This window comes from Tasmannia lanceolata, unplaced genomic scaffold (genome assembly GCF_043159265.1).
Source record: "Tasmannia lanceolata isolate RefF3 unplaced genomic scaffold, GAP_Taslan_0.1 ptg000012l, whole genome shotgun sequence".
Classification (NCBI taxonomy): Eukaryota; Viridiplantae; Streptophyta; class Magnoliopsida; order Canellales; family Winteraceae; genus Tasmannia; species Tasmannia lanceolata.
Genome location: NW_027518689.1, coordinates 25,548,307 through 25,658,374, shown reverse-complemented (window position 1 = coordinate 25,658,374; position 110,068 = coordinate 25,548,307). Strand labels below are relative to the sequence as shown.

The 110,068-nt window shown below is 39.1% G+C and overlaps 4 protein-coding genes across 6 annotated transcripts; 2 read left to right on the top strand and 2 right to left on the bottom strand.

The window, feature by feature from the left end:
* Window positions 1-3,610: 3,610 nt before the first annotated feature.
* Window positions 3,611-70,384, bottom strand: HAG1 (histone acetyltransferase of the GNAT family 1). 3 transcript variants are annotated; one of them, XR_013254362.1, is made up of 15 exons: window positions 69,293-70,384; window positions 60,862-60,926; window positions 60,590-60,670; window positions 53,377-53,448; window positions 52,596-52,764; window positions 51,690-51,733; window positions 51,098-51,197; window positions 48,702-48,770; window positions 46,914-46,968; window positions 27,256-27,374; window positions 26,537-26,630; window positions 19,015-19,156; window positions 18,172-18,255; window positions 12,129-12,203; window positions 3,611-3,989 (listed from the first exon to the last, which is right to left on the bottom strand). XR_013254362.1 is itself a non-coding variant. In XM_077391929.1 (14 exons), exons 1-13 carry the CDS (start codon window positions 69,854-69,856, stop codon window positions 18,189-18,191), a joined length of 1,641 nt encoding a protein of 546 aa, XP_077248044.1. In that variant the 5' UTR covers window positions 69,857-70,384; the 3' UTR covers window positions 3,611-3,989; window positions 18,172-18,188. The 3 variants fall into 3 exon arrangements, 2 of the variants coding, with proteins under 2 accessions (XP_077248044.1, XP_077248045.1); XM_077391929.1 differs by lacking the exon at window positions 12,129-12,203; XM_077391930.1 differs by lacking the exons at window positions 3,611-3,989; window positions 12,129-12,203 and adding an exon at window positions 12,348-12,866.
* Window positions 70,385-77,654: 7,270 nt separating this feature from the next.
* On the bottom strand, window positions 77,655-79,154 carry LOC143888671 (AT-hook motif nuclear-localized protein 28-like). The gene is made up of 2 exons (XM_077393102.1): window positions 78,704-79,154; window positions 77,655-77,659 (listed from the first exon to the last, which is right to left on the bottom strand). The coding sequence occupies exons 1-2, from the start codon at window positions 79,152-79,154 to the stop codon at window positions 77,655-77,657; spliced, it is 456 nt and encodes a 151-aa protein (XP_077249217.1).
* A 4,179-nt stretch (window positions 79,155-83,333) lies between these two features.
* On the top strand, window positions 83,334-87,999 carry LOC143888670 (uncharacterized). The gene is made up of 2 exons (XM_077393101.1): window positions 83,334-83,890; window positions 87,891-87,999. The coding sequence occupies exons 1-2, from the start codon at window positions 83,334-83,336 to the stop codon at window positions 87,997-87,999; spliced, it is 666 nt and encodes a 221-aa protein (XP_077249216.1).
* Window positions 88,000-95,515: 7,516 nt separating this feature from the next.
* On the top strand, window positions 95,516-95,947 carry LOC143888669 (uncharacterized). The gene has a single exon (XM_077393099.1). It carries the CDS (start codon window positions 95,516-95,518, stop codon window positions 95,945-95,947), a length of 432 nt encoding a protein of 143 aa, XP_077249214.1.
* Window positions 95,948-110,068: the final 14,121 nt, after the last annotated feature.

The following is a 110,068-nucleotide window of genomic DNA, read 5'->3' as shown; positions in this document are numbered from 1 at the left end:
CCCTTTTGGCTTGATTTGACGTCAAAAAGCATTAATAAGGGGGGCGAATGCGTACGCAGGGGGGGTGACAATATCATCGCCCTTTATTTAATTATATAACCCGGGGCAGGCTAGGGGAATATTCCCAACCTATTTTTACTATATATTTCTTAGATGGGATTTGCTAGGTGCCATCGCATAAGGCATTTCGTGGGAGGGCTGTTGCATGAGAGAGCAGCCACCTCAGATGAATTAAATGAATAAGACAAAATCTGTTGAAAAGTCAGCTTATGTGGCCGCTCTCTCTCATGCAACAGCCGGCCCGTGAAATGCCTTCTGCGATGGTCCCTAGCTAATCCCTTGTCACATTGAAGGTAATGCAGCTTAGTCAGCAAAAGGCGACACCTGTGCGATGCACAGGGCGAGGAAAAAAAATAGGGAAAAATACAGTTACACCCCCTCAATTTTTTGATGTTTTCAACTCTAATCCTGACTTTTAAAAGTCACCAACTACACCCCGAGGTTTCAATTTGTATAAGGTAGACCCTCTCTTTTGAAGCACTATCAATACTAATGAAGACCCCATACTCCCCTCTAATCCCCATATCTGAATCCAAATACTACCAAAAAGTCAGTGGGCCCACATTTTCTGGATGATCCAAAGCGTTCATTTGATGGGCCCTGACATAGATAGGGTGTGCCCAAAAAATCAGCTCCATAGGTTCATCCTAACCCTTCGATATGTGGATGAACCGTCAACTGATGGGGTCTACCTTATACAAATTGAAACCTTAGGGGGTCTAGTTGGTGACTTTTAAAAGTCAAGGTTATAGTTGAAAATGTTAGAAAGTTGAGGGGGTGTATCTGTATTTTTCCCTGTGTATGGTTTAATTTTAAAAGAAAAAGAAAAAGAAAAAGAAGATGCATTCACAAAGGCGAGTTTTTATATGGTGGCCGACCGTCCTCCAACAAGGTCAGAGAGAGAAAAAACTCTCCCCCTTGATTTTTGATCCAGGTCAAACCTTCTTTTTTGACTTTCCCCTTGATAAAAAATCAAGAGGTTGATATTTTCTCTCTCCACCCTTTATATGTAAAGGGCGGCAACGATATAATTTCTCCACAAAGGCAGCATATGCAGCTTGTGGCAAAATGCATATACAGCATATTCAACCTCAAAATGCAGGGCTTCCAATCGGGATAATGTGGCAAACGTGTTTTATGCAAGTGCAAAAAGAAAGAAAGTACCTTTCTCAGCCTTTTGGCTAAGATCAAGTGTAGTATCTTTTATTTGGGGTTGGGCCTGTAGATCAATGGTAGTGGATTTGTTTCTCAACCTTGAGATTACAGGTTCGATCCCAGCTTAGCTACCCAAAAGAACGTAAGAAAGTTTAGAACTCTGAGAATCCTGGTCAGTGCAGCTTAGTAGAAGCTAAAAAAACACACACCATTCAAAGCAATGCCATAGCAACAGTGAAGTTAATTACTCCATGTGGAACTTGTATTGTTAGACTCGTGCTACTTGCTTAAGCATGTGTCATGGTATACTCACCATTTCCAAAGAATATGATGTATCTAATTTAGATTGGAAAGAAACATAATAGTGTAGGATAAAGAGTGGAATCATGAAAATAAGAGTGTTGATATCATATCCTTAGATATCTAGTGAGAAAAAAAATTTCACCAAGATTGACCATGTTCTAGAATCTTCGGGGGAATGGCGAGAAAACGGCTGGAGGATTGGCGGTAGTGTTTCCACCGCCAATACCAAAATTTCAGCTAGCAGAAAAGATGCAGAATCTGCAAACAAGCTATAGTAAAATAAGCGGGGGGGGGGGGGGGGGGGGGGGGGGGTTGTGATCTCTAAGGGAGGACTAAGCAAGCCCGTCTAAAGGATATTTATACCATAGGGATCGAAATCCTCGGAAAAAAATGATTGTTCACCCAATTTTGCGCCCTCTAGCTCATTGGATTGGCGGTTGCCTAAAACCCCTTTGGATCCTGCTGACTTTGGCAATTCAGTTTCGGTTCCGGTTGGTGATCCAACGAATTTTCAGAGTTGGCTTTTCGGTGCTCCCTCGGACACTGGCATAATTTCAAATTTCAAATCTATCCAATCAAATCTCCCTGGCTCTTTATCCGAGGTTGGACCTGAGAAAGGTGTGATGAGACCTGGGATCAGGCGAAAATCTAACCTGTCAATGGTGGAGCACGAACCAAATGATCATCCTGCTCTTAGGAGGAAAATTGTGTGGCTAGAAGATAAAAAAGCTGACAACTTTTCAAGAGTAAGGAACACCTATTCTGGCGAGAGCCATCTTGGGTTAAAACTTAAGGCTAGGTTGGTAAAATCAATTGAAAGGCTGATAAGCAGCTTGGAGAAATCATCCGGAACCACTTCAGTTAGGGTAAGGGACAAATTTTTCCACTTGCATCAATAGGTTTTACTTTGGGATAAGCCACTGAGCGTTTTCTTCAGTCTCTAGACAATACTGGCTTTTTTGGGTATGGGAGTCCCCTTTATTACTTACAGTAGACGTGAGGGTTTAGAGATCAAACCGTACTACCAAAGTTGTTGTTATATATTTTCATTAAAGTTTGGACTTTGGGGAGTGGGCCACATTAACTTTTAGTGCTAAAATAATCTTATCTCCTTAACGAGGAGCGGAAAGTTATAAGGTCTTGGATTTAGAATTATAAGGCATCGCCAGTACAGTACTTTGAAGAGAAGTAACAAGGCCAAAGGAGTACTCAATTTTTGGGCGATTCTTCCTATTGTTTTGGATAATCAAACCAACAATCAGGAATGGATAATCAAGACAACACGGGTGCTTCTTCCTTTGGTTAAGTTGGGCGGAGCATACGGTAATTTACGGAGATTATAATTTTAGAAAATATCCTCACGAGAATGAAATCGATGAGTTACGATGAGGTTTGCCCCTTCACTTTGTACGGCCTCTGTGGGACAGGCGAGGTCAAAGGTACCCACTCGCCGTTATTTAAACACCCTTTCTTCAAACTACTTTTAGCTGAATAAAGGACCCGAGAGGAGAATGAATTGGGAAGCTAATAAGGTGGTAGGCATCCGGCTTGTGGAAGAAAAGATCGCTGAAAGAAAAACCCTGGTCACCTGAATTGGATTCCAAAGGAACTTCTCATCGAAATGCTGGATTACCAAATCCAGCACATCTTGGCAGAGTTGAAGAAGTACTCGACATAGGTGCGCCGTTTAAAGATGAGACGTCGCTAAAGTTTTTTTCTGAAAAGAGGGAGGCTTCTATAACTTTTGGGACATTGTTAGAAGTTCAGGTTTTCGACGACTGAAATGTAAATGGGGAGGTTTGGAGGAAGTATTAGTGGTGTTCATGTTCATAGCATAGGTGTAGCCTTTGTTCTAGATGCTTTTAATAGCCTAGGAGTATAATCCTGACCAGTCTAAATTGATTCTATGTAATGCAAGTCGGGACCTCTGGTCCCTAATGTATCTTTCATAGTATCAATGAAATTGTCAATTTTCAAAATAAAATAAATATATCCATAGATATCTAACATATAACATAGTAGATCATGCATCCTAGGTTGGTCACTCATGATACAAATTGAGTCTTGGTTTGCAGCGCCAATGAAGCAAAAAAACAAAGAAAATATAAAGTTGAATAATATTAATCATCACTTAACATGACAATGAATTTTGTGTCCAATAAACAGTTTTTGGACTCACAATCGGTTCTCCAAATCTATATTAAACAGGGCCTTATAGTTTGGGCTAAAGTTATTCCTAACTTTGTTTTAATAGGGGTACAATGAAGACCTGTCTGTAACCAAAATCATAATCTTGGGCATGAAATTCAAAGATGCATCATTTTACTTGTTGAGAACACTGTCAGCATATGAACCATCACAAACGGCCGGAGGCAATCATTGTTTTCCAGTAGGCATCGCAGTGAGAACCCCGGGCAAGATTCTGTATAGGTAAGCTGCAACTGCCAACTCTTATCTTTAACCTATCTTGCCTGAAAAACAAAACACATGTTAAAACACAGAGTATGGCATATTGATAAAAAATGTGATGATAATTGTTAGACGAAAGTTTAGACAGAAAATAAATGAGTTAGGGTTATCTCCCCCTGACTCATATATTTATACTAAAACATAAATGAATGTACAAAGTCCTAAATGCCCTTAGGCAAGTTACATATTCCAACACTCCCCCTCAAGCTGGAATGTAGATATCATACATTCCTAGCTTGTTACATATATCATTCAATTTTGACTTATTTAATGACTTTGTAAACATATCAGCTAATTGGTCCCCTGACCGAGTAAACACAGTGCAAATATCTCTTTTCTGGATTCTTTGATGGATAAAATGACAATCCACTTCAATATGCTTGGTGCGCTAATGGAAGACTGGATTGTTGGCAATATATATTGCAGCTTTGTTGTCGCAATAAAGCTGCGAAGGAGAAGATGAAATAAAGCCAATTTCAGAGAGAAGTGAACGTAGCCAAATAAGTTTCGTGCTTGTCTGTGCCATTGCCCTGTATTCAGCCTCTGCACTGGACTTAGCTATAGCATCCTGCTTCTTACTCTTCCATGAAACAAGATTGCCACCTACAAATGTACAATACCCAGTGGTGGACCGTCTATCTGCTGGGGATCCAGCCAATCTGAATCAGAGAAGCCTTCAACTTTCATATGGCCATGTCTTTTGAACATCAATCCCTTCCCTGGAGCCCCTTTCAAATACTTAAGAATCTGTGTCACCGCAGCCCAGTGAGAAGTACGTGGAGAGCTCATATACTGACTGACAACTCGAACAGCATATGAAATATCTGGCCGAGTAACCGTGAGATATATAAGTTTACCGACAAGCCTGCGATACCTGCCAGGATCCTCCAACAACTCTCCTTCTTCTGGAACGAGTTTCACATTAGGATCAATGGGTGAAGAAGCTGGTTTAACTCCAAGATTGCCTGTTTCTTTTAGCAAGTCCAAGACATACTTACTCTGTGATAGGAACAAGCCTCTAGAGGAACGAGCAACCTCTATCCCCAAGAAATACCTGAGCTGACCCAAATCCTTAGTAGAGAATTCCTATTGCAAGAAGGTTTTCAAACGTTGTACACCTTGTGAATTGCTCCCTGTGATGATTATGTCATCCACATAAACTATCAACAAAATACACCCAGCTGAAGAGTGATAACTGAAGACTGAGTGATCCACTGCGCATTGTTTCATGCCAAAGCGCATGACTGCCTCACTGAATCTCCCAAACCACGCACGCGGAGATTGTTTGAGGCCATATAGTGACTTGCGTAGGCGACACACGTAGGAGGAAGTCCCCCCCTAAGCAACAAACCCTGGTGGTTGCTCCATATACACCTCCTCGGTTAGGTCGCCATGGAGGAAGGCATTCTTCACATCCAGCTGATGAAGGGGCCAGCTATGATTAACAGCAAGAGACAGGAACACACGGAAAGAGAGAATTTTCGCAACGGGACTGAATGTCTCAGTGTAGTCAACACCAAAAGTCTGAGTGTATCCTTTTGCGACTAACCGTGCTTTTAAGCGCTCAACAGTACGATCAGAGAGGTATTTGATGGAGAAAACCCACCGACAACCAACAGGATGGGCACCAGCGGGTAGGGAAACCAGATCCCATGTATCATTACTATGAAGAGCGCCAATTTCTAGGTTCATAGCATCACGCCAGCCAGGATGGTCAAGAGCCTCAGCCACTGACTGTGGTAAAGAGATAGAAGACAAGGAGGAAACAAAGCTCTGGAAGGTACTGGTGAGCTTATCATAAGAAACAAAATTTGAAATAGGATGTGCAGTGGAACGGGATCTTGTACGAGATGCAATAGGAGAATCAGAAACAACAGTGGAAGGCGGAAGAGAAGATACTTGAGAGTGGGAGAGAGGGATTATCGGCTCAGAAGATGATTGTGCGAGAGGAGGTAGAAGAGATCTATCTGTAACTTGGCGCCGCTGATACTGCTGTGTAATTTTAGGTGGAGCTGGCTTCTCCAACATGGCAGAAGAAGTAGAAGCTGCAGAAGCTGGCCGCACGGAAATAGGAGATGACGGAAGAGAAGCAGGTAGATCTGGTAAGGAAAGCGAGACCTCGGACTCGAAAGAAGGGGTGAAAGATGCCGCGCCATGTTGGAAGAATGCCTCAGACTCAAAGAACGTAACATCGGCTGAGACAAACCAGCGACGCAGACGAGGGCTATAGCAACGATAGTCTCTCTGCGTACGGGGCCCCAGAAAGACACAACGCTCAGACCGGGGATCGAGTTTGTCACGGCCAGGTCCAAGGTGATGAACAAAACAAACGCATCCAAATACACGAGGTGTCAGAGAAAACTGGTCCTTACTAGGAGATAAAATCTCGAAAGAAGAGGCACCCTCTAAGACAGAGGAAGGAAGGCGATTTGCTAAGAAACACGCCGTGAGAAGGGCATCACTCCAGTATGTCTTAGGAACACTCATCTGAAAAAGAAGAGTGCGACCTACTTCAAGCAAATAACGAAGTTTCCTCTCAGCAACACCATTCTGTTGAGAGGTGTACGCACATGAAGAGTGATGTAAAATCCCATGTTGGGAGAGATAGGATTGAAAGCCATTAGTAACAGAAAAATATTATCTAGCATTGCCAGTACGAAGACATTTAATATTGCAATTATATTAATTCTTAATTTCAGAATGAAATGTGCGAAAAGCAAAGAACACGTCGGATCAACTCTTAAGTAAATATAACCAGGTCATGCGTGAGAAGTCATCAATAAACACAATAAAATACCGAAAGCCAGTACTAGACGCGACCCTATAGGGTCCCCATACATCAGAATGAACTAATTCAAATGAACTAGACACTCGACTAATGATCCGGGACGAAAACGACACACGACGGTGCTTCCCGAGTCACAGGACTCGCACTAAAAACTAAAAAAAGGTCCGGGAACCAGAGAAGTCTGCTGCAGCCGCTAAAGTGAAGGATGCCCCAGGCGACAATGCCACTGAAATGTATCCACAGAGCTATGTAAGGCAGTAGGCGGCCGGCAGTCAAGACGATAGAGTCCATCTACCTCACGACCCGTTCCAATCGTCTTCCCAGTCGAGAGATCCTGAAGCAAACAGTAAGATGGGAAAAATGAGACAGAACAATGAAGATATTTAATAATTTGGCTAACTGAAAGTAAACTAAATGGTGATTTTGGGACACATAAAATAGAAGATAAGGTAAGAGCAAGATGAGGGGAGATATGACCAACACCAGTGATAGGTGTAGTGGACCCATCAGCAATGGTGATAGACTGAGAGGGAGATGAGAAAGAGCGAAAAGAATGAAGCTGAGAAGAGTTACCAGTCAGGTGATTGGATGCCTCAGAGTCAATGATCCATGACCCTGAGCTAGATAGAAGGGTAGTGGGTGAACTACCTGGTTGGGCGAAACCTGCAGAGGGAGGACGAGAACTGAGCCACAGACGCTGGAACTCCTCATAATCGGCACGGGATAATGTATAGGTGGAATCAGCTGGTGTAGGAACAGAAGCAGAGGGAGCGCAATCTGAAACCGAAGCAGTAGTAGCACCCATGTGAGTCGAGCGTGCCTGACGAAGCTTGGGATGCAAATATAGCAATGGTCAATATAATGTCCCTCGCGCTGACAGTGAGTGGAAAAAGAACGGCCACGGCCACCACCAGAACGACCACCACCACGGCCGGTACGACCACGGCCACAACCAGAGGAGGCTCCACCACGAGGCGGGCGAGTACTGCCATTATAGGTCGCGAGAGCAGAACCATCAATAGGAACAGATATCACTGGATTACCAGGAGAGCAATGCTGGACGCGGGAGTAAACCTCAGTAAGGGAAGGAATAGCGCCAGAACCGATAATCTGCTGACGAAGATGCATGTACTCTGGACCCAAACTCTCAAGGTACTGCACAACATGGATCTGATCCCTCTGACAGGCAGCCTCTGTGAGATCCGTGGTAAGTGGCATGTAAACATTAAGCTGCTGACAGAGGCCAACGAATTGGCTCTAATGGGTGGCAAGAGGAAGATCACCACAGTGGAAACGCACCCACTCAGAATACGTAGAGCAGATCCGACTAATGTTTGCCATGCCAGAGTAAAGAAGAGTAACCTGATCCCATATTCGTTTCGCAGTAGGCAGAAGCATCAAGGGCCCAGAGACGTGAGGGGCCATACTCTGCCACAGAATGGTGCAAACAAGAGCATCCTCCTGTTCCCATCGATCAAAGGTGGGATCCGTCGTAGGAGGAGGATCACGACGAATGACGTGGGCTTTCCCACGGGCAATAAGATACTTCTCGACGGCTGCTTTCCAAGTAATATAGTTTGCTCCATCCAACTTAACAGTAGTGATATGTGGGAATGATTCATCCACAGAGAGAGATGATGACGAAGAAGACGCCAAAGAGGGTGTCGGACGAACACCAGGAGCCACTCCTGTGAAAGGATTGTCAAGCACCTCCTCCATAACAACAAGCAAGAAAGAAACAGACAATCCAAACCAAGACGAATAACAGGAGATAACATAATAGGTGGGTAAACTAGGATAGGCCAAGAAAGCTAGACGCGGTTCCAAGAATGACGGGCATCGACGAAGCTTGACAAGAGAGAAGCCATGAGACACAGAGGGGAGCCGCAAAGACAAACAAGAATCAAAGTAGGGTAAGAGATGAAGATCTAACACATAATAACAGGGAGAAAAGAGTGGTAGGGTTTACCAAGTGATGAAAGGAAGAGGCGGAAAAATGATTTGGGTTGAAAAACTTGGGGTGTGAGGCTTACCAGCAAACCTAGGAATTGGGGGCTGGAAAAAAAAAAATTCTGATGCGAGGCGAAACACAGCCCTGGAAACTTATTTCCAGGAAAGTGATTTTGTAGGGGGGGGGGTCAGAAAATATTTTCTTGAAAAATTTTGGGGGGGTGCAAATCCTCGGTCATGAAAAAAGTTTTCCAACCTGGACAGAAAATATTTTCCTGGGAAATTTTTTTTTTTTTTTGGGGGGGGGGGGGGGGTGCAGATCCTCAATCCTAGAAAAGGTTTTCCAAGCTGGGAAGAAAATATTTTCCTGAAAAATTTTGGGGGGGGGGGGGGGGGTGCGTGGAGGGCTGCTGCGCGGGGGTACAAGACCAGGAGCTTTGCGCAGGGGGGAAGAGAAGAGAGACGTGGCGGGTGGGAGGGACGGAGGGGCTACTGCCTTCGGCTTGGATAGAACGACTCCTCCTCAGGAGGAAAAAGACGGCGTGCCGGTTTGCCTCCGATGAAACTTGGCCCGGAGTTGGGTTTTGCGGCGAGGGGGGTGGCGGAGAAGATGGAGGCTGCTGGAGAACCCTAGGGATCAGAAAACCCTAAGGCTCTGATACCATGTTAGACGAAAGTTTAGACAGAGAAAATAAATGAGTTAGGGTTATCTCCCCCTGACTCATATCTTTATACCAAAACATAAAGGAATGTACAAAGTCCTAAATGCCCTTAGGCACATATTCCAACAATAATAAAACAATAAAGAAATAAACTATGATAAAACTAAGGGTGGACATGGTTCGGGTTGGTTCGGTCCTGGGGAATTACCCAATGTTGGGACCCAGAACCGAAACATGGAACCGAAGCAGAAGCGATCTTGATCGGGTTGGTTCGGTTCGGTTCTGTGTTTACCCAACTTTTTTATTTATTTATTTTATTTCATTTTTTTTTGCTGAAACTACCAAAAGCTAATTTAACTTAGCAGATCGAGGGTTTTTTTTTTTTAAAGAGAAAAGATAGGGAAATGATATTAGCACACCCAACATCATCATCCGATCTCCGGCGGCCTTCACCTCGAACTACCACTAAGCCCTGACGGCTCCCCATTAAAAATATATCAAATCATTTCACCATCCTCTCCAAAACCTACTTCCACTAACCCAAAAATCATCACATCCAAAAGTATACTCCAAGCCCTAACCCTAAAACCGTAACCCTAAAGACTATAATACTTCCCACCTCCTTCCCCATTCAACCCTAACCCTAACAACCCTAATACTCCCCTCCCCCTCCTCCTCCTTCAAACCTTATCCCTACAAGGTTCATTGCCGCTATCACAACCTCCCTCACCTCCACATCCAACCTCCTCCTTTTTCCCTGAATTCGGACACATTTTTCCTTACATCGGCCCCTTCTACAGCTTCCAACGACTCCCCCACCCACTTTCTCCATCAACCCTAACTAGATCCGGCTGTTTCACCATTAAATCCAGCCTTCTCGAGCCCAGCTCCGGCCATTCCACCCCTCCAGCTACAATCTCTACAATTCCTGTGAGATCGGCTCATCTCCAGGCAACATCCGGCCACCATATTCATATATATGGCCCCCGGCTTTCCATGACCCCCGGATCCAATAATCCACGTTAGCTTTCAACGGCTCCAGGTCTAGCACCCCACGGCCTTTCACGGCCACCGGCAACCTTCACGGTTTTTTCTAGCTCTAGATCCAGCTTCACGGCCTCCATAGCTTCAGATCCAGGCTCCACGGCTCCCAATCCAGTCTCCATGGCCCTAGAGCCTGCCTCCACAGCCCTACATCTAGCCACCATGGAAAGGCCATGTTCCAGATCTGGCCTCCACAGTTCCCGATTCAGCCTCCGTGGCTCATCTTTTGCCAACAATGGGAGAGACGGTAAAAAGAGGGTCAGCAATAGGGGGGGGGGAGAGAGAGAGAGAGAGAGAGAGAGAGAGAGAGAGAGAGAGAGAGAGAGAGAGAGAGAGAGGGAGAGAGAGAGAGAAGGAGAGAGAGGGAGTTGAGAAAGGGGAAGATGTGGGAGAGAGAGGGGACGAGAGAGAGGAAGACGAGAGGGAGAAACCACCTCCCTCCCTAGGTCGACGCCCTAGGGGGGGGGGGGGGTCCCACGAGGGTGGTGTTTTACGATGATAGCGCCTTTGTCCATTGGTTTTAAATATGATTGCCTTTTTCACAAATTTAGGATAAAAGTCCTAACTTCACGAAAGAAACAACTGACCAGAGTCGCCACCTAGATTAGGGATCTAGGACCCATGATTAACTCTGTTAATTTGGTCTGCGTTTAGAATTCTGGGTAAGTTACCTGGTTACGAAGTCGGAAGGTGTACCGCACGAAGCGTACAGCACCGACCTTGCCTAACTTTTTAAAAGCTTTAATTATTCAGGTTTAACTAAGGGGGTGAATGCGAGTTTTATTTTAGAAATCTAAACATTACTAATGATTTGGCCGTTCACAGTTTAGACTCATGCGGGCCAGGAGTGCACCTTTCTTGTTGCCATTTTTTTTGGCCGTTAGATAAGCTTTTTTTTTTTTTTTTAAATTAGTATTTCGAGATATAGATCTGCCGGAATCTCGACAGATCTCAAAAACTGCCTCTTGACATTTCATCCATGGAGGAAACCTACCAGTAGGCTCTCAAATCAGAAAGAAACCATGTCTTGGACGGTTGGTGGGATAGAGTGGGAGAAGAAAAAGGAATAGAAAACCAAAATACGGTAATTAGATATAAATCGGTAGTCATGATCAGAAAACCAAACGAATCTGTTTCGTTCGGAAGACAACAAATCGGCCATAAATCTTGGGAACGAAATCGTGCGCGAGAAGGGCGCTTGGAATTTCGGGTGACATGCAGGACATGCCGAAATGTATGGTGCCAATGTATGTATACTAAATGCAGAGAAGCTAAAGCATGGGGATGCGTTGGAATAGGAAAATTAAAGTTGTGTAAAGAAGAGAATTGTATGTACTATTTATTTAAAAAAAAACAGAAATGACTAATGGAGGAAAAAAGAAAGCTCGGTAGTGTAATTCTTGAGTGATAAATCGTGACTCAAAGCTCCTATGAAGCATTCCGGCAGAAGAAGTCATGCCCAAGTCCTAAACAAACTACACAAACAAATGCAATTAAATGCAAATCAATTGGTCTCAACAAACTACACACATAGGGACTGGGCCAGTAGCTCAATAATGGTTGAGGCTTTGTTTCTCAACCAGCTTACTTACCACAAAATAAAAAATAAAAAAACTACACAAAGATTCCCAAACAATAACTAAGAGACATGATAGAGCTAGATTGTGTCAAACGACAAAAAGTAACAAATTATATACATTTGGATTTCTGTAAGAAGACAACTCCCACTATATTTTTCTGCATCGTTTGAAACACAAAGAAAAGATATAAACCTGTGGTACAACAAGCATTAGTAAACAAATGTAATTGTACATAAATTTAAACAGAAAGCAAATGTCATATTGATAACATAAATTTAAGCAGAAAGCAATTGTCATGTTGATAAGTGCCTTCTTTCAAATATAAGTCTACAAGAATCAGCAACAAAAACCACATCATTGGTACACCAATAGAAATGAAAATACCAAAACATTAAACAAAAAAGAACAGAACCGAAAAGGTGATAAAATACAAAAATAAAAATGACCATAAATAAAACGGGTTTTGAAATAGAACCAGATGTCCACCATTCTGTTAGAACGGCAGGGTGTTGCTATGGACGGATAGATGGAAACAATGGGCCTCATATCATTGCTCGTTTGCTTTGGCATGAGCGGGAAGGTGTCATTCAGCAACGGAAGCCCAAGGATCTCATCATTCACTTTGTTTCCATCTCTAACAACTTCGCAAAAGAAAATATAGATAAATAATAGAAAGTTACCAGTAAACTCGCCACCAATGATCTTTACGGCTTGGTTAGCCCTTCACCAAAAACTCAGCACTAAGGACAGGCTGATTTTTTTGGGCCAAAATAGGGAGCTCAGATGTCCATTGTGCTCAGCTGCATCCGGAAGTATTGATCATTTATTCTTTCAGTGTTTGTATTCGGCCTGGATCTGGAGATATGAGCTATGGCGATTCAATATTAGAAGGAAACCAAGAAGAAAGCTTATGGAGGAAGAAGAATGGATGAGAACTACTATTCTTGCTTCAAATCAACTGCCTACCGCTATCCGTATAGCATTTACTTCCTCAATTTATCTCATCTGGCAGGAAAGAAATAACAAGTTACATGGAGCAGACAATTCTCACAAGAAAGTGATCCTGAGTAATATCCTCCACACTATCAGAAGCAGATGTATATATCTTAGATTAGATAGCCAAAACAGTAGCAGGGATCTGGCTTTTTCCAAGGCCTTCGATTTACCCCTGTTCAGGTCCCAGAAACCCACCAAAAGCTGTAAATGGGTCCATCCAGAACCTGGATGTGTCAAGCTAAATTGTGATGCGTCTTTGGCAAGCTCATCAGCCTCCATTGGGGGTCTTTTGCGTACCAATGATAGTTCAGTTCTAGCCATGTATTCCCAGGACAAGATTCAAATGACCATCCAGGAATTGGAGCTTGAAGCGATTTGTTATGGAGCCTCCCTGGCCTCGTCCCTTAATATTGATCACCTTTGAATTGAGTCGGACTCTCTATTGGCAGTGAATGTAATCAAAGGCTCTGTCCCATGCCCGTGGAAGAAAAGACTATCATTAGCTCATCTGAAGAACACTCTCTTAAAATTCGTTTCTTGGAAGGTGTCTCACATCTAGGGGGAAGCAAATCGACCTGCTGATTTTCTTTCAAAAGCTGATTGCTCTTTAAAAGGTTCTTGGATTCAAGGGGTGTCCCACCCTCATCCTCTTTATGACTATGTCAAAGAGGATGATGAAGGAACCCTCTATTATAGATTGTAATATCTTGTTTTTTTCCTTTTTCTCTGTTCTCTGGTCTTGGGGTCTGCCTAACCCCGATTACTAATAAAATAAAATATAAAAAAAACTCGCCAACAATACCAACACATTCCTTTCCAAGCAACCTATAAAAAATATGATATCAAACCCCGAACCTAACGGAAATTACCTATGACGTTCGATGTTTACTTGTTCAATCAGGGGAGAGAGAGAGAGAGAGAGAGAGAGAGAGAGAGAGAGAGAGGGTGATTATGTAGTTATGAAATAGCCAAGGCAGCAGAGCTGCTTATGCACTGGTGGTATGGGAGGGAAAGATGGACCATATTTATGTTGGAATGGTAATCATTTCGGGTTTTAGAAGGTTGGTTTTAATCAGTAAAGGAATCAAAATGTTCAAATGAATTCACTTAACTATAATAGACGCATTAATGGCATATCACAGCCGATTCTGTGAGAGAGAGAACTGATGTATAAGGTAAGGGATGATATGAAGCACTTGATCGTTTCATATTCCATAATAGCTGAAGATGGTATGCTAAATAGAGAAACATCTATAATAATTGCAATATTAGGAAATCAAAGAGATATACCCTGGATTTGATTTTGGATGTTAAATAGAGACGCCTATATCAAATGCAATATTAGGAAAACAAAGAGATATACACTGGATTCACTTTGGATGGTAAACAGAGAAACATATATATGAAATGCAATATTACGAAAACAAAATTAGGAAAATGTATCTGCAATTAATTGCTATAAATAAATGCTCTTTACATCTTATGATTTTTTGGATGGAGAAAAACAGAAAAAAATTTATACGAAGCAGGAGACGAAACGTTATTTGTGATAAAGGAGAAGGGGAAGGGGAAGAAAATGAGGCGGAAGAGGATTGGGATAAGGCAGAGAGAGAGAGAGATAGAGCGCTAAAAAAGGGGAGGGATAAATGCAAGTGCCAAATTGATGGAGTAAAAAGAGGTAAGGTCAGACTGAAAACAACTTGGGTAGAAACAGTGAGGAAAGACTTGATAGCTAGGAACATAACAGAGAACAAGACCTTGGATAGGATAGAATGGAAGAAAATGGATCCACGTAGAAGAACCCAACTAGACCCAGGATTAGAGCCGGGTAGATTCCTTCTTCATGAAATTTTTCTAAAGGATTCATTTAGCTGACCAACTAGTTTGGGACAAAGGCTTTGTTGAGAGAGAGAGAGAGAGAGAGAGAGTTTAAAAAGGGGATCTCAAACGTCAGAGGTGTAAAGGGAATCGCTGGATTTAATTTAATCCTAAATACTAAATGGGAAATAAATGTAAATCTAAATGGAAATTGCCAAAAAACATTACTAAATACTAGATAGGAAATAATCAAATAAATGTAAATATAAATGGAAATTGCCAAAAACAAAAATTTAACCGCCACGGTGGAATTTTATTGCCACGTAGATTTGAGGAAGGGGAGGGTTGCCACGTGGGCATGAACAGTGAAACAGCCCTTCCTCCTCATTATATATACATTATATATAGATGTGTAATCTCAACTCTTATTTTTATTTTTTTATGGGTAAGCTGGGGTTAGGTGGACCCCTACCTCATTTATTAAAATAAGAAATATTTACAAGGACAAATAAAAGCAACCCCCATCTCCAAGGGAGACAGAGGAACTACACAACAAACAAAAAGAGGAGGGCCCAAAGAACATAGGGGCAGCAACTCAACAAGAAAAAATGACCCTAAAAGCAAAACAAGCAAAAATATGAAATGGGCACAACATGCCAACAACCATAACAAAACTTCCTCAATACAGCCAAGACCCCATATTTAACCTAATTTTGGGGGAGGCTTGGAAAGGGAGGGGAGGACACAAGAAGAAGATGGGCGAAGGAGGATAGCCGGGGATTTTCCTTTTCTTTCTTTCTTTCTTTGAACCTTTTGCCATGGGCTATCTTTGCCGGTATCCCCCAGAGTGGGGCAAGCCAAATCTAGAGGATGATGAAGATGATGGCCTTCTAAGGAATGTTGGGCATTGTCAAATTTTTGAAGGGCAGAGAATCTGATGGCCTCCTCTCTAATTTATATCATAAAGCGTGGGTAACATTCTCTAGATATTGTTCCTTTACCCAAAGATAAAAATAAATGAAAAGACAACAGAAGGAGACAAAAATGCCCACTTTTAAGAAAACACAAAATGGAGTGGGAATGATGGGAATTTAATAGGGATTTGCTAGGCAATTTTGCGGAAAGCCATTCACGGCTCACTTTTGCAGGAGAGAACAGACACAATGAATAAGACGAAATCTGCTAAAAAGTGAGCCTAGTCTGGAGGTTCCCTCCTGCAAAAGTGACCCGCAAAATGCCTTTCTGCGATGGTCCCTAGCAAATCCCTAATAATAATAATAATAATAATTGTGAAGAAACTTTACCTAATTTTCATTGAGAGGTTTGGTAACCCCATTTTTTAGGTAAGAGTTTTTTTATCACAATCTGTTGGAAGAAAAACCCATGCTATACTGTGTTTATTTTTTCCTTGTTCAAGCGAACCAACCTTATTTGACCATTAAAAAAAATCCATGCCCCAATAAAGTTAAAATAATCCTAGAAAATGAGTGGAACATTTTAATTTTGGGAAAAAAATACAATATGTGGTAATTACGTAAGAAAAACATTGAAAAACTCCTCTTCCAGTGAAAACTTTTCGCCTTGTTTAGATTGCAGGAATTTTCTGGAAAAGTTTGGAAAGAATTGTCTTTTTTTTTTCCCAAAATTTTCTATTTTTCAATTGTTTAGTTACACATGAAAATGATAAGTACAACCAGCCTGGTTCAAGTTTCATTTTGAGTGACTAAGTTTATGATTATATCCCTACAAATAGACCAGAACCAATAGGGGTACAACTCGGGTCAGGTTGGTTTGGGTTGAGGCCAACCCTAAGCCGACCCAGGATAGCATTCCCTCAACCCTAACATGACCCAACTAGAACCTTGGGTCAAGGATGGTCAACCCTAACCCAACCCACCGCTAAATCTCTCAACCCTAGCTCAACCCGTCTAACTTTTTTTTTTCCAAATCGGGTTGGGCTGAGTCGGGTTGGGTTCAGGTTAACCCTAGGGACAAAAAAGAAAGAAAGAAAAGAAATCATGATAAAATTAGAGGATGGAGGTTGGGTCAGGTAGCCCAAGGCCTCAACCCTTATCCCAACCCGTAATCAAATCGAGTTGGCTTTTTCCAAACCTAACCCAACCCAAGCCGAAGAAATGCCAACCCAACCCGAGCCAAAAATCAGGTTGGTGAGCTAGACGGCTAGACCCAAGTTTTTTTTTTTTTTGAATGGTAGCAGAATATATTAAATGAAGACTGAGGAAGTCCCCCTTACAGAAATAGAAAAACATAACACTCCCACGGAACTGAAACTGCCCCGGGAGAAACAATTAAGGAGGGAGAAAATCATAAAGTTCTAAATCCTGCTTCGATACTACATCTTTTGCCAACTTATCAGCCACTTCGTTAGCAGCCCTAATAGTCATATCATCTCTCTAAATCATGGAAAATAATTTTTTTCTCAGTTGTAAATTTTTCCTCCACATGATTTCCCTGCAATCCAAACAGAAAGGGTATCTAGGCCTCCGATTTGTGGTTGTTAAAAGGACGGCTAAAAATTGAAGAGTTAAAACAGTCCCACCTCCGATTTGCGTCATTAAATGGACAGCTAAAATCGAAAGATTAAAACAGTCAGATCCAGAAGATTTTCATAACAGATAAACGGTTTGGATCATAAAACAAATGAACCCCAATTTCCTAAATAAATTGATCAATGCAACAGAAAACATGAAAGTTTTTACTAATAGCAGATAGAACCCAATTTAATATCTGAGAACTGCTAGCAGAAAGTCACTTTTACAATAAAAAAGGCAATTTTTTGGGCTTTACTAGGCATATGAGCATGTACGTAAAATCAAGACCGTCCGTCGATCCATCAGAAGGTAACCTACATAGTGTTGGTAGGCACTTTTTGGGTTTCACATATGGGGCATGTACTTAAAATCACAAGGTAACCGACACTCTTGGTAGGAAAAAAAACTCCACTCAAAGTATAAAATATTTTCCCCAATTTTTAAGCCACTTCTCAGCCTCTCCTCACTCGTACCCCCAACCCTCCTTACTCTTCTCTCACCACTTGATAGACTAATATTCCATGGAAAAAAAAATTAAAGGTTGGCAAACATAGCCAAATATTATAGACATTGGGCATGTCTTTTCTAGTTTCCCGAGTTTTAAAAAAATTTCATACTATTGTTCATTAATTAAAGTTCTAAAAGGGTTAAAAATCCAACAGCTTATCAACATGAATTCAAGAAATATTTAATTAACACTAGTCCTATTCCTATGAGTAGAGTATAGGCCTTTATTTAACTTTAAATAAATATTTCCTGAGGGCTGAAACTACAGGGAGCAACCCCTTGTGTACCTGATTAGGAAAAAACATTACTGCTGCACTTTGATACAAGATTGGAGACCAGATTGGACTTTGTTGGAGAAGAAGGTTTCCAGCCTAACCATAAAAGAGAGTATTTGTCAGTATAATCAAAATGAAAAGGGAATAACTGAGTTTATAATGTATGCCCAGAATGATCAATATTTTCTGACCATGCTCAGACAATGGCGACTGAATGCGGCCTGTGAGCGGCCTATAGTCACAAATATCTTCGATATCTTTAAAAATAATATGATATTTTTTGATAAAATGACAATCCCTCAATGTTCCAGAGATTTTGCAAAAATAATACGAAAAATGTAGAGATAAATTGACAACATTATTCGTTGTCCTAATTTTCTTCTTAAATTTATATTTTTTATATTTTATTCTTCCCATGTTTTGCCAATATAAACCCAAAAATACAAAACAAATAAAAAAATCAAAATACCCCTATATACGCCCTTCTCGAGAGAAATATTTATGACTGGCCAACCAATTGCTAGGAAAGCCATGATAATGATTTGGTCCCCACTCATCACCAACATCTGATTGTGAGTACTAGACAAGTATTGTGTATGTAGCTCTACACAGACACTACATGTTTCTTTCTTATATTCCTACCATGGCTTTACAATCACCGCATGTTTAAGTTTTCTCCATCTGAATAGTAAGTTTTTATATGAAATTAAAATATTATATTTACTTAACCTATTTAAATTTTCAATAATACTGGTCATAACCTTATTATTATTATTTAAAATTTTAAAATTTTAAAAATCATTAAAATATTATGGTTACTTGTCATAAATAAAACAGATATGCCATGCTGCTCACCTGGTTGAACATTTATAGTAGATGGTATCGGGAGAGTTGTAAGTGCGTGCATTAGCAAACATTCTCTTGACGTCTGCAACAAACATCTCGAATGTAACATAATACTGCTCTGACTCCAGCCTCTTCGACATCGTCTTTAAATCTGTTGAACAAAAGAATCAAAGAAATAGTTACAGAGAGGTGATAGAAATATCTCATTTTTAAAAAGAACCTAACAAAAAAAATATTTAGTATTGATTTGATATGCTGCAAGCCGACCCCAACTAGTTTGGGACAAAGGCGTAGTTGAGTTGAGTTGAGTTGAGTACTGATTTGATGTGCTGCATAAAGAAATATGGATACTCAAAACTCTTGATATCTTCAACTCTGTCTTGCAACAGGATACAATTCATTTGCCACGATATGGTTTTTATTACAGTTCATAAGACGAGTATGAGCCAAATCACAAGCAAAAGACTGACATTTACAAATAAAAGGCTGTGCCCCCGAACCTTTACCCATGGGTGGTTTCCTACTCTCTCCTTCCCTCCATCCTAGCCTATTTTTTCCGCAATAATAACGTCCCATAAGGCCTCTTTTTCTTTTCGAACCTCCGTAACCTTCGCTAAGAGGCCTTTGTTTCTTCACTTGAGATTTTCAATACCAAGGCCATCATACCTTTTTTGTTTTGGATACTCTATCCCAATTCATAAGATGATTCATTCTTTTATTTTCTTCTCGTCCTTCCCAAAGAAAATCTTTTTGAATCTTTCCCAAAGTTTTGGCAATCTTTCATCTTTGTAGACAAATGATGAAGAGACAAAATAAACCGGTAAGTTGATAGAGATGCTTTGATGAGTGTTATTATTCCACCCAGAGACAAATGACCATTCCTCCATGGAGCTAGATTATTTTCATTTTTTTTTAATGATAATGCTAGGTTCTTTTCAACCCTTTAACTACCATATCCCATAAGTATCGTGCATGAATCCCAAATCCCAATGGAAGACCAAGATAGGTAAGTGGAAACTTTCTTGGAGACACCCCAAATCCCTTATACCCGCCACCAAACTTTCCAAAATATAATTTTTAAGAATTCTATCACTTCGAAGCATCCAAATATCATTTGATGTTTCTCATTTCCAACTCCTGAGCATTAAGACAGACGAGGATTTTGGGAAAACTGGTTTTGCAGCAGTTTGGAGCCCCGTGATTCACTCTGGAGCCAAAATAGTGTGTCTAAGATTTTACGACATTCCACTTCATGCTTGGTCATTGGCAACAGTTGGAGCTTCGAAGCATCCAAATATCATTTTGATGTTTCTCATTTCCAACTCCTGAGCAATAAGAAAGATGAGGATTTTGGGAAAACTGGTTTTGCAGCAGTTTGGAGCCCCGCGATTCACTTTGGAGCCAAAATAGTGTGTAAGATTTCACGACATTCCGCTTCATGTTTGGTCATTAGCAACAGTTGGAGCCTTGGGAAAACTGTTTGGCTAGGTGCTTCAAGTCCAGTTGTCAGGAAACCATGATTATTGTGTACTTAAAGTCCGAACCAAGTGCTGGAAGTCAATTACGCCATTTATTAAGTTAAAAGTGGATAATAAAATCTACTTAGTCCAAGTGAAATGTATGCCTGAGGCGGAAAATGAGGATTTTTTGCCCCAAACTGCTAGCTAGATCGGAAAAAAATCACCGGTTTTCTCACTCCGGTACCGGAGGCGATCATGGCTGAAAAGGTGGACAGAAATGGTAATTCGAGGCAAGTACTGGAAGGTCAAAAGGAGCCGTTGAATTTCAAATTCAAATTTCCACCCTTCCAGTCGGTAGCTATGACTTCTCCAGCTGGATCTCTAAGGCCAAGGTTTGAGACTGCCAACTATGCCGCATTTAATGCAATAATGCCTCAACACCTGGTGTGGATGTTCACAACCGGGGTGGTTTAAATCGACGACAGGAAAAGCTAAACTTTCCTAAAGGTACTGCTGCAAAACCAAGTCATGGGGGGAGAAAGGACTTCAGACTGGGGGTAGCCTCGAAAAACTTAAAGTTTGGCTACAAAAAGAACTTCCGCACTCGGGATTCGAGAGCTTTTGAGAAATGCCCTGTGGCCCGGAAAGGTGAAAATGATTGGAAGCCACGAAGTTTACATGCGGGTAAGGACTTTCTACTACATCACCTCGATAAGACCAAGGGGCATCATTACAATTACCTACTCAAAGAAGTCTCGAGAATAGCTCCTAAGAAGAAACGGGAAGGACATCACGTAAACAGAAATAAGCAAAAAAAACAACATTTCGTCTCAAATGTACTGAAGTGATTCCTCGTCCTTAGAAGACGAGGGAAGAGTGGATGAAAAAGGTAAAAGGAAGATTGAACCCCAAAGTAGAGGGGAGAAAAAGAACAGATCACGTGAAGAATCCCCTTCGAAAAGTGAAATTGCAAGGGAATTCAAGAAAATACAACAGAAAAAGCTCGAACAAGAAGCAGAGAAATATGTGGAAGGAGTTCTCCAGCTGTCTGGAAAAAGGCCTAGCAGAGAAGACAGCGTATCACAACCCAAGGAGACAGACTTTCAACAAAGATTGGAAGAGGAACGACAGGAAAGAAAGGATCGGTTGGAGGCCGCCTGGGCAGAAAAGAAGGAAAAGAAGAAGGGTATAATTTTCCCTAATGAGGAGTCTAAAATGATAAGAGATTCAATGGAAGCAGAATTTAGAGGGAAAATTAAATCCTACATTGAGAGAGCAGATCAAGGAGAGTTGGGAGTTTCAGAGGAAAAGATGCAAGTTTCAGAGGAAGAAGAGAAGACGGTGTTGAATACGGATGAGGTGTCCTCAGAGGAGGACAAGGAAGAAATGTTAGAAGACGAAGAAAAAGTCTTCTATGATGAGTTTGAAAAATGACAAAAATGGGGGACCACCTATGAATAGGGTACCAGGAAAATCTTGAAAAGACAAAAAGAAATGTTCTTCGACATAGAGAAGAGGGATGTGGGGAAAAAAAGGAAGGGGTTAATTCAAATTTCAATCACCATTGTATTCTGATTAGTTTTGTATAGTTTTTCCTCGATTAAGATTTCTCACAGTCTTTGGTTTCTAATCGCAAGCATTGGTGAAGGGAGGTGTAGGTGCAGTTGATACCTTCCATGAAAATCGACTCTGAAAGCTATTAGGGATACCTGGCTTTCATGGAAAACGTAGTTTCAGTTTTTGTTTAGTGCCTTTATTAAGGAAAATATAATGAAATATGTGAGTGAGAACAGTTTTGTAAAGGGGAAAGATTTGGAAAGCTTATCTCCTAGGGCCCTGGAGCTCCCTCCCAGGCTACCATGAGAAGGAGCAAATGGGGGACTCTTGGTCCCTACTCATGTAACCTTCGTATGTTATATCAATAAATCTTCAGTCACTTCAAAAGATGAGGATTTTGTCTGCAAGCTGTAAGTTGAAAATTATACATGCACCTCTTTTCACTTGAAAAGCACTTACTAGACCCCTTTTCTCCTCACTATTTATCAATAAGCTTAGTGCCCCTCCCAACACACACACACACACACACACACACACAGAGACCCCTTTTCTCCTCACTATTTATCAATAAGCTTAGTGCCCCTCCCAACACACGCGAGCCCGCGCGCACACACACACACGCGCGCGCACGCAGACTCTATCCAAGAACCTTGCCAGAGTTCTCTTAAGTTATTTAATTTGACCCATAAGCGCCATTGATCACTGCAGAGTCTTAAATAACCATTTATGACCTTCCATTCTACGAGAAACCTCAATGGATAATGAGTATTCAACTCGACTAACATTTTCTCCAAAAATAGAATGAACGTTCTAGAGCAATATTATTCCTCCCACAATGTTTACCGTTGGGATAAAAGTCCATTGTCTATTGGCATGTCCCCATATATGATTAATTAGATTTTTATCAACAGTCTCAAGCTTAGACTGCAAGATTGCTATTAACTCCAGCTTCCTAATAGAAATTAAAGCTCGCCCCACCCTGCATTTCTGAACTGATCCCAGCTCCCTGATATTCCAAATAATGGTGTTCATGATTGGCAAGCAGAGTCCCACCCCACCATGATCTTCCGCATTCCTCTCTAATTCCAATATAGAGATAGGAGGCGAATCTTTTAATAAGAAAAATAATTATTTTCTGCCTTTACCATTAGACTTTGTTTTGGAAGCATCAATGTTACTGTGATTTGCCTGTGACTGTTAATGATCTTCAATTTTTTTTTGAGATTTAAATGATCTTCAATTTATTTAATCAATTGCCAATGATGTTACGACATGTTCACCATCAACCAAACAGTCCAGCATCTTCACAGGTTTTTTTATTTTTATTTTTACCAGAGGCCCACCACCACCACATTACAAGAAGTAACAAGTGAAGGTAATTCCAGATCTCCAGCAGTTCCTCCCAGAGGATCATTGTCACCTCATTTCAGCATAAAGTGAGATACTAGTGAGACTTATTACTATCCATGTACTGTGGGGATTGGCTGGACCATCTGAGCAAAAGTGACACCATACATCAATAAATGCAGCAGCGGAGTTTTTGCAACAATCATATGTACTTCACAGAATGCCGTTGTGCCATGTCCACCATCAACTTAACTTTCTAATGCAGGTGCATCTATGCCGGTTGAAGGCCGAGAACTCCAGAGCCATGATCGAATCCTTTCGCACCCTTGGATCAACCACAGGATGACACTTATCGATGATCGAGACCGAGATTATGCCAGATCGTGTTCTTCCGAGTCCAATCATTGCAAGATCATCCAGATAACGGACGAAGTTGAAATCGATAATCCTTGTTTCACCAAGGATCTTAAATTCAAATAGTTTTAGCTTTACCAATAGATATTTTAAGAGAAGTTTTAGGAATCTTAGAAGTTTTAGGACTTCTTGTGTTGGACGTCCAATGCTAGGAAAGTATAGGCATTTTTCTCTTTTTATTCCTATTGAGTTTGAGTAGGATTAGGAGATGGCCAAACAACTCTATAAACATACATCATGTAAAACGAAATTGCAAGGTTGAGTTTAAGAAATAAAGTTTATTTTTTAGGAACTTTATTCTATTTTTTTATCTTCCCCTTTCTCCTAGGAATTGAAGTTGTAAAACTGAAACGATTTTCAGATTTCTTCCTTCTTCCCCAGCAATTGCTGTCAAAACCGCCAACTCCGCTATTCTTATCACAGCCTTCATTCCACCGATTGAACCTAGGTTTCCTTCCAACCACCACACACCCATCATTTTCAGCCCCTCAACCAGTCCCTAAAACCTGTTCTCAGATTCCCTAAAACCTATCCTAAAATCCAATTTTACCCACCTTGCTGCTCATCCCCAAACTGTTTTAGCAAAGAGCCCTTAAAACCTCATCCATAACCACCTTACTTCCCATCTCCAGTCATGCACAAATCAGTCCCTTTGCCCCCTTAAAAGTTAGGAGCTGAACTACTGCCCTCCACCCTTCCCTTCATCCATCCTATTACGCTCTTTCTCAGCCTCACTTACAGCCCTTGCTACCATTTCCTGCTAGCTGCTCCACCTGCTTCAAAAAAGCCATTCGATCACACCTTAAACCTTCCACATCATCACCCTATTCCCATCCGATTCACTCCTTCTACCACCCTTTTCACCCTTTCTTAAAACCCATCAACATCTTTCTTTGTTACACCTGTAACCTATCCAAACTCTAACCGATTACATCTTACGGTTTTTCATGAACCAGCCCATCTTTTACCCTCCTTTAGCAGCCACCCAAATTCCTTTTTATGACAACCGATTCACCTATCCTCTTGTTTTCTTTAACCCACCTTTAACAACTTCTAGATCTTGATTTCCAAGAACCAAGAATTACCCTATCTTGATAACCAATTACCTTCTCCCCTTTAACAACCCTTCTCACTTCCTAACCAATTCTTTGTAACTATAACCAATTACCTTCTCCCCTTTAACAACCCTTATCAATTCCTAACCAATTCTTTGTAACTAAATCCTCCTTCCTTTTTAAATCTTTAACCTCTTTTTTTTCTGAAAATTAGAATCTTTAACCTCTTCTTGATCACCTTTTTAATTTTATAACTACACAAGAACCACTACCATCTGTATTCTTTTTTCTTTTCATTTTTTGAAAAGGACAATCTTTATTCTTTAACCAGCCAAGATCCTTAAAGAACCTTTCTTAAATATTTAACCTCCCTTATTCCCACTTTAAACCATTCCAAGAATTATTTCCTTTCCTGTTTTCTTTAAGCACCTTAACAAACCTTGAGACCCATTATGATCACCTCCATTAGATTATCTATAGAATTCCCCACACAACCACCATCCTTTCAAGAAGGATTTTCACTAGTTTCACACCCTTTTAATTCTTTTAGTGCCCTTTCCCAACAGTTTTAAGCGACCTTTTCCATCTTTTCCACAACCCTTTTCCCCTTCCCTTTCCCTTTCCTTTTCCTTTTCCTTTCCCTTTCCCTATAATTACGTAATACCTTACCCTAACCTACAGTGCTTCCGCAATCAATACCTTTCAAGAAGGTATCAGAATTTCTGCTATCCGCCTCTCTCACTTTCCACCATCCTTCAGACTTCATGATTACAGCATGCACTAGGAATGACAAGAGGCCACAAGCAAATCAAGGACTAATTCCAGAATTTCAAAAGTCACTCTACCGGATCATTGCCACCTCAATTCCGCGCAAAGCACCACCTCTAAGAATACCCCTAGTTGCACCATCACTTTAGCCTCGACCATGGTTTTAAATTTCGACCGAAATCCGAAATTTCAGACCGAAATTTCAGATTTCGGTGAGGACCGAAACGTACTGAAACTGAAATTCTCAAAATTTACCAAATTACGTTCGAAATTTCGGGAATTTCGTCGAAATTTGGAATAAAATAATAAATTTTTTATTCTCAAAATTTCGGGAATTTCAAACGAAATGACCGAAATTTAGGTAATCTCGGTTGAAATTTCGTCCCAAAAAATAGGCGTTTCGTGAGCTAATCCCAAATTTCGCCCGAAATTTCGGTTTCGGACAAGTCCGAAATTTAAAACCATGGCCTCAACCAACATCAATAAGATGCCTGTGAGAATCATCACCAACTATGTTGAATAAGTTAACTGCTTCCCATGAAAAGTCACAAAGAATTAACCATTCTACGCTCATGCAGCTTAAAAGGAATCACTTTCCATAACAACAGAACTAGGGGGTGTGGCTCTGGATCCATGAAGGATCTGAAAGGTAAATGACCACTTTACAACATTTTTTTAATGAGGTTAGAAAAAATACGAGATCTTTTTTTATTCAATCAACCCATTGAGGATCTTGATCTTGATTCTTGACACTATCAGAACTAAAAGTACATAAAGTTAATCAAAGGATAGGGACAATGCCAATAGATTTTATACTTTATGTAAGCTACTGCACAAGCTAAAAAACTAAGATGATGATATCTTCAAGGATAATGCAAATAATCCAAAACAGAGGTTTTTGACTTGGAAAAACCTCGTAGAGTGTCTTACCCATGGGGTCTTTGATGATGTCGTAGTAATCAGGCACATCACGTGCATCGACTGCTTCCTTGAATGGCCAAGCATCAGGATGGTCATTTATCATCTGTACACAGTCAAAGCCATAGTGTTCTTTAATATTTAAGCTACACTCTAAAATGTCAAAAGACTCAAAACATTGCTCCATGAGGGCCAACTTAAACTTAGGATTACCCACTATAAGTCTATAACTATCATTATCTTAACTTAAGAAATCCAGAACACTAGAATAGGGTCTTCAGTAAACAAAATTACGTAGCCTCCAGACTGAATCTTGGAAGTAATCTGGAGGGAAAGTACGTTTCCATTTTAATTCAAAAGGGTCTTCAGTAAGACAAATAATTCACATTATCTTTCATTTCAATAAGCTAGGAGGAAAAGGAACGAGTTTTGGAAAATGTACCCAAAGTGCACAAATCAGAAATAGAGGCAAAACTGTGTGTGTGTGTGTGTGTGTGTGTGTGTGTGAGAGAGAGAGAGAGAGAGAGAGAGAGAGAGAGAGAGAGCAAACAAAATTAGGTATGCCATTGGTCAAGGGGTTACTAGATAAGTAGATAGTATCACTGGATGAAATAATAAACAAAGAGAAAATATTTGGCATTATGAATATGAGAAATCTTTAAGCAAAAAATAATAGAGCTAGAAAGTAATAAACAAAAAGAAAATATTTAGGACTACAACAAGAAACCTGCCTTTAACAGTGTACGCATGAAGGCATTCAATGACTGGCGATAGGTGACACTATCAGGAGAAGCATTTGTCATTCTAACCCGTGAATGACCCCATTGATCGGAAGTCCAACCTGCCTCTCCTATCAATCAAAGACACACCTCATTTCAGATAATTACTCAGAAAACAGCGCCAAATGGCCAACAGAAGTTACCAGAGTTTGACTTGGAAAAAGTTTACAAAATATCTCCCACAAGTAAAGTTTGGAAAAACATAATTTCAAAACGGATGGATATCAAATATGCTTACACTTTCGAATGAAAAAGCTGAACCATAGGACAAATCATAAATGTACTATGAACTTGAATATTTGAATATATATATATATATATATATATATATATATATATATATATATATATATATATATAGAGAGAGAGAGAGAGAGAGAGAGAGAGAGGAATATGTTGGTGCGCTTAAGCGCACCATTTTTGGTGCGCTTAAGAGGTTATAACGCCTCCCATTCGTTTAAATGTTTGGGTCCCACTTAAGCGAACCAATGGGAGGCGTTATAACCAATTAAGCGCACCAAAAATATGGTGCGCTCAACACTTTTCTCATATATATATATATATATATGTATATATGTGTGTGTGTGTGTGTGTGTGTGTGTGTGTGTGTGTGTGTGTGTTGAATAACATGTATTAGGGTAGTTTAGTCATTACATGTAGTTTAGAGGGTATTGTAGTGATTGTACATTGTTGCCCTATTTGGGGCCATCCATCTCTCAACTCGTGCAAACCCTTATGTTGGGTTTTCCGTAAAACCAACTCCTTCACTTTGTCGTAAATCCAAAAAAAAATAAAAATTAAAAGAAACCCTCTTCCCTCCTTTCCGTAAACCCATTTTGGGTTCTACTCCACTTCCTATTCCTCCATTATCCATTAACCAAAAGCCCAAATCTCTTTTCTTTTCTAAATCCATACCCCTGTTGGGTTCTTTCTATTTTCTTAATATCTTTCTTTATATTCTAAATCCTTTCCTTCTTTCTCTTTTGAATCTTCATGTAACAACCGAAACTTTATTTAGATTTTTAAATATAAAGTTTTGTTATTTGAACCCTAATTTTAATAAAATATGTGAGACTAAACTAACCCTAGTTAGTGTATTGTACCAAAAGGAGATTTAAGGGTATTTTTTGGCATTGTAAAAATTAGTGGAGAATTAGATTTAGCTTTTAGATGCCTCCAAAAAGTTAGCCGCACCTCCAACTCCTAAAATTTAGCCATACCTCCCTATCCCAAAATTTTTGCCGCATCTCCCAACTTGGGATATGCACATAAAATAAAATTGGTGGACCCCATGGTGGCCATCGAAATTCATAACTTCTATAAATATTCAAATATTCTATTGTACCCTAGATTATAGGATATCTTTAGTTTGAAAAAAAAAGATATAGATTAGGACTTTTACTAAAATAAGAAACTTAGACACAAAAGCAATTTTATTCAGACTAAACACTATAATTATAGTTTCCTTCTCATCTTTCTTTCTTTTTTTATATATATGAAAATAGCTGGACGTCCCTCTCTCTATCCAATTTTTCGTACGAGAGAGAGAGAGAGAGAGAGAGAGAGAGAGAGAGGGAGAGAGGGAGAGAGGGAGAGAGAGGAGGGGTGGGATAAGAAAGAGAAAAAAAAGGCGTGGGATAAGAGAGAGAGAGGCGAGAGAGAGAGAGAGAGAGAGAGAGAGAGAGAGAAAAAGTATAAAATAGAGAGAGAGAGAGGGGTCGAGAGAAAAGAAAGAAAGAGAGATTGAGTGAGGTAGAGATAGAGAGAAAAATAGAGATTTGGAAAAGAAGATTCGGATATGAGAAGAAATTCAAGAAAACGGTTAAATTTTTTCTTCTACTTCAATCATAGAACACGTAAGTATCCCTAATTTCTCTATACAATTGTTAGTTTCCTTTCTAGATGGCTTAAACAAGTGATTCTTCTAGCCAAATTCATGAAAAAATATAGTACAAATAAGAAAAAGAAATAAATTTTTCATCAAGACGAACCCATGCGTGATAAATACACAATTATGCTGATGAAATTATGGTTAATTATGAATGTCAGTACTATTAAAAAAAAGAAAAAGGGCGTAACTGCTCAAGATATCATCTCGCCACCTTCTGTGAAAATGGTTGATACTACACAGCATATAGCTAGCCTGACAGAACCAATTGATTTGTGTATTGGATTACAAATCGAGAGGGATCGCGATACACCCAATACATCGAAACTCATTGCCCATGGATAAAGAAAGACCGTTTCAACATCAAAAACAACAAAAACTAGAGCAAACATGTAATAGCGAAATTTTCATGTTAGTATTCGCATGGGATTATATTAGTATCAAGCCAGTGTATTATGAGTATATATTACTAACATGGGATTATATTAGTATCAAACTAGTGTATTATGAGTATATATATACAACCATTACTTAAGTATTCAGAATAAATTTGTATTTCGATTTAATTTACACCTTATACAATTATATATTTAATCAATTAAAGAAATTTTGTCAAGGCAGTACTTGACTGAAAGTAAAAGATTTTGTAAAAAGGTTTTGGTAAGTATAGTAGTACCTTAAAGATATAAGTGGATTTAATAATATCTAAAGAATTTTTATTTATGTCAGTAATATAGGTTGGATACATAAATTTGTAAATTCTTATATATGTCAATATTATTGTCTAGGAAATAAGTATAAGGAAATTCAGAAGTTTTCCATGTCAGTACCTTGTTATGTCAAGAATATGAACACCATGGTAATTTTTTTTAGTATAATGTATGTTTATCAAATAATATTTTCCAAACAAAACTTATATTACCTTCAAGTCAGTACTACCACATGTACGAAATACCTTAAATTTTGTTGGTGTGTGTGTGTGTGTGTGTATAGAGAGAGAGAGAAGTGTTTCTACGCACGTGCGCAGAAACACTCCCTGTGCACAAGTGGCTTAAAAAGCCACCGATTGGTTCGTATGGCGGGTCCACCTCTGCGGGGTCCACAAAAAGCGACCAATCGGTGGCTTTTTAAGCCACTTGTGCGCAGGGAGCTCCCTGTGCACGTGCGCAAAAACACTTTTCTCATATATATATATATATATATATATATATATATATATATAGAGCTCCCTGTGCACGTGCGCAAAAACACTTTTCTCATATATATATATATATATATATATATATATATATATATATATAAAGATACATGTGTCCAACAATTTAAAATTTTAAGTTAGTGAATATTATACTAAATAATTATTTTTTTCCCAAGTCAGTTCTTTCATATCAGTTGAAGTACTTTCATATATTCTTATTTAGTCAATTCTTTCATATAACGGGAAATTTAATTAAATAAAAAAATAAACTTACCACCTCGATACTTTTGGTATCAAATGATTTTATTTATTTAAGATGTTTATGTTCAATATATATATATATATATATATATATATATATATATATATATATAGTAAGAGGTCTTGTAATCAATGGTTAATTTAACACGTTATATATAAGTAAACACTCATACAAATAAATTGGGAATATTAGGGTAAGAGGACTGTGAATATTTGGGTTGTGTACCTCACATTAGGATGAGATTGAAAGTTCCAAATGAAGGGAAAACTTAGTTGCGTACGATTTTATGATATCAGGACTATTTCTTCTAGACTCTTGCTTAGAGGCCACTTTAGATTTCTACATTCCAATTAATAAGGCAAGTATTGGGTTGACTAAATTATTAAGGCTATCCAAATTTCTTGAATTTATCCTCCAAATTATTACCATGATGATTGTTGTTTATAAAATTGTCACATGATTTGTGGAAGATTTTTTTTAAATAATTGTCTTTTTATAAACTCTTTTATAAAATGAGACGAGATTTATTATGAGTAGGTTGCATGTTATGAAATTTCACAAAAGAAGATTTTAGACTTGGAAGAAAAGAGAAAAATGTTGTATCGAGAAACTTGTATCATACTTAGGATTGGGAAAATGGGAGGGAGGACTAAGGAGAACCCTTGGATCCAACCTTGGGCGAAAAGCCAAAAGCCAAAAGCCGACCAGTCCGAGAGCGTACGACAGCTGGTAGGCGATGCATTTGGGAGGAACCCATGAGGTGAACTGATAAAAATCCTTAAGTGGATCACGTTCCATTAGGGAACAAAGGGTCCCTGATGGTCAATGATTGCTGCCAGGCTATAAGCCACTGTTACACATAAGAAAGGAATATTGGGATTGCCGCATGATCATTGGGGAAAGAGAGAAGCATTATTTCATGCGTTGCATTTAATTAAGTTAATAATTGTTTTAAATGTTGTTTTAATTATTGCAAAAAAATTGATTGTCATTTTATTTCTTCATTATTGTAATAATTGGATTGATAAATATCATGTTATTTGGTTAGATTTACTTTTTGAGCCCTTCCAATACTTTGCTCTAACCTACCTAACCTACAGGAAATGTAGGTGAAGAGGGAGCCTTCGCAACAAGAACATCTGATGAAACGCATGCGGGAATGGGAAGAGTCGGTGTCAAGAGTCTTCGGAGTGACATAGCTTGTCATGGCCGAGAGTCATAGTTAGAAGAATTTAATTTTTATTAATTTGGTTTGAAGACTAGCTCGAGTTGGGTTCAGATTTTAATAGTTTGGATTATTAATTTTATTATTTGGGAAAAGTTTAATTAATTGTTGAGATGAATAATTAAAGAAGTGTTTGATTGGATTAATTTTTTATTATTTTGCTTCCGCTTACGTTTAAGTTATGGTGTTTTAAGAAAAACAAATTATGTGGTTTTTCGTAGCGACCTCAGGCAATGGAAGCCGGGTCATTACACTTCATCTCCCCTCCATCCTAATCTTTATATTCTAAATGCTTTCTTCTCATTGCCTTCATGTCTTTTGTGCTGCTCTTCAAGGTGCATACTTGTGCTCCGTTTGGATGCCGAATTTTTTTTGGTTCTTGGGACTTTTGTGGAATTTCCGCAAGGAACCCACGTTTGGTTGCTGGTTATATAGTGGGCCCAAAAGAATCCCACGAACCAAAATAACCCCGCACGAAACCCAAAGCTGGGAAAAAAAATCCCAGGAACCAAATTAATCCCGCACGAAATCCGAGGACCAAAATAACCAGAAGAACTTTTTTCTTCCCAGCAGTTCAAGCAACCAAACAAAGCACCATAGTCCGGTCAACCAAACATGGGATTTTTATTTTACAGGGATACTACCAGGGAGTTTTTTTTTCCCACCAATCTCCCAAGAAATTTTTTGTTCCACAAAAGTCCCAAGAACCAAAAAAATATCGGCAACCAAACGGAGCACAAGTGTTTCGTGAAATGTCCGAGAGAGGTGCGGGGCCTTTAAGTCATTCTTTTTATTGCAAATTAATAGCTTTGGCCTCAACTTGAGGGGGAGTGTCGAAGTTCTCATGTAGTTCCATGGATGAAGCGTGTTGTATCCTTGTGTTGCTGTCTTGTTGTTGCCTCATGGCTGTCTGGTTGTTGTCTTATAGTCATCTTTTTCTTTCCATTGTCTTCTATGTCTTTTATGTTTATGTCAAAGGTGCACACCAAGTGTTTGATAAAATGTCTAATAGAGGTTTTGTGCATTGCAAGTCTTCTTTTCTTTGCAAATTGAACGTATTATGCCTTCAACTTGAGGGGGAGTGTTGTCATGTAGGTCTTTCTTATCTTCGTATTGTCTTCTTAGTTGATATTGTCTTCTTGTTATCTTTTCATGTCTTGCCGGGCTGATGTAATCTCGCCCAAAGGGAGTGTTGTTGGTTGGTGGATGATTGTTCTTCCTCAACTGTCATATTTTCTCTAGTTGATGTTTGTTAACACTTCTATAGTTGTTTTTTCTCTTCTTTGCATTGTCATTTCTTCCTTCGCATTATTAGTTACTTCGTAGTTCTTCGCATTGTTAGTTGTTTCATCTCCATGTTTTTGGTGTACCTTTTACGCATTCATCCTATTTTTTTCGGCTTTATGCCTTATCTTCACCGGGCAACAGTTTCTCCAGCGTTGGTCGGTTCATCGGCGACGATGTTCATGCCATCGACCTTCTTTCTGGACGATGGTGTCCCCATCACTGGTTGGCTCTCTTCAGGCCGCGGTTTCCCCGTCGACCTTCTTTCCAGACGATAGTGTCCCATCGTTGGTTGGCTCTCTCTTCAGGCGACGTTTCCTCGTCGACCTCTCTGAAGGCGACAATGTTCATGCCATCGACCTTGTCTTCAAACGGTGGCTTCCCCATCATTGGTTGGTTGTCTTCTCCTTTTCTTCTTCTCTCAAGGCGATGGTTTCCCCATCGACTCCCCATCGACCTTGTCTCCGATGGTTTCCCCATCGGTAGTTATCTTCTCTTGGCATTGTGCTACTCAGCTGATGTCTCTGCCAACTATTGTTACTTTGCCGATGTTCATTGTGCGCGCCTTTGATGTGCCTATTTTGCTCGCCGGACCGTTGTTGGTTCCTGCCATCGAGCCTCCATTGCTCGTTGATATGCGGATTTGTTCTCTGTGCTAATTCAGGGCATCTGCTCTTTTTCATAGCCGTTGATCTCGATGATGTTCATTGTGGCTGTTACTACTTTTTATTATGCTTTTATTATGTATTCACCACACCAGCTTGAGGAGTGTTATACCAAGCTGGATGTGTGTATGAGCTTATCGTACTTTTTGTTATTTGTAGTTGGTTGTTGTAGTGTCCTGTGTAGCAAGTTGGAGTTCCATAGTATATACACTCCAACTTGAGGGGGAGTGTTGAATGACATGTATTAGCGTAGTTTAGCCATTACATGTAGCTTAGAGGCTTGTTGCCCTATTTGGGGCCTATATATACATCATTTACATGAGGAGCTCCCGAGTGGAGACTCCATCATCTCCATTCCTCTTCGTCTTCCTCTCTAACCCTAACTCCATTTCTAACAATATATATATATATATATATATATATATATATATATATATATATATATATATATATGAGAGAACAGTTCCTACACACATGTGTAGATAAGTTATCTACAGACTAGCTTAAAATACAGTGGGGGCCACATTATTTGGGTGATCCAAACCATTCATTTTTAAGGCCCTCACATAGATAGGGTGTCCACAAAAAATCAGATCCATAGGATCATCCTAACCATTCGAACTGTGGAGGCAAAAAATGGACTAATTTGTGAAGGTTTAAAGACATCCATTTTACCTCCACAAATCGTAGGGTTGGGATGATCCTATGGATCTGTTTTTTGTAGACACCCTATCTATGTGAGGGCCTTTAAAATGGATGGCTTGGATCACCCAAACAATGTGGGCCCCCACTGTATTTTAAGCTAGTGTGTAGAGAACTCTCTACACATATGTGTAGGAACCGTTCTCTCTCTCTCTCTCTCTCTCTCTCTCTCTCTCTCTATATATATATATATATATATATATATATATATATATATATATATATTGGTAATAGTAATTTTATTCCAGGAATAGCAGAAAATATAAAATGAGGGGGAGGAGTTGTCCTACTAAAACCAAAAAATCCTTTAACATAACACTAGGGCTAAAGAGGGACTTCATCTCCAATAATTAAGAACTCGCTTTCCACTCCTTTTTCCAATGTATCCGTCATTTTGTTTGTCTATATTAGTTTGTTTCAAAAGGATGGGGATAGCCTATCGCTTAAATAGAGTATTTCCATGATTACACCAGCTAATTTCCATGGTCCTAAGAAATTCCATTGAGCTCATGAAATGACGTTGGTAGAATCTCCTTCAACCAAAAGATTGCCCCTCACTGATGATACGGAAATTCTTAAACCGCAAACACGGGCTCTCACTTCTGCTTCATCTAAATCACACTCCTCGGCGAGGCAGGAGTATGCATTTAGAACAATTCTGTGATGGTCACAGAATTCGTCTTCCACTTGGCCCGAACCAGTTTTCCCCGTGAGTTCCCATCAAAATTTAATTTTATTCATTCATGAGGTGGTGGTTCCCATCGTGGTTCCCATTATCAATCTTTCCATAGGACAATGTTGGTCGTTAAAAATTCTATTGTTTCATTTTTTTTTTGAAATGGTAACATATATATATTGAAAAAGGAACCCAGATGGTCCTTAAGGAGTACAACTTAGAAATAAAGAAAGCATAAAAATCAAGGCAGAAGGAAGTCAAACCATTCAAATCCCACCCTAGACACACCCGCCCTAGATAGGGAGTCTGCTTCACCATGAGCAGACCTCCTTACATGCTTAAAAACAATAGAAGAACCACTAATTAGATCTGAAATCTCCTCAAAGAATGAAAGAAATCTCCACAGAGGACCACAGTTCTCGAGAGCCATCTAATAACATTTGAAGAGTCGCCTTCCACAATAGCCTTGTCATAAAATTCACTCTCCAAATGTTTGATACCATGGTAAGCCGCCCTTACCTCCGCTTCATTTGAATCACATATTCTGATAGATCCCGAAAAAGCCCATAAAACCTCTCCCAAAGAATCTCTACACAAACCTCCAATTCCAGCCGCCCCAGGATTGCCTAAAGAATAACCCATTAAAAATCTATTTTATCGAATCTGAAGGAGGGGCTTCCCAGTGTTGAATAATTTGAACTCTTCGCTCCCCTTCATTGCAAATTATTTGCCAACCTTCCCAAAGATCAAAAGCAGAAACAAATCTAAACAAGGGAAGACTTCTCGCCTAAAGGATTGAGACGGTTATAACCCTTACATAAAGCCAATAAGGAGATTTAGCCACCCCATCAAACACCCTGGAATTCATTTCTTTCCAAATGACCCAACAAGTGGCCAAGTGACAAATCTTCCATAAGACCTTGCCTTTCTTTTTCCATGGGCATAGGTCCCGGCTCTTAATCAAGTCCGGGATGGATCTAGGGAACACCCAACACAGACCAAAGCGCAATAGAATAAGGCCCCAAACCTCTCTTGAAACCTTACAATGAATAAACAAATGATCAATGGACTCTCCATCTGATCTGCACAAAGAACAATGATCGACCAACCACATACCTCTCTTTCTTAGGAATTCAATAGTTTGGATACGCCCACAACTAACAGCACAACCAAACAAGCTAACTCTAGGAGGGCAATGAAACTTTCATAACTTGGCAGAAAGAGGAACCACCTCACAAGGCACTAAGTGAAAGTAAAAGGATTTGACAGAAAATGAACAAGAAGTACTCCAAACCCAAATTCTTCTATCAACCCCACACCTTTTAATATAACACCCTTCAATCAATTCAATCATCTGAGAAATTGAATCCAATTCTCTATCAAATTTCTTCTGAAACTTGGTTTCCAAAGCACCTTAAGATTAACCTTATCGAAACAATTGGAAACAAGCGCCTCCTTATGTGAAGAAACCACAAACAAGGCAGGAAAAAGCTCCATAAGGGGCACAGCCGAGCACCAAGCATCTAACCAAAAGCGAATACGATCACCCAAATAGACTTTGAACCGAATGCCTTTCCTGAACTCATGATTCACCCTCATAATATCACGCAATACAGTCAAGCCTTTCAATTTAAATTCATCAGCCGAGCACCAACTCCCAACCACAAAAACATACTTACTCCTAATCACCTTCACCCACAAGGAAGAAAGCTCCACCCCAAACCTCCAAAGCAACTTTCCCAAAAGGGCATGGTTGAAATCCTTAACTCTCCTAATACCCAAACCTCCATTCTTTATCGGCAAAGAAACAGTTTCCCATTTCAACAATGGAATCCCCCTCTTATTGCTCGCACCTCCCCAAAGGAATCTACATTGAATTTGTTCAATTCTCAATACCACACTCACCAGACACTTAAACATGGAGAGAAAATATATTGGAATATTAGATAACACTGCCTTAACAAGAACCAACCTCCCTCCTTTAGAGACCAAACTACGCTTCCACGATTCCAATCTCCTCTCGATTCTTTCGACAATAGGATACCAAAGATGCTTGTTCGGTCTTCCCACCCCCAAAGGGAGACCAAGATAAGAAGTAGGCAATGACTCCAAAGCGCATCCCAAAGTCTTCGCAAAGCCATAAGCATCACTTGAGCAAGTAGTTATTGCATACAATCTAGATTTTAAAAAGTTAGATCTTTGACCCGTAATCAACTCGTAACATCTTAAGGTCGCCTTTAGATTCAAAATTTGAGAGACCTCAGGAGCACAGAATAGGAGGTGTCATCTGCAAACTGTAAGAGCGACACCTCCACTCTAGCCCTTCCAATAAGAAAGCCTTCAAACAAGCCCAAGCCACTACCGTTTTGCATCAATCTACTACGGGTCTCAGCAACAATGACAAAGAGAAAATGAGATAGAGGATCCCCTTGTCTCAAACCCCTAGAAGACTTAAAGAAGCCTATGGGAGAGCCATTGATAAGAATAGAAAACCATGCTGAGGAACCACACTTCCTAATCCACCCTCTCCATCGGCTACGAAAACCCATCCTCTCAAGTAAATAGTCCAAGCAACCCCAAACCACCCAATCATAGGCTTTCTCCATATCTAATTTGCACAAAACCCCACCCTTGCCGCTTCTCATGTATGAATCTATCGCTTCATTAGCAATAAGAGAACAATCCAAGATTTGCCTTTTACTAACAAAAGCACTTTGGCTATCCAAAATAATAGAAGGAAGAACCACTTTGAGCCGATCTGCCAAAACGTTTGCCAAAACTTTATAAAGACCACCTCACCAGGCTAATCGGGCGAAACTCTGACACCTTCGATGCCCCCTCCACCTTAGTTATCAAAGATATGAAAATAGCTCCTGTACCACGGTCAAGAATCAAACCATCATAGACCCAAAAGAAACACATAATATCATCCATAACATACACCCAACAAGCTTGAAAGAAAGCAAGACAAAAACCATAAGGGCCAGGAGCCTTGTGTCACGGACCTTTGGTTTGGGATTGAGGTCGCCTCACAACAAGCAAGTAAGCCTAGCAAAGTTATGAGAATCAAACCTACAAAACAAACACAAATGGAATGCTAAGTTTCCAAACACACACAAAGCAATAGGGCATGTGAGTAGGCAAATCTTAAGCTTTATTGATGATTCTAGAACAAGTTACAATAGGATTATGCCAAAAGGTCTACAACTCCCAAGGGTCCCCGATCACCCGTTGACTAGAATGGAATCCCTGCTAGGATATGCACTAGCAATGCACCACTCAATGGCCAACCAAGATCTCAGGGTAAAGAGCTTTAGCAACCAACCCACTTAGCGGCGAGTGGCGACCAAAGGTGCTATAAACAACAACTTTCCAAGACGCAACGAGACGAGCGACGTTTGGATTTTAATACCAACTACGTCCTCACTACAACATGTACATAGGCATGAGTCTTACATATTACATTGATAGACCAAGTCACAGGCCATAGGCCATGCGAACAGCGCTGGACGAAATGGCCACGTGACACTCCCCCACCCAATCATGTCGACGCCCGCGTCGACATTGCGTCCGTGTAGGTACGTATTTCATCTTAAGTGAGGTGGAGCTTTTCCCTTGGTTCCCAGTTAGCTTCTGAGTCTGGTAGGCCTTTCCACTTGATGAGGTATTCTAGTGTCGGTCTTCGAGAAGTTCCTCGCGGCTTCGAGAAGTTCTTCTATCCTGATCTGCCCACTTCTTCATCCTCCTTGAAGCTTTCTCCAAATACGCTCTGGCGATGTCTACATTTGTGTGCCACTCTTTTGTCATATGATAAGCAGGGGGGCTATTGCCGATATAACCAACAGCGATGGAATGGGGGGTGGAAGGTTGCCGGCCAGTCGCTAGCTCGAAGGGGCTTTGATTAGATGCAGAGCTCTTTTGTAAGTTGTAGCAAAACTGAGCTACATCGAGCAGGTGAACCCAATTTCGTTGGTTGGCGCTAACAAAGTGTCTCAAGTATTCTTCAAGTAGGGCATTGACCCTTTCGTTTAGTGTCATTGAGTTTGCGGCTCTCATAAGCAATCGGGTGCCCTTCTTGCATAAGCACACCGCCAATAGCATAGTCTGAGGCATCAGTCTGAACTTCAAATGGCAGCGAATGGTTTGGCAGCTGTAGCACTGGCTCCATCATAACAACATCCTTGAGATTTTGAAAGGCAGTATTACATTTTTCGGACCATAACCACGGGCGATCTTTCTTCAACAAATCTGTCAAAGGAGCCGCTCGATTTGAGTATCCTGATATGAACCGCCGATAGTAGTTAACAAGCCCGAGGAATGACCGGAGTTCTCCCACCTTGGTTGGAATTTGCCACTCTTGGATGGCACGTACCTTCTCATTGTCCATGCGAATTTCTCCTCCACCCACTTCGTGACCCAAGAACATAATACGCTCCTGAGCAAATGAGCACTTCTCTAGCTTCACATAGAGTTGGTTATTTCTGAGTACCCCAAGGACCTTCTTTAAATGATAGCCGTGTTCTTCGAGAGTGTTGCTATATACAACAATGTCATCGAGATAGACCATTACAAACTTATCTAGAAACTCATGAAACAATCCATTCATCAAAGTACAAAAGGTTGCAGGGGCATTAGTAAGGCCAAATGGCATCACCAAGAATTCAAAGGCACCATACCTTGTTACACAAGTTGTCTTGGCCTCATCTCCTTCTGCAATTCGCACTTGGTAATAGCCGGATCGCAAATCCAGCTTGGAGAAGTATCTGGCTCCTCCCAGTTGGTCAAACAAGTCAGCAATTAGGGGGATAGGATACTTATTCTTCACAGTCAGCTTGTTGAGGGCCCTGTAGTCAATACACAATCATAGACTCCCATCATGCTTCTTTTGGAATAGAACTGGGGCACCAAAGGGGGCCTTTGAAGGCCTAAGAAATCCTGCTTCTAGTAGCTCATTGAGTTGCCTCCTAAGCTCTGCTAACTCTGGAGGGGCCATTCTGTAGGGGGCACGGGCTGGGGGTATGCTGCCAGGCTCTAGCTCGATTTTATGGTCCACTGCCCTCCCTGGCGGCAGCTTCTTGGGTAGCTTCTCAGGCATGACATCTTTAAATTCTTCTATAACATCTTTGATGCTCGGGGGAATGAGGATCTCCCCCACCTCTCCCATCTTTAAGGTTGCCACGAAGGTGGGTTCCCCTTTCTTTAAACCCTTCTTCAGCTGAAGGGCCGTTAAGTGTTCGACGTCTTTCCTCTCTTGTCTAGTGGCAGGAATCATACAAGGTGCTTTTTCTCCAAACATACATAAGGAGTTTAAGTAGGGCATTGGAACTGCTTTGGCCTGGTTCAAGAATTCTATCCCCAAGATGACATGAAAATCATCTAAGGGTACTGCCATGAGATTGGTTGTTCCAGACCATGCCCCAATCTTGATTGGTACACTCCTTGCTTTTCCAGTGACGGGGCGGGCCTCTGAGTTTACTGCCTTCATTTTCCAGTCACTTTTTCGAGCTTCAACGCCAAACGTTTTGCCTCTTGTTCCGAGACAAAGTTGTGTGTAGCACTTGTATCGATCATAGCCCGAGTCATCTTTCCATTGATGCATGCTTCAATGTACATCAAGCCTTTGGATGGGACTCCTTTAGAAAGAATTTTCTTGGCACCTTGTCCCTTGATAGCAGTGCACAGGCTTAGAGCTGTCATCTTTGGTTCCTCCTCATCTTCTTCCTCTTCGCTCTGAGCGTGGGGTGAGGAAGTTGAAGCTAGCAAAGCATTGACAGTCCCCTTTTTTGGGCAAAACCGAGTATAATGTGGACCGGTGCATATGAAGCACGGCCTCTGTGACGCAGAAGTTGGTGCCTCATTGTATTGTCTGGACCCTTCTCTAGGATAGGTTCTCCTATCGCCCCCTGAACCCTGGATTCTTCCTTTTGTGCTACTAAAAGACTGACTAGAGGTATTCATGTTGCTGGGAAGCCTGTTGAAGCTGCTAGATGGCTTGTTGTTGAAGTCTTTCTTCCTGTTTGTTACGTCATCCCCCACATGATCAAATAACTTTTCTGCTTCGATCATTGCCGTGGCAAGGTTCTGAACTCCTCTTCTTCGGAGCTCTGTCTGGGACCAAGGCTTTAGTCCCTCCATAAATTGAAATAGCTTGTCCTCCTCTGACATGCTCTTTATATCAAGCATGAGAGTCGAAAATTTCTTCACATATTCTCGAATCGACCCTGTTTGTTGAAGGCGCCGTAGGTTCTTTCGGGCAATGAACTCCACATTCTCAGGCATGAATTGTGCCTTAAGTTCTAGCTTCATGTCTTCCCAACTGTCAATAATACATCGTCCCGCTTCAATCTCTTCATAACGGGTTCGCCACCACAATTTGGCATCATCACTGAGGTACATGCTGGCCGTAGTGACTTTGGCCTCCTCATCAAGATGTGTTGCACGGAAAAATTGTTCTATATCGAACAAGAAGTTTTGTAACTCCTTAGCATCACGGGCACCGGCATAGCATCGTGGTTCAGGCACTCGTACCCTGCTACCCTGTCCATCACCGTGACCACCTATGCCATTATTGATGGTCCTCATGAGTAATTTCACCTGAAAAGTGAGGGTCTCAACTTGCTTTCGAAGATCCTCCATCGCGGCCTGATTCAATAACTCGGCAAGAGCATGGACTCGCTCTTCTACCTCTTCTATCATGCCCTTGGTCTCCACACCAAGGCCTTCTGTCAACTCGGCAAGATTAAACTGTTGTTGCTCTACCGCTGTCACCCTTTCCTCAACACCAGCAATCCGTTCTCTTGTACTTCACACCGGTATTGGTTCTTGATCATCACGGACCTGACTAGACTCCGGAGGGAGTGTTTGGGTAGCATTCTTCTTCGCCATTTCTGAATGTAGGTAGGAACTTCAGCTTTGATACCAACTGTCACGGACCTTTGGTTTGGGATTGAGGTCCGTGCGGCACTTGCGTTGCCTCACAACAAGCAAGTAAGCCTAGCAAAGTTATGAGAATCAAACCTACAAAACAAACACAAATGGAGTGCTAAGTTTCCAAACACACACAAAGCAATAGGGCACGCGAGTAGGCAAATCTTAAGCTTTATTGATGATTCTAGAACAAGTTACAATAGGATTATGCCAAAAGGTCTACAACTCCCAAGGGTCCCCGATCACCCGTTGACTAGAATGGAATCCCTGCTAGGATATGCACTAGCAATGCACCACTCAATGGCCAACCAAGATCTCAGGGTAAAGAGCTTTAGCAACCAACCCACTTAGCAGCGAGTGGCGACCAAAGGTGCTATAAACAACAACTTTCCAAGGCGCAACGAGACGAAGCGCCGTTTGGATTTTAATACCAACTACGTCCTCACTACAACATGTACATAGGCATGAGTCTTACATATTACATTGACAGACCAAGTCACGGGCCATAGGCCATGCGAACAGCGCTGGACGAAATGGCCACGTGACACTTGTCTCTAGCTAAAGAAAACAAGCCTTTCTCAATTTCCTCCTCCAAAAAAGGGAGATTCCAACTTAGCGCTCTCCTCCAAGCTTAAGTTACTAAAACGAACCTCTTCAGGGATAGGACGAAGAATTCCATCAGAGGAATACAAGGTCATGTAAAAATCAACGATAGCCTTTGTAATGTCATCCTTGTTAGACAACCTGATCCCATCCACAGAGATTGATTCTATTCTGTTTCTCCTTCTGTGTGCAGTTGCGCACTAGCCATCGCATGAAAATATGCTGTATTTTTATCTCCTGCTAAAAGCCACTTCACTCTGGATTTCTGACGCCATGTGAGGCTTTATGCTCTTGCTTTACCCTTTATCTCATCATGAAGAAGCACCCCTTTATGCTCTTGCTTTACCCTCCCTAACTCCTCCCAGTCCACAGCAGAGCTCAGGCCACTAGCCTCTAAAGCTTCCAACTCCATCATTCAATTTTCTAACCATTGCTTTCTTCCATGAGCTTGCTTATTTCTATCCGCCACCCATTCTTTTAACTTCTTTTTCACATGCCACAACTTGTTACCAATCACCACATCAGCAGGACCCACCGAGATACAAGAGACCCACCAACCTCCTAATCTTTCCTCCATTTGAGGAATATTAAACCAAGCTACCTCAAACCTAAAAGGCGGAGGGCCCCAAGATTCCAACCTGGGATCCAGAAAAATAGGACAATGATCAGACACCGAATGGGCAAGAGCCTTCTAAAAAACCTCCGGAACAAGATCCACCCACTCTCGACAGACTAAGAATCGATCTAGCTGACTCTGACTCTGCCCTCTAAACCACGTAAAAGGAGCTCCTGATAAGGGTAAATCCACCAACTCAAAATCAGATACAAAATCAGAAAAAACCCTCATATTTTGACTAACTCTCTGGCAACCCAGCCTGTCTCCGACTTCCTTGATTTCATTGAAATCTCCCCCAATACACCAAGGGTGAGAGCAAAGGTCTCTAACCTTTCCCAACTCCTCCCAAAATAATGCATTCTCAGCTCGAAGAACAGGACCATAGACTCCAGAAAAAAGCCACATAGAATTTGTCTTCCATTTTTCGAAAAGATACAGAGAGAGAAAATTTTCCCCGCCACTCTTCATGTTTTCACCCATTATTCTCATCCCAAGCAATCAAAATACCTCCAGAGGCACCAATTGAAGCTAAGAACATAAAATCCCACTCAGCTTTTACCCCCATACTTCTAACATCAGATATGCTAATGGACTCCATCTTTGTTTCTTGAATGCAAAAAAGATCAGGCTTCAATTTCTTGACTATCTCCTTCACCTGAATTCTCTTTTCCTGAGACCCCAAACCATTTATATTCCATGAAATAATCTTCATGATACCACCTTGTTGACAATGATCTTCCCCTTCCTACCACTAGCTATCCACCCTTTCCCCTTCGAATAGGAACCCTTCCCACTCGCCCCAATATCATTATTAATATTCGATTCTAACATGTGCAATTCCCGATCTTTCTTCCTCGAGCTCACCTCTGAAATATTAGCTGACAGATCAATACCTTCCGAATCTCTCAATTCTGAAGACTTCATTTGATATCTGAAGTCTTCCTCAGGGCCAGCATAGATCAAGCCCAATTTCTTGCTGACACTCAAAGTATGATCTACAATAAATTCAGAAGCTTCCTCCTGGGAACTCTCCCACTGCTCCTTGCTTCGACTACCTCTCGAAGAATTCAAATCTGCAACAACCCCTGCACCTGGACCCTCCAGATTTACATTATCACAAACCGAAGACCGAGCGGAGTTAATCTGAGAAGCATCTCTCACAGCAGAACTCCGCTTTTTAGAAGACCATCGAGGACCCCCCCTTGAAAGATTGAAAGGCTTGAAAAGAAATCCCTACCACCTCAACAGGACCAAAATTACTCGACCCCTCCGCCCTGCAACTACTCTGATACAAAGCTGGTGTTAACTTACCAACTTCTCCAAAAGCTTAGGCTGCTGGAGAAAGGCAGTATTTATCTTTTATACTTTAACACTCCCCCGCACGTGTGGCCCACTTGGCAAACACGTCGCACATGTGGTCTCACTTTGGGCTGACCATCGCATGTTGATTTTTGCTATTCGGGAGGTTTGAACTTGAGACCTTTGGCTTTGATACCATGTTAACTTACCAACTTCTCCAAAAGCTTAAGCTGCTGGCGAAAGGCAATATTTATCTTTTATACTTTAACAGCTGGAAAAGAACTCCCCAAGGAAATCTTAACTAAATTGCCAAAAAAACACTCCACAAGGGACCCAATGCATGATCGATCAAAGCCTATATAACCACAGAGATCTATCACATACTTGTTAGAGCCAACAGAAAAAATGAGACGAAACCTTCAACAACTGGTCATAGAAATATTGAATAATTCAGGGCCCTCCTTCACCAGGACATCTCGGGAAGACCCCCACTCCACAGACTCGCAATCTGAGTGGGATTTAACCGCACCAAAATCCACAAACTCCCGTTCCAAATCATCACGTGTGTCTATATACATACATATGTGTGTGTGTGTGTGTGTGTGTGTGTGTGTGTGTGTGTGTGTGTGTGTGTGTGTGTGTGTGTGTTTTGGGTGCTGTTATATTCGCCCCAAAAAATTCCCCCACTCACCCTCTTTAATGGTAAATGAAAGTAAATTACGGGCTGGGATAAGTAGCTAGTCGCCCTTAGAAATTTTTCAAAAAAAAGTCACTTCTGTAAATAAAATATGTTAGGGTTTAATTTGGACCGCATAGTTCATAATGCAGAAAGATCGCAAACTGCAAAGAAGAAGAAAGAGTGGTTAGTCACTCGGAGTTGGAATGGTTTGAGTTTCTCCCTCCGTGAGAGTTATTTTGTAATTTTTCTTCTTTTTTTTTTATTCCTGTATATTCGGGTGTGGTCCATCTCGGTCCCCCCCTCTTCTTTTAATGATATATTTTCGCCATTTCAAAAAAAAAAAAAAAAAAAAAAAAAAAAGAGGAAAAATAGAAGAAAAAAAATCTACTACTAACGGATATTTATCCGCTAACCAAGCTCATAAACCCATAATGATGTCTGCTAACAACCACATCAACGCCTAATGATATCTACTACACAAATTTAGGATTAGAGTCTTCCAACCTGAAAAGGGATTAAATTGCATAAATGAATACCATTTCTCAAATCTAGAGTTATACATGAAGTAATGCTTTTTCTTTCCTACAAATGTATAACTGTCGCATGTCCATTTAATCACAATACAGAGTCGTGAAGATGTTTAGACCATGTGTTAATTTTGCAATTAGATGCACTTGTGGCTTGTTTTAGCAATCCATTTGCAGGACACTACCACGGTCAAGAGTGTCCAACCAAAACAATTTTGGGCTATTAGTAATCCCCAGCGGGGACAACCTGATTAACAGACCAATCACATTTGTTTTGGACCATTTCCACCACGTTATGGTGCACATGTGATTGTCCTTGGATCCCTCAAATGATTCACATGGTGATGGGGTTGATCTCCGTAAGACACATAGAAACTAGGTGACCTAGGTCACTTGCCGCTTTCCTTCCTCACATGTCATCCCCCTAAATTGCAACCATTTTTACCACTTCCTCTTTCTTCTTTTCCTTTCCCTAACCTGCAGCCAGACGAACCCAACACCGAATAATCCTCTCAGTATGCATTGTTTTGACATCAGACCCAATTGTAAAGAGGGAAAAATTGTAATCAATCCAGTCTTGAAAATCAAAATCTAGAAATTTGTAGTCAAATAAATAGAAATTCAGCTAGATAGCCCCAACCTCATATGTAGGACCTCTAGCACTCGAACAGCTACTCTCTCTCCCATAAATTTATCATAGAACTTTATTTGTTTCAGTCTTGAAAAAAATGTACCAGATGTAAGACATCTTACACTCTAATTGACAATCATTCTCTCAAATGGTACTATCTATTAAGAAGCTAAGGTGGTAGACAAGTAATTCATCTTCTCGGTTTATGGAGAACAAGAACATAAGTGTTTACATGGCTGTAATTGCTCAAAATTGAAAAGAACAATTACATACGCCATTTAATTTTCCCACTGTGAATAATATATTGGAACTTGGGAAAGGTGTATATTTTAAGCAGCTGAAAAGAGAGTGAAACACCAGTTCAACAAAAAACAGGATTAACAGCTCTTGACTTTTGAAGAACTGAAGAAAAAAAGAAAGTTACTCACTCAAGCCAGGAATATCCTCAACTTTGATGATTTTTCTAGGAATACCAGCCTCTTTCTGCACAAAAGACAGTCATTGGGAAATGTGCCTGTGAGAAAGGGAAAACATTTCCACCTAGTGGGCATCCATCACTCATTAACATAACGACAAAAATAAAAGATAACTGTCTTTTTTCGGTTGGTATTGTGTAAACAATCCATACAATGATCCTCACTCAATTACGAACAATTCTAACAGCTGCTTCACAGAGGATTCACATGCTTCATGGTTTAGTTCTGTTAAAGTATGAAAGATTAAATAACACCATCTCCAACAGCTTAAGCTTTTGGAGTAATTGGTCGTTTGACATGGTATCAGAGCGAAGGTCCGGGGTTCAAAACTCCTTGGTATTAAAAATCCACATGTAAAGTCCAAGAGGGGCCACATGTGCGACGGTAGGCCAACCATAAAAACATGGGCTACATGTGAGGTGGTCTTTAAATATAAAAGATTAAATAACACCATCTCCAACAGCTTAAGCTTTTGAAGTAATTGGTTGTTTGCCTTCGTATGTCAACTTTCAAAAAAAACGTAATTGGTTGTTTGACAAGTTCCATTTCATAAAGTATAAGCAAATGCGGGTGGAAGTGTAACACAGGGACAGTTCTATATTTCTATTCTGCCCTACGATTTGTGGACACGGACACGAGTGTCGTGTGTCGACACGGACACGAAGTGACAGACACGGGTGCCGTGTCTGGACACAGATTCTATTTTAGCCGAAAGGGGATTCGGCCAAAATAGAAAGTACATATAATCATGAATTCTGGACACAGATTCGTGTGCCGAGTTTCGGGACAGAAACCTCATATCTGACATGGAAACCCCTAAAAATCTAGAAAAAGTGGCACACTCATTCACTTGTATACATATAAAAGTATCTAGCAGTACACCTAAAAAGTATCTAAAGGAGTACACCTAAAAGTATCTAAAGGAGTGTCGATACGTGTGGACACGGGTGCCGTGTCGGACACGACACGTGTGTCTGCAATAAATTCAAAGTGTCGGACAAATCATAGATTCTGCCTGTCATCAAGTCTAGATGATAGAAAACATATGGAGGTTAAGAACTGATCAGAGAAAAGAGGTGATTGATTTGGATGCTTGAGAGAACTGGTACACTCAAGACTGGATGCCTCACATAAACCGATACATTCTTAACAGAAGGTTTAGATGTGAAAGACACTTCACCAGTCTCAATGTCATCCAGTCCATAAATGAGGGCCACCGAATAAATTTCAGGTTGTGGAGTAGATTTTCCATGATCTTTTGCACATTGCCTCAATTCCCATTTCATTTGACTTTAAGAAACTAAATTTATTTGAAAATAGTTCTGATGGCACCAATACGAATATCAAAATGTAGCTTCATTTTTTCTCAATTTAGTTGCGATTCTATATTTCCAAAAATAAAAAAAAACAAAAAAAATGTGCATTCAGTCCTCTTAAAGTTTAATTCAAGTTTCAACAAATCGGCATCTCTTCTACTGACTATACTGTGTTAAAGTAGCTAGTTTTCAGATGTGCCACTACATTTCCTAACATGGTCAGCATAAAAATAAAAGTTCACAAAAAATTGTAACTATTGAAATCTACGAAGGTGTTCAGAATCCCCGGGGGCTAAAAGTTAAGAAGAATTGCTTACATCAAATTGTTTCTTCCTTTTATTGTAAAAATATATCAAACAATTACTAGAATTACCTTATCGAAAAAATAAATTACTAGAATTGAAAAGAGTAGTAAATTCAAAACCTTTTGAAAGTCAATCCCTGGGTAGACAATGTGACAATTAGAGAGTTCTCTTATCTTCTCATCAATTGCCTGCCATTACAGATCAACAAAAACAATATTACAGATTAGACAAACCAATCAGCAAAAAAAAAAAAAAAGAACTCAAGAAACCCAATTCAAATTAAACAAATCAAGACTCGATGACTAACTATGTGGAACTGCGCAAATACAAAAAACTAATTAATGAACTTGCACTCTTCCATAAAAGCCCACGGCAAATGTTAAAAATAAGAAGTGGTTATCTGTAAACCAGATCAATCAAGATACTGGTGATGACCAAGGTTTTAAATTTTGACCGAAATCCGAAATTTCAGGTTTCGGTGGAGAACGAAACCGAAATTGTGTAAACTCGAACGTTGACCGAAATTTTGAAATTTTGATCGAAATTTCGATCTGAAATTTAAGGAAAATCCCAAAAAATCTGGATTTTTAACATTTTTTTAATTTTCTCCCGAAATTTGGGAGAAATTACTGAAATTTCAGAAATTTCAGCCGAAATTTCAGAAATTTCAGCCGAAATTTTAGGACAAGATAAAATACTGATTTATTGGTTTCGTCTGATTTCGTCCGAAATTTTGAAATTTCGGTTTCGGTGAGGACCGAAACGCATTCCGAAACCAAAATTTAAAACCTTGGCGATGACAGGGCACAATTATTTATATATAAAAACTCATTCAACCAGCAATAGTTAACCAACCAACATTAATCATCAAGTGTTAGTTAATAAAAATGAAGCTCATTCAACAAATGTATTTATAGATTGTTTCTAGAAATACACACATACATACATACATACATACATAAAGCAAGGTGACCTTGTACCAAAACAAGTGGCACCATAACTGCAATAAACTCATTCATGCATGGTCATATAAAGAGGGAGGGATGTATAGGGCTTGGTTTGATGCATTTAAGCAAGCACTTGGTGCTTGGTCTGATTGTTCTATCCAAGCATTGTAGAAGAAAAGGTATAAATAAAGCACTTCAGATCACTCTCTTTTTGTTCAAAATAGTAAGAGCAAGTTCAATACTTTGTGTGAATGATATAATCATATACAAGGTAGTGGTTGCTCTAGCGTGTGGAGATGATCGACACTGAGTTAAAGATACTTCGGTTGGAATACAGTGCTTGGCCTGTGGTCGCTTAAGAGTGTGGGTGGAGGGGGATTCTCTTATCACCATTTCCTGGCTCAAAGGAGACTCATGGTCTCCAATGAAGACTTCCAAACCTTTCAGACAGGAGTCACTATGCTCCACTTTTCGGAGTACTGATTATCCTATATTCATAGTGATGGAAATAAGCTACAGAAACTAGCAAATTATGGGGTCCTTTGTAATTGCGTAATTGTTTGGGAAAAATTCCTAAGTTGTACCATTAAATAAAAGCGAGTTGTAATTTCTCTTAGTTGTGATTTTTTTTTTTGGTGGTTTTCTTCTTTCCACTTCATTTCTTCTTCTTGTTTTTTCTTTAATAATATTCAGTTCTTCAAAATATACACACACATATACATATATAAGGAGTAGTGAAGAACTCAAAGGGTTAACAAAACGATTAAGGCTTATCTTCCAAGCAACATAATCTTTGGCAACCAGCATCAGTCATTCGGCAACAGATAGAAATCATCTTCAGCAACATCGGCAACATATATCAGGCAACATCTTCAGCAGACTATGCATCAAATTGGGGAATATTAAATGAAATATCAAACGTATCTAGATTTTCAATCCACATACGTTTGAGGGGGCATGTTAAGATATATTAGATCTAATCTAGTAAAGATCTGACCATTGATCATCTTAGGGAAGATTGGTTAGTTAAGGTAGATTAGGAAAAAGATTAGATTGGGATTATCCATTTCAAATCTTACCATTATCTTTTTATCATCTTTATCTGTTTATCTGTAACTGCTTATTTAAGCACCTTTTACTGATTAATGAAAATCATCAGAGATTAGTCAAATCCAAATACTTATTATAGCCATCTTCACCTTCAATTAGGAACCATCATCTTGAGTAAATCATACTGATGATCCAAAAAGAAGAATCACCATAAAAGAAGTAAAATCATCAAATGATTCAGGAGCATAACGGATATTGAAAGTGGAACACAGCATGTGACCCTTGCATAACTATTCACTATTAAATGCCACCTCATGATATGTCAAATTTATCTTAAAACAAGGTGTCTCTCTTCCAACTTTGTAAAGTGAAATTATAGAACTAAAACATCATACTCATTCATGGAAAGTTAACTTCACCAGACAGCGAATTGTGGTACGTAATTATGAACTTTTTTCTGTTAAGCTAAAATCAATGAGCTAAAACACCATACATTATACTTGTGAAGTTTAATTTACCTGCCTCTGTCTGCGAATTAAAGTAGATAAATCTGTGTACGGAAGCTTCGGATCGATTTTGCACTCCATAAGGATTCCTCCGTCATAGTCTTTAATGTACCTGAGAAAGAAGTATGGAGTATGTATTTTATAACAGAATTACAGAAACAATACCAACAGATGTCATTATTATTAGCAATCAGAAAACAAAATAAATGTCATTATTGAACCGAAAAAACACCAAATAATTATTAACACCAATGAAAATAAAGAAACATTGTTTCAAACTAAGTTCCTACAGAAGTGGTGTAATTTGAATTAGTAAAACAAACTGACACATTCTTCCAGCAAAACTGGAAGAGAACTTCTGAAGAGGTTGGCAAATCCTGCATTGCACACTTGAAGTTAAATCCATGGTTTTAAATTTCGGCCGAAATCCGAAATTTCGAACCGAATTTCGGATTTCGTCTGGGGATCAAAATTTATATCGAAACCGAAATTTTAAAATTTACACTGAAATTTCGGTTTTGGCTGAAACCGAAACCGAAATTTCAAACCTTGAAGAAAACCACTTAGATAGATCTACCAATGAGCTTGTGATAGTAAACCATACCCTTGCCATCTCTCTTTCTCCAAATTAATCTCCTTAGAAAACCCCTATCAGCATAAAATGCAACCCTATGTCAATAGGTTGCACAAAATAAAAACATTCCATTCTAAAACTGCAAAAGAAAGAGTTTTATCATGAGGAAGTAAAGCAAATATTAACGGCAAAAGGCTGGAAGCAGCTATGTAGAAAAGGATACAAAGACCATTTTAGTAAATGAGAAAGGACAATGGCAGTTTTCTAGGGTTGACTAGTGTGACAAGGAAATAAATTCAGATGAACTTACCAGACAAGTTAAAAGACTCAAGAAAATCAACTACCAAACAGGTGACTTTTTTTTTTTGAATGGTAACTACCAAACAAGTGACTGACAAGCGAATAATAGGTTTCCTATCGGCTCAAGTATTGCATTCAAATCATGAATTTTAACTCAGCAAATTTTATCAAGCTGGTCTTTGTAACAAACAAAGAAATGAGTCAAAACCTTTCCCTCCTTTGTGTAGCAGTGTTTCAAAATTTATTCACATTAAAGTAACCAAATTTTCCCTGGATGAAATATACAAGATCGCTTCTAAGGCATATTAAGGCACTCAAAATGCTACCGACTAAAAGAGATCACTTGAAAGACAGGTTTTATGAAACTGAAAATGCTCCAAAGAGGTACAAAGAAAATACGAACAAATACTGCACTATGAAAAAGGAAATGTAAGTGAGCCTAGTAATACTAGACTCACAGGCGCCCTTGTAAAACAGGGGATGAAAGGGCACCCTTATTGGTCAATAGACATTTAGGATGGCACGGAAAATCACGATCCCAACTTTCATAAATGGCATTTGACCAATAGGAGCGCCCTTTCACCCCTTTTTCTGCACGGGCATCTGTGAGTCTAGCATTCCTCAAGTGAGCCATACCTGCTTTATAAAGTAACCAACAGCATTGTTGTCTGCATAAGTTAGAAAATGTGTGAGGCCGTCAACATCACGAGCATGCTGTTTTAAGTGATTCATTAGTCTTGTGCCATAGCCTTTGACTTGCTCATCTGCTGTTATTGCACAGAAAGCTATTTCTCCAAACCTTTGACTGTGAGATCACAAGAATAAAATGTCAATAGACAAAATACTAAACTGAATAGCATTTATTCACTACACAAGAAGGAATGGGGGATGAATGGGAAAATGACCAACATGGTGGATACAAGCGAAAAGTCAGATAGAGAGAAGGATATTGAACAAGAGGTTCCACACATCAGAGGGTGATAGACTAATTATAAGAAAATGTGCTTTAGCTTTTTACAGAAACATCCATGTAACTCAACTTTCCAAGTAGAATAATCTTCGACCGAATAGTAAACTCCACTGAAACTAAATTGAATATAGGAGAAGTCTGAGACAGAATTAGCGTTCACAACAACAGAAGGAACATGAAGTTATTATGAGTAGCGGAATGAGAGGATACATGGGATAACGGCAAACATGGTGGATACAAGAGAAAATCCAGATAGAGAGAAGGATGGTGAGATGGATAAAGGGTCCACAAAGATTCAATTTTTTATATTTGAACAAAGGTGAGAGAAAATCCAAGTATCTTTAGCACCAAAACTAACAATAGGCGAATTCATATTGTCTATTTCGAAACAAAAATGATAATCAAATGAGGTACAAGTGAATGATAAAACATCCTCATCTGCTCTACCTGATATAAGGTCGATATGTTATCCCACCAACAACCTGATTGTGCCTAATAACCATCACAGATTTGTGGCTTCTGCAGTAATTCAAACACAAATAAAATGTGTGTCAAGGAACTTCAAGCATGTCAAAACTACTTGGAGATAAATATTAGCATTAACGCATCGAATAACACACTACTATTTATATCACCTCGAGAAAAATAAATTTATTTTCTAGCATGTCAAAGAGCGAAATGCTGATGAAAAAATAATTAATTTCAAGAGTTGCCATGAAACCAAGTACAAATGAAAATCTGAAGCTCTTATTAAAGTGATGGAACACGGATATTCTTGAGTGTTTAGGAGACTAGTTGTGCCCTCGGTGAAGATAAGAATGATATAAGTTGTCTGATGTGATGATATCCAAGCGGATCTCACAGCTTGAAGAACGATCTCAAGAATGAGAAACAAAACGAAACTTCTCAAAATACCTGTCCAAGTTTCATGGCTTTGGCTTGGGGGAAAAAGCATGTTCTTCATCCATATAAATAGTGCAATTAGGGGTACACATAATATATTGTTGAGGATTTTCTTATAAATGGCTAGGATTTGGACTAGTAAGAGGTTAAAGGATAATTTAGTGCAATCCTTTTATAAGTCATATAACAATGAGATGAGTGCAACGAGCAAGTTGTTTTGGAGGATAGGTTCCCCTTTCTCAAGCCCTAGAGCACATGCTAATTAAAGGACATACAAAGGGGCTTCTCTCCATTACAAAGGAGCTTTTCTTCATTAGAAAAGTCAAGGGTAAGGCACCTTGGACCTTAACATTCCAAGGATCTGCATTCAAGAGTTGGACCGTGTTACTAATGATTTAATAGCATGATTAGCATATTTAGATGAGTTCTACTCTAAATCATGAGATGAGTTTTAAGCATGGTTTTAATTTTCAAAATTTCGGATTTCAGTTGAGACTGAAACCGAAATTTAACAAAATCCCAAATTTTGCGAAATCCCAAATTTCAGCCAAAATTTGGGAATTAATAAAATAATACTTTTTTCTATTACCAGATTTCAGCCGAAATTTCGGTTTCGGCCAAGGGCGAAACTGAAACCAAAACCGAAATTTAAATCCATGGTTTCAAGTACCATCTGTTAAAGAGTGCTTAGTGCTTACGATAAGCAATGGAGGTATTCATTTCCAACTTACAAAAATGTTTTGGTGAGAGACAAAGTGATTACAAATGAAGTTTATAACACAACTTTAGGGTCTAGTTCTAACTTACCATCGTTAAGCTTTAATCTTGAGAAAGCAAGTTATAGTGCAGATGGTTCTTTCTTTGTTGTATAGGGAAAGAACATGTATCAACCTTAAGAGCATAATTAGGAAACAACAGTTTCTCTCAACTATGCCCTTTTCTTATCCTAATTAATGGGAATTGCTGAAGGTTGTTCACTATGTCTTATGACCTTCATCAAGGTGAGATGGTAAATCATTGTCTTCCATTTCACTCTGACGAAAGAGAGTTCTTAGTTATTACTTGAAAGGGTTCAATGAAAAGGGCGTCCAATGGATGTTCACACACTTACAAATACAATGCCAATGATACTATCACCTCTATAGAAGGCTCCCCACTAGAATTGTGTAGCCTTTCAAGCCAGCTTTCCTTTTGAGTTGTCCCTATTTTAACAATCATTAATGTAGGATTTGGAATCCAAATAACTTTTAACGATCTCCACTTGCCTAAGATCCTTGGAGGCAAGAAAGTGACCAAACTAGCTACCATTAATAACAATGGGGAAGTGAAATAAGGATATATACCATTCCATCTAATTTCCTTATTTGAGGCCAAGACCCAATTTTTGCGCAGTCCAAAAAAGCTGAGGTATGAGTTTAGCCAAGGTTTCAGGTTTCAGTTTCGATACCTGTTTCGGTCGTGATGGAAATGGAAACATGTTGGTTTGGGATGAAAATTTTGGTGGAAATTCTGTAAAATCATAGAAATGTATGGATATGCAAATGACGGTCATTTAAGATGAAACTTCAGGAAATGCTAGATAAGCATAAATATATACACAAAATCCATCACATAAGCAAGAAAACCACTCGTAATGGTTTAACAACATCGAACACATATTGACATGAAGTGTCACGCATGTCTGATAATTCAATATAAATGACATTTCACATGTTAGTTATAGAAATATTTATATATAATATACACACCACATTTCACAAGCAATTAATATAAATATAATTATGTAACAGATATCACTAATACATTAAATGGTCAACGGTAAAGATAGATATTTGTACATTTTAAAATTATTTTTTGGGCTTACTGTTCCTGTGCTCGAGCTTAGATAAGCTTATCTGCGCTCGAGTGCAGAAACAGGGTAGGCCCACATTGTTTGGAAGGCCCTATCATAGATAGGCTGTCCACAAAAAAATCAGCTCCAATGGATCATCCTAACCCTTCCATTTGTGGAGGGGGAAAATGGGCAGATTTGTGGACAAACCGTGTCTGTCCATTTTCCCCTCCACTATTGGATGGATTAGGATGATCCTATGGATCTGATTTTTGGTACACACCCTATCTATGGAAGGGCCTTCCAAATGGATGCTTTGGATCACCCCATAAATGTGGGCCCACATGATTTATCAGCACTAAAGGTCATATAAGCTATCTGCACTCGAGCTCATAAACCTTTTCCACTTAATTTCTTAATAATTTCAAATTATAACAAAGATAGAAAATATTGAAAAACTATAACATCAATTTTATGTATAAAAGGCATATCTAAATCTACATACGCCTTGATTTTGTTAGTTTTACTAAAATTTTGCTAATTTTTTAATTTTTCAGTAAATTTGGTACACACCCTATCTATGGAAGGGCCTTCCAAATGGATGCTTTGGATCACCCCATAAATGTGGGCCCACATGATTTATCAGCACTAAAGGTCATATAAGCTATCTGCACTCGAGCTCATAAACCTTTTCCACTTAATTTCTTAATAATTTCAAATTATAACAAAGATAGAAAATATTGAAAAACTATAACATCAATTTTATGTATAAAAGGCATATCTAAATCTACATACGCCTTGATTTTGTTAGTTTTACTAAAATTTTGCTAATTTTTTAATTTTTCAGTAAATTTGCAAAAATTAGTGATAATATTATAAAAGGTACCATATAATACTACAATAGTATAAATTCTTTTATTTATATAATTTACCTGTCCATTCTATTTTGTCATCTTTTGAATTTTTATTATTATAATTATTATTATTATTATTAGGGAGATGATATTTTCACTCCCCCTGCATTATGCATGCACTCCCCTCATAATGTGATTTGAAGTGAAAAGTGGTCAACTTTAACGCTTTTTGACGTCAAATCATGTTATAAGGGGGCCACCGCGGCCACCACCACCATCATCATTATTATTACTATTATTATTATACAAAAAGTAATTATTTGCCATATTTTAAATTAAAATATATAATTTCCTAGCATTTCTAAAAGTTTCAGATTTATCTTAAATTTTCATCATTTATATATGATACTATCTGTTGTGATTTTACAGGATTTTCACTAAAATTTTCAAATGAAACCAATATGTTTCCATGTTTCAACCGGAATAATATAATATATGCACTAATGGTTTTGGTTTCAATGTGTATTTCGATTTTAGCATGCATTTCGATGGGGACGGAAATGGAAATATGTTGGTCGTTTCATGTCAATTACCGTGTATTTATAAACCATGAGTTTATCATAGGTTTTTTTCCAAAAGTAGCTTGAGGAGAATACCACAGGCTCCAAAAGCCTTGGTACAATCAAGTAACTTCATTGGCAAACACAATAGCATCTACCTGCCAACAACAAAGCCGCATGGGTTAGAAGAAACCAAGAAGGGCATGACTCATTTAAGTCCAATAGAGAATCTTCGGATATGATTTTATAACATTCCACACTTCAGGGGTCAGTGCAATGAAGGAGGTGATGAAAGCCTTAGAAATGCTATAGCAGTAGTAGAACCCCATCACTTGCATAAAGTCAGATTCCCAAAACACTTAGAAGGATTATAGGGAAAACCCATTAGGATTTGGTGGTGGTGGTGGGGGGGGGGGGGGGGGGGGGGGGGTTTGCTTATCTTAGCTTTGCGTACCTCATCTTTTGAGAAGTGAGTTTCAAGCATACAAATTACCTCTTAGGCGATGTGGGAAATTCCCAAAAAATCTAGGGGCAATCCATCCACTCAGATTGGACTCTGGAAATACTTAACTTCTTCCTCCATACCATTGTTAGTTTCAAACTGCTGACTAACTTCTTCCTCCATATCATTGTTAGTTTCAATCTCTTGACCATGTAATTTCCAAACCAGCTTCTTCCTACCTCTGGACATGGCAGTGCAATGGAAACAGCTAGAATTTTTATTACCAGCAGAGAGCCACCACAACAATCTCGGAGATATCTCCAATACATTTCTTCTAGGTTATTTATCTTGATCCACCCATTCTTTAAGGTAGTCCTAGCATAGTGATCAGCCACAGACAGAGGAGCCTCCTCCTCTTCTTCTTTATGCATCAATCTCTCTTTTAACCTGGTCCTACCAAAAATCTAGGTTTTCAAAATGAATCATATTTCACTTATGAAGGGCAGCTTTGAGAGATTTAAGTTTACAGAAGAAGCAAAAAACAGGCTGCACTCAGTGGGGAAGGCTTCGAATAGTTAAAAGACAGAGATCATTTTTCTTCATGTAGGACATGTTGGGGCAGGAGGCAACAGTTGCCTCAACCAATAAATGACATTGATCAGCTGAGAGGGGGGGCTCACAATTATTGTGTGTGCTTTTTTGTAAGCTCTGACATCTCAGATTTTGGCGAGAATGAATATTTGGTGCGGTTCAAGTGGGACCTACTTGCATTTTTTATTTTTATTTTGAATGGTGACCTACTTCCATTTGTCTACTTAGCTTTTCATCAATGAATGAAAACGACAAGGACACTCTTGATATACTACATTGATGAAAAGCTTCTTAGAATCATAAGCCTAGTCCTTCTCGAAATGCCAGTAAAAGTTCCTCCAAAGAAACCCAAGTGATTTCGACAAACATCGCGGACAAGGTTATTTACATGCTTTATACTTGATGGCCATTGCTTAAGTAAGCCAGATGGTTGCATGCCATAACCATCATCAAGACAGTAGGAAGGATTTGATATATGGTGTAACCCTGATGCTCCCTTAGTCAGTTGCCTCGATTCATTTAATATATAATGTATCTCCTTCTACAGCCCAACAATTAGGCTCTTATTTCAAACTATAAGGGTACACCTTAATTTGGAATCTAGGGCAATTAGCAATAATATTAATTTGTCTTTTGCATGGATGTCAAGCTAAATCAATTAGTTCTTCTCTGTTGCACTCTTCAATATAACACATACAATGTTGCCTAGTTGACTTTTCTTTTAAAAGATACCAATCCTAAACCGCTAAAAGATGAACGCTCCCACAATCCCATTATTGGCTTCTTGGTTCTAAGATTGAATGCAAATGAAGAAAACCATATCTATGATGCTTGACATTTTATTTTATTTTGAAAATTGACAAATATATTCATACCAGCAAAATTACAATGGGGATCAGTAGTCCCACTAGATTTACATAGTATGAATTGCCCAGGAGGGTGGCACCCTCCTTAGCCCATAAGAAAAACATATTACGCCATACATTACCCAATAGCCTCAATTGAATCGAATCTAGCAAAAAATGCCATATTTGTGGGGGCCACCAAGTCGAGATTGTGACCTGCCACATCACACCGATTTCTTCACCACAATCCAACTGGCAAATTCGATTTTCAAAAATCCTACTCGAAGGCCCAGAGCTATTGTGCGCCCCTAACCGTGCACGATAGCCAACCACCCAACATCATCATCCGATCTCGGCGGCCTCCACCTCGAACCACCACCAAACTATGGCAGTTCCCCATTAAAAATATATCAAATCCCTCCACCATCCTCTCCAAAACCTAATTCCACTAAACCAAAAATCAGAATCCTCCTCCACACTAGAATCAAATCATTTAGATCCCATCTGAAACTATACTCCAAGCCCTAACCCTAACAACTTTAATACTCCCATCATCCTTCCCCCTTCAAACTCTAATCTCCAAATCCTAACCCTAACAACTACAAGACTCCCCTCATCCTTCCCCCTTCAAACCCTAATCTCCAAACCCTAACCCTAACAACTATGATACTCCCCTCATCCTTCCCCTTTAAACCCTAATCTCCAAACCGTAACCCTAAAGACTATAATATTCTCGTCCTCCTTCCCCTTCAACACTAACCCTAACAACCCTAATACTCCACTCCTCCTTCAAACCCTAACCCTACATGGCTACTAATGCGTCTCATTGCCGCCATCCACAACCTCCTTCACCTCCACATCCAACCTCCTCCTTTTCCCCTGAATCCGGCCACCCTTTTCCTTACTCCGGCCCCTTCTACAGCCTCTGACGATTCCCCCACCCACTTTCTCCATCAACCCTAACCAAATCCAGCCCTTTCACCATTAAATCCGGCCATTCCGCCCCTCCAGCCACCATCTCTACAATTCCTGCGAGATCTGCCCATCTCCGGGCAACATCTGGCTACCATCTTCTCCCTTGCCCATCAAGAGAGAGAGAGATCAGAGAGTGAGAGAGATAAATCAGAGAGAGAGATAGATCAGAGAGAGAGAGAGAGAGAGAAACCAAAGAGAGAGGGGGGAGACCAGAAAGAGAGAGAGATCAGAGAGAGAGAGATGAAACCACCTCCCTCACTAGGGATTTCGTAGACCTAGGGAGGGAGGGAGAAAGCCCGTTCCATCGACCCCTTTTCTCCTCTTAGTTCAAGAAATTAGCGTTGGCCTATCTATAATGCTTGACATTGATCAAATGACTCACATCCATTTCCCAAAGTGACTTCAACATGGGACAAAACTCAGAAATAACACAACAATATAGATAACAAGGCATAAGAATGGAGTTAGAGATTGCAATTAAGAAAAAGGTTGAGTTAGAGATCCCAATAAAAGGCATCCAAATAAAATCTGAATTCTAATTAGAACAATGCAGGAAGATGGAGAAATAAGGGAACCGCTACAGACTAATCAATCAAGAAAAGCAAGTATTTAGTTTTAATTCTATATCCTTTTTGCAAAATGTGTTTCAAAATCAGTACCTGTCCATAACAAGCCGAACAATGTACTCCTTGGGCATGTTAGGTAACTGTCTAGCAAAGATATTCTTCAACCCTATCAACCTAAGCAAGTAAAAGGGAATTGTAAATTGAAATGTCAAATCAGTTCAAGATTTATTTTTAGTGAATATATGAAAATTGTAAAGATCTATTTGGTGGCACTTTTACCAATCTAAGGCTACAAATGACGTATAATCAAGAAAAGAAAAGACTTCAGATCCTTTCCAAATAATCTTTAAGAGAAAAACAAGTACCAAACCATATGCTCATCAATTCCATCATTCGCAAAGCACACAAACTTGAGTCTTCCTGCATCCTCCTGTCCCAAATAGTTAAGTCCATTTCAGTTAAACAAAAGAAAGCATCATTTCTAGCTGATGTTATACAAATGAAATTTTCATCAAAATACAATTTTGTCAGAAAATTAGCTAGATGGACTATGAAATTCAGTAGAATTTTGATAGCAAAACATGGGCTGGCGATACTTTTACAAACAAGCATCTGCATTCTAAATAACATTTCACCCTTGTCCATGTAATTGTAAAAGGGCAGCCCAGTGCATGAGGCTCCTGCCATTGTGTGGTCTGGGGAGGGCTAGATGTACGCAGCCTTACCCCTGCTTTGCAGAGAGGCTGTTTCCATGGCTCGAACCCGTGACCACCAGGTCACAATGGAGCAACCTTACCGTTGCGTCAAGGCTCGCCCTCCTCCTTGTCCATGTAAGTGTAAATATACAAATTAAATTCAAGAAGAATGGAAGATGGTCATTAGGCCCAGGCCATCAGTGAACCTACGATCCTAGGTAAAAGGCAGAGGATGCTTCGAAAAAAACCAACAGCAAAATCACTAAAATGGTTTAGTATCAACAGGTCAAAGTTGGAGTGATGAGTAAGACTTCCAGAATTTTTTGTACTGAAGGGATAAAACTGAACACAAAAGGCATAAGCCTTTTTCTTATATGAACTAAAAAATGAGTAAAATAAACAAGTAATAGAAAACTATAAAAATGTGCACATAAGCAATAAACCTATGGCCATCATTCAACAGCCATATAATGCTTGAGTCTTCCTGCATCCTCCCGTCCCAAATAGTTAAGTCCATTTCAGTTAAACAGAAGAAAGCATCATTTCTACCTGATGTTATACGAATGAAATTTTCATCAAAATACAATTTTGACAGAAAATTAACTAGATGGACTATGAAATTCAGTAGAATTTTGATAGCAAAATCAAGGCTGGCGATACTTTTGCATACAAGCACCTGCATTCTAAAAAACATTTCACCCTTGTCCATGTAAGTGTAAAAGGGCAGCCCAGTGCACGAGGCTCCTGCCATTGCGGGGTCTGGGGAGGGCTAGATGTACGCAGCCTTACCCCTGCTTTGCATAGAGGCTGTTTCTGTGGCTTGAACCCGTGACCACCAGGTCACAATGGAGCAACCTTACCGTTGCGCCAAGGCTCGCCCTCCTACTTGTCCATGTAAGTGTAAATATACAAATTAAATTCAAGAAGAATGGAAGATGGTCGTTAGGCCCAAGCCATCATAGAACCTAGGTGCCTAGGGAAAAGGCAGAGGATGCTTCGAAAAATGCCAACAACAAAATCCCTAAAATGGTATAGTATCAAAATGTCAAAGTTGAAGTGATGAGTAAGACTTCCAAAATTCTTTGTACTGAAGGATAAAACCGAATACAAAAGGCATAAGCCTTTTCTTATATGAAATAAAAAATGAGTAAAATAAACTAGTAATAGAAAACTATAAAAATGTGCCCATAAGCAATAAACCTATGGCCATCATTCAATAGCCACATAATGCTATACTAATATCATTCATGGCAATAGACGAGGAAAGAAAAGATTGGACGGTTGAAATCTAAAGCCCGCAGACTACTCCAAAACAACTCCCTCAAGAATTATTGGAAAGAGGAAAAATAAATTTTGTAAAAGATAATGAACAACTTTATTCAAGAAGCAAAAGAAGAGTCAAGTTGATCCCCACAAAAAAAAAACAAAGCCAAAAATTTTGTTACACGTATATAGCATCTTCCACCCATAAAATCTACCTATCCACCCCTCTCCAGCTAAACCATCGACAATTTCATTGGAAGATAGAGGGACATCTGGAAGGAATATGTTGCTAAAAGTGCAAATATCTCAAATATGCAATAGAGCATTCAAAAAGCGCCACGGGCTAGGGCATTTATCAAAGGCTCAAGAAATAACATTTTCCAAATCCCTCCACCAATCCTTCCAGTGTCACTCAGATTTCAGCTTCTTTGGAATTTTCCTCACTAATACGACTTGAAAAGGCTTTGATGATGGAGCAATGGTCTTCTCTAAACACATCACCGAAGCCCGTAGGACTTGCCTCTAGAGTTGTCCTCAAAGTTCTAATTTTAAGAAATTAAGTGAAAGCAGAGTCCACTTGGAAACACGTCTTTTCTTATGAGAATTGCACCAAGCAATCTCATATCACTTCCTCCAATAATTACTCAAAGACTATTAAAGAAAAGAAAGAAGAATCTTGGAGAGAATCAACCAAGATGTAGAACAAAGACAAGAAGGGAAGAAAGATAGATGTTGTAGGGTCTGGTAGACTAACCCCTTGATATATATATATATATATATATATATATAGAGAGAGAGAGAGAGAGAGAGAGAGAGAGAGAGAAAACGGTTCCTACACATATGTGTAGATAAGTTATCTACACACTAGCTTAAAATACAGTGGGGGCCACATTATTTGGGTGATCCAAACCATTCATTTTTAAGGCCCTCACATAGATAGGGTGTCCACAAAAAATCAGATCCATAGGATCATCCTAACCATTCGAACTGTGGAGGCAAAAAATGGACTAATTTGTAAAGGTTTAAAGACATCCATTTTACCTCCACAAATCGTAGGGTTGGGATGATCCTATGGATCTGATTTTTTGTAGACACCCTATCTATGTGAGGGCCTTTAAAATGGATGGCTTGGATCACCCAAACAATGTGGGCCCCCACTGTATTTTAAGCTAGTGTGTAGAGAACTCTCTACACATATGTGTAGGAACCGTTTTCTCATATATATATATATATATATATATATATATATATATATATATATATATATTTATTAGAAAATAAAGTATGTGCAGCTGCACATACTTTTCTCTCTCTCTCTCTCTCTCTCTCTCTCTCTCTCTCTCTCTCTCTATATATATATATATATATATATATATATATATATATAAGGGTTTAAAAAATTATGACAATGCCAATAATGATAATGGGTCCTCTCATAACACATTTCATAACCCACATCATAGAATTCATAACCTATAAAACTAATCACTAAGACATAAAATAACCCCCCATACGCATTCTAATCTCAAGACTTATCCTTAAGTAGAAGTGCAAACAACATACATGACTAGCTTGGAAAAACACAACTACTAATGACATTGACCGAGATCCATTGTAAATATATTTGCTAGGTGAACTTTTGAACTGATGCACAGAGTAGATATCAGCTTGCTTGTGACCTTTTCACGAACAATCCGATTCAATGTGCTTAGTTTTCTCACACCACTTTAAAAACAATGAGCTTAGTTTTCTCATAAAACATTGGGTTACTTGCTACTTAATTAGTTGCATGGCTAACAAAAAATATTGTCATTTTTTTTTTTTGGTTCTCAAAAAATATCGCCATTGGCTTGCCAACCTTAAAACTCATATTTTCCATAGCTCCTTAATGACATCAATTCACATGCAGTGTGAGCGGATGCACAATATTTTTCTGCCTCTGCACCAGTACGTGCAACCTGCACCAGTACGTGCAACCAATTCTACATCTAGCTTCTCCAACTCACTCCAATAAAAGTAAATTATCCTGCAGTCGAGCGTTTGTCAGAGATCCCACATAATCCACATCAAAAAATCTTTCAACTCTAAAATGGCTATTCTTCCTAAAAATAACACCTCTACCAAGGTACCCTTCATATATCTTAAAATAAGGAGACTTGTAGTCCAATGATCAACATTAAGATCATGCATAAACTGCCCACTACACTTACGAAAATGAAATATTAGGTGATATCGTGGTCAAATAAATAAGCCTTCCAACAATGCGTCAGTATCTACCAGTTTACTCAAATCACGTTAGGGTTTCTGTTTTTCTTATTCAACTATTTTTCAAGGGTTTTTTTTTTAGATTGCCTCCCAGGAAACCCGAGAGGACAGCAATCCGTTTTCAATTTCGGTTTTTTTTTTCATTTTTGATTTTGTCTACCCTATTTTTATTTTTTTTATTCTTGGTGCATGCTGCATGATTTCCTTCAGTATTCTCTCAGGAAATTTTATGATTTTTTTGTTTTTGCTTTCTTTTCATTTCTGCTGCATTTTATTTAATTTTTTTCATTCCTTACTGGATTACATTTGTTTTTTTTCATTTCTGCTACCATTTTTTCATTCTTGTTGAAAGTATAATAATTTATTAGACACATTTCTTTTCTTATACCATATTCTTTCTATCTCTTCAAGATGAATTTTTGTTTTAAAATCATTACGCCAATGTTGCTTGTTGTATGAGGAGGGTAGTAGAGAATTTGTAGTGCAGGGATTAGAATTCTTTTGTTCCTTTTTTGTACCTTATTGTTTTCCTCTAACATGATCAACCTATAGAGCTCAACTCATCCTTACTGTATAGCTTCCTTTCATGGTTGTTGTAGGACTACCCCAGTAATCGAAGGGAACACCATTTTTTAAGGCTCTCTAGCAAAAAAAATTTATCATGATTCTGAAAGTTCTTAGAAACTTCCTCCTATATATATATATATATATATATATATATATATATATATATATATATATATATATATGAGGAAACAAGGGTGGGGCCACATTTTTTATGGGATCCAAAGCATTCATTTGATGGACCCTTTCATGGATAGGGTGTCCACCAAAAATCAGCTCCATTGGATCACCTTAGGGTAACTCACCCCCCCCCCCCCCCCCCCCCCGTAAAAAAAAAATAGGGGTGTAAATGGATAGTCAAAAATTCGATTACCGTCCGCATCCGAATCCGTTTAAAGCGAATATTATCCGAATCCGTTTAAAGCGAATATTATCCGAATCCGTTTCAAGCGGATATTATCCGAATCCTTTTATGAGATATCCGGCTCTTAGCGGATGCGAATCTGGTAAATGGTATATCCGATCCGTTTAACATCCGAATCCGAGAAGTACATCCTTTTTATTTATTATTAATAATATCATTAATATTTATTTTTAGTAATGACACTATCTTTTGTTTCTAAAAGAAAAGTGAATTTTCCTTTTAGGAAAAAATTAGGGTTTGAGAGTTAATTTGAGAAGAGAAGGTAGAGGTCTGGTTTTCGGGTTTGGAAAATTCATTCGAGAAGTAAGAAGGAGAAGAAGGATAAAGTGCTGCAATAAAATGTTCAAATTTACCGGATAAACGGACACCGGATAATATCCGAATTCGAACAATGTTAGCCGGAATCGAATTTGGTAATAGATATTAAATATCCGTCGAATCTGAATCCGAATTCGGATAGCGTATACTGTAATCGAATTCGGATATAGCCATATCTGCTTCGAACTCGATCCGTTTACACCCCTACCCCCAATGCCCCCCTCCCCCTGTTTCTGTGCTCAAGCGCAAATAAGCTTATCTGCGCTCGAGCGCAGAAACCTCTCTCTCTCTCTCTCTCTCTCTCTCTCTCTCTCTCTATATATATATATATATATATATAATATTTTATATTTTTAAATAATTTTATTTTTACCATTTTTCCAGATAACACAAAAAAAAAAAAAAAAAACTAATATATCCCTAGATTTTACTTTGCCGAGACATTCCTGAGAACGACATTTGTGACTTAGACTACTACCATACATGTTCCTATCAATAAGTTAGTAACATACTTCCTCTATAACAATTGGTATTAAACTTAGAACGGGCTTACTTCAATCCCAAGAAAGTAACGCAATTGTCCCAAATACTTAGTTAGAACATACTCTTGAAAATAAATTTCAAAGCATTAACACCCCTCTTATGATAATATATCATCAAAACAAAAAACTAGGATTATAATGTTAGTACTTAGTACCATGTCTCGAAACAAATAAAAAATGATCTACATGGCTTCGATGAAATTACTTGTTAAAAGTTGGGCTAAATGAATAAAACAAAAGGAGAATGTTTCAAACTAAAGATTGCCCTTCCCAATTTGCAAACCTTATCTAAATCATTCTAAACACTAGACCCCGAAAATTGCTCCATATAAGGTTCCTTTTGAAGGTTAGTAATGCAGCACAAATCCATTGCTCCAAAAAATTGGAGAAGGATAACTGTTGAAGAAAGATGTTTATGAATTTTCAGGATTTTATTTGAATTTTAATAATTTTGTAGTTGGGTTCTAGAAGCTAAGAAAGTCCATGTTTTTGGAGAAGATATCGGTTGTTTGAAGCTTCTAGAGTATCTATTTTGAATTGAGAAAGTTGAAGTTGAATTAGAAAGGTTGAATTAAGGTTGGTTTATAATTAGAAACAGTTCAAGATAAAAAGTTACATCATTTCCAAATAGATAATGATATTATTAAAGGATAGAAAGTTATGTTTTTCAAAGGGTCATTTGTTATCTCTTTGGAAATTTTCTATTTTTTTTTTGTTCCAAGAGAATTAAATTTGGAAAGTGTCTAGGATTAGGAATTGCATCTCAATTGGGAGGTCGGTCGCGAGGTTATGGGTTCAACCCAGCTAAACTACCCAAAAATAAAGATTAGGAGTCCTTAATTTGGGAATGTTTGGGAGGAATAAAAGGTAAGTATCTTTGGATTGGTTTTGAACTTAAATTAACCGACAGAGTCTGACAATCCTTTCACAATCAACTGAAAGGTGTCCATGATGGAACTCAAGCCCCAACCCAACCGGAAGGTAGAAACAGAGTTCAATTAGTGGAAATTGGTATGAAGGAGTTTTGAAGAACCAAACTCAATATGTCGGAATGGAGGATGAAAGATATGACAAAGAAGAGGAAACATGCTTCCTCGAAAGCGTGCTTCCCACATTCTAGGGGTGTTTACAGTAACTATGAGCAAGACTCCAATGACTAGCTAGAAGAGGAGGAAAATGATTCATGATGAGTAGCTAGAAGGGGAGGAAAATGATTCCAAGGGAATTGTGACGTCTGGTGACTTCTATTTTAGGACTATGACTTAATTGATCATCCTCACATAGCTTAATCTACAACAAAATCTCCAAAAGGCTTTCTCTATAAGACTTACAATTCCAACTACCCCAATGACCAAAGCCAAAAAAAAAGACCCTATCTAAAGCGATAAAATAAATAAATAGAGAAGGAGATTCCACTAAGGACACATCAAATGTCTTCAACTCTACGCATTCCTTTTCTTTATCCATTCTTATGCATATCCTCCTTTTTTCACTTTTGCTTCAAGCTGTCTAACTTCCACATAGATGAAAGAAGATATGGACAACAAAGGTCTTCTAAAGTCTAATATTACATTGTTTCTTAAAATGGACAGACTTTTTTATCTAGGAACTTTTGCTCGCATTGTCTGATTTGGTCTACGTACCGGAACTGATAACATTCGAGATTATGCAGGATTATACACATCTTCCTACGCAAAGCAGAAAATCCAGTTCAAAACTAAAAAATCAAGTACAAGTTACTCTCCATGAAGTTAAAATCATGTTGAAAACAATAAACAAAAGTAAACACAAAACTGAATCCGAATTAATTTACTTTACTTTCTCCAAAAATAAAGAATAGAATAAACTCAAAGAGTAAAATTTGTTTGCACAACTTATAAAACTCCAAGAATACCCCATCTAACAAGATAAAATAAATAAATAGAAAACAGACTCTACCAAAATCGCATCAATCTTCTTTAATTCTTCCCCTTCTTCCTTTTATTCCATCATGTTTCTCCTTCTCTATTCTCCTCTGCTTCAAGTCTTCTCACTTCCGCATAGATGAAAGAACATCTAGAGTATTGAGGAATTCTAAAATCTAAGAAAAAGTATGGCACATCTTTCTCCCCAAACGGAAAATCCAGTTCGACTGGTGGAAATTAAGCACAGTTCATTCTCCATAAAATTAGAAGCATGTTCCAAACAATAAACAAAAGTAAACACAACAAGTAGCCCATTGAACTTTAGTTTACTGTCCAAAATTAATCTGCATGAGGAAAAAATGAAAATCATTTTTTACCATATTAGTAGTTAATCACACTTCTTACTACAAACTAAAGGACTCATAATTTCCAATTAAATACATGCATACATACGTTTTTTTTTTTTTTGAAAGAAAATACATGCATACATACTACATAATGGCATCATCCCATCTAGTATTCTGATTCCAAAAAATTCAATGAATCATGAGTCGTTAATGAATTGCAGAATAAATGAACAAAAGCAAGTGAAAATACATGATCTTCCCAATTCAAAGCCAATTTCCTTCACCATTTACTCCAAACAAAAAATAAGACCCAAGAACCCAATGAATAAGAATACAACAGTTGAAAATTTACAAGACCCAAGAACCAAAACACTAAAATTCAATGAATAAGAATACAACAGTCGAAAATTTACAATACCCAAGAACCAAAACACTAAAATCCAATGAATAAGAACACAAAAGTCGAAATTTTACCTCCCTCTTCAAGCTTTCTTCCCTTGCACTATAAGCCCCACTGGTCTGAATATTCTCCGTAAAAATTCCCTTCATCGTATCTTCCTTCACCATGATCCCAATGGAACTCACACCCACAGGTGCCGGTGGGCCCAAAAGGACCGATTGGGCAGGCCCACGTTCCTCCTTGCCAATCTCAGACATACCCAAAGCGTCGATTTTCGAATTCTCCAACTTGGGCTTGGCATTCCTAACATTCACATTGGAATTCTCTAACCTAGCAGTAGTGAAGACTCTCATTGAGTCATTGTCCTCTTCGTCTTCGTCACCGATGACTGCGTCGGAATCGTCATCGGATTCGGAATCGGCACCGCGGGCACTGATGCTCTCGAGGTCATCATTGGAGGTGAGAGCGCCATCTCGGGTGTCGGAAAAGGAGAATGGGAAGGTGGGGCCATGATCGTCGGAGGCGAGCTTTCGCTTGTGGGCAGAGCTACAGACGGAGGCGGAGGCGGAATGGGATGGGGATGGAGATTGTGAGCTGCGGGATCGGGGTGCGATTGAATGGGAAGAGTGGCCTTCCATTTTGTTTAATTAGGGTTTCTACCAACCAAAAAAAATAAAAAAAATAGGGTTTTATAATCAGGTTGCTCTGAAGGATTGGAGAATTAGGGTTTCTACCATCCAAAAATAATTAGGGTTTTATGAACTTGGAAGGATTGGAGAATTAGGGTTTTGGAACTAGGGTTTCTACCATCCAAAAACAAAAGAAAAAGTAGGGTTTTATACTCAGAAATGTGATGGGAGCTTAGAAGGATTGGAGAATTAGGGTTTCTGAATTAGCGTTTCTACCATCCAAAAATAAAAAATTAGGGTTTTATAATCAGAAACTTCGTGAGAGCTCAGAAGGATTGGGGAATTAGGGTTTCTACCATTCGAGAAAAAAAAAATGTAGGGTTTTAGGCTCAGAAATTTCGAGGGATCTTAGAAGGATTGGAGAATTAGGGTTTTGGAACTGGGGTTTCGGCAAAATGTTAAAGAAAAAGATAACTCCAACTCGTTGCCCGCGCGTTTACCCGAAAAAACGTACGTAGTATTTCTTCGTAAGAGCCCGTTTTAATCTCACTAAAACACGTTTTTTAAACATGCCGTCCACGAGAAATTGAAACAACTGATTTGCTAGCGTCCATCGCAAGAGGCATTTCGCAGATGGCCACTCTGACTTGCGATATAGCATCTGTGAAATACCTTTTACGATGGACGCTAGCAAATCCCCTACTTTTAAGAGCCCGCCTAATCCAAATAACTCGTACTGAAATCGGGAAGACCACCTGAATGAAGCTTCCTAACACCATCTCCTAATGGGCATTTTTTGTTAGCAGAAAATCACGTTTTCAAGGGTGTCAACCGATCCACTTCGGATCGGATCCACCAATGTCTCAATCACGATCCATTCAAATCATCTGATTCGGAGCATTCTTCGGATCCTACTTTCCATCTCAGTCAATGATCCAGTTCAAATCCGACCATCCATTGGAGTAATCGGACCGTCTACCGGAGTGTCCCAATAGGTAACTTATGTTGTACACAGTTTAAAAAAGAGGAGGGCAAGTTGCAATGGCGACAACATAGCAGATTAGAGACTTACAGTAAATTGTTAGAGAAGGTAAAGAAGAGGCTGACTCAACACTTGTGACAGATAAATGACAAAATACTAAAAATAGAAAAACTAGATATAGCTTATTTTTACTAAAATACAATTGAAATAATACTTAATGTTTTAAAAAATGAAGAGCATTTTCGTAAAATAATATAATAATATCGGATTTCGGACTGTCCCCGCGGGCTTTTATTTGCTGTCTAGATCTGATTGATAATTTTTTCCGGATCTTATGATTAGGATCCGAAATATGTCCATGGATCCTAGTAGTGTGTCTAGATTCTATCCATTAAACTTCGGATTCAGATTGTCCATCAAACTATCTGAATCCATCTACACCCCTAGGCCAAAGTTGTAAAAATGATTGTGAGCCCTAAACTGATTATCGGACTCGTAACTTATAACCCTATACAATGGGTTTTCACAATCTAAAATGAACAAGGCCTAAAATGTGAGTTCAAACAACAAGGGTCCCCCTCGAATTTTGATCTAGGTCAAACTCTATTTTTTGACTTTTACCTTTATCATAAATCAACGTGGTTGATTTTTTCTCTCTCGGCCCTTTATATGTTAAGGGCGGCCACCATATAATTTCTCCTAAAATGATGAGAAAGCTTCTCGGTACTGTTTCTTGCGTCATCGAGCTATGGTGTCTCACAAGGCACTGCTCAAGGGGAAAAAGAGATAGTAATCTCGTATGGGAGATTGCACCAAGTTAAGAGACATCTGGTAATAACATTTCCTGTTGCTTTACTCATGCCTAATTCTTAAATACAATTCAGTAAGTAATTCCTAAAAAACAGGGCAACCAACTAAGGACTCTTGGACTCATCTAGAACTCATAAAAGAAACCAAAAAAATAAGATATTTATTCTCATCTACATTCCTAACATAAACCGCTTAGCAGCCAACTAAGACTCCTACAAATAAGCAATAGATTCCCTACAAATCTCCCTATCTTCATGACCTTATCCTATTATATCTCAACAACTAATCACCTACTTTCCCTCTCTAAGACTTATTTACACGAAAGGCACATATCAACCCATACGCCTTACAACGGTCTTGTCCTCAAGGCCGAACTGCTCCTCCCGTAATTAAACGCTTTTCATTCTCTTCATCAAATTCAATACCTTCTACCCAAAATAGTTGTTGGAACTTGCATTGATGGCCCGATTGAAAACTTTCATCACAATTGTAATATATCCCACATTCTCTTCGATCTTTTTCTTCTGCTGGTATAAGACGCTTGATGGCCAGGATTGAAGCATCCTTGGTTGTGGTAGTTTAACCATGAGGCAGCATGCTTGGTCGCACCACCTGAAGCCGAATAGCCTCCTCTTCCTTCTTAAGTCATGCTAAGTTGAAAACTTTAGGAAGAGTAGTAGGTTTCATCTTCTGTACACCAACCCTTAACTCGTCCTTGAGACCCCTAATGAAAACCTCAACAAGGTAGGATTCAGATAACCCTTTTATCTTATTGGGTAACACCTGGATTTTTTTTTTATATTCCAAAACTGTGGAAACTTGGCGTAGCTTAGATAATCGACCTGCATAATTTTCGCTATGTGCGGGTCCAAAACAAGGATCCATTACTTTCACCATGTCTTCCTATGTTGCCTCCGGCTTATAATCGGTATACTCATTGGTACCACTAAGTGCGCCACCATCCATATTAAGAGCTGTCACCATTAACCATTGCTCCCTTGGTACCTAATGGTTCCTAAAATAATGCTTTGCCTTGAGGATCCATCCATTTGGATTTTCCCATCAAAGCGAGGGATATCTAATCACATAGACCTTGTTTGGATTCCTCCGTTGGTTCTGAAGGATTGACCGTTGCCCCCCGTCATTCCGCTACCCAAGGTACGCTTCCTTGTGCTTGAGAGCGATCGATCGAGCCTTCCTACTCCCTAGGTGCTGGCTACAACTTATTTAATTTTTCCAGGATCTCATGTAGCATTGCGTTGTTTCGCTCCATCATTTCCTTGAGCACATCGTGAGAGGCTTGGAGTGTCTGCACCCTCTCATTCATGTGGGATATTCTTGTTCCATCAGCCATCAGATCATACGGCTCTGATGCCAAGTTGTTATGTTCAAAAAAGAAATTCCTTAATGAGAAAGCTTCTCAGAATTGTTTCTTGCGTCGTCGAGCTATGGTGTCTGACGAGGCACTGCTCAAGACGAAAGAGAGATAATAATCTTGTATTGAAGATTGCACCAAGTTAAGAGACATTTGGGAATAATATTTTATGCTTCTTTCTTCATGACTAATTCTTAAATACAATTTAGTAAGTAGTTCCTAAAAAATAGTTTAACCTACTACGCACTTGGACTCATCTACAACTTATAAAAAAAACCAAAAAATTAAGAGATTTATTCTCATCTACAGCTCCTAACATAAACCACTCAACATCCAACTAAGACTCCTACAAATCAGCAATATATTCGCTACAAATCTCCCTATCCTCATTACCTTATCCTATTCAATCTCAACAACTAATCACCTACTTTCCCTCTCTAACCCTTATCTACACAAAAGGCATGTATCATTTGAAGATTTCAATAGTAGAGAACCTATTAACAGTGTCGTACTTTTCAAAAGAAAAAAAACCCCATATTCTTGCTCGTTTTAGATTATGACAACAGATTTTAAGTCAAAAATGTATTATTGGTCACAAAATTATGTTTAATTTTGAGTCCAATAATCAGTTTGGGGCTCATAATCAGTTGTAACAAACTAAAACAAACAGGGCTTTACTTTTCATTCATATCTCCATCTATTTTGTTCTCCTACTTCTGTCCTATTCATTGCACCAACTCCTCTCTTTGACATTTTCGCATCACAGCCCTTCGCCCTGTCATCAATAGTAGTGCGTCAATGCCCTCCAATTCAACCTAGAAGAAAGAAGTTTCGACAAAAAAAATCAATAAAAATTAGTATAAAAAACCGAGTTGAATCGACAAATTGGATTAAATCAAAAAGTCGAAAAGATAGACGAAAATTGCGTAGAATTCGATAAAAAATTGGGTTAGATAAAAAACATCAGGTCAAATCGACCAAAATCGAATTTTACCAGCAAAATATAACTAACAAAATTTCAGTTTAAATCTTTAAACCTTGATTTCAATCAGTAAAATTTATGCTTTTTTTTCTAATTTTGACCCAACTTATTCAAATTTATACTGAAATTTATCGATTTAAACCATTTTTGCTGATATAAATTATTTTTATTCCAATTATTTAACTCAATTTTTAGTCAGTTGAAAATGATTTTTTATTGAACATGATTTTTTGGATGGAACGCAATTTCTTCTTTTTATCTCTCTTCTTCCTCTCTTCTTCTTCTTCCTCTTCCTCTTCTTCCTCTATTGACATAGAGACGCAACAAGCGATGGCAATTTTGGTGAACCAAACAAAATAGGAGATGTCAATCATCAAACGATGTGGTGACAAGAGGACGACGGGCAGTCTTTTGAACAGTACGACACCCTTACTAGGTGAATACAATTGAAATCACCCTTTTGCAGTAATTTTAGCTACTTATTGTACCTAGTGAAAAGCCCTTTTTCAAACTGGGAACTTTTTTTTTCAAATATATTGTATGTATTTAATTGTGTATATAAGATTTGTGTAAAGCTAGACTTGCTTAAAAAAGGCAGTTATGTGTGTCATGTGTAAATGGAGTTGAAGAGTTCATCGACTTTGCATTTTCTCGTGCAGGTAGAAGTGGAGAGATTACATGTCCCTATAAGAAGGGATCCTTTGTGTTGTGGGGAAGGTAGAATGATGCTTACAAGCATTTAATATTGTATGGATATATGCCGAATTACACTCATTGGGTTCACTGTAACGTACTGAAGCTTCTTTTTTTTCCTACAAATGCTATTGAGAATTACGAGCATGATGACTGTGATATTGAGGGTATACAGAATCTGTGAAGTTTTATAAGTACTTGAAGAATGCTGAACAAAAATTACACCTAGGTTGCGCAAACGATTTTTCAAATCTTTTGTTCATTACCGAGCTATTTAACTTGAAGTATCATTTATTTTTTAACTTTAATTGTTGATGCGATCTTTCCCTACTGGGGTGTTTTTGTCGACTCAAGAGGTTATCTATGTTCTCAAAAACGGCATCATCCATGGGTTGTCACGATGAAAGGGGATATTGTCCATATAGAAAGGAGATAAGCCAAAAGGGAGGAAGAGTGGGAGTTCCCTAGAAGCTTTTCCTACATACACACACACAGAGAGAGAGAGAGAGAGATGATATCGGAATAAGATCATGACCTATCTCTAGTTATTTTCTTCTTCATTTCAATTTTGGACGTACTTGTTTGAGTTCCCACATAATCCATTGTTTAACCTAGTTTAGATTTAGATCTAGCAGCCCAGATCCTTGGATCTAATCTCATTTCCCCTTACTTTGATTGCATCATCTTCTGTAAATTTCTAATTGAAATTCAAACAAGAACACAGTTATTCTTTGCAGAATTCCAAATGAAAATTCAAGAACTAACAGTCTGGTTCACTATAAAAGCAAATATGTCATATGACCAAAATTCATTTGATCCGTCTTTAGTTTTGAACGAATTTTCATTGAATTTTCTTCAAAAATACCTACCAGAATATCTATCTATCCATCAAGATTTTCTGGTCCACAAGATCTAAAGCTTTACAATTCAAATATATCATGGTGTAGTTATAAATACAAAGTTCCTTGTAGAACATGATATAAGCTCATGGTGTGGGCTTGTTCTCCATATTTTGTATATATTTTTCTTCTCCAATCTTCACTCATTGTATTCCTAAAATCAAAGACATCACTTTCAACGTGGATCTAGCAAAATTCAAGCAGGCCTGATAAGGAATTCAGTTTTCATTACATTTCAATTCTTATGATTCATTAACAGAAACCTGCTAAAAATTCTAGCTCACAGTTTCCTCATGGAGCACAACTCCTACTATTTTCCTTAGACCTTAGAAGATCTATCACTTGCTAAGTGTAGTTATATGTCCTATTACAGATTTAGTCAAGATCTTCCATGAAATTTAAGCAAGAAGTGAGGGTTTATAGCCTATTCTCAAACGTGTTTCACTAGCTTCTGATAGCATCATATATAGCTCTCACTTGGAGCTAGTTCTCCAATTTTCCTTGGAGAATTCGACTCACATTCACTCCATTGACTCTCATAATTCAATAGAAGATTATTCATAAAGAGATGTCTTCCAAATTCAAAGGTTTTGATGGTGGAATCACCTTAACCGAGACTTACACTCAACCAAATTAATTAGAGATTAGTAATCAAGGTCTCTCTTAATTTCTTTTATCTCTTATTGCCATACGAGAATAACCATGCATTTCAATTTCGTTCGACAAGTAATTACAATAAATAAAAAAGAAATAATTCTAGCAAAGAGATTCATTGTTGACCATTTATGCTCCTAACCTTAACCTAAATGTGTAGCCAAATTAATGTGGGTTTCCCATTCTTTAAAGATAAGACTTCTAGTAAATCAAAGCACAGATATAAATTATTCTAAGAATTATAAATATCTTAAATCAAGTAGCTGATATTCTCTCTAACTATGGTATGAAACCCTAAGTCAATTGTAGTGCAATAATGCTTTCTTCTCATAACTCTGTCAATGTTAGTTGGACTCACAATCATATGTGGAATGACGGAACCCCTCTCATGATCGAAAATCATCCCCACCTTCTCACATATAACAGACATATGAGTGTGTTATACTTGTAAAACTAAGATTGCATGCTCAAATCATAAGTATGTGATTGAACAAATTAAACACAAGTAGAGATTGAGCATACATACCTCTGTGCATGACTTTTGATGCATTGGAAAATATGATTTCACAATCCTACGTTGATTCCGATCCTCAGCAAAATGAAGAACAATCTGAGGTGGTCTTCTACCCTCTCCACTTCCTTCTATGTATTCCAATGAGAAGAAACAACAACTTTATGTGTGAGAGAAGGAACCAATCCATATTTATAATAACTCAAAGGGAAACCCTAGAGTCCACCCATTACATACTCTTAATCCTCAAATAAGCCCACATGTATTATTAACCCATTACTATACCCGTCCCAATGTAAACACACATAACTAAGGTGTTCCTGGCTCAAATCATTATTGATCACTAACCGTTTGTGAACCAATTTGGATTGCTCATTACTATAATCAAACATTCTCTACCGTCTGATTTTTTACAAAATCCATAACATGTGTGATGCAAGTCCATTAAAAGTCTTACAATTCTGACTCAACCAAGTTAGCTACACGAGTGAGTAGCTACACTTTTCTATATATAAAGAATCAGTTCTCCGAATGTTATCTATACTATTTGGTTCACTGTCGTGTTCCCGAGAGATAAAATCTCTATTTAATAAAAGGACTTATCTACAACCTAATATTCGAAAGAGAAATTCTTAATTATAAGCGAAACGGATCAAGAGAACTAAAACCATAAATGGATAGACTAATCCACCCATTATTTTTGGCAAGGTGTTTCGTGACAAACATATAACGACTATATTATTAGCAGTGATAATAATGCTTAATAATCTAACTAATAACAAAAAGGGAGATGATACATGCGCCCCCCCTTATAACCTGATTTGAAGTGAAAAGTGGGCAACTTTATGTCAAATCACGTTATAAGGGGTGTGTGCAAGTACTGCAGGGGGTGAAAATATCATCACCCTAATAAAAAATGTAAACAATAACAAAGAAATATTAATAAAAGATCCATGGCTATTTAACGACCAAATACTAAAATTAATTAATTATATCATTTTTGGACAAAATTCCTTCGCGTTCTTTGTTATTCTTAAATCCCGTTAATAATGTCAAGGATGCCACGACTTAAGGAAACAAGGCAATTTTAGAAGGGCCATTTGGGACAGCCCCAACACAAATGTGCCTTCCTACCTTTTCCTCTGACCTTTAGGCTATGTGTTAAGATTGGACTCTCGATCTTAATCGTCCATCACGTAGTAGAGTTCATGGATTAACAATGGATAATAACTTCATTTTTTATCTGAGGATCAAATCCTTCCAATCAACACTGCCATTTGATTAGGGTTTTGATATCATTTTCCAAGGAAATGCTCCATCATGTGAGCCATGGATTGATCAACATAAAAAAGATCAGATTATCAAAATTAAAGATCAGATTATCAAAATTTACTTGGATCAAACGTTCCCAACCATTTAATCAATGGCTGACTCAATACTGGCCTGGAAAGAATTCACTAATGTCCTTACTAGATTACTTGACATTCAAACCAAACCATCTAAAACAAATATCAGTTCGAATCAAAGCATTCTTACTACAAGAAATATAGGTTTTGGCGACGGATTCATTCCATCTCCATAGTGGCTAAAAATTCTTTTTTTTTTCTTTTTTCCCATGAATTTATGGCAACGATCTAGAAATAGATCCATCGCTAAAAGGGTTTTTTTTCCTCATAGTATGCTTCTTGCATGCGTTGTCTACAGTTCTAAGTAATAATCATCTACAATACTAGAAACATTTTATAATAAAACCAGTTTTGATTATATCATAATAAGCCGCATCTCCCTTATTGATTTAACACAAAAGTGATTGGATCATCACATAATAGAAACGAAGAAAGGATCAGGGAGCACCATTGTCTTCATCTTCATCTTCATCATCTTCATCTTCATCATCCATATCATCATCATCATCATTATCTTCCTCCTCCTCATCTTCCTCGTGCGTGCCGTCTGAAAAAGAATCAGAGGTTTCATCTTCGTTGCGGACACGGTCATTGGGGACACGATCATAAATCGGACTATGAAAAAGATCAGCAACGATGATGACAGTGCCTGAAGTGATTAAAGGTCCGGCGACGGTGCCTCCATTAACCCGGCTTCGAACACTGGTGAATGAGATCTTAAAACAATCGTGGATGGAGGATAAGGCTGCAAATGCAGAGAAGAAGGTGGACGTAATGGAGATAATTTCGAAATCGCCTTCATAAGTGATGGTATGATCAACACCGGGGACTCTGACTGTTGGTCGGAAAACTCTAAGTTGTGGCCGGATAGTGACGCTATTGACCCTTCCGGTGCCGGAGAGGACGATGAGCCCGGAAGTGTGGCGTTGGGCGAATTGGACCACGCACTCTATAATGTCATGCCCCGCAGCGATTTCTAGCAGCTCGATCGGCATTGCTCACAGCCAGAAGAGAGATCATAAACCCTAATGAGGAGAAGAACACTATGTGAAGAGAGAGAAAACAAATGGTGAAGCCGAGAGAGAGAGAGAGAGAGAGAGAGAGAGAGAGAGAGAGAGAGAGAGAGAGAGAGAGAGAGAGAGGTGTATTGTGGAGGAGAAGAACACTCTGTGAAGAGAGGAAAGAAAATGGTGAAGCCAATATATAGGGAGAGAAAGAGAGACTTAGGGGCGTGTATCTAGCTGTATTGTGGGAGTAATATATAGTAGTAACGCTCACTGCGCAAGGTGAAATGACGAAAATAACCTCTAAGAATCCCACCACGCTCCTTTTAAAAAAAAAAGAATCCCACCACGCGCGTTTTATTACGTATAATACGATCTCGACGATATATTGAAACAGTGCTCGTATGGGACGTGTACCTTGTCAATAAATGCTTGTATATTTTTAAACACTATACTGATTCTTATATTAATATTATTATGTGATTTTTTTATACTAAAAAGAGGACATGCTATTTTGGGCTTGCGAAAAATCTAGAAGGATTTGTGTGTAGGATTCTGGTTATATATTTGTAATCTAATAGGATTGCGGGCCCACAATCCAATTAAGTGTACACTGTAACGAGCCCTAGGAAATGGTTTTGTGTTTAATAGATTACTAAGAGAGGCAAAAATAACCTATATAGGCTATATAGGCTACTGGGGCAAGCTCATATTGTTTTACATTGTTAAAAGGCTATCACAATTCCCAAAAAGTTCTCATCAGCTAGTTAAAATGTGTAAAACAAGGGAAGTCCCCCCAATTAAAGAGCCGTCAAAGACCACTACCATTTCTAAAAAGCTCTGGCAAGCCAATTAAAAAAGAAAATATATGCTGCATTTGTGCAATTATAACAACATGGTTGTGCTGATAACATTTCCCAACACACATATACACATATACGGATTTGCTAGGGACCATCGCAGAAGGCATTTTGCGGAAGGCATTTCGCGGCTGGGCTGTTGCATGTGAGAGCAGCCACACATGCATAGACTTTGTCGACCATCGCCAAAGGCATTTCGTGGTTGGGCTGTTGCATGTGATAGCAGCCGCACAGGCTCAGATTGTCTTATTCATTTAATTCATATGAGATGGCTGCTTTCACATGCAACAACCCAGCCGCTACGATGGTCCCTAGCAAATCCCCCAACACATCGGATTTGATAGGGACCATCACATAAACCATTTCGTGGCCCATCTGTTACGTGAGAGAGCAGCCACATAGGATGAACTAACTTTTGCCTTACTCATTTAATTCATCCTATGTGGCTGCTCTCTCATGCAACAGCCGGTCTATGAAATGCCTTCTACGATGGTCCCCACCAAATCCTTTGTATTAATTTTCAATTATGTTTAATTATTTTTATAAGTATTTATTCTAACAATTCATAAATGAACTAAATTGTAAATGGGGCCAATTATGAAACTACATTATCATTGTGATTTCTCATGCGCGGAGAAATAGAGCGCAAAAATGGACGTCAAAGTCGCGATATAATATCAAAGATGAAGGGTCATTTTTGGTATTTGAAATTGTAGAAAGTGATATTCGAAGAACACCTCGATGTTGAGAAGTTAACAGAAAAATTAGGAAATCAAACATTGGAGATTTTGCAAAATACACTCGCCAGAGTTATTTATGGCTATCAAGATCATGTTAAATTCTGCGGCCATGTTAGCATATCATCTTTAAGAATGCGACAATTGTACTCATGAGTGTAGAGTTGCATTCATCTTGCTACATAATTTATCACAATTTACTCATGGATTTTTGAAGCAGCCCACACCCATGAGGTTGACAAGTTTGAAGCCCAGATGAACCATCCTAAGCAAGTGAGAAGGTCAGCCCGCATCCAAGCCCAACACAAGGCCCATGTCCAACTTGAATCCATTAAGCATAAAGACCACCATAAACACGCTGATAGAGCTGGAGTCCAGCATTAATGAGTCTGACCATTTTTTGGAGTCCGTTTTTGACCTCTAGATGGACGAATCCGAGACAATGCTTAACTAGGAAGTTGTAGGTCTTTGAATTATCTTTCCAACAGATAATCATGGTCCTAATTTGGCTCAGTGGTTGAAGAGTTATGGCTATTTTGGTAGACTGTGTTCGCTAGCTTTGACTAGATAATGTGTTTAGAGTTCCTAAACTATTAATGATGTATGTGAGTCCCTAAACTAGTTAGTGGACTAGTTTGAACGAATTTTCTCATGTTTTTCTCTATTTAAAGAGTATCAAACATATGTAATGGAGTTAGTTGAATATTTGAATGAAAACTTGCTTAGTGCATTTTTCCTTGAACCTTGAAGAGTTCTTCCTTGAAACCTAGAAGAGTTTCACTCATTCCTTGAAGAGTATGAGATTTTCCCTGTTGTTTGCATCCTTGAAGAGTTGCAACCATCAATCTAGAAGAATTGATGTTACCTATCTTCCTTGGCAACCTAGAAGAGTAGCCATTGAAGTTATCTTTCTCTATTTTGCCCCGCTCTATTTTCAGAAACATGTCTATTCGCATTCATCCACTTTCATCACCATTTCAAGCCCTTTCCAATATTTTTCTGAGCAAACGTTTGTCAGCAAAGTTGTAGATCTTTGTGTCCTTGAAATTTTGGCTTTTTGAATCAAGTCATTCCAACCTATATCGAGGGAGATACGCTCATTTTACCAAACTTGCGCAAATCTATTTTTTTTCTTGAATCCGAATTCTTGAGCATTTGAGTGTGTGTCTGTCACTCACCCGATACTTAGTCCAAGAAGCCTAGGAGAGACTTGCATCATTTTGGTAGCAGAACTTTGGAGGAGAGGACAATGCCTCCAAGACAAGCCCGACGTCGAGGTGGTAGAACAATCCCCTTGGATGAAGAACACACACTTGCTGAAAACTTGTAGCAGCATATGCAACAACAAATCAATGATTTGACTCGAGAAGTTGAACGTCTTCGTGCTGAAGCAAACAATCCTCCACCCCATTCCAGATCCGGAAGAAGTAATGGTGATTCTTCTTCTTCAGAAAGTGTTCAATCTTTGCGACAAGGTAGGTGCCCTCAACCCTACACACAAGGTGTTCGAGAACCGGATTGGGAAAAGAAAATCAAGAGAGACATTCCAGAATTTCTAGGAACTGATTCTCCTGATGAAATCATTGATTGGTTAACACTTGTGAATGGAGTTTTTGATCATAGAAATGTCCCGGAAGAGCGTCGTGTTTGCATCATTGCCATGCGATTCCGAGGCAAGGCCATAGCTTGGTCGAGACGTGAGAAGCAAACCCGCCACTCCGTCGGTAAGGATCCTATCAGTCGATGGAGAAATATGGAGGACAAGATCCGCAAGTACTTCCTTTCCAAAGGTTATAAAAGAGATTTGTACCAACGGTACCAAAATTTGAGGCAAGGTACGCAATCGGTGGAACAATACACCAATGAATTCAATGAGTAGGTAATTCGCAAGAGATGCTCGTGAACAAGTATTTGGGAGGCCTTCAACTTCATATCCAAGACACCCTTGATGTTCTTGACATCTGGGATTTGGGAGATGCACACCAAAGAGCTCTCAAGGTGGAGCGTTCGCGCTCTCGAAAGCAACAATCCACATCCTTCACAAATCGACCAGTTCAAGGTGCGGTTGGCACCACCAAAGCCGGAAACACAAGTGCACACACCAATAGCATCAACAAAGCCTCTGCCCCGCCCAAGGGTTCTAATCAACCCTCTCCTACCTGTCAAAGTTCTAGAACCGGTATGCGTTGTTATTCAAGTGGTAAGATAGGACATTGTGCTAGCAATTGTTGGAAGCGACAAGCGGGTAAAGCATTACTTGTGGAAAATGAATCTGATGATCCGGGTGAGGAAGACACTGATATTGACCCAAAGGATGATGAGAGTAACTTGGAGGATGAGCAAGTGCTTAATGCCGATACCAGTGAGTTCCTTATGATGCGGAAAATTTTCTAACTCCAAAACAAGAAGCTGAAAATCGTTGGTTGCGCAACAACATTTTTCACTCGGCATGCACCGTTTCTGGAAAGGTATGTCGATTAATTATTGATTTCGGATGTTGAGAAAATATAATTTCTGAGGCGGCGGCAAGCAAACTGAAATTGGAGTTGAAAGAACATCCAACCCCTTACAAGATGTCTTGGTTAAAGCGAGGTATGGAGGTAACCGTTTCCAAATGTTGTCTTGTCAATCTTTCTATTGCTTCCATTTACTTTGACAAGATATGGTGTGATGTTATACCTATGGATTGTAGTCATATCATCCTTGGCCGTCCATGGCAATTTGATAAGAAAACAATTCATGACGGATATCGCAACACTTACTCTTTTGACTATGGAGGAAAGAAGATTACTTTAGCACCTAGTAAAGAGCCAATTCAAACTCCTTTGGTTGAAAACTCCCCATCCTCTAATTTTCTTGTGATGAAAGATGTCAAGAGTGCTATGGAAGGGGTTAGTGTTATATACATCTTACTTAACAAGTCCGATATTGGAGAAGTGGTTGCACCAATCATTCCGAACCAAGTCAAGCCTCTTTTGGAAGAATTTAAAGATATATTTCCATTAGACCTTTCCTCTGGCCTTCCCCCCATGAGAGGCATTCAGCATCAAATTGACTTGCTGCCCGGTGCATCTTTACCCAACCTAGCTCACTATCGGATGAGTCCAGTGGAGCATGAAGAACTACAACGGCAAATCATGGAACTATTGAACAAAGGTTTCATAAGGGAGAGCCTCAGCCCATGTGCCGTTCTAGCCCTTTTGGTGCCGAAGAAAAATGGCACTTGTGGACCCCGATCCGAGAGGGGCGGGGGGACGTGCCCCCACGCGAGTCTCGGGATCATCCACGTAAAGGAGAGCCCCACCAAGGAACTCTCGAAAGAGTGCCCCTCACAGCATGAGCGGCGATGTGAAGTGAGATACCTCTCGATTCGGGGACTAGCCCGGATTCAAGACGCACCTTGAGCAAAGAAAGAGTCGCCATCCAAGGAAGTGGGCCCTGGATCCCATGCTGTGCTCTGTCGCAACAGATAACCAGAGATATAAAATAGGGTTCGTGCCTGATGACGAATGGGGAAGGGATTAGGCGCCCCCAATTCGCCCAAGTGCTAGCACCTGGTCTCTTATGCCATTTATTATTAATTTTGAAGAGTTTTGGGAGAAAATCATGCGAAATGGGAACAAATATCCCCGAGATAACGTCTAGCTAATCATGCATGTCTCGGAGATGAATAAGAAGCACACACAAAAAGAAATGAAAGATATGTCGCCTAAGAATAGCTAGATTATGTGTGACATGCCTAATTGGTGTCTAAGTTCTGGTGGGCAAACACATGCATGCTACAGCTAAAGGTATAGGATCTGTACATGAAAGTAAGAAAACACAGCAACACACACAACACAACACGACTCCACACGCGACTCGACACTAACTCGGACCAGGATGGCCATCCATCCTAGCTGCACTACGTATCCCGGCCTCGGGAAGAATCAGAGTCAACGTAGTTCGGCGACCTATGCTAAACTATAATGCCTAACCCTCTAGGACCGCTATCCTAGACTCGATTAACTAGACCTGACTAGTTTTTAAAGCTTCTTGCGATTGCTTAAGTTCAAGTGGATTGTAATTTTTAGGACTCCCTGTATGCCCTAACTAATGCCAGTGAACCCTACACCCTAGGTGTGACTAGGCTGTGTGTCCTAAGGAAAACCGTGGGCTATCTAAGCGCGTTCTAGTCTAGCCATCGGCTCGACTAAGTGTCTAACCGACCACGACCTGAGGCCTCCTAACTCTAGGGACACTCACACGACCGGACATGACAAAGCAACACAATCAGGACAGACTCCCCACTCTACGACACCCCCAAACGCCTAGGACTGACTCCTAACTCTATGGGAGGATCTTTTGAAAATTGTTGATAAAGTTATTTTGAAGAATTTTTGTAGTTTTGGAAGGTTTTGAAGTTGTGAAAGTTATGAAGTTGTGGGAAATATTTGCAAAATGGTGACTGCACTCAGGGTGCCAGCAGCACGCCTGAGCTGCCTACGTACCCCTCAGCTAGGGATCAAGCCATCCGTAGTTCGGACCTGACTACTCCTAATGACTCGAGATTTTTGAGATTTTTGATTTTTAGTTGCTTTTGAAGTGTTTTTTGAATTTTTGACACAAGAGGACAAAATCCTATCACCATAAGGGTAGGATAGACTCCTGATGTCCCGCAAAGGTTGGACAGCATCCTATGCTTTGCGGGGGAATTGGACAGAATCACGACTCTGCAAGGGTTGGACAGCATCCTATACATTGCAGGAGCGGATGAAAATCACATGACTTGATGAGGGGATGGACAGAATCCTAACCCCTATGATGATAGGACAGACCCCTAAAAGACTGAAGGACTGACTCCTATGCTGAAGACTGACTCTGAAAGATGGAAGGACGGAATCCTAAATTTTATGAAGGGATATGACAGAATCCTAAACTCTACAGGGGTAGGACAGACACCTAAACCCTAGGATGGTAAAACCGACTCCTAAACTCTCTAGGACTGACTCTAAAGAGGAAGAAATCCCTTAACCTGCGAAGACTCTAAGGCAGGAAGGGAAGGGGTTGGCTCAAGATACGTTCCGTCATAGCCTAATCGACGGAAACTTCTTGGAATCAGCTAAATTCTAAGACTCGAAGAAAGAAACGGAACACTCTGGGGGATAATGCTAGAAGCCGGGTAAATCTTAAAGAATGATTAATGCCTCGGCATAGGGCAATAGGAATCAGAGTTATAGATGAAGGTCAAAGAGATCCTAAGACAAGGAGATGCCAATGCAAGGATGAAATGAAGAATATTTTACCTATCCTGACTGTTTAGTTACCTGAGGGATGCTCTAATCAGTTATAACATTTCCATCACTCCACTGAGCATTTGCCAAATAATTGGAAAAGATCAATTAAGTGCCAATGCAACAAGTCAGTTCATGCAAATTTCAGTATCATGGCAGTTGCTATTTTTGATACCACAGTTATCACATGCACCTTTGAATTCATATCATTAAGCGACCATAAGGCTGCGCTATGGACCTAATCAGGGTACCAGCCCCTTTGAAATCACTTTCTCAGGAGACAGTTACCCAAAAGCCTAGTAATTCTACACAATCTTTCAGGTACACGAATATGCAATTTGTACAACAGATAAGCCAATGCTAACCTATAAGGGAATAAGGACGTGATAAAATAGATGAAATTGCAGGAGTAATGTTAAATCTAAACGAAGAAAACTAGCATTATAACTCCATACAAAACCTTTTTCAAAGGCTGGCCTTATCACAAAATCCATTTCTAAGAATATTCACTCATCCTTATCTAATCTCTCTCATGGCATATTTATTAGAACCAAAACCAAAGCAAGCAAGCCAAACCAATCATCACAGGTGCAATGCAATATTAGAAAGACAAAAAGAATAAAATAAATAAATAAATAAACATAAAAATAAATAAATGGATGAGATATTTGAAATACCTGAGCGAAGAGCAGATGGCGGACAACGAAATGGGGAGATAAGGCCTCGGTGGATGAGACGGGGTTGATCGGAGAATGTCCGGGAAGTGGGGCTCGAGCTCCCCTGAGCGAAGAGCAGATGGCGGACAACGAAATGGGGAGATAGGGCCTCGGTGGATGAGACGGGGTTGATCAGAGAGTGTCCGGAAAGTGGGGCTCGAGCTCCCCTGAGCGAAGAGCAGATGGCGGACAACGAAAAGGGGAGATAGGGCCTTGGTGGATGAGACGGGGTTGATCAGAGAGTGTCCGGAAAGTGGGGCTCGAGCTCCCCTGAGCGAAGAATGTTTTTTTTTTTTTTATATTAATATATATATATATATATTATATATATATAAAAACAAAAGAAAACCGACGAGCCTCTCCTCTCCCTCTCTCTCTCTCTCTTTCTCTCTCTGTTTTCCTTTTTTTTTTTTTTTTTGAAAATGGGAGGTAGTGGTGGTGGAGGGGAGGATCGGCCGGCCGGAGGTGGCACGGCGGTTGGTGGTGGCGCGGTGGGGCTCGAACTCCCTTCCTCTCTCTCTCTCTCTCTCTCTCTCTCTCTCTCTCTCTCTGCTGCCGTGACCTCCCCCCTTTTTTCTTTGTTTTTGGGGGGGGGTGGAGGAGTTGCAGAGGAGGCGGCTTGTGGTGGTGGAGGGTGGAGAAGGTGGAGATGGAGGAGAAAATGGGGGTGGTGGCCGACGGTGGTGGGGGAGAGAATGGCGGTAATGGAGGGGTTTGAAGGTGGGTTCTCGAAGTGGGTTTTGATTTTCGGAGGTGGGGAAATGGGTTTCGGGTTTCGGGTTTGAGGAGGGTGAAGGTGGAGGACGGTGGGGGGGTTTTCGAAGGGTTGGGTGGCGGTGGAGCTAGAGGTGGAGGACGGTGGTGGATTTTGGGTTTTTTTTTTTTTCTTTTTGAAATGGGTTTCGGTTTTGTTGGGGTATAGAGGAAGGGGTTTTGGGTTTTGGGTTTGGAGGGAGGTGAGGGTGGAGACGGGAGGGATTTTCGAAGGGTCGGATGGCGGTGGAGCTGGAGGTGGAGGATGGTGGAGGTGGGTTTTGAAGAAAACAGCAGAGGTGGTGGTGGGTGGGGTTCGGTGGTGGCGGTTTGTTGCAGAGAATGGGTTTGCGGTTTGGGGTGGTTTGTGGTGGTGGTGATGTTGCAGAGGTGGTTCCGGTGGGAAGGTGGTGGCTGTGGAGGAGGTGGTGGTTGTGGGGGAGGCTCGGCCGGAGGTGGAAGAAGGTGGTGGTCTCGGTGGTTTCGACGGAAAATGAAAAATGGGTTTTGAGGGGAAGTGGCCAAGGATGGGTGGCTGTGGAAGGAGCTTGGCCGGAGGAGTGGGGTTGAGCTTGCCGGATTCCGGCAAGCTTACCGGAGAAGGTGGAGATAGGTGGTTAGGGGTGGATTGGAGACGGAGATGACAGAAAAATGGGTTTGATGTGGTGGTTCGGTCGGACTCCGGAGGCTTGCCGGAGAAGGTGGGTTTGGTGGATGTGGGTTTGCAGGTTTTTAAAAAAAAAATGATGGTGGGTATTGGCTGGCTGAGAGGGTAGTGGTGATGGCTCGTGGTGGTTGGCAGAGGGTGGGAGAGGAGGTGAAAGGGGTTGCTGCTGGTGTTGGCAGAGAAGGTTGAGGGTGGTGGTGGTACCAGGCTAGGAAGAGGAGGAAGATGGGAGGTTGTAGGCTTGCCGGATTCCGGCAAACTCGCCGGAGAAGAAGGTGGCGGCTGTGGTGGGTTTGGGCAGGAGTTTTGCCGGATTTCGGCCGGAGGAAGAGGGAGGTGGTGGTGGTAGAAAGGAGGAGGAAGATGGAGGGGTTGATGGTGGTTTTTTTGGATGTCTTTCTTTTCCTTCTCTGTATATTTTCAAACGAGAATGGGCTTCTCCTCCCTTCTCTTTTTTTTTTTGCTTTTTTTTTATAACTAGGTTAGTGACCTAGCTCTAATCCTCACCACCCATCTCCTTTGATGGCCTAGATCACTTCTCTTGGGGCAAAAATTTGAAACCCTAAACATGCCTTCCATCATGGCCCTACACTTGTCCATCTTTTGATCTTAGGGTCCTTGCTCATTGCTTGTAGGGGAAGCAATGAGCACACCCAAGAATACCCTTAAAGATGGGTTGATTTCCCTTTTGCCCAAACCCCTATTTTGGAGAATGACATGCTTGCCCCCCCCCCCCTTTTTGCTCTAGACAGCCCCATCTAGTGTATTTCAGCTACTCTATCTTTACAGGGGGGGACTCGGGTAGAAACAGGGGGCGGAATAAAAATCTTTACCATTTTTTTTTTTTCTTTTTTTTTTTGATTTGCCTATGGTAAGCCAGTATTGGCACACCCGTGCCCTGCTAATTCATACTCCCTTTTATATTTCTTTAAGCTACGCCCGGCTCGAGCTCGAGACACGGGTTGGGATGCGACCTGGGTTGATTCATGAAATTTAGGTTAATATTTTCAACTGCCAATCGGATTAGGCTCAGATTAATTCCATTCATTTTCCACCTGACCACGGGATTTCATTCGAATACACGGCTTTAGAGCCCTGTCAAAATGGGGTGTCTACAGCACTTGGAGAATGTGTGTTGATAGTAGAGCCACAAACAAAATCACCATCAAATACCGCTTTTCGATCCCTCGTCTTGATGATCTCTTGGACCAACTTTCCGGTGCCACCATCTTCTCAAAGTTAGACTTAAAGAGTGGATATCATCAAATTCGAATCAAGCCTGGAGATGAATGGAAGACGGCGTTCAAGACCAAAGATGGACTATTTGAGTGGCTAGTCACGCCATTTGGATTGTCTAATGCACCTTCCACCTTCATGAGGTTCATGACACAGGTTCTAAAGCCGTATCTTGGACGTTTTGTGGTTGTTTATTTTGATGATATTTTGATTTTTAGTAAGACTACTAATGAGCACTTGCATCACCTTCAACATGTGTTACGCTTGCTAAGGCAAGCACGCTTATTTGCAGCCCCTGAAAAGTGTTACTTCATGGTGCCATAAATCCTATTCCTTGGATTTAACATTTCAAGAGAAGGGATTTCAGTTGTTGATGCCAAGATCAAGGTGATCCAAGAATGGCCAACCCCAATAAACGTGTATGAAGTTCAAAGTTTCCATGGCCTAGCTTCATTCTACCGACGATTCATTGCACACTTCAGTTCTATTGCTGCCCCACTCACTTCTTGTATGAAGAAAGGTGTTTTTGAGTGGACCATTGAAGCCCAAAGAACTTTGAACAACTCAAGGAAAAGTTATGTACAGCCCCGGTCCTTGCGCTTCCCAACTTCGATCTCATTTTTGAGGTTCATTGTGATGCATCCGGAACCGGCATAGTAGGAGTTCTAAGCCAAGGAAGACGTCCCATTGCATTCTTCAGTGAGAAGTTGAATGGTGCCAAACTCAAATATAGTACCTATGATTTGGATTTTATGCCTTGTTTCGGACACTTGAGCATTGGAGGCAATACCGAATTTATTTTGTACACTGACCATGAAGCATTGAAGTACATTTCAGGTCAACAAAAGCTAAATTCTAGGCGTGCAAAATGGGCGGAATATCTTCAAGATTTCACCTACAACATCAAGCACAAGGCGGGTGTACAAAATCAGGTTGCCGATGCTCTCAGCCGAAAGAAAAGCTTCCTCAATACCATGCGCACTACTATGCTCGGCTTTGACTCATTCCAACAGCTAACATGGAGGATGAATACTTCTCCAAACTCATATCATATGCTCAAGATGAGAAGCTTGTTGATTTCACCTTATGTGATGGTTTTCTAAGGAAATCGCTTATGTGTACCAGATTGCTCTCTTCGGCAAAAGGTGATTAGTGAGATACATAATGAAGGTCATTTCAGTCGTGACAAAACTCTCCAACTTGTTTCAACAAAGTACTTTTGGTCACATCAGAAACGGGATGTACATCGTTATGTTATGAGATGCCGAAATTGCCAAATTGGTAAGGGACAAACTACAAATGCCGGTCTCTATTTGCCTTTACCTATACCACATGCACCATGGGAGGATATATCCATGGATTTTGTCCTTGGATTGCCACGGACACACCGAGGAATGGATTCCATATTTGTGGTTGTTGATAGATTTTCCAAAATGGCACATTTCATACCTTGCCGAAAGACTATGGATGCCTCGCGCATTGCTATCTTATTTTTCAAAGAAATCTTCAGAATGCATGAAGTACCAAATACCATCACTTCAGACCGAGACACGAAGTTCCTTAGTCACTTTTGGCGTCAATTATGGAAGAGTATTGGGACCACACTGCAGTATAGCACTGTGTTCCACCCTCAAACTGATGGGCAAACCGAAGTTGTAAACCGATCATTGGGAAATTTGTTGAGAACCTTGATTGATGACAATCCCCGTTCTTGGGAAGACCGCCTATCACTTGAGAATTTTCTTACAACAGTTCGGTGAACCGTTCTACAGGTTGCAGCTCTTTCTTGGTTATCTATGGGCGACAACCCAAGTCAGCACTAGATCTTGCACCTATTCCATTTGCTGAAAAGCCCATTGCCCAAGTTGAAGATTTTGTATCTCAAATGAAGCTTATACATGAAGATGATCATCGTAAGCTGGAAAGTAAATCTGAGACCTATAAGAAGGCTGTTGATAAGTGGCGTCGTGAAGTCATATTTGAACCCAGAGATTTTGTTTTGGCTTACTTGCCACCAGAACGTCACCCCATTGGAAGCCACAACAAGCTTAGTGATAGAAAGCTTGGTCCACTTGAAGTACTTGAACGCATCAATCCGAATGCGTATCGTCTCAAGCTTCCTTCCCATATGAAGATACATGATGTGTTTAACGTCTGCCATTTGACACCTTATATGGGAGATTCCACTTATGATGATACCTCGAATTCAGAGACGAATTCTTTCAAACAATGGGGGAATGATGCAGCCCACACCCATGAGATTGACAAGTTTGAAGCCCAGATGAACCATCCTAAGCAAGTGAGAAGGTCAGCCAGCATCCAAGCCCAACACAAGGCCCATGTCCAAATTGAATCCATTAAGCATAAACACCACCATACACATGCTGATCGAGCTGGAGTCCCGCATTAATGAGTCTGACCACTTTGTGGAGTCCATTTTTGGACCTCTAGATGGATGAATCAGAGACAATTCTTAACTAGGAAGTTGTAGGTCTTTGAATTATCTTTCCAACAAATATTCATGGTCCTAATTTGGCTCAGTGGTTGAAGAGTTATGGCTATTTTGGTAGACTGTATTTGCTAGCTTTGACTAGTTAATGTGTTTAGAGTTCCAAAACTATTAATGATGTATGTGAGTCCCTAAACTAGTTAGTGGACTAGTTTGAACGAATTTTCTCATGTATTTCTCTATTTAAAGAGTATCAAACATATGTAATGGAGTTAGTTGAATATTTGAATGAAAATTTGCTTAGTACATTTTTCCTTGAACCTTGAAGAGTTCTCCCTTGAAACCTAGAAGAGTTTCACTTCTTCCTTGAAGAGTAGGAGCTTTCCCCTATTGTTTGCATCCTTGAAGAGTTGCAACCATCAATCTAGAAGAATTGGTGTTACCTATCTTCCTTGGCAACCTAGAAGAGTAGTCATTAAAGTTATCTTTCTCTATTTTGCCCCGCTCTATTTCCAGAAATCTGTCCATTCGCATTCATCCACTTCCATCACCATTTCAAGCCCTTTGCAGTATTTTTCTGAGCAAACGTTTGTCAGTAAAGTTGTAGATCTTTGAGTCCTTGAAATTTTGGCTTTTGAATCAAGTCATTCTGACCTATATCAAGGGAGATACGCTCATTTTACCGAACTTGCGCAAATCTGTTTTTTTTCTTGAATCCGAATTCTTGAGCATTTTAGTGTGTGTCGGTCACTCTCCCGATCCTTAGTCCAAGAAGCCTAGGAGAGACTTGCATCAATTTTAATCACAGTTTTTTAAACCTAGAAAAAAGAGAGAGCGGTCCGTCAAATAATATATATAATGAAAAACACATATGAGGATTAATCATCTTACATCTATAGCAACACAAGGGAAAACCCCATAAAGTCACACTATACAATCTAACTTAGAGACCTAAAAATAGAAGAACAAAAGAAAGCCCTAACTAGGCGAAGAATGAATATTGGGGAGAACCAATGCGTCATGTCTTGCTACTCCTCTTGCCTTTTGAGGAAACTCCATCGAAGACCTATAGGCGAGGTTTGGTTTGGATGAAAAAGAAAGCCCTAACTAGCCGAAGAAAGAATGTTATGGAGAACCAATGCATCATCTCTTGCTACTCCTCTTGCCTTTTGAGGTTTAATTAACATAATTAATTAATCTAGACTATAGGATATTGGGCAAAAGCAAGATTGAAAAGAAAACAATTAAAGGTCTATACGATTTTTGTTTCTGCTACGCATAGTGATCTTGTCGGAAGTGGATAGCATTCCTTCAAGTAGACCCTAAGCAAGAAGAGCGGGTACAACAATAAGGATTGCGCACTGAACAGTATCACACTAGAATAGCTTGTGGATAAGAGTTAGTAAGGCTATTCTACTAGACAAGACCCTTTACATATCCTTAGATCTGAGGGGTCATATTGGTCACTGGGCCTAGCCTTGATTCTTGGCCTATCTAACTGTGGTCCTTCTAGGGGTCACCAAAGGGTAGTAGTGGAGTTTTGGAAACCCACGAGGCTGATAGGGATACCCGACATGGAATTCTCTGCCCTAATTACAGGAATATCATCTATAGTTTCGGTCAGAGCAGTAGGCCTATAAAGATAGCTTAGCCGAGCAGATTTGGTAAATGGTTTATCAAATGTTTCATTAAAACCTGTTTTTGAAATGATTTTGTAAATGCATTTGCGAGCCCTTACTGCTTAACTAGAAGGTATACCACGAGTGGGTCCCGGGGGTACTAGTTGTCCAGCCCCCGTAGGACCCAACTCAGTAGATAAAGAATGGAGAAAGGACTTGCACATATTAGATGTGCTTACGGGTATGATGATTTGACAGTCATCTTCAGGGTTACGTCTTGATGGAGGCCACTGATCTAATGCGATTGTAGTTAATGACTACCGAGCAAAATTACAATGGGGCCCATTTTTGGGTTCTGCAGGATCGACTGTCTGATCCCTGCAACGAATCCACTCACAACTCGAATGACCCATCTATATCCTTTGGATAAGGGTCTCGCATTTACTAGATTGCACGGATGGACTAGATTCGTCGCATTTGATGCGAGAAAAAAGATTTATGTAGTTTCTTTAGTGTATACACATCGTAGGACGCATTTGGAATACCCAAAGAGTTAATTGTTAACTTAGGGGTATTTTGGTAATTATAGAATATTATGGATGTAGTTTTTATCCCATTGGATGAGAGGAAATAAATTTAAATAACAAGTGTATATTTAGCTTATAGACCAAATTTACTAAAATAGTCATAACTATCTGACCGTTTGGCCAAATTGAATACTCATTGGAAAGATATTTCAAAGGGTTACAACTTCTCAGTTTATGACTTTTTCAGATTCTTTCATCTACTAGTCCAAAAACAGGCTTGAAAATCGGTCAACAGGTTTGTAGCGGGAAGGTGGAAAAAGAAAGAATGTAGGAGAGTTTTTTTGGAGATTTTGTAGGAATTTAATTTGAGCCAACTGGGAACTCAGCCTATGTTTTTCACAGCCTGTCCCAAGCCAGGATAAACGAGGAGGGTTGGCTTCAGGTTGGCAGTTGTCCGCAAAATTTGCCACTCTTCTGTGAAATGAGTCATATAGAAAATTCGTTGGGGCATAGCCCTCTTAGTGACGCATTGCATTGGCGCCTGGATGTTGTGTTAAATGAGCAAGGGTCTTTGCACCTTCATGGGTGGGTGCGAGGGGCGATGAGGCTAGTCCTGTGCTGTCACTCCCTTAGTGACGGGCCACATCGGCGCCCGGCACTCTATTGGATGGGTGCGGAGGGGGCGAGGAAGCTAGTCCAAGAGAGTAGGATTCGTTTAGCCAGTTGGAACATTGGTTTACTAACAGGCAAGCTGAGGGAATTAGTTGATACGCCGAGTAGAAGGAGAGTTAATCTAGCTTGTCTTCAGGAGAGTAAAGGTGTAAGAGAGAAAGCTAGGGAAATAGAAAATATGGGTTACAAGTTATGGTATACTGGGAAGGAGAGGAATATAAATGGTGTAGGGATCATAATAGATAAGAGCCTAAGAAATGAGGTTGTAGATGTTAAAAGGAAGGGTGATAGAATTATTCAAATTAAATTAGTATTAAGTGAAGAGACAGTTAACGTTATTAGTGCGTATGCCCCTCAAATAAGATTAAATCATTCTATCAAGAGACAATTTTGGGAGGATATGGATGATGTAGTCCAAGGAATAACACATGGAGAAAAGTTATTTATAGGAGGAGATTTAAATGGACATGTGGGAAGAACTAGTGGAGGTTTTGAGAGGGTTCATGGAGGATTGGGTTTAGAAAATAGGAATGAGGCAGGAGAAGATATTTTAGGGTTTGTAGTGGCATATGATTTGATGTTAACAAATAATTTAAAAAAAAAGAGATTCACACTTGATAACCTTTAGCAGTGGCACCAACTGTAGCCAGATAGATTTTATCCTCACTAGGAGAGAGGACACAGTTGCGTGTAAAGATTGTAAAGTCATACTCGGGGAGTATTTAGTCACACAACATAGGCTGCTGGTGTTGGATATATGCATCAAACATTGGAAGAGAAAAGATAGAGATGTTAGACATCTGATGGAGTAGTAGGTGGTATCTCAAAGGGAAAAAATTAAAGATGTTTAAGGATAGACTACTTAAGGAAGGACCTTGGAGTCATGACGAGGGGACAAATATTATGTGGAATGAGATGTCTAGTTATATCAGGAAAGTGGCTAGAGAGGTACTTGGAGAATCTAGAGGAAGTAGGCTACCGTCTAAAGGCATGTGTTGGTGGAACGAAGAGATCCAAAAGGCGATTAGGTCTAAAAGAGAATGCTATAAATGCTTGCGTAAGTGTAGAAATGAGAAGATCATTGAAAAGTATAAATTGGCTAGAAAAGAAGCTAAGAAGGCAGTTAGGGAAGTTAGAGGCAAGTCATATAAGGATTTGTACCATAGGATAGGGATGAAAGAGGGCGAAAAAGATGGCTACAAGCTTGCTAAGATGAGAGAAAGGAAGAGTAGGGACTTGAATAATATCAAATGCATCAAAGACGAGAATCAATGATTACTATTAAAAGGAAACGAGGTTAAAGAGAGGTGGAGAAGTTACTTCGATAAATTGTTTAATGGAGAACCTGTAGCGAATTTGGGAGAACTTGATAACGCTTTCTATGAAAAATATGAAATTAGGTAAGGCTAGGGGGCCTGAGGATATTCCTATTTAGACTTGGAGATGCTTGGGTGATGTGGGTTTGGTTTGGTTAACTAGATTATTTAACAATATATTGAAGACTAAGAAGATGCCTGATGAGTGGTGGTAGAGTACATTAGTACCTATTTATAAGAAAAAATGGGATATTCAGAGTTGCACTAAATATCGGGGAATTAAGCTAATGAGTCATACCATGAAGCTTTGGGAGAGGGTAATTTAGCATAGACTAAGAAAAGAGACTAAGGTGTCAAAGAATCAGTTTGGCTTCATGCCCGGATGGTTTTCATTGATTAGGCAGTTAATGGAGAGATTCTGAGAAAATAAAAAGGACCTTCATATGGTTTTCATTGATTTGGAGAAAGCGTACGATAGGGTTCCTATGAGTGTTATGTGGTGGGTCCTTGAAAGGAAAAAAAGTGCCTACTAAATATGTTGATGTGATTAAGGGTATGTATGATGGAGCATTAACTAGTGTCAGAACCACGGATGGCACATCTAGTGACTTTCCAATTACAATAGGGCTCCACCAAGGATCATCTCTAAGCCCTTATTTTTTTAAGCTAGTTATGGATGAGCTTACAGAGGGTATCCAGGATAAGGTGTCGTGGTGTACGTTATTTGCAGATGTACTAGTATTAATCGACGAAACCAAAGCCCAAAGCAGGAGTAAATGCTTAGTTAGAGTTATGGAGAACTACTTTGGAATCCAAAGGTTTTATACATAGTAGGACAAAGACAAAGTATATGAAGTGCAACTTTAGTAATGTAAGGAAGCGGGACGGGATTGTAGTAAATATGACTGAATAGGAGGTACCTAAGAGGGATATCTTTCGTATCTTGGTTCAATTCTACGTAAGCAAGGAGAGAATGAAAAGGATGTTGTGGGACCCTCGAGGCGATGGCGGGATGAGACCCCGCGGCCTTGGCCTCCACATGATATAGAGAGCTCCGTGAGGCTCTTGAATGATGCCCACACAGTATGAGTTATGGAGTGCGATACCACTTGATTTGGGGTAAAAACTCGAAACCAAGTCATACCTGAATAGATGCCCCCACACAGATCCAAGGATCCGATGGGAAACTGATGACTAGAGTCGCCATCCAGGATGAAGGCCTGAAACCCATAAATGAACTCTGAAAATATGGATAAAAGCATGTCCCAGAATGAATAGGTCCGTGCCTGCTTATGAATGGAGAAGGTGTTAGGCACCCCACTCGCCCAAGAAAACTCGGTCTCTAATGCCATTTTTATTAATTTGAAAGAATTTTGGGTGAAAACATGAAATGGGAACCGGCATTCCCTGAGCAGACGACCTATCTATAGCATACATAGCTCGGGATGGGTAATCACATCCACAAAAGAAAATGAAAACCATCCACAACCTAAGGAGGGTTGATATCAGTTCCACCCAACATTAGAATAAACACTAGAGTTCGCCGTCTCCCCTCTCAATTATACAGACCTGATATATAGAATACATCAATAACCTCACATTACTCATGAGGAGTTGGGAAAGACTAGTGCAAGTCCAATATCAGATGACCTTGATACTTGTCTCCACTATAGCCTAGCAAATATCATCTAAGAAAGGGATAAACATCCACATACATGTTGGAACTAAGCAGATATGCAAGAGATAATGATAAAGAAATACAAATAAGCAGGTGTATGAACAACTATCAAAAGATAATAAGTAGGTATCATGTGCTAGCAAGTAAGCGGTAATACTACAGCTAAGCATGTGAATAAGCATATGATCAAAGTAAAAAAGCAATAACTGGTAGCATATCTACAAGTAAACAAGTATAAGCATGTGATCTAAGAAAATCTATGCTAAAATAATTGAATTCCTATTTGAGCAACTAAGAGGGGGTAAATTGGTTGACTATTAAAAAATTTCCCTCTTAAGAACTTTTATGAGATTGGTTTTCAAGGACTTTGGTTATGGATTTCACTTAGACCTTTTGACAAACACGTAGTGGGTTATTTTGGAAAACTTTGTTAAATCTCCCTTTTAGGCTTTTTATCAAACACTTGGTGAGTTGCCTTTGAAAACCTTATTGATTATCTCTTTTAGGCTTTTTATCAAACACTTGGTGGGTTGCTTTGAAAACCTTTGTTAATTCTTTCTTTTGGTCTTTTTAACAAACACTTGATAGATGAATGAGGTTAGTCACAAATATAAAAGCTAAATACCACAAGAAGATAAAGAAATGAAAGAGAAAGAGGTAGAGAGATACACACAAGGGTTTATAGTGGTTCGGTCTAAACAAGACCTACGCCACTCTTCTCAAGTTTTGTCTCCTTGGGGTAATCCACTAATGATATTTGATTACAACGAAGATGGGTCCGCGTCTTCTCCACTTGTCCACGAAGATGGCTCCGCGTCTCCGAACACTCGCCAATACAAAGTCCAAGGGTTTTAACTACGGTGCCCTTTCCACCATTACAATGTTTGAAAAGTTGGAATGTGTTGTGCCTTGCTTAAGGCTAATATACCTCTTCAATACAATCTTCTTCTTAATCTCAAATGGATGAACAAGTTTGCTTTGGTGAGAACTTCTTCAATCTAGGGTTTTGATGAGCTTGAGTGATTTTTTCTTGAGTAGATGATGGCCAATGAGAGCTTGAGTTGAACTTTCTTCAATATAGATAACAAGTAAGCTTGAGAGATCTTCTTCAAGGTGATTGTAAGATTTAAAACCGAGGAAGAAGATGAAACTTGAAGAAAATTCTTGAAAGCTTGAAAACCTTAAGATGGTAAGTAAAATTGATTTTCAAGATGGGAAGAAGTGATTAAATGCTTCATTTAATGTTATATTTATAGGGAAACCCATATATGACCGTTTAGAGGTAAAATGGTAATTATACAAACCCAAACATCAAAATTGGAAAGCCCCAACGGTTACTTTTTTATGCCGTAGACGTCTATGTAGACGTTGTGGGACCCGATCCCGCGAGAGGAGCACGACCCGCCTCTCTCTTGGTCTCTCTGCTTTTGATTATTGGTATGAATCATCTTTTCCGTGAACTTGGGATCACTAAAGCAATCTGAATTTCATGCAAAAGTGAATTACCAGAGTCGCCACCTAGGTAAGGGACCTAGGACCCATACATGACACTGCAACGATCTGCGATCCAGAAGTCTAGATCCGTTGCCTAATTACGAGAATGAAAGCTATGGTGAATATACCATACGCATCTTTCTCGCCCTGTAATCCGGTCTTCAATTTCAAAGATTAACTCACTTAAATTTCTTTTAAAAGGCTCATTTAAACTCTCTTGATGAAACTTGAAGAAAATCCTTGAAAGCTTGAAAACCTTAAGATGGTAAGTAAAATTGATTTTCAAGATGGGAAGAAGTGATTAAATGCTTCATTTAATGTTATATTTATAGGGAAACCCATATATGACCGTTTAGGGGTAAAATGGTAATTTTACGAACCCAAAAATCAAAATTGGAAAGCCCTAACGGTTACTTTTTAATGCCGTAGACGTCTATGTAGATGTTGTGGGACCCGATCCCGTGAGAGGGAAATGACCCGCCTCTCTCTTGGTCTCTCGTACCCACGCGAGCGGCGTGTGCTTTTGATTATTGGTATGAATCATCTTTTCTGTGAACTTGGGATCACTAAAGCAATCCGAATTTCACGCAAAAGTGAATTACCAGAGTCGCCACCTAGGTAAGGGACCTAGGATTCATACATGACACTGCAATGATTTGCGATCCCAGAAGTCTAGATCTGTTGCCTGATTATGAGATTGAAAGGTATGGTGAATACACCATACACACCTTTCTCGCCCTGTAATCCGGTCTTAAATTTCAAAGATTAACTCACTTAAATTTCTTTTAAAATGCTCATTTAAACTCTCTTGATGAAACTTGAAGAAAATCCTTGAAAGCTTGAAAACCTTAAGATGGTAAGTAAAATTGATTTTCAAGATGGGAAGAAGTGATTAAATGCTTCATTTAATGTTATATTTATAGGGAAACCCATATATGACCGTTTAGGGCTAACATGGTAATTTTACAAACCCAAAAATCAAAATTGGAAAGCCCCAACGGTTATTTTTTTATACCGTAGACGTCTATGTAGACATTGTGGGACCCGATCCCGCGAGAGAGGCACGACCCGCCTCTCTCATGGTCTCTCATACCCACGCGAGTGGCGTGTGCTTTTGATTATTGGTATGAATCATCTTTTCAGTGAACTTGGGATCACTAAAGCAATCCGAATTTCACGTAAAAGTGAATTACCAGAGTCGCCACCTAAGTAAGGGACCTAGGACCCATACATGACACTGCAATGATTTGCGATCCCAGAAGTCTAGATCCATTGCCTGATTACAAGAATGAAAGGTATGGGGAATACACCATACGTACCTTTCTCGCCCTATAATCCGGTATTCAATTTCAGAGATTAACTCACTTAAATTTCTTGTAAAAGGCTCATTTAAACTCTCTTGATGAAACTTGAAGAAAATCCTTGAAAGCTTGAAAACCTTAAGATGGTAAGTAAAATTGATTTTCAAGATGGGAAGAAGTGATTAAATGCTTCATTTAATGTTATATCTATAAGGAAACCCATATATGACCGTTTAGGAGTAAAATGGTAATTTTATAAACCCAAAAATCAACATTGGAAAGCCCCAACGGTTACTTTTTATGCCATAGACGTCTATGTAGACGTTGTGGGACTCGATCCAGCGAGAGGGGCGCGACTCACCTCTCTCTTGGTCTCTCGTACCAACGCGAGCGGCGTGTGCTTTTGATTATTGGTATGAATCATCTTTTCCGTGAACTTGGGATCACTAAAGCAATCCGAATTTCACGCAAATGAATGACCAGAGTCGCCACCTAGGTAAGAGACCTAGGACCCATACGTGACACTGCAATGATCTGCGATCCCAGAAGTCTAGATCCGTTGCTTGATTATGAGAATGGAAGGTATGGTGAATACACCATACGCACCTTTCTCTCCCGTTTATCCAGTCTTCAATTTCAAAGATTAACTCACTTAAATTTCTTTTAAAAGGCTCATTTAAACTCTCTTGATGTGCGAACTACGAGACACACATACTAAATAATCTAATTTCAATGTGGTTCCTAAATGTATCTTTTGTTTCTCTTAATTCAGTTTTGTTCAATCTATGTGAGAGTTCTCCTAAAATCTAATTTTGGGGAAATCCTAAGTGTTTTAATCAATTTAATTAAGGGCTCGAAAAATGATAAAGAAATAAACAAAATAAAATCCTAAAACCCTACTAGAGTGTGTGTAGGGTCGACTTGAGCTTGGAATGTCATCCAAGTTGCCTACGTACCCAAGCCTCATTGTGATAAAAGTCGACGTAGTTCGGTGGCTTAAACTAAGCTACATTCCTAACTCATCTAGGACACCGATCTAGACTGGACAAACTGTTTCAATAATTTCGAGAGAAATTAATTAGTTCAAGTTGATTACGTTTTATTATCCTAGGACTCAATCTAAGATGCTATATGATCCTATCTAAGTGCAAGACGCTCCCTAGACTAATGCAGGTAGGCCCTACATCCTAGATTAACTGGGCATGTCCTATAGGGAAAAGGGGTTAACTAGTGAAACCTAATCTATGGCTCAGTTGCTATCAGTAGTAACCAGCCGTGATGAGGCTGACTGGACTCCTAACTCTAGGACTCGCTAAGACCTAGAATACGACGTGACGTAAGTGTTCCTAAAGGGGCTCTAAGGACTCCTACGAGGTGGGACCGTGATCCAATGGTTTTGAGATTAATTTGAACTTGGGTTTGCCCAACCCAAATTATTAAGTTAATAATTTTTCATCTTTTAAGGTTTCCTAACTCCTAGAATTTAGGAAAAATCTAAGGCTCTAAGGGTTGGCTATTTCCATGCTTGGGTTGGATTCATGGAAGTGAATCGTGCTTTCTACACTTACACTATTTGGAAAATAAATTATGATATACTGTTGCCTGGCATTTTCTCAGAATTTCCGTGGACAAAGACCTTGGATCCAACAATATATTTAAATTTAGATGCAAAAAAGTCCAGGGTTGATCACAATGAATAAGCGACTATGAATACAACCTTCACATTTAAGATGACCTAGAATAGCAAGTTATGAACGAAATCAATAATTTATAAGGTTCCTATTCCAGCAACTCGAGGATTACATTTATCCTGGAAAGTTATGATATTCTGAAATTTTTCACTATTTTTAGAATTAAAATGAATTTTTAATGATTTTAATTAAATTAGGCAATTTCAATAGTGTTACAAAGGAAATGATAGAACAATTCATCCAAATCGATCCATATTAACACTAGAATATGGTCATAATAATAGAAAATTACAATAGAAATTTCATACATTATTTCCTGAGTTTACTATTTTTAACAGATTTATTTATGTTCTGGCCGAATCGAGTAAAAATCAATACAAAATATCAAAACATGCACTAAAATTCCAAAAAATTTATCATATGATTTTTCGGAGCCAGTTCACTTTGTTAAAAAATTTTAGCTTCCGAAGAGTTAATTTTGTAACAACTCCTTTGTACATGTAGAAAATATTGATTTTTTATCAAAAAATCCAAAAAAAACAACAAATAAATATGAAATCCTTTCAAACTTTCCCTATGATCTTCAAAAATTAAAAATCTACTGAGAATAAAAAAAATTTAGATTTAGAATTATTTTGACATGCAAACGAACTTTTATTCATCAAATATCCTTTTTCTGGGTATTTTTTGAACGAATTTTAAAACTATCTAGATGAACCATTTCCACTGAAGTTTTTAGATTTTTTATAGTCTCTTAACTCAAATTAAACTCAGAAAATATTACCTCGCAAAAAACTCTTGGTTTCGAACAAGTTGCTTTGAAAATCGACTTAAAACCCATTTGAAATCCTAATTCGTAGAACATCATTTTTCTACACGTAAAGCGGTTTTTTTTTCAATGTTCTTTTAACTTGATTAACACTCAGAAAATATATCTTCGCGAAAAACCCTTGGTTTTAAACAAGTTGCTATGAAAATCGATTCAAAATCCAATTAAAATCCTAATTCATTGAACATCTTATTTTCTTCATGTAAAAAAGATTTTCTTCCACTAAAATCAATAATTACATGAATTGGCCCATCATGAATCTTATTATGATTATGCAAAACGAAATCCCAGGAATTTTTCGCAAGAAACATGAAAGAACAGGAAATGAATACTCCTAAACATGTTACTAGTTTTTAACCAAAAAGAGTTTAAGATACTAACCTTTGATCGCAGATCCAAAGTCTCTAGGGCTTGTAATCCGAGATATACACTTTGTCCAGCCCTTTGATATGTAAATAGAAAACCCATAGTTGTCGTAGAGAAGAGCCACTTCGAATAACAGTTGAAATTAGATGAAGGAGATGGACTTTTTTCAAAGAAATATGGCTAATTATTCCACCATAAGAGGTGGACGAATTTTTTTTAGAAGAGAGGGATGGCTGGATATTTATCCAAGAGTGCTAAAAGGGTTGGTTCAATCTCTTTTTGTAGAGAAAGATAGGGCAAAAACTAGTATAGCAACTTCCCATGTGAGAATTGCGATTCTTGTTTTCTTTCTAATTCTCTCCACTAGCTTGCTTTTCCCTCTTGTTACTTAATTGTTTGTGTTTCTAAATTCAACATAAAAAGCTATCATAATCTCCAAGAAATTCTATTTTGTATTAAAGAAGACTTCTCATGACTTTTCTAGAAACTTCTTCATAAGAAAGCATCTTTTCCAAAGATTTGTTTGGAGATTTCCGTCCAAAAAGCACTGCCCAACTTTAAAGCCCATTATTTACCTATTTAACGTAAGAATCACGAAAAGTCATAAACTACAAAGTTGTAGCCCTTTGAAAGATCTTTCCAACGCATATTTATGCTTTAAATGTACCAAATCGGTTAAAGAGTTATGATAATTTTATTGAGCTGAAAATTGTGTACAAATGGCCCTGCTTGATTTTAAAGCTCTTGACTTGTTTCGTGGAAGAATCACAAAAAAGTTGTAAACTAGAAAGTTATAGCCCTTCTCGAAATATTTCCAACAAGTATAGCTACGAACTTTTTGGAGAAGTGGTTAAAAAGTTATGGCTGGTTTAGTCATTGATCATATTAGCCCCTTCTCTTTCTCATCTTTCATGAAATCCAACCCATTTCAAATAATAATTCGAAATTTTAAATGGTGGGCCCACACCATGTGATGTACATGGTGGGTCCTACACACATGGCCTAACCTTATTCACCCCTTGGAATAATCGTTTTTGCCCAAAATGACCTCGTTTGATCAACACATAAAAAAAGACCAAAATACCCTCGACCTGGAATACCCCTTTAAGGGTGAAGTTAAAAAATAGCAAGTATGCGAGGGAAACTTCAAAAATAGAAAGTAATAAACTTCACTTAAGATGATTAATGACATTAAATAGGACCATTTGAAATTCTCTAGAAATGCCCAAAATGCCCCCTAGAACATAAAATTTTCAAGAAAGATAGAAACCCTTAGAAATTCTAAAAATAACAGATTTTTCAAAATACTCGAAATCATTCATGATTTCTCAGACAATCTTTCGGGATAATCTCAGACACATTGGGAATGACCAAAATACCTCTAAGATGCAGAGAATGATAAAAATGGGGAAAACCCTGAGAAATTCTAAAAGTAATAGGTTTTTCAAAAATACTCGAAGTCCTTCATGATTTCTCAGACAATCTTTCGGGATAATCTCTGACATATTGGGAATGACAAAAATTACCCTAAGAAGCGGAGAATGATAAAAATGGGGAACACCCTAAGAAATTCTAAAAATAAAAGGTTGTCACACTCGATTGGAAACATAAGATATCATCATCTAGAGACTAATGGAACCTGTAAGCCCAAGGATTCCTGGGTTAATCATTCACCTTACCTTCTTGTTTTGAGACGCGCAAACCAAATTGATTAGCATTTATTGACTAATGTGTTGCTTTGAGGTGTTGTATTGTATATAGGAATTTTCATGTCATAATCGCCATTACATATGGCTTGTGGATCAAGAAGCAAAGGAACCAAGAGCTTGCACCTGAAGACATCCTCATTTGAAGATGTCCAAATCAAGAAGCTCATCATGAAGATTCCACAAGTTCCTAGCAAGTGTCAAGAATGAGGTTAGAGTTGAACATGCCATGATGACACCTCATGCACCTCACAACATATTTTGAAGATTGGAGGAAGTCACAAAAGCCAAGACAAGTTGAAGATGTTCACCTTAAGCTAAAGAAGTCCAAGGAAGTGCAAAGGAGCCTACATATTCCAAGAAGTCTCAATGGTATTCATTTTTAGAATGTATTTAGAGTCCTTTTGATTTTATGTTTAAATGCACTTTCAAAAGGTTTTTAAATGGTTTTCGTACTTAACTTTTCACATCTTTGAAAACCATACACACGCCCAAAAATGTGTTTGAAAACCTAAGACTTAAGCCTAAAGATCATGGCCCAAAAGCCCCTGAACTTTTAAAGTAAAACTGGAATTTTATACAGGGAAGGTCGACCAGGCTATTCCGGGTGACCGAGGGATGGAACCTGGAATTCTAGGGCATCTCAAAAATTATCGGGCCGGTCGACCAACAGAAACATTCAGTCATGGGTTTGGGGGGTGACCACCGTGGGTCGGTCGACCGAGATAGGATTTTGATCCGAATTTTTGAGCAAACAGGTTGACCTCGCCGGACGACCATCATGGGGCCGGTCGGCCGCGACGGTAAGAAATTTGAAAATATAAAAGGGCGTCCGATAGGGGTGGACGACCGCGAAGGCTCGGTCGACCGCCGCGGTCGAGCAAACTAGCCGTTTGGGCGTTTTCTGCTTGACTTTTTCAAGCCAGTTTTACAGTTTTACCCCAAACGGTCATATTTTCAAATACACTATATATACATGATTAAAACCTATCTCTACAAGCTTTTGAACATTTTTGAAAATATCAAATCCCATTTCCTTGAGCTAAAACCTTTCTATCAAAAGCTAAACCTCTTTGAACTTGCATTTGCACATTCTATCAAGAGGAACTCCATAGGCTTTACATTTTATCTTTGCTTGGAGTGTTGGTGAGCTATCAAAGTTTGTAATCCTCCTATCTAAGAGGCAAGAGAGTTTTTCTTTTATTTCTTCATTTGTATTTGAGGGTCTTCTCTTCGGCCCGGTAACAAAGGTGAAGATGTTGTGAGGGTCTACTCTTCTGCCCGTTAAGAAAGGAGAAGACCTTATAAGAGGGTGTATCCCTCATCAAGGTTTCGTGCGAAAAAGGGTGTGTCTCCTTTGGAGTTGAAGGAGTTGGTGTACGGCTTGGAGATTCGCCTGTTGAAGAATCTCATCTTTTTAGTGGAGATCGAAGGATGTAAACTTGGAAGAGTGGAGTAGGTCTTGTGATAGACCGAACCACTATAAATCGTGTGTTCCTTATGGTTGCTTCTCCTCTCCTTCTTCTCTTGCACGTTTGGTGATTGGTAATCTCTTCCCTTTATTTGTGTTTACATTTTATTGAACACGGGTTAGAGTATATAGGCTTAAAGTATCATCTAAACCCTAGATTGTTTGTCTTGCATATTTAAAACAAGGGTTAGATTAATTAGTGCTTAATTAGTAAATTAATTTTAATAACACAACTAATTATGCCCAAAATTTTTAATTAACCAATTCAGCCCCCCTCTTGGGTTGTCACACCCAATTTCATTTGGTATCAGTGCCTAGGCTCTTCAAGAGATTTGGAAATTCAAAATCTACAAGAGATAAAGATCTGTGACAATCCAAATGGATTTTGAGTTAGGACAATCCGCTATAATTCCTCCATTCTTTGATGGAACAAATTGTAGAGCTTGGAAAGTAACAATGTTTGCTTTTCTCAAATCCATAGATTTTGACATCTTAGATATCATTGAAAGGGGATTTTCTATTCCAAGGAAATGCACTAAAAATGATGCAAAATTATTTTTGTTAAATTCAAAAGCTATTATCATAATATGTTGTGGACTATGTCCCAATGCTTTTGATAAAATTTCATCATGTACAAATGCAAAAGATATTTAGACTAATCTTGAAAACTTTTATGAGAAAAATGATAGTCTCTCTTCAAATGATAAAGACGTTTTTGAAAAAAAAAAGAGACTTTTCAAAAATCTTTTGCAAAAGAAAATTCTTTCAAACATTCAATTTCCAATTTAGAAAAGCAAATTAAAAATTAAAAATCGGAAGTTAATGAAAGTTTGAAAAGAAATGAAAAATTAAGTCATTTGAGCAAAATTTTGATAAATAAAAATGATGATTTAATTAAACAAGGTAATATCCTTGGAAAAGAAAATGAAAGCCTTGAAAACACAAACAAGGATTTAAATGAAAAATATAAACTTGTTTGTGAAAATGAAGAAAAATTAAAAACTAATTTTTCTCAACAAGTAAATTGCCTTGAAGATCAATAAAATGAGATAAATTAGTAAATGAAGAACTCTCCATAAAGAACCAAAGATTGCAAGAAAAGAAATACAAACATGTTTGTCATCATGTGCATACTTGTGGTTCTTTATGTTCCTCATCTACCAATCATTACTCATGTACTTATTGTGGTCGATTAGGACGTCATAAATCTAGGTGTAAGCTTAGATTTGTGAAGTCAAACAAGTTTGTTTGAGTTAGAACAGATACACTCCTGCAAACAAACTTGGTAGGAACCAAAGGGATTTGTGTTCCAAAATCCCCCATTCAAAACATTCATTGAATATGTTAGTGTAATAGGTTGTGCTTAATTGCTAAATCATATGTATTCTTCATTTTAGATACTTCATTTCAAGCTTAATATTTTAGCATCTAGAATTCTTGTGCTTAAATGATATATCATTTCATTTTTAAGCTTAGATACATACCATCATTATTAATGTTTTTAATAAAATGTATCTTTGCAAATTGTACTTTAATGATCACATCGTATCCATGCTATAGTCTATAAGCCAAAACAGTGCTATACTAGTTGTAGACTACATCTTTGTACTTTATTGAATATTCTTTTTGATAAAGCTTATCTAAGTGCAAATCACATCACTTATGCACTTAGCATCCATAAAGTAAATCCAGAATAGAAAATTGTAATGTGAAAACCATATATGTGCTTTCATGAGAATTGACCACTCTTTTGGCCATCGAGTTCATATTGATCTTTCAAGTTCATCCCTTCATTCTTGAACTCTTTTTATGACAATTTTGGCATTTCCTAGATCTTTGTATATTCAACTTAGGAAGAATATCATTTCTAGCAAAACTGAGTGTTAAAAGTCATGTCTATGGAAATCCACTCAAATTCTTTCTTAGACATCTCATTCGCCCTAGGTGAGTAAGTATGTGATGCAAGCCTCTCCTAGGCTTCTTGGACTAAGGATCGAGAGAGTGACAAAGAAAGACACTCAATTGCACAATGACTTGGATACAAGAAAATAGATTCATGCGAGTTCGGTAAAATGGGTGTATCTCCTTCAATATAGGTCGAAATGACATGATTCTAAAACCAAAATTTCAAGGACTCAATGATCTAGAACTTTGATGAAGAAAATTGTCTTAGAAAAATATTGTAAGTCACTCGAAAACAAGATGGAAGTAGGTGGTCCAGCAAAGAATAAAATCAGGGTAAAGGTGACAACTTCAATGGCTACTCTTCTAGGCTGCCAAGGAAGGTGGATAACATCAATTCTTCAAGATTGATGGTTTGCAACTCTTCAAGGATGCAAACAATAGAGGAAAGCTCCTACTCTTCAAGGAAGGAGTGAAACTCTTCTAGGTTTCAAGGAAGAACTCTTCAAGGTTCAAGGAAAAATGCAATAAGCAAATTTTCATTCAATATTCACTAAAAACTTCATTACATATGTTTGATACTCTTTAAATAGAAAAACACATGAGAAAATTCTTTCAAACTAGTCCACTAACTAGTTTAGGGACTCACATAAATCATTAATAGCTTAGGAACTCTAAACACATTTACTAGTCAATGCTAGCAAACACAGTCTACCAAAATAGTCATAACGCTTTAACCATTGGGCCAAATTAAGACCATGAATATCTGTTGGAAATATAATTCAAATACCTACAACTTCTTAGTTAAGCATGTTCTCTGATTCGTCCATTTACAGGTCCAAAAATGTGTATCAAAATTGACCAGGTTCATTATGACAAAAATGCATATGGATCAGGCCTGAATTGGCATGCCCATGATCTTGGGCTGGAGCTGGCCTTTATGCTTTGTGGGTTCAAGTTGGGCTTGGGCCTTATGTTGTGCTCGAATGAGGGATGATCTTCTTAGAACCGTTGGATGGTCTAGCCTGTCTCTTACATGAATCGAGGCTGCATCATTCCCCCCTTGTTTGAAAGAATTCGTCTCTGAATTCGAGTCTTCATTATTGGTTGAATTTCTCACATAAGGTGTTAAGTTATTGACCATTGATGAACACATTTATGTGTCAATGGTAGTGGTAGGATGCATGCATATTTTATGTTTTAAGCGGTGCTACTAAGGTATTTTTATTGTTTTTGTTGTTTCAGGATTTTTATCGGAATTATGAAGGAAATTGAGCTTAACATATGAAAATAGTGAAGAAATGACCAATTGCCATGAGAATCCAAAGTTCCAAGATGTTTTAGTTGGCCGAATTGACATGATGCTTTAGTAGGATCAAATTGATAATGCCACACCCCCTTATTTTGCTTTGAAAGATTAAATTTCAAGGATGGATGATGAAAAACAAGAAAAGAAAAAGGATCTTAATTCCAATGATTGAGATTGAAATGATCAAGAGAGGATTAGGGAATTATTAGTTGTTTATGTGCATTACAAAGGAAGGGTAGATTTACCATTTGCGAAAGTATATGGCATGGTTGCAATTCATTCGAAAGATAGGGACAATTTGGTCCTTTCATGCACATATTCCTCAACTTGAAA

Coding starts and splice junctions, on each gene's coding strand:
- LOC143888670 (XM_077393101.1), top strand. CDS start 83,334: ATGTCTTGGTTAAAGCGAGGTATGGAGGTAACCGTTTCCAAATGTTGT. Junction 83,891..87,890: donor GAGCATGAAGAACTACAACG/GCAAATCATGGA, acceptor GTGATGTTGCAG/AGGTGGTTCCGGTGGGAAGG.
- LOC143888671 (XM_077393102.1), bottom strand. CDS start 79,154: ATGCCGATCGAGCTGCTAGAAATCGCTGCGGGGCATGACATTATAGAG.
- LOC143888669 (XM_077393099.1), top strand. CDS start 95,516: ATGTTTAAGGATAGACTACTTAAGGAAGGACCTTGGAGTCATGACGAG.
- HAG1 (XM_077391929.1), bottom strand. CDS start 69,856: ATGGAAGGCCACTCTTCCCATTCAATCGCACCCCGATCCCGCAGCTCA. Junction 51,198..51,689: donor GAGAAAGAGAGATGGCAAGG/GTATGGTTTACT, acceptor CTTCTTTCTCAG/GTACATTAAAGACTATGACG. Junction 19,157..26,536: donor CATCATCAAAGACCCCATGG/GTAAGACACTCT, acceptor TTTGTTCAACAG/ATTTAAAGACGATGTCGAAG.